Source organism: Mus musculus, chromosome 6, assembly GCF_000001635.26.
Source record: "Mus musculus strain C57BL/6J chromosome 6, GRCm38.p6 C57BL/6J".
Classification (NCBI taxonomy): Eukaryota; Metazoa; Chordata; class Mammalia; order Rodentia; family Muridae; genus Mus; species Mus musculus.
The window spans coordinates 113,237,392-113,365,871 of record NC_000072.6 but is presented as its reverse complement, the minus strand read 5'-3'; the positions used below and the strand labels follow the sequence as shown (position 1 = coordinate 113,365,871).

Genomic DNA, 128,480 nt, shown 5'->3' with positions numbered 1-128,480 from the left:
TATAAGGAACTATATTAAAGGGTCACATCACTAGGAAGGTTCAGAACCGCTGGTCTACTTGGACCTCATTTTAGAAGTTTTGTTTTGAAAATGGGCTCCTGGCTGGTTCTAAACTTGTGGCAATTCTCTTGCTTCGTTCAGCCTTATATCTGCTGGGATTACAGGCCTGAGCCATGGTGATACCTGACCTACTCAGAACCCCAACCATGCAGCCCCACAAAGTTCTACCCACAGTGATAGCAGAACCCACCAGGATCCGGGCAGATAACAAATGTAGCGTGGACTACCAACATTGTATCATAGCCAGGGGAGTCAGTCCAAGGAGTGCACACAGACTGTACTCTGCTCTCCCAGTTCTCTCCAGGCAAGGGCTAGAGCCGGAGGGGGTTGGCAGTCTGCTACGGCAAAGGATAGGCAATGAGCTTTGAACCTAGCCATAAGAGAGATGTAGTAGAAAAGCCTGTAATCAGAAGCTAAGGTAGGAAGGCTGCAGGTTCAAGGCCTGCTTGAGCTATATAGTAAGACCCTGTCTTTAAAAAAAATAAAATAAAAAAGTAAGAGGGTGGCATCTCTCCATTTCAGGAATGTCACTGTCAAGATAGGGTGGACATGTTACCCTAGCCCAGCCAGTCATAATGATTGGTCTAAAACTGGCCATGTGTCTCAATCTGGGGTCACTCAGGCCTTCCTTAAAATTGCTCTTTGGGGTCTGGAATGGTTATATGAATCGACATTCTTAGCCCTTAGGAAGTAGACACAAGGTCAGGAGTTCAAGGATAGCCTCAGCTACTTCGCATGTTCAAAGACAGTCTGAGTGAGTTGCTTGAGACCTTGTCTCAAAAACTGGACAACAATTGGAGTTGAGCAAGATGGTGCAGCCTGTAATGCCAGCACTGTGGGGGTGGACATAGCAAAATTGAGTCCAAGGTCATCCTGGGCTGGACATCAAGCTTGAGTGTTAGCATCGGCCACATCAGGCCCTGTCTCTGACACAACAGAACGAAAAGGAAGGGGAGGAGAAGCAGAAGGGAAGGACAAAGAGCAAATAGAGGAGGCGTTCCCAAGGTACCCAGTGGCCTGCTTTCCTGCCACTGCGAAGGACCCCAACTCAGACGCAGGAGCTGGAGAAGCAGGCACGCCCAAAGCCATGTGACCTCCCCGACACAGACTGCTTAGTTACATCAGCCTGGAGAGGCTTCAGTTAGCCTAAGCAAGGTTGTTTTGGAGTTTTGTCATTTGTAAATAAAAAAGGTCTGACTAATCTGTATATTTGGACAAATAGAAAGATGGAGGAAGGGCCTGAGGGAGTGACATCAGGCTCTCTGCCTGCTTCTAGATGCAGGGACAAGTAATGACTCATTGTCCCCAGACTGTTCATATCTTCTCAGGACAAAAAAAAAAAAGACCCACACATGAAGCAAAGGCAGCAATTCTAACAATAATGATGAAATTAAGTATTCAGAAGGTATTAGCTAGGTTCCAGCTGCTGTCCTAACCTTGTTTGTGCATACAGTAGGGTACCAACAGCATCCCATCTTTCCCAGATGAGAAAGCAGAGGCTTAGGAAGTTTATACATCTTGCTTGGATTAAGTGGTTGAGCCAGGATACAAACCCAGCCACGTGACTTGGAGGCAGTCCTTGTTCTATAATTCAGTATGGGACTCCCTGTCCCAGTAAGAGCCCATGTGAATAGCATCTCTTTCCCTCGGGCAGAGCCCAGTTTGTGCAGCCAAACATGGCAGCCTCGCTTACAACCCTCTTACTCTGACCACTCGCCTCCAGAGCCATTAGGTCTATCCATAAGTTTGGTAGGTGGCATGGGTGGAGAGTTCCAGGAACAGAGTCTTGTGAAGGAGGTGAGATCCAAGGCCCCCAAACTGGGTAGAAGCGTGAGAGGAGGAAGGCAGACACTGTGAAAGCAGCATGCTTCAGAACCAACAGGACCTGGGTCCTTCACTTTCAAGGAGCAGTTGTGAGAGTTTATTATGTCTCCTCAAAGAGGCCCAGGACGGGGCTGGGCCCTCTACCACAGACCCTGATCCTTATAAGTACTTCTGTACAGGATTACAGAGGACAGCAAGGCTCACAGAGATGTGACACCTTGCTGAGGGTCTGCAACCTTGGTACAGGCAGCTACTACAGTTCCCAATACCACCCCCCAGACAGCTCTTTTCTTGTTGCTTCTTTTTTTTTTATTATTTTGTACTTAGAATATTAAATTGCATGTAAATATGTGTCTGTGCACATGAGTTTAGTTCCCTCAGAGGCCAGAGGAGGGCATCAGATCCTCCAGAGATAAAGTTATAAGTGGTTAGGAGTGGTCTGACATGGATGCTGGGATCTGAACTCTGTGCTCTCTGGAAGAACAGCAAGTGCTCTTGACTGCTGAGACATTTCTCCAGCCCAGTTTGGTTTTCTTTTAAGGCAGAGTTTCATGGATCCCAGTCTGGTCTCCAGCTCACTCATGGGATGAACAGGAGAGCATCTGATCCTCTGGCCTCTTACAAATGTTGGGATGCCAGGCATGTACCACCAGTCCGGGTTTATGCTCTGTGGGGGTGGGGGGTCCAGGTTTTTGCGCATGGTAGACAAGCACTCTACTGAGCTACATCTCCGGCCTTACCTCTGAACAGTCCTGACAGCTATGTCCCGTGTCACTGGGGTCAAATCAGGCCTCCTTTGTGGGATCTGGAGGAAAATAGGTTCCCTAGGAAGAGGAGGAATAAGTTCTAGCCATTTGCCAGCTTTGACTTAAAGATATTCAACAGGGGCTGGAGAGATGTCTTAGTGGTTAAGAGCACTGGCTGCTCTTCCAGAGGTCCTCAGTTCAATTCCCAGCAACCACATGGTGACTCACAATTATCTGTAATGGGATCTGATGCCTTCTTCTGGTGTGACTCATATTCATATAGTAAATAAGTAAATAAATGTTTAATATATATATGCATATATATACATGTATATATATATGTATGTATATATATATATATATATATATATATATATATAAAGTTTAAAATATATAAACAACAACAAAAAGGCTATTCAACACTTAGACTAATTGGGCAAAAGTGTATTGCATCTTGCTTGGCCCTAGAAGGGGTACACCTGCCACCAAAGCGTGTTTTCCCATTGTCCCAGATGCCTCTGTGAGAGCAGAGGGACAAGGCTGTGCAACAGTGGGTTCCAGGCAGCCAGCTCCTGAAAGAATGCCTGCGGAGGCTGTGGTGGGACTTCTGCCAGCTCCATGGAGACAGAGGCAGGCACAAATGGCCTGTGGTATGATGCGCTATCCTTCCAGGTACCACTGAGGCCATCTCCTGGCTCTGCTTCCTCAGTCACACTTCTGCACCCTTACTCCACAGCTGCTTCCAGAAGTACAAGTGACTAAGGCTCCTGTGACAGGAAGATGATGGAAACAGTGGAAAGGCAGGTGGGAAAAGGAGATGCAGGGGAGTGTGAGCAAGCTGCCTGAGCCCTGGGGCAGAGTGTGACTCAACTGCAGCTCAGAGGGCCAACAGGGGCTTTGGGGACAAGGCAGGGAATTGCTGGGAAGAAGATGACATTCCAGACAAAGGAACAACAGGATGCAGAGGTGTGAGCAGCTGGCCTGTTTAGAGGGAAGTGAGAACTTCAGCTTAACTGGAGCCCTGGGTGTGTGGAGGGCAGGGGAAGGTAGATGAAAGCTACAAAGTAGGTTAGCAGCAGTCTGGGAGAGACCGGAACCAGTGCAGCCTGTAGTCTCCAGGCTGATGGTTTTCTTTTTTTTCTTGTTTGTTTGTTTTCGAGACAGGGTTTCTCTGTGTAGCCCTGGCTGACCTGGAACTCACTCTGTAGTCCAGGCTGGCCTCGAACTCAGAAATTCGCCTGCCTCTGCCTCCCAAGTGCTGGGATTAAAGGCGTGCGCCACCATCCCCAGCCAGGCTGATGATTTTCAAAGAAGTCCCTAGGGACTGGTAAAATGGCTCAGTGGTTAAGAGCACTGGAGGGGGCGTTGGAGAGATGGCTCAGCGGTTGAGAGTTGAAACGCCTCTTCTGGTGTGTCTGAAGATAACTACAGTGTACTCTCATATAACAATAAATAAATCTTTAAAAAAAGAGCACTGGAAGCTCTTCCAGAGGACCTGGGTTCAGTTTGTAGCAAGGACACTCACAATGGGCTGAAACTCCAGTTCCAGAGGGATTCCAAGCCCTCTTCTGGTCTGTGTGGGTACTTGCATGCATGTGGTGCATAGACATATACAAGTCAAACAGCCATATGGAACAGCCATACACGGAAAGTAAAAATAAAAGGGAAAGCCCAGGGGGAAGGCCCATGAGGTGGCCGTCATGGCCATGGTAGGAGACACAGACAGAGATGCTGGCCCAAATGGGGCTACTGCTTGTGTGGGATGGATGGCTCCAGCAGAGACAAGTTGCTTCCTGCAGGGTCCCTGTGTATTGTTCAAAACACAATCAGAAAAGTGTCTGCAGCTGGATGGTCCACATCTTCATGCCACAAAGTCATGCTGAACCATTCATAGGGCTCTGCCCACCTTCTGAGACATGGGATGCACAGTTGAATCCTTCCCACTGATGATCAAGGGCAACACAGCATACCCCATGGCTGCAACACCTGCCAGGCAAGGGGCCCTGCTACAAGGTGGGGGTTAAGCAGCTATGGAGTAAGGTTGCACTTCTTGGATGACTTCAAAGGTTGCCCCACAATGTACCAAACACATAGCCCTGCAGGTGAGCGTGGCTCTGGGGACAACATTCAGTGCTTTGTGTACCACCTACACAACCAAGTGGCTGCATATTCCCTACCATGAAAGCTATGATCCTGAGGGCCCACACAACCCCAGGAAAAACAGGTGAGGGGCACTATAGTACCCCAGATGGCAACAGAATGGAGGGAGCCAAGGGGCAGCCTAGCACAAGCCGAGCGTTCCCAACTCAACATCGGTCTATAAAACATGTTGACAAAAGGTCTCTCTCTGTGACACAAATTTTACAGATAGTCTAATCTGATGTTGCTTAATAGTGTTTGCTAGCTAAGGAGCTCCTGGGTTGAGGTCCCCTAAATAGGAGTTACAGAGATTTGCTTTCCTCTAACCTGAAGAATGCGTCTTCTGGGACTAAAGACCGGGCTGCACTCTTGTCTCAGAAGCTGCATGGATACCTCCCACACATGAACCTAAAAAGCAGTGATCAGGAATGCTGATCTGGGCTGGCTCAGTGTACAAACATCTTCAGGGAAAGAATGCTGCACCTAGACTGCATAGTCCATCATCTTTGCCATTTCTAAACCACACACATACACACACACACACACATACACACACACACACACACACACACACACACACACACACACACACACACACACACTTGTGTGTGGGCCCTGGATGTGTGTGCCTCAGCATCACCTGGGAACCTGAGAAAAAAACTCTCCAGCAAAGACCCACACACCCACAGACCTGGGAACTCTGAGGCTGGGGCACAATTATCTCAGTTTTTATTCTGCTTAGTTTTGAGATAGTGACTCTGTCTCTGTTTTAAAATGCCCTACAAGGCAGGTTATGTGGTGAAGGTCTGTAGTCCCAGCCACAAAGAAGGCTGAGACATGAGAATCACTTGAACTCAGAAGTTTGGAACAGCTTGTGCAACATAGGGTAGCCTTAATTATAAAATCAGACAGACGGACAGACAGAAAAACAAACAGATAGATAGGGATGGATAGATGAATGGATGGATGGACAGACACATAGAATGGGCATGGTAGTTCACATCTGTAAACCCATTTCTGGGGAAGCTGAGGCAGGAGAACAGCTACAAGTTCAAGGCCAGCCTTGGGTATATAGTGGGTTCCATGTCAGTTTGAGCTACAGAGTGAAATCCTCTCTCAAAAACTGGTAAAGGGGGCTTGGAGAGATGGCTCAGCCGTTAAGAGCACTGACTGTTCTTCCAGAGGTCCTGAGTTCAATTCCCAGCAACCACATGGTGGCTCACAGCCATCTGTAATGGGGATCCGATGCCTTCTTCTGGTGTGTCTGAAGACAGCGACAGTGTTCTCACATATATAAAATAAATAAATCTTAAAAACAAAACCAAAAACAAACAAACAAACCCTGGTAAAAGGCCTAACACACAAGCACAAGAACCTGAGTTCAGAGTTCCGTGAACCCATAGAGAAAGCCCGTGTTGTGCCACTGCAGCCTCGGTGGAGGGGTGGAAAGGCAGGCAGATCCCTGGTTCATTGGTCAGCCAGGCTAGCTGCGCCGAGGCTTCGGGCTCAGTGGACACAGGTCTCAGGAGTTATGAACTCGCTTAATGATGAGAATCAAAGTTCAGTTTTCAGCGCTTAAGTCAGGCGACTCTCAAAGGCCTGCAACTCCAGCCCCAAGACACTCCATGACCTCTTCCGGTTCCTGTGGGCACCTGCATACTCACAGAGACGCAGACAGACAGACACGAACACACGAATAAAACGTGATGGCAGAGGAATTCTAATTTTTAATAAAAAAAAAAAAGTAGTGGGATGTGGTGGCACACACCATTAATCCCAGCACTTAGGAGGCAGAGGCAGGCAGATTTCTGAGTTCGAGGCCAGCCTGGTCTACAAAGTGAGTTCCAGGACAGCCAGGGCTACACAGAAAAACTCTGTCTCGAAAAAAAAAAAAAAAAAGTCACTTATTTGTGTTTTCCAATACAAGATTTCTCTCTGTAGCCCCAGCTGTCCTGAAACTAGCTCTGTAGATCAGGCTACTGTCGAACTCAAATCTGCCTGCCTCTGCCTCTGGAATCAAAGGTATGGTATGGTGCACCACAACTGACTGCAGCAGAGGAATTCTAGCACAAGATAGCCTAAGTCATCTCCTGGACCGCCTGGCTGCCATTGTTGCCAAGGAGGTACTACTTGACTGGAAGATGGTGGTCACACACTGCGCCAGCATCAACATTTCTGGCAGTTTCTACAGAAGCAAGTTAAAAGAGTCACTCTCTCAGAAAGCAAATGAACACCAACCATGCCTGAGGCCCCTGGCATGTTCCATGCCAAGCTGTGCCTCTGGCATGCTGTGTGTGGCAAGCTTCCCTGCAAGACCAATTCGAACCACACCCTCGATGGAATCCCTCCATCCTAGGACAGGGAAAAGTGGATTATGCCCTGCCTGCCCCAAGGCTGTGCTGCGGACACTTACCAGAAAGTTTTCTTACCTGGAGCATGAAGCTCACAGTACGGTGGAGTGAGCACTAGGCAGTGACAGCCACCCTGCAGGAGCAGCAGAAGGAGGCCAGGATCCATTACTGGAAGACGCTCCTGTGGCTACAGGAACAGGCGAATGTGGAGAAGAATAGCAGTCACTCGCTCCACAGAGGTCCTGAGGACCAATGGACTTCTGGTGTGAGCCCAGCAGGCTGTGCTTTAAAAACAAAACAAAACAAGGCAAGACATCAAGGAAAGATGTTTACCTCAGTCTATCATATGATTGAGTGCATACATGAATAAATTCATATAAACAAATAAAACCAGGTGCGGTGGTGCATGTCTATAATCCCTGAGCTTGGGGATCGGAGACAAGAAGATAGTCAAGGTTATCTTTGGATACTTAGCAAATTTGAAGCCAACCGGGCTACATGAAACCGTCAAGCTCCGCACTCAGGAGACAGAGGCAGGCAGATCTTCGAGTTCTAGGCCAGCCTGGTCTACAGAGTGAGTTCCAGGTCAGCCAGGGCTGCACAGAGAAACCCTGTCTAGAAAAACAAAACAAAACGAAACGAAATGAAAGAAAAAAGCCAGGCAGTGGTGGCGCACAACTTTAATCCCAGCACTTGGGAGGTAGAGGCAGGAGGATTTCTGAGTTTAAGGCCAGCCTGGTCTACAGAGTGAGTTCCAGAACAGCCAGGGCTGCACAGAGAAAAACAAACAAAACAAAACAAAACAAAACAAAACAAACAAAAAAAGCTAAGAGTTTCATAAAATGCAAATATAAAGGTGACCCCATTAGGTTTAATGGGGCTGCTCGGATCATCTTAGAGGCCAACACAAGCATGAAAATGAAATTGACTCAGAATATTTGGCAGAAGAGGAAAAGACAGCTTCCAGTTGGTTATAAAACTCAAAACCTAGGATCATTTATTGTATAGAAACTGGAAACAAACTTTGAAATGTTCTCTGCACCTCTGACAGATCATGGGAGATTTATTCATTCTCTCTCTCTCCCTCCCTCCTCCCTCTACACACACACACACACACACACACACACACACACACACACACACACACACACACAGAGAGAGAGAGAGAGAGAGAGAGAGAGAGAGAGAGAGAGAGAGACTCATTATGTAGCTGTGTCTGGCCTGAGATTCTCTATGTAGGCCAGGCTAGCCTCAAACTCACAGAGATATGCCCACCTCTGCTTCTCAGGGCTGGGATTAAAGAATCTTTTAAAAAGGCAGGGGAGGTGGGGAGGCTTGGCTCCATTTGTACAGTGCTTGCCTATCATCAGCCTTGGGTTCAGTTCCCATCACCAATAAATGGGATGTAGTGCAGTCCCAGCATTGGATTTGGAATGTAGAGTCAGCAGGGAAAACCCTTGGCTACATATTGAACTTGAGGGAAACCTTTGGTTCTCAGCAGGAGCAGTAAGTTCTCTTAATCACTGGGCCATCTCTCCAGCTCCTCTCATTGTATTCTTTGCTAAAGTTCAGGGCATATCCTTAAAATATAACTCTGGGAAGATTTTTCAATGAATAGCCCATTGGGAGCGACACACTTTGCACAAACAAGTTCATTTGCCTGCTGTCACAAACCTAGGTAGGGGGGCAGTAAAATGGCTCAGTGAGTAAAGAAGCCACCAAATCTGACAGCCTGAGTTTAATCCCTGGACCCATATGGTGGCAGAGAAGAACGGAATCTTTCAGTTGATCTCCGTACAAGTGTGTTGTGGAATGTGCACACAAGAAAAAAAATTACATTAAAATTTATTTTGCTGCTTCATCTTCGCCATATTCCAACTTCCTCTGCTACAAGTGTTGTGTTTATAAAAAGATAAAGAGAGGAGGGAATATGTTCCGTGAAGGTGTGGTAAGGTGTGTGAAAGGGGGTGCCTCTGGAGGCCCTTGCTGAGGCAACCCTTCCCCCCAAGGGACCAGCCACACGACAGTATAGTATATAATAGAGTTTATTAAGGGCATGGGAGGGGAGTTAAGAAGGTAATAGAGGCAGAGAAAGAGAGAGAGAGAGAGAGAGAGAGAGAGAGAGAGAGAGAGAGAAAGAAGGAGAAGAAGAAGAAGAAGAAGAAGAAGAAGAAGAAGAAGAAGAAGAAGAAGAAGGAGGAGGAGGAGGAGGAGGAGGAGGAGGAGGAGGAGGAGGAGGAGGAGGAAGAGGAGGAAGAGGAGGAAGAGGAGGAAGAGGAGGAGGAGAAAAGGAGAAGGAGGAGGAGGAGGAATAGAGAGGCTTGCCATGAGCACTGTGGAGAGAGAGGGGGGAAGGGGATGGGGAGAGAAGGGGGAAGGGAAAAGCAAGGGAGTAAGAGAGAAACAAGAAAGCAAGAGAGCGAGGAGGGGGCCAGCAGTCCCTTTTATAGTGAGTGGTTCAGGCATACTGTAACTGTAGGGCAGAGCTTAGACTGAATGCTAACAAGTGTCTGGCATTATTAAAGGATCCAACTTGAAATCTGTAAAATATCATAATAAGGAAGAAATAATCTAGTGGCCACAGTTGGTCCTGGAAAAGACAACTGTGGTGGTTTATATAGGAATGGCTCCCATAGACTCATGTGTTTGAGTGTTTGGCCTATGGGGAGTGGCACTATTAGAAGGTGTGGCCTTAGCTGGGTGTTGGTGGTGCACGCCTTTAATCCCAGCAGAAGCAGGCAGATTTCTGAGTTCGAGGCCAGCCTGGTCTACAGAGTGAGTTCCAGGACAGCCAGGACTACACAGAGAAGCCCTGTCTTGAAAAAACAAAAGGTGTGGCCTTGCTGGAGGAAATGTGTCACTGTGGTGGGGGACTTTGAGGTCTCCCAAGTTCAAGGTCTGCCCAATGTGGAACAGTCTCCTCTTGCTGCCAGTGGATTAAGCTGTAGAACTCTTGCTCCTCCAGCACCATGTCTACCTGTAAGCTGCTGTACTTCCCACCATGATGATAATGGACTATAACTACAAGCCAGCCTTAAGTCAATGTGTTCCTTTGTAAGAATTGCCTCAGTCACGGTGTCTCTTCACAGCAATAAGACTTTAACTGAGATAACAAGGGACACATAATTCTCTTTAGAAACAAAGCTTATTGAGAGAAAGAACCTTGAGGCGGTGTGAATAAGAATGGTCCCCATAGGCTCATATATCTGAATGATAAATCACAGAAAGCAACATGGCACTATTTGAGGGTTAGAGAATTTGGAGGTGTGGCCTTATTGGAGGAAGTCTGTTACTGGGACTGGGCTTTTAGGTTTCAAAAGCCATGCCAAGCCCAGTCTCTTTCTTTGCCTGTGCATCAGGATATATCAAGTCTGCCTGCAGACTACCATGCTCCTACCATGATGATAATGGACTAAACCTCTGAAACTCTAAGAAAGCCCCCGATGAAATGTTTTCCTCTATCATAATTGCCTTGGTCTTGGTGTCTCCTCTTAGCAACAGAATAGTGACATAGGGAGGTTATGAGTAAACCCCAGGGTGGTAAAGAGAGAACATTAGGAAGAAAACAATACAATACATTCAAAACCAGACATTTGGGGTTCTAAATCTATGATGAAGATGCTTTTGGACCCAGGGGATCTCACTGTGATGACCAATGATAGCAATGCCATTCTTTGAGAGACTCAATCTAGCAGCCAAGTCCATGATTGAGATTAGCAGGACATGATGGTTGGTGGTGACACATGCATTTAACCCCAGCATTTGGAGGCAGAGGAAGGTGAATCTTTGATTCCAGGCCAGCCTGGTCTACAAAGCAAGTTCCAGGGCAATCAGGGAAACTCTGTCTTAGAGAGAGAGAGAGAGAGAGAGAGAGAGAGAGAGAGAGAAAGAGAGAAGAAGAAGAAGGAAGGAAGGAAGGAAGGAAGGAAGGAAGGAAGGAAGAAAGAAAGAAAGAAAGAAAGAAAGAAAGAAAGAAAGAAAGAAAGAAAGAAAGAAAGAAAGAAGAAAGAAAAGAAATGAGCAGGACTTAGGATGAAGAGGTTGCAGATGAGAGCATATCAGCAATCCTCTTGCAGGAGAAATGATGGTATGGGTATGACCCTGAGCATCATCAATAGCTCTATTACTAGAAAAGGCATCCACTGCTGTCCTCTTTGGTGAGCAACATTGCCCTGGATGTGTCAAGACTGTGCACGTTGCAGAGAATGGCCAAAAGGAAACTGACATCAAGAAGTGTATACAAGGGCCAGAGAGATGGCTCAATGGTTAAGAGCAGTGACTGCTCTTCTAGAGGTCCTGAGTTCAATTCCCAGCAACCACATGGTGGCTCACAACCATCTGTAATGGGATTCAGTGCCCTCTTCTGGTGTGTCTAAAGAGAGAGACCAGCCGGGCAGTGGTGGTGCACGCCTTTAATCCCAGCACTTGGGAGGCAGAGGCAGGTGGATTTCTGAGTTTGAGGCCAGCCTGGTCTACAAAGTGAGTTCCAGGACAGCCAGGGCTACACAGAAAAACCCTGTCTCAAAAAACCAAAAAGAGAGAGAGAGAGAGAGAGAGAGAGAGAGAGAGAGAGAGAGAGAGAGAGAGAGAGAGAGAGAGAGAGAGAGAGACCATGTATTCACACAAAATAAATAAATACATCTTTAAAAAAAACCTAAGTGTCTGCAAGGGTGGAAAAGCTATTATCATGGAAGCATTATTGAAGGACTCTTACTGGAGTCATGATTAACAGGGATGTGACCCATTCATGATAGCACCACTCTAAGAGCCCTCGAATTGAGCTACTGGATTCTTCCTCTGAGTACAAGGAAGGAGGAAGCCAGCCGGACACTGATTACACAGGAAGAGGACTCCACCCAAATCCTGCAATGAAGACAAGTGCATCCAGCAGTTGTTTGAGGATCCAATCCAGCTGAAGCCTGATGTGGTCCTCACAGAAAAGGGCATCTCAGATTTAGCTCAGCACTACCTCATGCAGGCCATGAGGAGAGAGAGTCAGTAATGACGTTGCTAGAGCCTGTGGGGCATGAATAGTTAGGTGACCAGAGGAATGGAGGGATGGTGTTGGTACAGGGGCAGGCCTACCCAATCGAGATTAGAGATGAGTGCACCACATTCATCCCTGAGCACAGAGACCCAGAGGCCTGCACCACTCTTCTTAGAGGAGCCATCGAGGAAAGACTTTTGGAGGAAGAATGCAACCTTGCAGGATGCCATGCAAGTGTGTCACGGATTCTCCTGGATCCTCAGCTGGTCCTGGTGGTGGAGCCTCAGAGATGGCTGTGCCCATGCCTTGACAGAAAAATCCAAGGCCATGACTGGTACGGAACAATGGCCATATAGAGCTGTGACCCAGGCTTCAGTTGTCATCTCTTGAACCTCGATCCAGGACCGTGGGGCCAGTGCCATTCGTCTACTTACCTCCCTGCAGGCCAAGCACACAGGAGAGTTGTGAGACCTGGATGTGAATGGTGAGACTGGGTCTTTGGTGGACATGAAAGAGCTGGGTATGTGTTGTAGACATTTTTTTAAACCAAATCTGGGGTTTCTATCCAGCCCTCACAACTTTTATTACTTAAAATAAGCATTAAATAGCACAAGAGCTGGGCAGATATCCACCCTCCATGCTATTAGAATCTACCTTTCTACCGAGCTATTACTCACTATGCTTCATCTGGGCTGCTCGTAACTCCAGCTGGCCAGCCCTCAGGGCCATCATTTCATGGCCACTCCTCCCCCATTCACCTCCCTCTCTCTGCTGCCAGCTTGAGAATCCTAAACCATACCTATATCTCTTCTGCCCAGCTATTGACTCTCGGCATCTTTATTCACCAATCAGAAATAACTTGGTGGCAAAGTCACATAGGGTCACATGTGGACTCTCTTCTCTGGGGTAACCAAGTCTTAAGGAGCCAGTATTGCCATTAGAATACGAGCAGCATCAGGCCAACCCACCCCCATCTATGGGAGCCGTTGGCTGTGAAGCTACAAACGTACAAAACAGCAGTGCAGCCTGCTCCTCAGCTTCTGCAGAATGATGGCACGGTCTCTGGTCTCAGGAAGAAGGAAGATGAACAGAAGCATCGAAGCCATGCTCCAGATGCTGGCCAGGAGTGAGTGGTGAGCACGGTGATTTCCACATACAGAACCAGCAGGCTCCTGCTTCCTGAGCCAGAGCTCCAAGAACTTACATCTTTGTTTGGAACGGAGTGGGTTGAGGGGCAGCCTCAAGTGTGTTCCACGTCAGTTTGCACAGAAACATTGACATGCAGTTCTTCTCTCTTGTAAGCTTTCCATTTAGTTTGCTTCCAAAGATTAAATCTAAGTCATTTGAAAACAGAAAGAAAGAAAGAAAGAAAGAAAGAAAGAAAGAAAGAAAGAAAGAAAGAAAGAAAGAAAGAAAGGAAGGAAGGAAGGAAGGAAGGAAGGAAGAAAGGAAGAAAGGAAGAAAGGAAGAAAGGAAGAAAGGAAGGAAGAAAAGGAAGGAAGGAAGGAAGGAAGGAAGGAAGGAAGGAAGGAAGGAAGGAAGGAAGGAAGGAGAGAAAGCAGAGGCTTCCCTCTCAAACGCGTGCAGGGGCTGCAGAGGTGGCTCCACAGTTAAGATCGCTTGCTGTTCTTGCAGAGGACCCAGGCTTGGTTCCCAGCTTTTAGATCAGGATGCTCACAACTCCTGTAACTCCAGTTCTAGGAGACCCAACCCCCTCTTCTGACATCTGTGGGTCCCTGCTAACACATGGTGGGAATACATACACTCCTTCCTGAACATACGCATACAATTCATCAATAAATGTAAACAAATAAGCCTGGAAAGAGCGTCATGAAGAGTGGGAGTGAAGTGGGAGGAGCCACCGTGAGACAGCAGTGACCACGTTCCAGCAACTAAAGGCTCTCTTTTGTCTGAAACGAGGAACTCGGGGTTCAGAAAAAGGAAGGGCCAGATCAGATAGACGGCAGTGTGTCAGTTTTGTAACCTGGGTCCAAACTGAAGGGCCCATTGCGTACACCCATCTCGAGGTTCTCTTGCATGAGTCCGTGATATAATCAGCTATGAGGCTGGAGGGTCAGAAGGAAGGCACAAGGAGAGGGTTATGCTGGCCTGGACCACTGAGGTCTGACAAGTCTGGAAGTCTGATGGGACTTTGGTTCCCTTGGACAGGCTGTTCCTGATACACTGAGAAAAGAGGAGTGGACACCAAAAAGGCAGTGAGGAACCCCTAAATATGGAGCATAACTAAAACACAGGATTCCAGAAAAGGAGAAATACTTTGAAAGTTGGCTGTCTTAGAAAAGCTGCTGTCTAGGAAAGAAAATCTCTCCCTTCTGCCTCCTTCTCTTCTGGGGGTTGGGCATTTTGAGGCAGGCTCTCACTGTGTAGTCCGCACCACTAGGAATGCCCTATGCAGCTGAGGCTGACCTTGAACTTGAGGTGAACTTCCTGTCTCTGCCTCCAAGTATTGAGATTATAGGCATAAGCTACTATGTCCAGCTGTTTATAAAAAATTATACAAAAATCTAAATAATTTCAAGTATGGTATCTTATACAATAATAATCTCAAGTGAAGAGGGCTACCCTGTGCTAAACAGTGAGTTCTAGACTTTCCAAAATAGACTGAGCTACAGAGTAAAAGCCTGTTTCAAAAATCAAAAAGAAGGGGCTGGTGAGATGGCTCAGGGGTAAGAGCACTGACTGTTCTTCCAAAGGTCCTGAGTTCAAATCCCAGCAACCACATGGTGGCTCACAACCATCCGTAACAAGATCTGACTCCCTCTTCTGGTGTGTCTGAAGACAGCTACAGTGTACTTACATATAATAATAAATAAATCTTAAAAAAAAATCAAAAAGAAGAAAGTGTGTGTGTGTGTGTCTGTGTGTGTGTCTGTGTGTGTGTGATCAATGGGTAAAAGTGCTTGTTATACAAGCCTGATGACCTGAGTTTGACCCCCAGATTCCATGAAAGCCTCCACACTCAGGCTACACACCTTCAACCACACCCACATACCACAATTGATGATGATGATAATGGAAAGGAAAACTAGACTGGTACACTATACAACTATCATCTTGTGACATAGTTGTTTTAAGATAAGGTCTATGTAGGATGGCCTCAAATTCCTGAGCTCAGGTATAGAGAGATGGTCATTAGTTAAGAGAAGGTGCTGCTCTCACACTGGATTAAACTTGGTTCCCAGTACCCATGTGCAGGTTCACTACTGTCAGTTACTATAGCTCCAGCCCCAGGGGCACCTGAGACTTCTGGCCTCCACAGTCGCCTACACTCACGTACACAGATGCATACATATATACACAATTTAAAAGTAATAAAGTAAATCTTTCTTAAAAACAACCCCTCTGACCCTCCTGCCTTAGTCTCCTGGGCAATGAGACCATAGCATGGTAGTACCACACCCAGTTTGGGATAATTTTGGGGGGAGGGGCAATCAGCACTGAGTTTTAAATCTAGGGCCTCACAGAGGCCAGGCAAGCACTCTACTGAGCTACAGTTCCAGACGTCTTTGTATTTTGAGTCAGGATCTTACCAAGTTGCTTCAGTGGCCTGGAGTTTACTTGGTAACTCAATCTGTGATTTTTTTTTTCCATCCTCAGTTTCCCCAAATAGCTGTGATTATAAACCTGTGCCACCAGACATGGCTTAGCATAGAGAGATTTTTTTAAAGTTGTTATAAAGTTAGTGTGACTCAACAAAAAAGACTGGGGAATACATACATGTGAATGAAACTAAGCCAGAGAATTTTTAAAAACTATCATTAACGTTTGTGGTATTCTTTTCTATTCCACTGTGAATAAATTTGTGGTTTACACATTACTTTGAAGTTACCATACAACATACCTGCTTAACTCCTAAGGACGTAGTCCTTCTATAAATATCTCATATTCCCATCCATTACAAGCTGTGGAATATTCCACCCAGCAATTATATCTAATAATTTTTGCCATAAAAATATTTCTTGGGGGTGAAGGACGAATGGCTTAGTTAGCAAAGTGATTGCTGCATAAGCGTGAGGGTACCTAGTACTTACGCAAAGAGCTAAGCTCGGGAGTATGTGAGGCTGCTGAAGCTTGCTGGCCAGCCAGTCTAGCCACTTGGGGAGCTCTGGCTTCAGTGAGTTAGCATGTCTCAAAAACTAGAGATTGATAGAGAAGATACCCGAGGTCAATCTGTGGCCTCTCCGCATACACACACACACACATGATAAATGCTATGAAAGTTCATATGTAAGAGGCAATAAATGACCTTCTCTTTTGGTGTATTCTTTTTTTTTAGTTTTATTTATTTATTGTCTTAGGGTTTCCATTGCTGCGATGAAACACCATGATCAAAAAGCAAGTTGGGAGGAAAGAGTTTATTCAGCTTATGCTTCCACATCATAGTTCATCGATGAAGGAAGTCAGGACAGGAACTCAAACAGAGCAGGAACCTGAGGCAGGAGCTGATGCAAGGCCATGGAGGGGGGCTGCTTACTGGCTTACTTCCCCATGGCTTTCTTATAGAACCCAGGACCACCAGCCCAGGGATGGCACCACCCACAGTGAGCTGTGTCCTCCCCCACTGATCACTAACTGAGAAAATGCCCACAGCTGGATCTCATGGAAGCATTTCCTCAACTGAGGCTCCATCCTCTGATGACTCTAGCTTGTGTCATATTGACACACAAAACCAGTCAGTATGTTTATTTTGTATGTGTGTTATATGTGCCTGTGCCTGTGCAGGTGTGTATGTGTGCAATGTGTGTATGCAGGGGTGTGTGTGATGTGTACCTGTGCAGGTGTGTGTGTATGTTCATGTATGTGTGTGTGTGTGTGATGTGTACCTGTGCAGGTGTGTGTGTATGTTCATGTATGTGTGTGTGTGTGTGCAGGTATGTGTGTGATGTGTGCCTGTGCAAGTGTGTGTATGTTCATGTATGTGTGTGCAGGAGGCTGTGCAGATGGGTGTTGTACTGTCTGGTTTTGTGTGTCAACTTGACACAGGCTGGAGTTATCACAGAGAAAGGAGCTTCAGTTGGGGAAATGCCTCCATGAGATCCAGGTGTGGGACATTTTCTTGGTTGGTAATCAAGAGGGGGGGCCATTATAGATGACACACATGAATATACACACACACACATGAATACACACACACACACACACACGCATACACACACACACACACACACACACACACGATAAAAGCTATGAAAGTTCATATGTAAGAGGCAATAAATGACCTTCCCTTTTGGTGTATTCTTTTCTTACTAATGAGACAGAAAATGACCTAGGCTTACTCTATGCCCTTCAATGATCTATTAGGTTCTTGGTATGAATTTTATGTGTTGTTTATATAATAAAAAGATTAAACCATTGTCATCATTGTCCTTGTCTTCCTCTTCCTTCTCCTCCTCCTCCTTCTCCTCCTTTCTTTTTGGGATTAGGTCTTATTTTATAGCCCAGGCTACAACTTGTGGCAACTCTCCCATGTTAGCCTCCCAAATGCTAGGATTACAGGCGTGAGTCACTATGTCTAAGTACCTCTCCAGTCTGAAGTATGTTATTGACTGTTTACCATGGTTTAGAGAAGGGTAAATTATACTTTTTTTCCTTCAACAACAAACGTGAAAGTTTTTTTTTTTTTTGGTTTTTTGAGACAGGGTTTCTCTGTGTAGCCCTGGCTGTCCTGGAACTCACTCTGTAGACCAGGCTGGTATCAAACTCAGAAATCTGCCTGCCTCTGCCTCCCAAGTGCTGGGATTAAAGGTGTGCGCCACCACTGCCTGGCTGAAAGAAATTTTTTATTTTTACAAATCACCTTGTTCATCTTTGTGTGTGTGTGTGTGTGTGTGGTTTCTCATATTTCCTCTAATCTTAGAGAACCAACTGTTCATCCCTCTAATAATTTATTCTCCAATGGGTTACAGAATGAAGGAAAGACTGAGGTTGTATCTCAGTGGTATGGCATTGGTCTAGTATGTGCAAGGCCCTGGACTCCAACTCCAGAAAAGGAGGAGAGGGAAGAAGAAAGGAAAGAAAACAAATGAAAAAGAAAGAATGTGGAAGAACTGATCTATCTTCCCAGGTTGTGGAAAAAGGAAGAAAATATTACCGTATCCTCTTCTTCTGCATGTATTTGGTTTTCCTCAGCTGTTCACAGAATGTAGTTGATGCAGGAATTAAGCTTGTTCATGTGCATCCAAAACACTGCAAGAATAGGTACCCAAAACTCACCCTGGTTACCTGTGGCTAACAGGTAAAAGACTGAAGTGGAGTCCTTGTTTCTGTCAGCTCAGTACTCCCATCCCCTTTGGGCCAGGTACTTCTCTCTCTCTCTCTCTCTCTCTCTCTCTCTCGTGTGTGTGTGTGTGTGTGTGTGTGTGTGTGTGTGTGTGTGTGTGTGTGTGTGTCTAGCTACTTATGCTGCTTTGTTCCTCTGACAACATGCTGGAGGTCAAAGGTAGCTACATCATTCAGTTACTCAGGGAGATTCTGCCAGGTAGAGAATCTTATTCTGTATTGGAAAAGAGATCAACGTGGGAAGAGAAATCAAGACAGGAGAGGAGAGCAGGCATGAGCTCAGCATCTCCGGTCCTTAGAGCTTCCTTGCTTTGTGAAAGGCTTAAGGCTGTGAAGGTAACACTAAGGAGGAAGAAGCAGACAGTCAGGAGTTCAAGGTCATCCTCAGACTACATAGCAAGGTTGAGGTCAACCTGGGCTACACGAAACCCTGTGTCAACAAAATAAATAGTGGGGCTGGAGGGATGGCTCAGTGGTTAAGAGCACTGACTGCTCTTCCAGAGGTCCTGAGTTCAATTCCCAGCAACCACATGGTGGCTCACAACCATTTGTAATAGGGTCCGATGCTCTCTTCTGCTGTGTCTGAAGTCAGCTACAGTGTACTCACATTATATTTTAAAAATAAATAAATAAATAAATAAATCTAAGCTGGGCGTGATGGCATACGCCTTTAATCGCAGCACTTGAGAGGCAGAAGCAGGTGGATTTCTGAGTTTGAGGCCAGCCTGGTCTACAAAGTGAGTTCCAGGACAGCCAGGGCTACACAGAGAAACCCTGTCTCGAAAAAACAAAAACAAACAAACAAACAAACAAACAAAAATCTATAAACTTGCAAACTTTATATGCCCCAGTACTGGGGAATGTCAGGGCCAAAAAGTGGGAGTGGGTGAGTAGGGGAGTGGGGGGAGGGTATGGGGGACTTTTGGGATAGCATTGGAAATGTAAATGAGGAAAATACCTAATAAAAAAACAACAAAAAAAGAAAAACAAAAAACAAAAAAAAAAAATCTATAAACTAAGTAAAAAAACAAAGGTTAGAAAAAGTGAGGGCTGGCAAGATGGATTAAGAGTTAAAGGCACCTGGTATCAAACTTGGCGAACTTAATTTGACCTTTAATCTCTGGAAAAAACGGAAATGGTAAAAGGAGAGAATCAACTCCTGAAGTTGTCCTCTGGTCTCGGCATGTATAGGCATAGACACACACACACACAAACACACACACACTCACACACACTCTCTCTCTCTCACACACTCACACACACACTCTCTCTCTCACACACACACACTCACACACTCTCACACACATTCACACAGTCTCATACACTCTCTCTCTCTCTCTCTCACACACACACACACATTCACACAGTCTCATACACTCTCTCTCTCTCACACACACACACATTCACACAGTCTCATACTCTCTCTCTCTCTCTCTCTCTCTCTCTCTCTCTCTCACACACACACACACACACACACACACACACACACACACACACACACAGACTTTCTAAAAGTGAGAATACCTGAATGCCCCCAGAAAAGCTTTAAAAGCATGCAAAGAGTAAGACCAGAAAAGGTGTGTAAGCAGAGACTGGCCAGGTGGCTCAGTAGTTAAGAGCAGTTGCTGCTCTTGCAGAGGATCCAGGTTTGGTTTTCAGTAACCCACGCGGTGGCTCACAATCACTTGTAATTCCTGTTTCAGATGATCAGATACACTCTCCCAGCTTTCAAGGGCTCCTGCGTGAGCACGGTTCACATATAAAATGGCAGGGTCACATACATAAATAAAAAAGTAAAGAAATCTTTTTAAAAAGTTGTACTAGTCTTCAGAGGGACACTATCACCCAGTAGTGTTGTCATAGAGATAAACACAAAACTGTACTGACACAACTCCCTGGCTCAATAGTATGTTGAATGGGTGGTGAGGAGACTAGAGGTGTGGTCCTAGGTCAGAAGTGGGTTAGGAATCTGAGATTCTGAGATGTGAGGGAAGAAAACACCTCTTAGTCTCTGACCCTCGTCAAATCTTGCTTTTCCTGTGAGCCCTGGTTTATATGAAATCTTTTTCTCATGTTTTACTTTGTTTTGTTTATGTACTTGTGTATGTGAGTGTGCAAGTCTATGGCAGCCAGAGGAGGATGTCAAATGTCTTGATCTATCACTCCCCACCTTACTCCCTTGTACAGCACCCCTCTCTGAACCTGGGGCTAGGCTGGTGGCATGCTCCCCCTCAGTTCTGGGGTTACAGAGGCACACAGCCCCCTCCAGCTTCTTACACAGGCTCTGAGTATTTGAACTCAGGTCTTGTCCTTGAGCCGCTCGCCCACTGAACCATCCCCGAATCCTCCTGTTTTGTCTTTTCTTCCTCCTCCCCTTGAAGGAGAACCTCACCACCGGCTTGCTTAGAACATTTCACAATGCACCTATCTCTGCTTCTGAAGTGCTAAGATTGTGTCAGACACCACACCAGCTTGTTTTGAACTAGTGTTCTAAGTACTTGCACACCCACTACACAGAACTCTCAAGAAAACTTAGAGTCAGTCGTTAATAAGTCCATGTCTCAGGGAAGAAACTGAGGCTCAGAAAGGGAGAGCAGAAAGGGAGGTGGTTGACTTCAAAACCTTTCTAGCATCTTAGCTTAGTCTTCTGAGGCCTGACCACTCCAGGACAGAGGAGGGCCAAACTGGGAGAAACAGAGGTTGAACTCAGGAGGGAGAGCTGCCCTAGACAGGCCAGGTTGCGTCCTTTGCCTGGCTCCAGGGCAGACCTACCTCTAATTCCTGCCAGTTGATTCCCCTTCTAGTCTGAGCTCAATTTAGTCCCAAAGAGCCTTGCATAAACCAAGTCGGGTCAGGTCCCTTGGCCCCAAGCCTAGAGCCCCAGGAAGGGATATGCTCCACCCTCCCCACCCTGGCTCCCAGCCACGGTCACATGGCACTTTGGTCCTCTTTGGCTTGCTTCCTTAAGGATCCAGATTTAACTGCATCTCCCCCTTCCACTTCTCTTCCCTAGTCTCTTTGAGCAGTACCTGAAAGTGTGTGGGATAGAAGCCTTAGCTCTGTTTTGCTGGTGTAGGTCCTCAGTTTATCTGCCTATTAAATGGGACCTTACAGCTTTTCATCAGCCCCTTACTAGTCTTCTGAGTCTTGCATAGGTCCAGCTCCTTTTAAATGGAAGGTGAGGAGAGGAGGAGAAGGAGACTAAGAACTCTAAGGCAGGTCCCAGAACTGTTTTGAAAACAATGCCAGGTTCAAGCTGGCCAGCCTCTGGCATCTCATAAATATTGGTTCAAAAATCATCTGCTTCTAACTAAGTGCTGATTTCAAGACCATCTGTGGCTCTCACTTGTCTCCTGCTGACGACCAAAGGGCACATAAGCATGCTATAGGGCCTGTAACAGAACAACTGGGCCCACTTCTCCAGTCCGAGAGTGCTCGTCCCTAGTCCCCAGGTCCTCTGCCGCAGGCTCCTCCTCCATTGACATCAGAGCCGCAGGCGGGCCGAGGGAGCCGAGCCCCAGCCGAGCGCCAGCGACTGAGCAGGCAAACTGACCAGGCACAGACGCGGCGGGAGCTCCGCACCAGCCACCTCGGCCCTCGCAGCCAGCCCCGAGGCGGGGCAGCCGCAGGTACAACTGAGGGTTGCCCCGGCTCTGTGCAGCGGGGCGCTCCAGCCACAAGATACTGAAGCCCAAGGGTGGGAGGGGCGCCTGGCCCCTGGACAGACAGACGGAACAGGGCTGGGCCTTTCTCTCCCACCTCCCGTCCCAGGCCCTTTAGGTGCTAGGTGACCTCCATGGATATTGCCTGGATATCAGAAAAGGGTGGGGAAGGGTCTGTGTGTGTGTGGTGTATGTCCAAGCGCTAGGCCTGACCATGGAAGGGCGTGGGCATTTGGAAGAGTAGATCGGGGAGGGCATGTGAGGGGTTCCCTGAAGCAGGAATGTGCTTCAGTTGTGTAAAGGTATCTGGGAATTCATTTTTGTTGTTGCATATGGTGTTCAAGGATACACACACACTGCTGTCTGGCTTGCGGGGTAGAGTTCAGGGGAGGTTTGGTCTTCCTCTGAGGGGGTTTAGTTAGGCAGATTGTTAAGGCTTGGTTTGCTGTGTAGGGCTCTGGGCTGAGGAGTTGGAGGGCATAGACAGGACTAAGTTGCTATGTCTGGTATGTGGGAACGGATGCCACCTTGTTCGTGTGTGCATGGAATCAGTACTGCAGTGTAGGGTCTGGGTGTTTTGGATGGACAGGTAGGTGTGAGTGGTGTATATGAACGTGTGTTGATGCTGGGCATATGTGCACAACCAGGTGACGTGGTGTGCAGTGTGATGGATCTAGCAGGAAGGTGTCTGGACTCAAGATTCATGTACTGCTGATGTGGAGTGGTGTCTGCTGCAGGGTGTGGAACTGTGAGGGTCATTAGTGCTGGCATCCATGTGGGTTTGACTTTACATGGATTTACCATTGCCTCTTTCATCAGAAAACCTGGGATGCTGGCCAATGCTCTGGGAACAAGGTCCCACTCAAGGAGTGGACTCTCAGTTCTGGTCAGGGTGCCTTCTCTTCATTCTTCCCAAAGGAACCAGGAGGTTGCTTTCCCAGAGCTCTAGGGCATGAGGGGCTCTGTTCTGGCTTCAAACTCAGTTGATTCTGAGATGTTGACTTTTCTGAATGATTCCCCCAGTCTAGTAGTCTCCTACTGGACCAACACATGACACCCTTTGTCCTTAGCAAGCTTAGCTGGGACTCTCTTGGGCAACTCTGGACTCATTCTATCCATCTCCAACCTCAGTTTCCGAGATTTCTCACATGATACATGGGGAGAGAACCCACCCTTTCTTGTAAGATGACACAGAGCTGTCTAGGGAAAGGTCCAAGATAGGTCCCCTCCAGGAGGGGACAGACAGGTGAGATCAGTTTTCCGGCTGCTGGGACACAGACAGGGAGTCAGGAGGGCTAGGTCTGGGGAGTTCCAGCTGTGGCTGATGTTGCCTTGGTAACAGTGAGAAGGAGCTATTTAAAAACGTGGCTGAGATATTGCTGGAAGCCCAGGCTGCCGGAAACCTGATTTCCGAGAGGCTAGGGTGGCAAGGAGGAGGAGGAGGAGGCGGAGGAGGAGGAGGAGGAGGAGGAGGAGGAGGAGGAGGAAGGGGCCCTCTAGGGCGCCATCTATGCTGCTCTGGGGTCTCATGTGCTATCTTCCTTGAGGGGGAGGTTTCCTTGGGTGTTAGGATTGAGAAAAAGACTGGGGCAAAATGGAGAATGAAGAATTGAAGGAATGCACAGATACCGAGAATTTCACTACTAGAAATGATCTTTTGCAAACATGCTGAGTGAACATATGATGGGGGAGGCTGAATGCCTGTTGCTAATGAACAGATCCAGGAATGAATGAACTCATGCTGCCTGCTCATGGGGCATGCAGTAGATTCTCAGAGAGGATAGGCCCTCTGAATCTCTTTCTCTCCATTTCCTTCCTAGGAGCCCTGGCTGTGGCTGGGGGGCAGTGGGCCATGCCAGGGGCAGTGGAAGGCCCCAGGTGGAAGCAGGCGGAAGACATTAGGGATATTTATGACTTCAGAGATGTTCTGGGCACGTGAGTCTCAGGATGGGGTGGTGGTGGGGTGACAGGATTGGGAAGGGCTTCGCTCCTGAGCCTGACGGCTGGAGGGGCTAAGTCTGGGGTGGTGCTTCCTCTGGTCAGCTCACGAGCACTTACTTCCCTTTCCTACAGACCAGGGCTTGTGGCAGCTTTGCCATGGTGCAGACTAGTCCGGCCTTCTGGTTTTGGCTAACTGTGGGGAGGATGGGGCCTTTCTTGTCCAGTCATGGGGTCCTTATGAAGAGAAGGAAGTCCAAGAGAATGGGAGAACTATTTATCTAGATTGCTGCCAAGAGCTGGCTATTCTGGCCTGGGTTTGGAAACTGAGGCTGGACATGGTTGCTCTTGATGATGGAAATCCAAATATAACTCAAACCTGGTCTTTTCCTGTTATAAGTTGGTCCTAGAGACACGGACAGACAAACACAAAATGATAGGTGAATGAGTATTATTCTCTTATTGAGGTTGTAGAGGCCAGAGTAGTCTCTTCTGCCTGGGTAACACTCCTTGAAGGACATGAGACCTTGGCTAAAAGTAAGATGGGTAAGCTTATGCTTGTCAGAAAGAAGGAAGGTAATTCAAGGCAGGTGGAACAGTGCATGTAAAGGCTCAGAAGCCACTGCAGAAAGAGGCCGTCTGCTGGAATTCACAATTAGGGCTGGGGAGATGTTCAAGCAGTAAGAAATGGAAAGGGGCAGCGAATGCAAGGCCTTGAGAAGAGCAAGAGGTCATTTCACGGCACAAAGGAAGACATTTAAGACTGACCAACGGTGCTGGAGATGGCTCATCAGTTAAGAACATTGGCTGGTCTTGTAGAGGACTAGGCTCAGTTCTCAGCACTGATGGTGGCTCACAACCACCTGTAACTCCAGATCCAACGGTATGTATGTGGTTTGAACACACATGTAGGCAAAACACTTGTACACATAAAGTAACTAAAGCTGAAAAAAAAAGAAAAAGTAAAAAGGACTAGCCATCATGTGTGGGCAAACTGGAGAGCCAAGAATTGTAACCGTGGTAATGGTGTGATTCTGTGAGGTTCTAAAGGGCATTACATTACCTACAACTCAAACTGAATCCATCAACCACTCACATAATCAAGTATTTCAGGGGCAGAGTTCAGGCCCAGCTGGCTCGTATGTTACCAGCCTGGCTTCCTTTGGTTGGCTTCAGTTTGGAGCAGGCTCTCCCTAGGTACTGACAAAGATGACTGCCATCCACTCCAGGTTTACATCCTACCAGCTTATTCACTCATTCACAGTGCCAGGACACCGTCATGTAAGTGACCAGCTACTGAGGTACTGAGGCAGGGGACAGACAACTCTGGCTGGCCATGTCTGGCTTATGTGAAAGACAAAGGTGGTCATGACTACGGGGAATGGAGGAGGGCGAGGAGCTGGGGTTCTAGCTCCTTATCTTGCAAACCTCTGACTCACAGGGGTGCCTTCTCAGAAGTGATCCTGGCAGAGGACAAGAGGACTCAGAAACTGGTGGCCATCAAATGCATTGCCAAGAAAGCCCTGGAGGGCAAAGAAGGCAGCATGGAGAACGAGATTGCCGTCTTACACAAGTATGTGGCACCGACCCCTCCTCATTCCTCTAGATTACTGTAGAAATGGTTTGAAGTCTCGGCCGCACAGGACAAGAACTTGGCAGGGAGTGGCTGGCCCAGAGCTAACCTCCCAGATGAGACTGAGGTGCAGGGAGGGCTTGTTTACAGAGGATGAAGCTGTTCATGGAGCCTCAAGGCCAGCCCACCCATCAGGTGCTCACCTAAGGTCCTCCCATACAGTGAAGCAGGCGTATTTGCTGAGCCCCTGGCTAAATTAGCAGCCAGCCGACAGGAAACCTGCTCTGCTGTAAAACGTACAGCAAGCATTTGCTTCCAGTGCCTCCCACTTCCTAACGATTTGCACAGGGAGGAGATGGTCATTTCCTTTCCCTAATTTGGGTGCATGGGATAACGAGGCCAGTGAGGGCAAGAGATTTGCCCAAAGTTACACAGCAAGCCTATGGGGGAGCCATGCCTTCCTTAGCCCCACGATCAATCACCACAGGTTCATCTGTTGAGTACCGACCTGATGCAAGCTCTCAAGTAGCATGTAGCAGAGGCGTACCCGGGCCAGGTCTGTTTGACCACAGAGGCCAGTGCTTGCTTGCTAGTCTTTTCTTACCTTCTAGCATCAGCTTCCCCCCAGTGGACTCCAGAACCTTGGTTCCTGCCCTGGATGCAGGTGCCAGGGAATAGGTGCGCCACCCTAAGCTTATCTCTCCTTTTAGGATCAAGCACCCCAACATTGTAGCCCTGGATGACATCTATGAGAGTGGGGGCCACCTCTACCTCATCATGCAGCTGTGAGTGGCCTGTCTGCCCACCCTCATCCCTCTCGCTGCTGCCCCACGCACGCTCTTGGCCACTTTCCGGTCCTTTGCTGCAGGGTTTCAGGTGGAGAGCTGTTTGACCGAATTGTGGAGAAAGGATTCTACACGGAACGGGATGCCAGCCGCCTCATCTTCCAGGTGCTGGATGCTGTCAAGTACCTGCACGACCTGGGCATTGTGCACCGGGATCTCAAGGTAGGATCTGAGGGGCCTAGTGAACTATATGCACCAGGGGACGGCAATGGCAATCTCTGTCTGTCCTGCTTTGTCTGTCTTTGAGTACCTCTCAGCCCCTCACTAAAGCCCTAGCTTTCCATTTGCAAAATGAACTACTTGTGACTCCCCCTCCCCCCAGCCCCAGCTCCTCTTATTCCAGCTTAGACAGGGACACAAGGTAGGCTGGGCTGGTATCTTACCTTAACAACTTAACAACTTAGGTGTCTTTTTCTTATAATGAAACATCTCTTTGTAGAGAACAAACGGGGCAGCAAAGCTTCAGAGAAATGCATAGGGGCTTACGCTGAAAACACTTCAGTCCAAGTCAGCTGTGGTGGTACACAGAGGCAGAGGCAGGCAGATCCCTGAGTTCAAGGCCAACCTGGTTTACAGAGTGAATTACAAGACAGTCAGAGCCACACACATACCTTATCTCAAAAAATCAAAACCAAAACCAAAATAAATAGAACCTGGCTTGAAGACTAGTCTTGCCATGCCCTAACTGACTCTTGGGCCAATCACTGCCTCTAAAGGCATTGGTTTCCTCCTTGGTAAAGTGGGCTTATTCAAACTAGACAGGCTGCATATGTGGTAGGGTTGAAATCAGCCAAGTACTTATCCAAGATCCAGCACAGAAGGTATTAAATTTTTTTTATAATACTGGGATTCCTGTAAGGTTTCTAAGTTCTATGAAAATCCTTCCTACAACCCCTTGGCTTTGTGTTTTCTAGAACTTGCAGCCTTCTAGCTTCTAACGGATTTAATGAGCTAGCTACCATGGATTTTGGAGAAGCATATAGCACTGCTGGCCTCTGGCTACCTCTGACTACCCCTTCTCCTCTTTCCCACCCTCCAAGCCAGAGAACCTGCTGTACTACAGTCTGGATGAAGACTCCAAAATCATGATCTCTGACTTTGGCCTCTCCAAGATGGAGGACCCAGGCAGTGTGCTCTCCACAGCCTGTGGGACTCCAGGATATGTGGGTGAGGAGGGCCCTGGGTTGGGGATGGGGATGAGGAAAGAGCCAGGAGCTGCAGGGTAGACACAGGTCATCACCATGTGCTTTCTTTCCACAGCCCCTGAGGTCCTGGCCCAGAAGCCCTACAGCAAGGCTGTGGATTGCTGGTCCATAGGAGTCATTGCCTATATACTGTAAGTGGGGACATGGTCAAGGTGGCCTGTGACTACAGTCATCTTCCCTGCTTTGCCCACTCCTCTACATCTACCAAATAAATACTAACAGGCAGGGGTCTGGAGAGATGGCGCAGGCGTGAAGAGCAATGCTGCTTTTCCAGAGGACCCAGGTTCAATTCCCAGTATGCACATGGTAGCTCACAACCATCTGCAACTCTAGTTCCAGAGGATCTAATGCCTTCTTTTGGTCTCTATGGGTACTCATGTGCACACACATGGTACACAGACTTACATGCAGGCAAAATATCTGTATACATAAAAACAAACAAACAAACAAAGTCTAACAGGCTTCAATCAGGAGATACCATGTGTCCAGCACTGTGGGAGCACTGAGGAGTTAGCAGAAAATGAAACACTCCAAGTGCCTGCCCTTAAGAGCTGACATGTAGAAAGAATCAGTGAGTAAATAAATCTATATTAGTGTCACCTGGTCAAAGTCACTGTGAAGATAAAATCAAACAGGAGTAGGGAGATGTGGATAGATGTCACTTCAGATAGTCAAAGGCCCTTTGTGATGGTAAAATCTGAGTGGCTTTTGAGCCAGTTTAGGTGTGATCCGGTTTAGGTGTGGGGAGGATGTCAAACATGAAGACCCTATGACAGCATGTTCAAGGACAGAAGGAAGGCCAGTACTGCCAGACAGAAGTGAGCAAGACAGAGGACTTCCTGTGAGTCCCGTCTGACTCTTGGCACTGCCCCAAAATGCTCTCCAAGCCAACGAGTATTTTTAAAGCTGACATGAATTCTCTTTCTCTCTGCCTAGGCTCTGTGGCTACCCACCCTTTTATGATGAAAATGATGCCAAACTCTTTGAACAGATTTTGAAGGCAGAGTATGAGTTTGACTCTCCTTATTGGGACGACATCTCTGACTCTGGTAATTGGGTCTTTGCCTTCTTCATCTAGCCCCTGCCTCACGTCTTCATCTGATCCAGGAGTCTCCCCACTGTCTTGCCTCCGTCGTATTTTATTCCCAGACTAGAAGCAGATGTCGTATGTCTTATCTTGGGTTCCCTCTGCTTGGCCCCTATCTCAGAGCTCTGTAGGCATTCAGTCTTCCAATATAGTATTTACAAAATTACCTCCCCTGGAGCTTACTGACTCTCTGAGGCTTAAACAGCATTAATATTTCTTTTTTTTTTTTTTTTTTTTTTTTTAGATTTTTTTTTTTTTTAAGATTTATTTATTTATTATATGTAAGTACACTGTAGCTGTCTTCAGACGCACCAGAAGAGGGCATCAGATCTCTGTTACAGGTGGTTGTGAGCCACCATGTGGTTGCTGGGATTTGAACTTCGGACCTTTGGAAGAGCAGTCGGGTGCTCTTACCCCCTGAGCCATCTCACCAGCCCCAAGCATTAATATTTCTATCTTCCATTTTGTGTCCCAGTCAGGGACCAGCTTGTGATGGCTGTACAGTAGTTTACACACTAGTGTGAGCATACTGAGTGGATTCTTCTGTAATTATGTTCTCAAAAAAGGAGGGAGCTAGAAGGCTGGAGTGTGTGGAGTGGGGCACAGGCAGACAGGCTTCTTGTCACACCTTGTCAGCGGAGATGTGAGGGGATGAGCACTGTCTTGGTGCCCACAGGAATGGTCACGCTGTATCTTTGCTTTTCTCTTGGGGCTCCAGCCAAAGATTTCATACGACATTTGATGGAGAAAGACCCGGAGAAGAGGTTTACCTGTGAGCAGGCCTTGCAGCACCCATGGTGAGAGCTCCCACTCTAAGTTGTGTTAGGGTGGGACCTGGGGGTCCCAGGCCTGCCCCAATCCTCACAGGCAACTCTGCATATACCCCATCCTAGGATTGCAGGAGATACAGCTCTGGATAAGAATATCCACCAGTCAGTGAGCGAGCAGATCAAGAAGAACTTTGCCAAGAGCAAGTGGAAGGTACAGTGCTCAGTACCAGCTGCATACAGGACCTGCCCAGGAGGTTTTCCAAAGAACTTCTCTGTTCACTCAGCAAAGGCTTCCTGATCCCCAAAGTCCAGAGGTGGCTCCTGGGTTCCATCTCCAGAGAGACATGATGTAGCCCATGGGACCCAAGGGTCAGAAAGGTGGCCACAGACCTATAGTTGACTAGTAATTAACCAGGTGTACAGAATATGCCTGAGGTGGAGGGAACAGAGTGCAGAGAGACCAGGGTAAGAGAATGTGGCTCGCTGGACTAGAGGGGCTGAAGGAACCGAGGGAACTGAGTATTGAGAGGCCAGGCTGGGGAAACTGGTAGAGGCTGCTGGGCCATTGAGGTCCTTAACTGCTATAGTGGGACACCCACCTAATGCAGAGGATGACTCCAGAAAGACTGAATGCAGGAAAGGGCTTTCAGGATGCAGTGAAGGCAAGGAAGGACTCCTGAGAGGCCCAGCAGGATGTGTCATAGATGCAGCGTATGCTGGGGCTTGACTCAGAAGCAGCAAGAGGAACACAGGAGTGGGTGAAAGCAGGAGGGAGACTCAGAAGAAACAAAGATGGGAGGCATACTGAGGGAGTGAGATGTCAAAGGCTGCCCCAACCTTCCGGTTAGGGACAAAGTAGACAGGGGTACCATAACTGTGATAATGATCCTGGCACAGAAACCTGTCTTGAGGGGACATGGACATAAGCAGCACATAGGACATCTGGGTGAACATAAAATGATAGAAACAGGTAAGTTACATAACCTTTCTGCACCTCAGTTTCCTTCACTGAAATTAATGCTATTCCAGCACTCAGGGAGGCTGAGGCAGGAGGATCAGGGACTACATGAAATCTTGTGTCAAAAAAAGAGTGGGTGAGATGCTGAGAACACAGCTTAGTTGGCAGAGTGCTTGCCTAGTGTGCATGAAACCCTAGTTTGGCTCACTAGCATCATACAAGACTGGGCACAGTGGTGGTAGAGCCTACAATCCCAGGCCTCAGGAGATACGAGGTAGAATGGAGGATAGCCAGGCTACACGAGAACCCATGTTAAAAGAAACTAATGATATTAATAGTGCTTGCCAAAGCCAGGTGTAGTGACACACACCTTTAATCCCAGCACTTGGGAGTCAGGACAGCCAGTGCTACATAGTGAGACCCCGTCGCAAACAAAAACAGTGCTTGTCGTTCCTGGTAGGTAGCACACATATGCCTGTAATCTCAGCACGCTGGAGGCAGAGGCACAATACGTAGTAAAACTGTCTAAAAAGGGAAACAACATGAAAGTGCTGCCTCAGAAGATGGTGTGAGGATTTAATGAATGAATAACCAGGCAACATGCTCAGAGCTGTGTAGACACATGAATGTTGGTTACATGAATTATAGTTTTGTGTCCCTTTGTATGCATTTTATATATGTGCTGTATGTATAGCTGAATATCGTTCAGTAACACCTTACAGAGTCGGGGAGCCTCCTGTTGCCGACCCTAAGCCCTTTAGGCGTCCTTTCAGTGTCCCTCCCCTCTTTCCACAGCAAGCTTTCAATGCCACTGCTGTGGTTCGGCACATGAGGAAGCTGCAGCTGGGAACCAGTCAGGAGGGGCAGGGGCAGACTGGCAGCCACGGGGAGCTGCTGACACCAACAGCTGGTGGTAAGAACCAGGGTCTCGTGGAAGGGCATAGGTGGTCCATGAGGAAGAACAAGGCTGGAGCTGGAGCCGGCTCTACAGCCACCCTTACCCTTTCCCTCTACACAGGGCCAGCAGCTGGCTGCTGCTGCCGAGACTGCTGTGTGGAACCAGGCTCGGAACTGCCCCCTGCACCACCCCCAAGCTCTAGGGCCATGGATTGAACATCAAGGAAGTCAGGGTTTCTTTCATGAGAGGGGTTGGAGGCAGCCTGCTTCCTCCTCACTCCAGATCTGGGGAGTTTCTGACCCCACACCTCTTCACCCCTCCCCTCTCACTCTTCACTGCGTTTTCCATACAAATGTTTCTATTTTATTGTTCCTTCTTGTAATAAAGGGAAGATAAAACAAGACAGTTCCGTTTGCTCAAATAGCTTCCTTTTTCCCTATTGTAAAAACTGACTTTGATTTGGGGTTCTGGCCTCTGAGGTGGGAGTGTTAAGTCTTTCTGACTTGAGACTTAGGGGTCGGGGGTTGGGGGGGGGGGAGAGACAAGGGAAAGAAATGGAGAACAAAGGAAAAAAGACCTTTTGCCCCTGAGCCCTACCTAGCCCTCTGGCCTCTTAGATCCCTTTTTGCGCTTTGCTGGTGGCTCCCGAGACAGGCTTGGTTGGCGAAGGTCAGCACTGAACAGCACCTATGGGAGGGGGCATAAGGAGTCTATGGGAAACAGGGCATGCTGAGGTCAGGACTGGGGTCAATGGGGGTGGTGGGAGTTATGAGAACAGGTAGCTGAAGAGTCCAGGGGTCAGGCAGGGTGAGGGAAAGTCCTTTAGGGTCTGGACTAGGTATACTTACTGCTTGGGCCCAGCCAGCATAAGGTCCCCACAGATTCCGGAAAAAGTTTCCTAAATTAGAAGTGAGGAAACTACATTAATTGAGCCACACACGTGCCCTCCATGCACAGAGATGGGAACTGTGGGGAGATGGTTAAGAATGACAGGCTCTCCAACCTCAGCCCAACGCCCCAGCATCACACTCCTCACCCAGTTCTTTGTTGGCCAAAGGGCTCGGGCCCTTAGCCTGGGATGTCTTAGGATGCCAGCCGTAGTCACGATGGGCAATCTGCCATACATGGACATCCACGGGCACAGCCTGGGGTTTGTCAAGGGCCATTAAGCAGATGCAGTCAGCCACCTTTGACAAAGAGAGAACTGTTGTGGAGGAATGGCGGATTTGGCCAGCATCCAAAGCTATCCGCTTCCTCCTTCCGCTAAGGCAGCACTATTCTGCACTCTCAGTCAGTATGCAGTAATTACCCATTACTTCTAAAAATAGCTCCAAGAAGACTTGTTCCTGAGTGGACATCTGTGTGGGCCGTACACTCATACAACCTGGGGAGAAGGTATGACCACACTCTCCTCAGATAAGGAAACTGGGGCTCTCAAGTGTCTTGGACAAAATCACGCAGTGAAACTAGGCAATGTCAAATGTAATGCCAATCCCTTAAAAATTCTTTAAGTCAATGGGGCTGGTGAGATGGCTCAGGGGGTAAGAGCACCCGCCTGCTCTTCCAAAGGTCCGAAGTTCAAATCCCAGCAACCACGTGGTGGCTCACAACCACCTGTAACAGAGATCTGATGCCCTCTTCTGGTGCGTCTGAAGACAGCTACAGTGTACTTACATATAATAAATAAATAAATCTTTAGCAATTAAAACAAGACTACTGCCTGCTCTTCCAGAAGACCTGGGTTCAATTCTCAACATCTGCCTGATGACTTACAACCGTCTGTAACAACAGAGTATGCACATGCCATGTGCTTACAGGTTCCCATGGAGACTAGAAAAGGGCATAAGATCCCGTGGAACTGGAGTTACAGGTAGTTGTTGTAAGCCACCTGACAAGGGGGTGCTAGGAATTAAACTCAGGTCCTCTGAAAGAGCAGTGAGTGATCTTAACCTCTGCATCATCTAGCCAGCTCCTGAAAATTCATTTTAAGACACAGAGGAGAGGCCATCCTGGTCTACAGAGTGAGTTCCAGGACAGCCCAGCCAGGGCTACACAGAGAAACCCTGTCTCGAAAAACCAAAAACAACAACAACAACAAAAAATAAAAGAAAAAAAGACACAGAGGAGTATAAAAAATAAAGATAAATTATAAATTCTAATAGTCTGATAGATCTATTGACATCAACAAAACATTCTGTAAGCACATGTAATGAAAAGAGAAGAGAAGAGAAGAGAAGAGAAGAGAAGAGAAGAGAAGAGAAGAGAAGAGAAGGTAAAATAGAAACATCTTTCCATCTGTCTCCCCAAAGGTAACCAGTATTAACTTTCCGCCTCTTCCCTCTGAAAACTTCTACATACAAACAGCAGTGCACATAATGTACCCGCACAAAGGCCCTTTCTAAAGATTTATCCAAAGGGCAGCCTCTTCTATACTCTCTGCACTCTGCTATTCCCTTGTCCTTCCTGTGCTTTCTCCAGAAGCCGGGTCTCCCTGGATTCTCAGCTGGGCCTTGTTTCTACCTCTCGTACGCTCAGTGTGGGTAAAAAGGGCGTGTCCTACCTCTCTGGACCCTCACCTTGGCGCCCACCCCGGGCAGGGTGCAGAGGGCCTTGTGGGCCTCTTCATAAGGGGCCACTCGAAGCTGCTGCAGCCAAGCTGGCCCACCTTGCTCTTCGAGGATGGCTTTGGCACTGGCACGTACATAGCGGGCACGGTACCCCAGGCCCAACTTCCTCAGGTGAGTCTCTGCTTCTGGACCTGTGGGAGTGTGGAGGGAAGAGCAGATATCCCCAGTCAGTTGTTGTCCTCAGGCTTGTGTAAGATGCTCCACCCCAGTGCTTTCCTAGGCACCTCTTCCTTATTTACTGTCCTCTAGGAGTCAGTGGACAGTTGGATGTGAAAGAAACAGGTAAGGCCTGAGTTCTGCCCCCATAAATGTCCTCTTAGCACCTCCTATTAGCTGGGCTCTGAAGCAGGTGCTAGGGACCCTTGCTCTGGGGGAATGCCCATTTGAGCACTTTAGCTTTATTCAAGAAGTGCTCTCACCCATGGCCTACAAAGCTGCAAGAGCTTGGGTGATGGCCTAGCAGGTAGTCAGCATAAACCTGATTACCTGAGCTCAATTCTCAGAACTCATGTAAAATGCCAGATGTAGAGGTTCACATCTGTAAGGCCAGCATTCGTAAGGTGAGATGGAGGCACACACTGACTGGCAAAGTACATTATGCTTGCTTTTCTTAAGGTTCTCAATAATGGCAGTATACACATTTTACAGATGGACACAGTAAGGGCACTGAAGGGGCTACGTGGGCTGGGCACAGGATTCAGGAGTTAAGAAAACTTGCTGCCCTTACAGAAGACCAGGTTCCAGCTTGGCATCCATATGCTGCCTCACAACCATCTGTAACTCCAGTTGTAGGGGATCTGACATCCTCTATTGACTTCTGTGGCTACCAGGCATGTGCGTGTTATGTACATAAATACATTCAGACGAAGCACTCATACAGAGAGAATTAAAAAAAAAAACCAAACAACACTAAATCCAAATGCAACTGAGGAAAACACCTGACACTGATCTCGGACTTCCATAAACACATGCATGTGTGCACTTGAACACATTTATGAACATACACCCATACACTACCTACCTACTCACCTACCATGGTGGTTTAAAAGTGCTTGGCCCAGGGGATGGCACTTTTAGAGGGTATGGCCTTGCTGGAGTAGGCGTGGCCTTGCTAGAGGAAGTGTGTCACTTCCTCTGTGTTCCTCGGTTAGAGGGGATAGGCTTTGAGATCCTCCCTCTAGCTGCCTGAGGATGCTGAGTCTTCTCCTGACTGCCTTTGAATCAAGATGTAGAGCTCTTAGCTCCTTCCTCCAGCACTGTGCCTGACTGGAAGCTGCCATGCTTCATGCCATGATAATAATGGACTGAATATCTGAACCTGTAAGCCAGCCCCAATCAAATATTGTTTCTTATAAGAGTTGCCTTGGTCTTGGTGTCTCTTCTCAGCAATGGGAACCCTAACTAAGATACCCATCAACTCTACCCCTCCAACACAAAGAATGGGCATGGTGGAGATAGGACCTTTCACCCAGGTAGAGGATAGCACCTGAGTTCTTAAACTCATTTCTTTCCTTTTTTTCTTTTAAAAGATTTATTTATTATATGTAAGTACACTGTAGCTGTCTTCAGACACTCCAGAAGAGGGTATCAGATCTTGTTACAGATTGTGATGAGCCATCATGTGGTTCCTGGGATTTGAACTCAGGACCTTCAGAAGAGCAGTCAGTGCTCTTAACCACTGAGCCATCTTCAGCCCAACTCATTCCTTTTCAATGCCTCACAATCAACTTATCCCCCCTGCCCCAAACCCTTCTAAATATATTCTAATATTCCCATTCTATTAACAAGTCAAGCCAAGCTTAGAGAGGTAAATGAACTCCTTGACAACTTATGATTATTAAGCCAAAAGCAGATACTCGAGCCTTTTCTTAGCACCAAAAAAATACCCCAATTGAGAATGAACCAAAGTTCTTCTTACTATTTAGTCCCTAAGCATGTCACCTAGCTTGGTCCTCATATCTGCTAACCAATATACTTTCTTCACAGAGCAAGTGGACTCACTAAAGTGACAGCAGCTTAAAATTGCTATGTATTTCCTGTTCCAAACACTGCTGGGTGCAAGATGTGTCTCCCTTTATTCTGTCCTCAGAATAAAGGATTCTGACAGGATATGTAACATCATTTTCCATTTCACAGACTCAAAACAGAAGTGAACATGTTAGTGTCAGAACTAGGATTCAGTCAGATCTAGGCAGTCTGTCTCAGATTATCTGCCTGTAAGTCTAAACTACTGAACACTGTGTATAGACATTCCTCTAGTGAGGTACTGCATATACTGGCAAACAGCCAACTAATGAGGTGCTGCTGTTTCAGAGATCAAATCTGAGGACAAGTTATATCTGGGACTGCCCAGACTACTTCACCCAGGACTTCTGGGTGGAGACAGTGTTTGGCACAGTGGGAAGCTCTGAGATGGGAGCTCATAGCTTGGGTAGAACTGAACAGATAGATCTTTCTGTCCAAATGCTGAAGGGGACGGATGCACCTACTCACCAGCCAGGGCATGGAGGTTTGGGAAGCCATGATAAGTGACATCATCAAGCTGAATGAGTCGAGGTCCAAAGGCCTGGCAGAGCCGTTCCACCATGCCAGTAATGCGAGCAATGTTGTTGTTGGAGGAACAGATGAAAGAGAAAAGGCACTCAGTGGGGTCTTGTCTCAGCAGTCTCACACCTGGAGAGCAGAAAGGTCGGAGCCTGGGGACACACCTCGAATCCCTCCACATCAGACACTACACCTTGAGGCTCCAGGGGGACCTGGAAGAATAAGGGACTGCTCGGGTCGAGAAATCACTAGGCTTCTGCCTTGTGGCATCCTGTGGGGTCTGGGTGACCATCCCATTCCACTGAGAAAAAAAGCCACAATGCAAGCACCACATGAACAGGGCTTCATTTTGTGTCCTTTTCTTTCTTCACCAAAGAGTAAAAGTGATTGGGTATATAATGACAGAATGACGTCACCTGCTCCAGGACACACAGTCAGGATTAGGCCCCATATCTTTATCACTTTCCTGTGGATGATGATCATCATCATTATAATAATAACAATGTGCTAAGTAGAAGCACTTTAGTAAGTACATCTTAATTATTTGCTATTATCATGTGTGTGTGGCATAGCGTGAACTTTTGGGAGTTGGTCCTCTCCTTCCAGTATGTATTGGGGCATTAAACTGCATGACAAGTGCTTTTATTTGATGAACCATCCTGGTGGCCCTGTATCTGCATGTTACGGAAGGCAGAGTCACAGAGATGTAACTTGTAAGCCACCATTCCTGCCCCCTTGTACTCACCTTGGAATTTCTGGGCCACTCTTTGGAAGTGGGAGTCTACAGAAGCCCAGTGGCTATACAGCTGTGCCAGGCTGACATCTAGCTGAAAGTACTTGTGTAGGGTTTCCAGCTCCTCTAGGGTGGGCCTGCTGACCTGGCTGTCGTCTCCTCGGTACACAGTGCAATAGAGCTGGTCCTCCGTCTGAGTCAGTGTCCATACTTGATCTGCCAGCACGCCACTCCAGTGAGCAGGGCTCTGCTCCTTCCACCTGGGCACCCCAACAGACAACCCTAGCATCGTTACCCATCTTGAACTCGTTAAGGTCCTTTCTGTTTTACAAATGTCCCACCTGTAAACTGACTAATTAGTTATAAATAAAAGTGGTATGTCTTCTTTCTTTTTCTTTCTTTCTTTTCTTTCTTTTTCCCCGAGACAGGGTTTCTCTGTGTAGCCCTGGCTGACCTGGAACTCACTCTGTAGACCAGGCTGGCCTCAAACTCAGAAATCTGCCTGCCTCTGCCTGCCAAGTGCTGGGATTAAAGGCATGTGCCACCACTGCCCGGCTAGTTTTCTTTCTTTCTTTCTTTTTTAAGATTTATTTATTTATTTATTTATTTATATGTAAGGACACTGTCCCTGTCTTCAGACACACCAGAACAGGGCATCAGATCTCATTATGGATGGTTGTGAGCCACCATATGGTTGCTTGGAATTAAACTCAGGACCTCCAAAAGAGCAGTCAGTGCTCTTAACCACTGAGCCATCTCTCCAGCCGCCCCCCCCCCCCCCCCCGCTAGTTTTCATCTTTTTGTTTGTTTGTTTTTTCGAGACAGGGTTTCTCTGTATAGCCCTGGCTGTCCTGGAACTCACTTTGTAGACCAGGCTGGCCTCAAACTCAGAAATCCACCTGCCTCTGCCTCCCGAGTGCTGGGATTAAAGGCGTGTGCCACCACCCCCGGTGTAGTTTTCATCTTAAAAATAAAAAAGAAGCGGTACTGGGGATTGAACCAAGAGCCAAGTGCGTGAAAAGCAAGCACTCTTATTACTGAGTGCATCCCTCAGCTTCCCCCACTGATTTTTATTGCATGGTCCTCATAATCCTGCACAGTCATCACCTCTACTTCCTAAAGAAGGTTAAAAGGCAAACCACCGGTGCTTAGACTCCAAAATGTACTCTCATCTATTGCTCCCAACATTCTCTGTATCCCGAGTGGGCAGCACTGAGAAGTCAACATCCTAGGGAACAGTCCTCCCAAGTGCAGTCACTCACCGGAAGGACTGTCCAGAAGCTAAAACCAAGTCCAGACGCAGCTCAGAGCGTGGACACGGGATAGAGGCCCAGAGGGCCGGGCTGGAGCTTAGGGTGCGATGTCTCATGCTGCTAGGCAGCCAGGAACGGAATAACATTCGGCTAGCAGCCCCAGCCCATTACGGCACTGTCCAATCAGAACTCGACTTTCCCAAGTCCTAAAGCCTCGCACACAAGTGACCACACACACCGGGAGTGTAGCACCGTGGGTCCTAGCTTATGGGTCCGGTGTAATTTTAATTTGAGTCCCTGTTGAATGAATTTCCCTCTCCTCGTAGGAAAGCCTCTCGCACACCACCAAACCCCTAAACGCCCCACTCCGCTCTCCCGTGCAGCACGCCCCGCCTCTTCCTCCGGACGTGGCCCCGCCCCCAGGACCTCCCGGCGCGCGCCTCCTCCTCCTGCGCAGCCCTCGAGGTTTGGAAAGGCGCGCCAGTATGGTTCTTCCGGGTCCCAGTTTACTCCCACCGGAAGTAGATCCTTGCTCCCGCTTATTTGACCCTAGAGGTAGCCAATCCGAGAAGAAAGTACGAAGCACCAATGAGAACTCGGGAGTGCCGGAGTGGGCGGGCCTGTGAGGTGGGAGCGGTTGGCCTGCTGGCCTCGCTGCTTGGCGATTGGCTGCCAGAGACCCGGCTCTGCCATTTCAGGGCTTTCGGTGCAATCTCAGGGCCTGCCTGCAACTTCTCGTGCTGGCCCGCACTGGAGCCACATCATTGCGGGGCGTAGTGGTACACACCGGTCGTCCCAGAACTCGGTAGGCAGAGGCGGGAGGCACGTTTGAAGCTTAACTAGGCTGGGCTTCATGGCGAGACTCTGTCTCAAGAAATAAACCGAAAGAATCTCATCCTCCCCTGCTCAAGCCTTTCTCCACCGAGCCTCTTCTGAGGCAGTGATTTTTCAGCGCTGTCCCCTCCACGTCTTGTCAGGAGGCCCCGAATGCGCCATCTCGGGCTTCCCAGGCTTCAGAGGCCAGTCTCAGGTTTGCTCGCCCTGGCTACAGCCTGCGGCACAGCTACCCGCTCCAGTCCGAGCGTGGAGAGATGGGCTTTCTTTGGAGTTCACTCCGTCCAAATGCCAGTGTGTGGCTCTAGGCAGCCTAAGGGACCAACACAACCAGCACCAGCCACCTTGTTCCAAAAAGGACTATATCATTTATAATTTTTTAAGACAAAAAAAGAATGCTTAGGCTAAGAAATATGAACTTCAGCCGGGCAGTTATGGCGCATGACTTTAATCCCAGCACTTTGGGAGGCAGAGGCAGGCAGATTTCTGAGTTTGAGGCCAGCCTGGTCTACAGAGTGAGTTCTAGGACAGCCAGGGCAACACAGAGAAACCCTGTCTCCAAAAACAAACAAAAAAAGAAAAGAAAAAAAGAAAGAAAGAAACATGAACTTCGGACACTAGTTTGACACACTAGGGCATTTTCCATCAAGCAGAGAAATTTTCGGGTTGTGCCTAAATTATTGGACTACAGACTCAAGGGCAGGGCTGGATGCTGATTAGTGTGTGTGTGTGTGTGTCTACAGAAAGGCACAGCACACCTGCTAGAACACTATTAACCAACATCAAACAAACTGGGTCTTTTGTCTCAGTTTCATTAAGCAGTAGCTGTAAGGCTCTCAGCATCCATGTTTTACTGTGATTACCTCATCTAAAGGCATGTCACCTTACAGGTGCCTGGCACTGAGAAGGCATTCTCTCCAACAAGACTTTAAGTTAGGAAAAACGCCAAGGTTGCATGTGCATTAACAGGCTGGTACACACCTACTTTGTTTTCAACTGAAGTGTCTGAAGCCCTTCAGCTACAGTCCTAACAAAGGACTTGAAGCAACTGAATCCCATAAGATGGCAGTAATGGACTCATCTGGTCTTAGGTGCTAGCTGAAAAGACACCTTTCCAGACAAAGAGACCTGGGTTTAAGTCCTAGCTCTCCAACTTCTTAGTTGTAGGAACTTTGGCGAGTTAATTTTTCTAAACCTTAGCATCTGAGGTAAACAACCTGTAATTAACACACCCCATAATTACTGTAAAGATTGCACAACAGTATATCTAAAGGTACTTAGTATGGTCCTGTCACTGTGGAGATAGCTGCGTATTATTAGCCATCCATAGTTATTGCAGGGATTAGACACAATTTATGTATTTCTAGGTACTTAGGGCAGTGCCTGAGAGTACATAGGACATGTGAGCTCTTACTTAGCTTTGCTATTCAAACTTTTCAAAGACGGGTTCTTGTTATGTTATTCTGCCTCCCCTTTGAACTCATGGCAATTCTCCTGCCTCAGCACCTCACGTCCTGGGATTACAGGACCGTGCTACTACTCTATCTAGCTTGCTTATATGTCTTATGACTGCCGTGCACAGTCATCAGCAACCCTTTGGGCACAAAGTACATCCCAAGTATGAGGCACAAAGCTCTCCCTCGGAATCCCTCTGTCCTAGTAGAAGGCAAGAAGAAAGAATTCTAAATAGACTTTATTTTCTAAGAATCAATATATTTTCTTCCTTTGAAATAAATACAAACCAGTTTGAAAGGTAGGGGGAGTTCTATGGGAAAAGGAAAGGAAGTAGAGACAAGCTCCATTCTTTTCTTTTTTTTTTTTCTTTTTCTTTTTTTAGTACCAAATGACTCTGGCGCGACCCGGAAACGCAGTTACAAATGAGAATAATTTAAATTCTCCAATAATTACAGTATTTACAACAGCAGGGGAGGGGTCACCTAGTGCCCCTCTTCCAGGCTAGACAGACATCAATCCCACGGCTAGGCTGGGATGATGCTGATTTACCTTACCACCTGCAAGGGCCTCAGGCCTCTAGGCAGGTATGAATTCCCCTGGCATGAGTAGGTAAGGGTGGTAGGGCCTGTTTTTTACAGTATTCTTACTGTGGCCCACCACCCTGCCCTACAATGCCATGAGTTTTTGAACTCGTTAGACCTCTGAGACCTCTCCTCTCCTTGCACTGAGTGGCCATGGGCCCTTGGAGTGTTTTGTACAGTCCAGCTGCACTCAGGGCAGGAGGGACCTCCCCTACCCAACTTCCCCTGAGACTGGCCCCAAGACCAGGAATTAATCAGTGCAGAGGGCGGCATCACTCCAGGACAATGAGCAAAGGGAAGGAGAGCCATCACAGCACCACCGGGCTCTGAGAGTATCAGTCACTATCGCTGGTCTCGCTGCTCTGCTCACCCTGCACCTTGCTTCGGTGCTGCAGAGCCCTGTGGTAAGCAATCTGCACTGACTTGCGGATGTTGGACTTGCGGCCCTCCAGCATCTTCTCTTTGTCTAGATCCTGGTTCACACCCAGAGGAACAAGCTTAGTCCGGGGCAGCCACTGCCTGTCAGAGAAGGTAAGAAGATGAGATGAGGCATGATTTCAGGTAGAAGAGTGCTCGCCCTTTTGAACCCCGTGCTGTTAGGAATGCCTACTCCTAGCATCCCTGCTATCAAGGGACTGTGTATTGTATTGAGAAGAACAGCCCAGGCAGCAGATCAGGGGGAGTAAATGAATCAGGAGATGCTTGAGGCAATAACATTGATTCTACAAGGATTTACTAAAAGACTTGCTTAGGAAATACTGAGTTACATGAAGTAGAAGTTAGCTAAAGGAATTCTGCCTCCAATATGACTAAACAGGTGTGTTAGAAACCGTAGGAAAGACAATTTTGTACAAAAATGGCAGTCTAGGGTTGCTGAGAAAATGTTTCTGCTAATGTTTGCTCACCAAGATTGATATCCAGTTAATCTAGATTCCCAAAACAAAAGGAGGCAACACTGACTTAAAACCAGCCACTAGGTCCATCTCCGTATCAAAGAACATGCCTCTAAGGTTGCAGAGCAAGGGACAACTATTATTAATGGCATCCTGGTCTGCCATCAAGTAAATTACTTATAAGGAAAAGCATAATTCTATCAAGTGGCCAAGACGATCCTAGGTAACAACTATTCAGAAAACAACAACACTGGTGTCCTTAATTAACTCTGGCAATTTCTTTGCTGTATAATCTCCCTTTCACCCGCCCAAGTGGTCAGACTTGCAGTCTCCTGTCTCTTTAAATTGTTTAAAGTGCAGCCTGGATCTGGAAGAGATTTAAGGATGATGGTGTACATGAGATGTATAAGCCTAAGGCATACACACATATGCACGCACACGCTGGTCTATAAATTGGTGAAATTTTGTGTTTGAGGCTGGTTCCCTTTTGTGCCAGCACCAGTTGCATGCTTAGAGACTTTCCTTTATTAAATTCTTAAGTGTGATGAGTTCTCACTGGGAAGGCATATTAATTCTACAGCATAACCACAGCATCTTTTGGGTGTAAAAATCCTGTCCCAGCTGCTTTAGGGAGACTACAAATTGTCATCTGCAGGCATTTAACACGGTTTTGACAGGAAGGATTTAAAGTTTAAATGTTTATGTTTGGTTTTCCTCACTTTGTTACTATAGAGGAAAAAATGGAAAAAATAAGTCTAGAAGCCATCAATGTGGGCAGAGAGCCACCCTAAATCTGTCAGTCACTGATGGTCCTTTGGTTTCTAGTTATAGCTGTTTGCCAGCTACTGCCTACTCAGTGCATCAGACTAAGGGCCACACCCTTTTCTTAAAGCTATTCTAAGTGTGTCGTCACCCCACACCATGTACACTTTGTAATAAACTAATCATTTGTAGTGTCTCTTGGCAGTCTGCTGCCACATTACAGATGGCTGTATACATCTGTGGCTTTAAGTCACACCAAATGCATCCATCTTTCCTTACCAGGTTCGTTTGTTGTCAAAGAAGAGAACGAGGTAGAGATGCTCTCGGGCTTCCTGTGTCATTTGTTCCCCAAGTTTTAGAACCTCCAGTGGTGGTACAGGGATAGGAACCCCATGGTGGAACATACCTTCTCGGGGCATCTTTGGATCAATGATCTAAGGATGTAATACAAGCTCAGTTATGTATAGGTCACTTCTTCCCTGAAGCTAGCTAGCCCTATCTAAGAACTCAAAGAATATGTTACTGGGCTTACAGTATTGACCCATATTATTTCAGAACCTAGGGTGCAAAAGGAGATAGAGAGAGGTGGGAAAACTGACTGGGATCTCTCTGAGGTACTGAAATACATGTGCCTACCAGTCTACCTGCTAAGGAGCCCTGGACTCCATAGCTTAGCAGGGAGAGGGCAAGGCTACACTTATCAATCCCAGTCCTAGGGCTGCAAAGCCAGGGCTAAGAACAAGAGAAACCATAGGCCTACCAGAGCTGGGTATGATGGATAGCCTCGGCATTTGGCCCACACGAGGTCCAGAGCATCCAACGGGGAGTCCTCATCCTCTGACAGCCAGCCAGCTCCTCGACCCAGACTCTTTCTTACCACTTCACAGGAACGGGAGAGAGGGGGCGGATCAGCAGCTGGGGGGCTGGCAAGGCCTTGAAACTGGGTCCCCAGCACCCCTGACTTTGGGTGAGGGTACTTACTGCTGTGGCCCACGCCGCGGCCAGTGCCCACGGAGTAGGCCTCATTCTCAGTGCCTGAGGTATCTTCACTACTGTCTTCTGGGAATGTGCCCCGAGAGAAAGAGGGCTTGCCCCTGCCTTGTTTTGAGGGAGTTGTGCTGTGGAAAGATAATTGGAATGTAATTCACAGGGAGAAATGGGGAATGGCATGGCAGGGCTCCTCTCCTTGTTAAGTCCCCAAACCTAGACTTTTGAAAAGCTGAGACTATATGAAGGTTGCAACGTAACATTAGGCTCGGATTCAGATTAATGCAGAATTCTGTCACTAAGCGGAAACCATGCCTGCCTACAAACAATACCAACCAGAACTGTCAGATGCTCCTTCATTTTTTACTGTTTTGAAGCACTTGAAATTGATCCTAGGGCCTCACAAGCTAGGCAAGTGCTCCATCAAGAAGCTATAGCTCCAGTCCTTGAGATGGCTGGCCTGGAGCTTATTCCATAGCCCAGGCTGACCTCTGGCTTGCAGCAATTCTACTTCAATCTTCCAAGTGCTGGGATTATATGATTTACCATACCCAGCTGATACTCTTGATTTTAAAGAGAACATAGAGTCTGAGAATTTTATGTGGATTCAGTTTTTGCCTTTTTTTTTTTTTTTTTTTTTTTTTATTTTTTGGTTTTTGGAGACAGGGTTTCTCTGTGTAGCCCTGGCTGTCCTGGAACTCACTTTGTAGACCATGCTGGCCTCGAACTCAGAAATCCACCTGCCTCTGCCTCCTGAGTGCTGGGATTTAAAGGCATGTGCCACCATGCCCGGCCAGTTTTTGCTTTTTAAGTAAATGTAATTCTGTCCTTTTGGGTTTTTTAAAAAGATTTTATCTGTATAAGCATTTTGCTTGCATGTATGTCTGTGTACATGTCTGTGTATCAGGGCCTGTGGAAGCCAGCAAAGGGCATCCAATCTCCCTGGAACTAGAGCTATACTGTGTGGGTGCTGGGAATTGGACCAGGGTCCTCTGGAAGAGCAGCCTGTATTCAGTTTTTAAAAACATCTTAGTGGCCAAAATAAAGTATGTCTGATGGCTAAATCCTAGCTACAGGGCACCAGTTTGCATTGCTCCAAAACATCTACTTAACCTATGACAGCATCTTCTGTTCTGTTAGGATGACTAATCTATTTATTTTACAGGGATACTTGGGTTTGAACTCCTTCCTTTGGACTGAAATGGCTGCAACCCAACTTCCAGTGGGAAAACCTGTAAAGGCATCCTGCAGCCTGCCTCCCATCTGTAGGAATGGTACCTGGTCCGGTCTGAGGCTGCACTGCTGCTGCTGCTGCTGCTGGACTCAGAGTCTGAGCTGCTTCGGGGAAGGTTGCAGTCATTACGGTACACCAAGAAACTCTTCTTCACTGGCTGGTTCCCACTGCTGAAGCCATTGGCTGGTAAGTCTTAGAGGGAAGAGGAGGAGGGAAGGAACCAACTGGTCAGGAAGATGTAGATCAGAGCCAGCATGGGGGGCGGGGGGGGGGGGGTAAGATGAAATCAAGAGTTTGGGTTCTCTTTCTGGGCTGAAAATTTCCTTCAGCTTTGGCCAGCGGAGATAGCTCTGGGCAGTTCTACCACAGCTGGCCAAAGGTCTTTCCTGACCCTCACCTCACCTTCCTTTGGCCTAAAGACATAAAGGCTTAAAGGGCAGGAAGTTCCCAAGACAGAAGAGAAGAGAAAACGTCAAGAGATGGTGGGGAGGGGTGTGGCTGTGAATCTGGCGGGGTAGTATCTCTGGGCCTCAGTTTTTACAAATGAAAGACGAGGAGGTGAAATTAAGACTCCTCAGCTGTCTATTATAAGGAAATAAGCTGGGGAGAATGGCAGCTCTGCTCACTCTCAGGGGAGAGGGGGAACTGGGGGCTGGGTGATGATGAGGCTCACCCATTGGGGGATCTTCTGTGGACTTATCACTGTCGCTGTCTGAGCTTGAACTGGGCCGGGGGCTCCTACCCCGCTTGCGCTGACGTAGGGAGCCCATGATGGGGAGCTGAGGGGGCCCCACAGGACTGCCTCCGTGGCTGGGGGTCATCTGGCTCTCCCGGTTTTTTGGGGGCCGGCCCGGCCTCTTGGGCGGTCCAGCTGTCTTCGGGTTCTTTTTGGAGAACAGAACTGAGGTTCTCCTGCCCACCTCATGTGCGGGGGTTGAGGACATGTTGGGACCCAGGCCTGGAGCAGAGAGAGAGAGAAGGAGAGTTGGTGAGGGGCCTGACATGAGAAGGGAGGGTAGATGTCCAGGGTCACACCCTGGGAATATAGAATCATTATCTAAAATTGAGATGATTTTGGGGCCTGGGATTTAGAACAACTCATACCAACAGCCAGAGAGGTAGCTAAGAAGCCCCTGACTGGGTAACGAAGAAGAAAGTACAGCTAGCCATGCAGGGCCTCTGCTTGGGAACAGCAGGGCTGAGTACATGCTACAGAGGTAAAATCTGGCTTGCTACGGGGTCCACCTTGCTATAGGGTTCAGACCTTTGCTTGTTTCCTGGCTGCTGCTCTCTTCTGCAGCACTGTCGGTCTGTCCATCTTTGTCACAGGCTGCTGGGTGGGGTGTCAGATTGCCCCGACCTGAGGGGCCATGACGCTCAGGCCCATCCCGGCCAGTCTCCCGCTGGTGAGCAAGCTTCCGCCGCAATGCTGTCATCTCCTTCTTGATCATTTTTGCACGCCGAGAGCGGCCCACACTCTGCTTGCTGGCATTGACTTCATCCAGCCTCTCCAGCAACAACTTCAGCTGTTCTTCTACTGGCAGGTGTTTCTGGTTCTCCAGCAGGACCAGCCGTTCTTCCTCTACTGCTAGGGAGAGTTGGGGGGAGAAAAGTCAGGCTCAAAGCAGCCCGTTGGGCCCCATGAACCTGGGCAGGCAAGAGGAAACCCACTCTTCCCATTGGCTTCTCCTAGAACAGCTGTTAAAACAGCAGCACTAGTATGTAGAGTGGTGGCCCAGCCATCCATTCACTCAGTCTGGCTTTTAGGAGAGCATTCCTGGGGAGAGCTTGCTGTTCCTCAGCCCAGCTGCTTTCTGCCTATATTGCCTGCTCCCAGGGACTTTAGGAAAGCTGTCCATCTCTACAGCATTGCCCTCAATACATGCGGATGACTTATCACCCACCATCTTCAGTGTGGTGTGAGACCTCATCTCCGGCCAGGTTGTGAGGGATATGCATGCCCGTCTCAAAGTCAATGCCCATTTTTTCTGCCTGTCGCCGGGCTTGACGGAGCACAGCACCACCCTGCTCACGGAGTCGCACTGCTGCCCTGTAGAAGATGGTGTCCTTGGCATTATACTTTAGGCAGTTGCTGACAATGAGGTTGAAGTCCTCCTCAAAATCATCAAAGTTCAAGTAGCGGTAAGCCTCCAAGTTCTGCTTCATGGTGAAAAAGTCCATGGGCTTTTTGATGTGGTCTAGGTAGTCGGGTACCTGGGAGAGCAGGGTAAGTGTCTAAGTGGAGATCTATTCTCATTCTCCCAAACCCTACTCTTAACAGCCCCCCTAAAATGCATCTAGCAACCACCTCCCACCATAGTTAAGAGGCAGGCATGTAGTACAAGGGGAAGTTCTAGTTCTGGCTTTACTAGTCACAAGCTGTGTGACCTTGGTAAGTCTCTTAACTTTCCTCGGCCTTATTTTCCTCTCCTGGAAATAGTAATAAAAATGCAGGCAAATATATTTATTGGCCACTGGCAGCTTTAATGAGAAAAAAAATCATGAGAATTCTCTAAAAATTATACCATCTTGTATATTGTTGTTCTTGTTTGTCATAAGGTTTGTGGTAAGGCCTCAAATGTCTCATTTCAGAAAGAAGGGTCAACCTAGGGCTTCAGAGTTGGCTCTTTAAATTCTTAGTCTTCTAAAGTTTCTATTCTAGGGTTGCACACCCTGAAAGCATCTTCCTGCCCTGTGATCTGGCAGACTCTGGGGAAGGAGTGCAGATGGGCTTCCATTCTGAGTTCTTGGGGTGGGGTAAGGATAGACAAGAGTCGAGGTGACACATGTAGCTCAGTTCATTCTGCCCCAGAGCCACCAAACCCTTTACACTTAGGTCCCAACCTAGTCCTGGGGTCAGACCTGCATCAGGGAGGGGTCCAACTGGGAGAGGAAGAAAAAGAAGTTGGAGTGAGGGGAAGGGATTCTTACTTCGTCCAATTCGGTTACCTCAGACAGAGGGACCGGCTCGCTGAAGATGTTGCCTGTGTCCTTCTCTTGGAGCTGCTCCAAGGTTTTTCGGAGGAGGATGAGGAAAGGGGTCAGCTGCATCTCCATGGCAATCTGCTGGATCTTGATCTGACACACAAAAAGGCTGGATCAGCCAGGTCCTGGCCAGTCCCTCAGCAGAGGTCAAAGGAGATGATCCTTGCTGGCTTAGGAACATGCTTTTCTCATTCAGACCCCATGAAAGAAAGCTGTCCTTATCTACTTTGGTCCCCGATCCTTTAACTCCTGGCCTGAGCTGCCTGGGTCACAGAGGTTTGGACTTTGTGCAATCTCCTTTAACATTTGGCCTCCCACAGACAGGCCTAAAAGCACATAATGCTGGAACTCAGAATGCCAGTATGGGCCTTGATGCTCTTGGCCATACACTTTCCCTTCTCCAGGACGTGTTCTACTTTGAGAACCAGGACTGGCCCTGGAGCACTCACCGTCTCCCTTTTTAGTTTCTCTCGCTTGCGGATCAGCTCCACCAGCAGCCGAGCTCGCTCCAGGTCATGCCGCAGTCTCTGCCAGGACTTGAGCTGTTCTTTGAGGGCCCAGTTTTTATCATCAGAATCTCTCTGTAGAGGTAAAAGGGGCATCAGAAAATGGTAAGAAAGCCAGAGGAGAGTCCAGAAGAGGAGTACCCAGGAAACCTAGGCCAAGGAGGAAACCCAGTAATTTACCAAAGCACCACTATTCACGTGTTGCCAGGGGCTAGAACCTAGAAAATGCTTGGTATGTTTGTTGAATTAATGAACCTACAGGAACAATGCCTTTCTACCAAGCTGATAATATACACATTTCATGTTGAGCCTGCAATGGGGTGGGGATGTTAATTTAACTTAGAAAAACTGTAAGCTCTTTGATGCTGGAGGATATTGCTACACATTTTAGTCCTTGCCCTTTTAGTACTAGTTTCCACAGCCCACAGGATTTGGACACGGTACCCCAACTTGTTCACAGTTCCTCTGAGACTGAAGGTGTGTTTGTAGGCGCCTGAGTAGTGGGACCCCATTCCGTGATTGTCGTTTCAGAGTCCAGTAGCTGTGCAGCCTCTGCATGAACTGGCTCTTCCTCTGGATGGTCAGGCGGTTGGTGATCTTACTGAGCCTGGGAACAAAATAAAACCCTGTTAGGTCCTGACTGCCAGGAAGAGCTCCTCAATTAGGATGAGTGGGGGCATTGATGCTCATCAAAAAGGTCTGGAAAATCAGGCATGGTAGCTCACACCGTGATCCCAGAAACCTAGAGGTGAGGGTAAAAGGATCCAGAAGCTCAAGGTCACATCTGACTATGGAGTTCAAGCCCAGCCTACAGGAGATTCTGTCGCAAAAAGGAATAGTTTGGAACTCTGGGTTTAAGGCATAATTAAAAGTGCCTTGAGTGGCACAACATAGCAGAGAGGAAACTGAGCTCAGCACTAAGGAGAACAGTTTCAGTCTGTCTTTAAGTCTGCTTAGTCACTGCAGCGTGGGCACGGCTAGCTAGACTCTCATCTCTCAGACTGTGCAGAAGACAAAGTTGTTGGCCTTTTTCCTAAGATCAAGTGAAGATAAAGTGCAAGTACAGCAGAAATCCATGGTGAAGTCAACTAGACAACACAAGGCAGCTAAAAACAACTGACACCACAGGCTGACTTGAGCAACACTCTACAGGGCACACATAGTCCACAGCTTGGGAAGATGGTCCTTAGGAACACAGCGGACACGGTAGCACTTCTGGTGCATAACCAAGCTGCATTGTTTTATTTTCTGTGCTGGGGACTGAACCTAGGTCCCTATGCATGCTAAAGCATACCGGACCATTGATTCTCCCTTGAAGGTCACTTTTCCTATGGCTGTTTCATCTTAACTGCACCATCAAAAAGGGTAGTTTTAAACACATACTCTGTCTGCCAGATAACCGTTCAGTATTTCTGGCCCCTAGTGCAAAAGTCAGATGTCTTACTTAAGATCACCTCCTTTAAATTTACTTACTTTTTAACTTCCATGCAGCTCCTGATAGGAGGGCAAGCAGGCCATTCTACTCAGGCCCCAGTTCTTCTGAGTGTTTCTCCCTCCCCTCCCTGCCCACTGTTGCCTGTGTACCTGTGTGGCGGGATGCAGGGCACGGACACCACAGGTGCTGCTGCCCTCTTCTCTGCCAAGATCTTCCGAGCTTTCTTCATCTTAATCCGAGACTTGGCCTTGGCCTTCTTGACCTTCTCTGAGCTCCAGCTTTTACCCTCATCTTCTTCTTCATCCTCTTCTTCCTCACCCTCACTGTGGGATAGGGCAGGCAGGCGACGAGCAGAACCTGGGGGTGTGTGGATGTCACAGTAGGCTGTCTTGCGGACGCTAAAGGAGGTACCATTGGCACCTGTCTCCCGCACAGGTTCCATCTTCATGTAAAGGCCAGCTTGTTGGGCACATGTCACATGGAAGGCTGTGTAGCAATTGGCCTTATGGCACTGGATGCAGGCTCCAGAGCCCCGCTGTTTACAAATGTAGCAGGTGAGCTTCCACCGAGCTGGTGGGATGTGCTCAATGCTGTCAATAGGTTCTAGGAAGACTGTGTTGGCAAAGCAAACCTCAGGGATCCACAAGGCACACACCACGTGGGCCCAGCGGCCATCATCTGTCTGCTTGAAGGCACCACCCTTATTGGGGCACAGAGCACAATCCACTGCACGAGAAGGTGACTGCAGGCAACGGCGGCACAGCCACTGGCCTTCAGGGATATAGGGGACACCGTAGCACTCCTGGTGCACAGCCAAGTTACACATGTCACAGAAGAGGATAACATTGCTGTTCTGGCACTCGCCATCATTGCAGATACAGCACACGGCATCTTCATCCACTAGTGCATTGGGGTCACCTTTATTGTGACTCTCAAAGTACGACTCCTTCTCCAAACGGTCCATTAAGTACTCAAAGATCTCTTGTGGGATGGGACTTACACCCTCAGTCTTCCGCCGCTCATTCATGATATCCAGCCAGATATAGTCCTCTTCATCCATGTCATACTCCACCTCCTCATCCAGCTCCTCTGCAGATTTCTCGATGTACCTGCAGTGCACACAGGCAGCTTGGCATCACATGGCTGATATTTTTCCTTCAGACAAAGCATTGTTCTTGCCTCCAAGCACTCGGCCTCTGCCCATGTATACATTTATCTCTCCAGCCTTACCTTAACCCCACATTTATAGTATTAGAATCATTCCTGTCTTGCAGAAAAGGAGACCTAAATGTGGGAGAAGTTAACTTCCTCAGAAAGTGCCCAAGAACCTGGTCATGAAAACAAACAGGCCCACATCTCTAGTACTCATGCTGTGGCTATCATATGATACGGTCTTCCCTGAAGTATAGAGGCTCAGCCAGACCCCTAAATGGGGCAATGCTGGAGCAGGGAGGTCTCCCTGTGAACGTATGGGGGGATTGTACTGTCAGAGGAAGGCAATTCCTTGGACATCACTGGCAAATGAATACAGGCCTTTAGCAAAGATGATAAGTACCAAAGACACATGGATGTTCTCTCAGAAGATGCTAGCAGTCTCTCAAATTCTATATATCCTGTTTGTTCTCTGAATAGCCTTGAAAGATAATAGCTACAACTGACTGAGCATTCATTATGGGCAAGGCACTAGGCCAAGGTACAGCTATTCTGGTAATAGCTAACAGATTAGTGTCCTTATCATCTTTATTATCATTTATTTATCCACAGTGACAGAAGACTGAGGGTGTGATTTTAGATGAATTGAAGCTTTGAGGAAAATGTTAACAACCTATCACAGATAGGTCATATCACCAGGGAGCGATAGAGTGTCACCCATTCGCTGCCCCTAGCCTTTTCCACATCCACTTTGGAATTCTTTGAGCCTGCAAGCTAGAGCAGAGGGCAGCTCTAGGTGGCTATGACACAGCAGGCATGCATACTGTCCTGTCTTAAGCCGACTAGACTCTGGCATTGTCTATTACATAGTACAAGACAAGAATAGGAGTTTGGCTTTGAAGAAATCTGGTTTTAAATTTTGTCTCTGCCACTCTGCCACCTTCAGAACAGCACTGCTCTGTCCTGTACCTTGTATTAACTGATAACACAAGGGCTATATTCAGTAAATGATAACTTTAAATAGCATTACAAGAGAAATGGCTCCAGCCAAGGAGCTGGAGTTATACTCACTTGGTAGAGTGCTTGCCTAGCATGCACAAAGTCCTGGCTCAATCCCCACAAAGCCCTGGTTCAATCCCTGGCACTCTATAATACCAGGTGTGATATCATACCTGTAAATCCTAGCACTCGAGAAGTAGAGACAGAAGAATCAAGAGTTCAAGGCTACTACCCTGTGAGTTGGAGGCCAGTCTAAGATACATGAGACCTTGTATTTAGGAGGATATGGGAGGCTAAGTCAAGTGACATACACCATGTTCTAGGAAAACATTAATTCTCTCTCTCTACATGGAAAATGGATCTCTGAGCAGGCCAGGTGCATAGAAACTCCGAGGCCATATTGCCTGGTCTCTGTATAACAGTAAATGACTTTAAGCTTTTAAGCTCCCTGGGCCCTGGTTCCTTATCTATAGAGAAATAATGCTAATATGCCTGCCATAGTTGTTGTGAGCATGAAATGAGTTAATAAAGGGAGACACTTAGAACAGTGCTTCACATGGAGCAAATATTCAATAAATGTCAATTTTATTAGCTTTGTAATAACCCTAACCCACCTTGTCTTGAATTATAGCTGTTGTTCCTAACTTGTTCTCTAACAGGCAGGGATCGTATCTGATTCACTGTACAGAAATAGGTCCTCAGCGTTGTTCAACTGAAAGGCATTTTGAGGGTGACAGGGAGAGTAAAATGTGCGTAGAGGGCAGCTTCTTCCTTAGTTCTTTCCTTGTCTTCTAGTGCAACTGTGCTCCCAGAATAAGGGTATGATCAGAGCTGGAGTGAACTAGCTGGACAGTTCTAGGGCTTATACTAGTTCTCTTAAACGTCAGGTCTTGCCTATTCCTCTGCCATGACACACCAACTGTCATTGATAGTACATAACACACTCCCACAAGCTCCCAGATTATAGACTCTGGCACAGATAGGTGGGCTGTATGTCATGTACAATTCTTGACACACCAGCTGACACACCACCCTCTCACTCCCCCTCAAGAAGTGGACTGGATTTGAGCATGAGAAAATTATTAGAGTGATGATGACCTCAGACCATCTCAGGTTTTTACAAAAGTAAATCATTTCAAAACATGGGGAATTTGCTAACTATAATAACATAGCTCCTAACTGACTGCAACAGGCTAAAAACTGCTCATCTGGAGAAAAGATCTGATCCCAGGAAGAAAGTGACTATGTGTAGAGAGAAAGAAAAGGAGCTATGCAAGTTGGGGTGGACTGCCTGTGAGAGCAGGTTATGCCAAGAGCCATTGGAGGAGAGGAAGTCCCAAAGAGGGGCCTGTGCTTGGGATAAAGAGAACATGGTAAATTCTAAGAGAAAAGAGAATAGTGAAAAACCAGAAAGGGGGACTGGATGTAAGGAGAAAAAATAAGGAATACTTGCTAAAACTTGGACAAAGGAGAGGAGATCTATATGTTATTAGAATGATGACCTCAGATCTCAGGTTTTTACAAAAGTAAATCATTCATTCACATATATATGTATATGAATATTGTATTTAGGGAGACATGGGACACTACATCAAATGACATATACCATGATCTAGCAAAACGTTAATTCCTCTCTCTCTACATGGAAAATGGATCTCTGAGCAGGCCAGGTGCATAGAAACTCCGAGGCCATATTGCCTGGTCTCTGTATAACAGTAAATGAGTTTAAGCTTTTAAGCTCCCTGGGCCCTGGTTCCTTATCTATAGAGAAGTAATATGCGCTCTCGCTCTCTCTCTCTCTCTCTCTCTCTCTCTCAGAGAGAGCGAGTCTTACTGTACCATCAAATGTAACATCTATAGAGAAGTAATATTCTCTCTCTCTCTGAGGGAGTCACAATAGTGACTGTATTGCTGACAGTCACTGTAACATCAAATGGACTGTGTATTTGGCAAAAGCCACTTTTCACATAAGAGCCTTTACAAATAAACACAGATGAACAAACTGTTCTTTTGGCTTTAGCTGCCGGGGGGGGGGGGGTGGGGGGGTGGGGGGGTGGGGGTTACAATTGGTATTGATAACATCCTGTGGCTGAGATTTCTACACACAGCCTTACCACCCTACATCTTTTTTTCTCATGTTAAAGGAATTTGCTTTATTATGTCTGTGGCTAGCAAAACAAGTTCAGTAAAGTAAAGATCCCTGCTAGTAAACCTAATGGCCTATCCTGGGACCTGGGATATGCATTGTAAAAGTGAGAACTTTTTTTTTTGTCCCACAGGTAGTTCTCTAGCCTCCACAGGTGCTGTAGTGCCATGTGCAGACAAACAAATAAATGTAAAAAAGATTTTTTTAACATTAGGAATGTTTGGAACTTCAAAAGGAGCCACTATGGTTAGCTCTTAGAATGAATGGAATATAAAGAGAAAATTACACACACACACACACACACAAATAAGTAAATCAATAAGCAAGCGAGCACTGGAGAGGTAAGAGGTAGTATGGCAACAATGAACTCCTGCTCACAAAGCTGTTAAAGGACAGGTGACAGTAACAAAACAGTGGGAGATTACATCAGATTTATCATTCATCTTTGAGGCCTTATGAAGCCAATGTCTTCTGCCCTAGGGAGGAGCACTGCACCTGCTCTGTGGATGAGGGCTTTAGAAGCAGGATGTTGGGTGCAGGAAACAGTGCAGTTTTGAAGCTTGCTGGACATGGGTCTCAACCTCAGTTCAGAGATTCCTACATGTGACTTTTGACAGGCCTGGCAAATGGGAACAAGGACTGCTTTGAGCGAGTTCTAAAAATAAAGATGTGGCTATAGCTAGATGTTCAACATTCAGGAGAAGACGTAGGTAGCTCTCTTGCCCACTCAAGGCCAACCTGGGAAAACTCAGACTGTCTCAAAAACAGAAATAAATCAAAACACATACACACAAAAAAACCCCAATTCTTAAAAAATGTTACAAAGGGAGCAGGAAGTGAGAGAACCCAGGACCTGGCATGTGCCAGTAGGGCTAAAGGACAGTTCACACTGCCTTGGCAGACTAGTGCTCCTTTACTGGCTGTCTCCTATCAGACTGTCATCTCGATTGGTTTTGATTGGTTTTCTAGAGGTAGGAGATGGTGGTGGTCTTACCGGTAGTAGGAAGTGGGCCGGGGTGGTGCGTCAGGGGTATCTTGCTCTAGCTCACGATACACCACCTCAGGCAATTTGGGAGCAGCACTGGCAGGAGCGCTGTGATGGTGGTGGTTAGAGTCTTTTCGTTTCTCCTTGTTCTTATGCTTGCCTGACTTAGGTGTAGCCGCAGGTGTCTCAGTGTTTTCCTTGTTGCTGCCATTCTCAGGGGCCTCCTCAGGGGCCTCCTCATCCTCTGACACCACATCCAAGTTGTCAAAGATGCTGATTCGGTGGACACGGCCATGAAGGTCCACTTCTACCATGCGCTGGGCCTGAGCATAGCTCATCACCTCTCGGCCTGGTGACTGTGAGACTTCAGAGGGGCTGGGTGACTGCTTGTTGGCTGGTCGTGACTGGCGCCCTTTCTTTTTGTGCTTGCGCAGTGGGGTCTGCTGTGGGGGTGGTGGGCTGTCGTGGTCATAGTGGTACAGGTGGTACTCGATACCACTGTAACTCTTGTAAACCTTGCGGCAAGTCTCCACAGGGCACTCATATGGTGGCTTAGTTGCCCGCAAATTGTGGCAGAAGGTCTTCACGTCAAAGTCCACCCCCATGCTGTCACATCTAGAATACACAGACCAATTAGCACAGGCCTGACAGTTTCCAGCTCCCACACCATACAGTAGATTCTCTTCAGCCTTCCTTTCCCAAGGATATCCTGGCCAGTCTCTCTTTAGAGCATCTCTAGGTGCCAGCTTCTTTACAAAGGTCCTAGTCTGGGCCCTTAAAACCTATTGCTGCCTATGTCTCAATTCCTTTGGCTTAGTCTCACATAAAGTGACAAGAGTGATCCTTCTACTAAGTAGCAATGATCATACCAATTACATTACTAAAAGCCTCCAGCTGCTCTCCAGCTTCTATTCAGACCATCTAATATAACATTCAAGAAATTCCTTTTGCTCTCTGTCCCTAGTCTTCCTTTCTAGATTCTTTTCAGTAGTTATGGTTTGGCAGGAGTGGCAGGGGTCAGCGCGGGAAGCCGGGGGAGCAGGGCCAGAGAGTGCAGGGCAGGAGCCGGGGCGGCCAGCTTCGCTTCCGAGAGTTCGGGTTTCCCCTTCTCGGCCCCGTCTCTCGTCGCCGGCCTCCCACACGGGGTTGGAGCCCTGGCGGGCGCCCCCGACAATAAGCCCAGACTGGAGGTGGGCTCACACTGCAGCATAAAATTCCCTACATGTTATAATCTCTCAAGGTTCAAAGGGCTCTCAATTAGGAATGTTGAATGGTGGGCTCCTACAAATTCTTCAAGACCTAGTTCAAATGACACTTTTTGGGGGGGGGGGGTTCGAGACAGGGTTTCTCTGTGTAGCCCTGGCTGTCCTGGAACTCACTCTGTAGACCAGGCTGGCCTCGAACTCAGAAATCCGCCTGCCTCTGCCTCCCAAGTGCTGGGATTAAAGGCGTGAGCCACCACGCCCGGCCAAATGACACTTTTATTATGACTTTTTTTCACTCTCTCAAGGAAAAGCTGTTCCCGTGGCATTTTATTCTCACCTCCAGTGTGACATTTTCTGGTTTTCTCCCATTCTACTAGGAGATCTTCAGTAAATACCAGACCTATTTACTTCTAAATCCCCAGTTCCTAGCATGCATTGGACTCCCAAGCCTGGGCAAATACCATGAAACCTGTGAATAGCTGAATGAGAAGACCACCAGATTAGGAGTTGAGGAAGATCAGATTACGCATTAAACGTTGCTTATTGTATGCCTGAGTGAGTGGCCAATGACTGAGTCCTAGATTCCAACAGAAACCATTGAACTACACAATCAGTGCATCGCTGAAGTCTTAATGGGGAACCTCACCCTGGAACTGGGTGGGGAGATATAGGGAGAAACCTTGTGAAATGGTCATTTCCGCAGGACAAACGGCACAGGCTACACTTGGTTTCCTCATTTACTGATTCATGCAACATTAACTCAGGGCCTACTGAATGCCAGGACACAAACATGATCACAAAAATCTAGGCATTATGTTCCAAGGTTCTCAAAGGCTAACCCTCCCCCACCTCAGTTTCTGGGTGAGTAGAGACAGCAGATGGCACCAAACCCCAGGGAGCCCAGCTTAGTCTGGTACCGCTCCAATTTCTCTCAGGACTAGTTTGAACTAGTGCCTAGGACCACCAATGCAGGGCCTGCCTAACCTCCCTGACAAACACTAACTCTCAGCCTTTCCTTCCTTCTCCTGAGGCTTAACTACAAGAATGGGCAGCTCTCGTCCATCTATCGACAGCAAGTCAGCCAAGCTACACATTCAATTCCAACTCACTTCTATTTCCTACCTGCTGCTGTGCCTTTAAACACAAAACCAATTATAGGTACAAACAAGCTCAACACTTTCCAAGCCGGGTCCCTGGTGAACGCTGCCGTTCTGGCTTTGCTGCCCTGGTTCCCGAACTAGCACAGTGCCCCAAGGGACCTGGCGTCAGAGGCACGAAGGTGTCCAGAACTTAGCTCTGAAAGCCCTGGGGCCCTTGGATATGGCGGAAGCACCTACTCCCGGGAACTCCAGGAGCAGAAGGAAGTAAGGGGTAAGGGGTGGGACAAGGCCCGCGGGGCTAGAGCCCAATCTCCCGGATGCTGCGCCGCTTCCCTTTTGTCAAAGTGTAACAAGTCAAACAAGGTTTCCCTTCTGCCTCTGGCCCAGGCAGCCTCAAAGGGAACACTGCTGCCGCGGACGCTCCCCACGAACGAATGGCATGTCAATTCTCCCTGCTCCAGGGGCTCAGGAGGAGCCTAAGGCGCCTCGCCAGGGCTGCCCCTTCTCCACTGGCACTACCTCCCGGCCCCGGCCCGTACTCACCGGCCACCTCCAGTCTGGGCTCATCGCCGGGGGCGCCCGCCGGGGCTCCAACCCCGTGTGGGAGGCCGGCGATGAGAGACGGGCCGAGAAGGGGAAACCCGAACTCTCGGAAGCGAAGCTGGCCGCCCCGGCTCCTGCCCCGCACTCTCTGGCCCGGCTCCCCCGGCTTCCCGCGCTGACCCCTGCCACTCCTGGTCCCGCCGGTGCCCCAGCGTCGCAATTCCGCAAGCACCTTCGCGTTTCCCGAGCTTTTGGATCTTCTGGCCTGGGAACCCGGTGCCGCCGGGACAATGGGGGGGCTCCTGGAGGCGGCACAGGAACAGCAGCGGCGAGACCGTGGCGGCAAAGGCTGTGGCAGCGGCGGCAGCAGCAGCGACGGCGACGGCGTCCGCCAGGGTAAACGTGGTCCCGTGGCGCTGTATAGACGCACTTTCGCCACGGTTCCTCGCCGGTCTACTGAGGAGCTTGAGACCAACCTGTCGGTCTGAAAAAGATCTCTGGACACCTTAAAGGGCTCAGCAAGCGCCTCCATGTTCTAAGTGGAGTTTCTGGCGAGCGAAAGCTCAGTTTTGGGGAGTCTGAGTCCTCGGGCCGTTTGTGGCGAATCTGCGACTACGGACAGGCAGCGCGAGGCTGGGCGTGAGGAGCCCGCCCTTCTCCCCTCCCCCTCTGCCGCCGCCTGCTCCCTCCCTCCTGCTGGCGCGACTGCTGCGGTAGGGACCTGGCCTTGGTCTCCGAGGAAGGCGACTGGGAGGAACGGGGCGGGAGCGCCGGGTGGGGCGGAGTTGAGGGCAGGGCCTAGAGCCGGACGAACGCAAGGGAGCCGCAGAGGCCCGCAGATATGGTCAGGGGCGGGGCGACGTGGGAAGACTAGGCCGGCGCGGGAGGGGCTTGTGTTTAGGGGGTGGAGCTGCGGGAAAGCGGTGCCCTGATGCGACGACCGCAGCCGGAAGAGTGGGCCCGAGGGGCCCAAGTAACGAAGGGCGGAGCTTTGGGTAAGCCTGGAAGGTGGAGCTAAACTAGGGATGAAGCTACAGCTGGGAAAGCGCACCACAGTGCTGCAGGGTAAGGGCGGGACTTAGGAACGTAAGGGGCGGGGCTTCCGCTGAAATGTGAGACTGAAGGGTGACGAGGCGTGGCCCTAATGAGGGAACTGAGTTTGGGGAGGTTCCAGTGCATTCCAGTAAAACTGTAGGACTCAGATTGGCAGCGCTGGACTACAAGGTTACCGGTAGCTGATTGGAAGACGGTATCAAAACACACAGCCCATTGAATATGACTGACACCTCAAGTGTGATCGTGGGAAATTCTTCTTTGGGTTCTTCAATTGTAAACCTGGAACTCGAAAATTCTGTCAGTTCCTGGGGGTTTCAGAGAATTTGGATGTCAGGGATCATCATTGTCAAGCAGTGCTTGTAGTTTTGTCACTGAAGAGTATGATAGTCTTCCAAGATGCTAGAGTCACTGAGAACGCGGTTTATTTTCATGCGGACTTGGTATTCAGCTCCCTAAAGTGCACGTTTTCTTATGACACGTTTCCCCCGAGAAATGCCAATAAAACCAGCACTCCAAGTTGTTTCCTGGTCAAAAGGGGGGGTCTGGCGTAAAATCGGTGGTTTCTATAAAGAAATGGCTTATTGCAGCGGAGTTTCTCATTATTAAATGGGGATAATATATAGTCCCTCTGTCCCGGGGTTATGATAAGGATTAAGAGAGTTGAAGACTGTAAATTGCCTAATACAGTGTCTGTTGTATAAGATTCGCATGCACAAAGAAAATACAAGCTATTATACTCATCCAGAAAATTCAGAATAAACCAGTAATCGCAGCACTCAAGAGGATTGAATTAGGATTGCTCCAACTGCTTATGAGTTCCAGGTCAGGCTGAGCCATACAGCAAGACCCTATCTAAACAAAACAACCAAAATAAATGAATCAAAGAAGTTATACAGCTTTTTTTCATTATTGAAGGCTTTGCACACACAAGGACAGGGATATATCACAACAGCCGTTTCTTTTTTATTAAAAAACAAAACAAAACTTTTTTTTTTAATGACAAAGTCCAGATAAGTTGCCTACACTGGCCTTGAACTTGTGATTACAGGCTTGTACCACTAGGACCTCACAGTTGTCTTAAAGCTAGCTCTTTTGGGGTGAAGAACCTTTTAGAAAATCTCATGAAAGCTATGGGTCTGTCCTGAGGAAAAAAGTGTTCAAGTATGTATAACAAGTTTTCTTAAAGATTTATTTATTTATTTTATGTATGTGAGTACACTGTAGCTGTACAGATGAGTACACAGTAGCTGTACACCTGAACCTTCATGTGGTTGTTGGAAATTGAATTTTAGGACCTCTGCTCGCTCTGATCAACCCTGCTTGCTCAGATCTTGCTTGCTCCGGCCCAAAAATTTATTTATTATTATATATAAGTACACTGTAGCTGTCTTCAGACACACAAGAAGAGGGTATCAAATCTCATTAATGGTGGTTGTGAACCACAGTGTGGTTGCTGGGATTTGAACTCAGGACCTTTGGAAGGGCAGTCAGTTCTCTTAGCCACTGAGCCATCTCACCAGCCCACACGTTTTCTTACAATATTTGAAATTTTATATAGAAGTGACTGGATGAGTGCATTAGGATGGATGTTAACCTCACTGAAGTTATCATTACTCCCTCACTCTTGATGTGACCCCAGGCTCTGGGTCCCTCAGTCTCCCTCTCCAACACCCATGAGACAGAGACTGCGTAAGATGAGCTTTATTGTTGTCATGAGGCGGTAGGTGGTGATCATGCCAAGCCTTTCTGAAGTCAGGGGGCAAAAAGCTTGTCAGCCAGCACTGATCAACCTAGATGGCCCTCCTGGTCAGGTTCAGAGCTCCAGGTGCCTTTAACTTCCAGCAGTGGGTAGACAGGTAAGCAGACTGCTAAGCATTGGCTATGTGAAGTCCTCAGGGCTGTTCTGGGGCTGGGGTTGGGTTGGGGCTCGCAGGGGGAGGAGGTCGAGGCTGGATGTCCCTGGTGCGCATATAGGAGAGCAACTGTTCAGGAATCTCAGCTAGTACATCCTTGGCCAGTCGGGCCATGCTCAGCACCTGGTTCCCCGATCGGTCAACATAATCTCGGAATGGGACAAACTGGGACAGACAGGAAAGAAAGGTGAGCTTCGGCCAAGGGAGTAGGTAGCACTCAAGTTTCATCTTTGACCCCTAACATTTCTTTCCAACTATCACTATTCTTCTGAGAGTCTCTTTAGCTTCACTGTACTTGAATGTCATCCTTCTGAATGCATCCAATTCTTTGTGTCGGGTGTTGGACATTGAACGCAGGATCTTGTATATGCAAGACAAGCTGCCTACCACTGAACCACATCACTACTCCTGACACCACACTCTTCCCCCCTCCTTTTCTAGAAGCTTCCCTTCGTGTCAACTCCACTCCTCTGGGTTTTCCTGAACTGCCCCCCTTTCACCCTGTCTCTCTATGAAACCCTGGCTATCATGGAACTCATCATGTAGACCAAGCTGGCCTTCAGGGAGATCCATCTGCCTTCTACTCGAGTGCTGGGAAGGAGAGCGTTGAACTTGGGAGCAAGAGAGGGAGGCGTTGGGATTGAGAGGGAAGAGCAGTTTGCCAGAGAAAGGAGGTTAATAAAGGGAGGGCAGGGAAAAGCACCCTCCAGAGCCCCGTGTTTGCCTCTGTCCTTGGGTCTCATTCTGTTGGGATCCCCCTGTTTCAGCCTCCTAACAGCTTGAGCTGTAGCCACTGTACCTAACCCTGGCCCAGAACTGCCCATTTAGTTGCTAAAACTACGTTTTCCTTCAGTTATCACAGATCCCCCAAACCCAGCTTTACCTATTGAATACCAAGTCTTCCGGACCTATCTCTGCCTCTAGCTTCGCCTTACCCAGTCAGTGGGACCTTTCACACTAGAAAATTGAGAGTAGTCCTTATCAGTGTATTAACAAGTCATCAAATCCTGCAAAGGGATCTAAAGTATCTTCTTTTGTGTTCCTCTTTTGAGATAATCTTATTACATAGCCTAGGCTGGCCTGGGACTCTCAGTCCTCCTGCCTTAGCCTCCAAGTGCAAGAATTACAGGCACACACACACATACATATATACACATACACACATATATACACATATACATGCACACTTGCACACACTTCTGTGCACAGCTCTTAAACAATTTTTCCTTTGTTTAGACAGGGTTTCATAAAGGCCTCACACTGGCCATGAATTCAAAGGTATTTCTTGTTGTTATTCTATGTTGTTTAGAGTGCATGTGTGAATGCAGGCATAAGTGTTCCCTGGTGCACATAAGGAGGGCAGAGTGGGCTCTCACCTACCATGGGACCCCAGGAATCTAACTCACATCATCAGGTTTGTTCAGCAAAGTACATTTCACACACACACACACACACACACACACACACACACCCATCTCACTGGCCTGACCTGGAACTTATTATCATTTTGCCTCCACCTCCTGAGTGCTGGGATTTCAGGCACATTGTTTTACGCAATGGTGAAGATCAAACCCAGGACCTCATGCATACTAGACAAGCACTCTATCAACTGAACTGCCTCCCTGCCTTTAAACAGCTTTTGAGTTGGCTGCTTCTGAACATGACCACTGCTTTGTGTTCACATACCCCAGTCACTTTTGCTGCTGGCTAAATGGATTTCTGGGCATTTCCCTGGCCCTGCCACCGCACCTACAGTGCAGCACCCAGAGAAGTCTATTTATAGTGTAGTTTGATCTGGGCATTTTGGCACTCAGGAGGCTGAAGCAGTAGAATTACCATGAATTCTAGACTAGCCAGGGCTACTAGTTCCCTAAATAGTGGGGTTCTGTCTGAAACAAAACAATAAATACATGGAGGGATACATAAGTAAGAACGCATTCTGATTGTCAAACCTAAGATATTTATGGCAGACAATCCTGCCAGCCTGGTCTGAGCCTCTGGCAGGTCTTACACGACATGCTCCTTCTCTGCTTGTGAAGTTGATACCTTCTTCAGGTTTCAACTCAGTGTTAAAAGCACAACCTCATAGAAGCCTCCCCTCACTACGATTGGCTGTTGACAGCTGCATTTGCTAGTTTTGTAATATTGGTCATCTCCAGTAGAGGGCAGAGACCTGCTCCTCCTACATCATACAACCTTGCAGGACAGCTGCACCCCACTTGACCCCTCAAAAGAACTGTTCAAAGCCAGTGTAGTGATGCAGTATTGTAACTCCAGCACCCCGGAGGCTGAGGAAGTCCCAGGCCATTCTGTGCTACCTACCACTATTTTATCTAACAAGGTTTTTGGTTTTGTTTTTTTAAAAGGGAACTTGTTCTATGAATGTTTGAGGGGAGAAAGGTAGTGACTAGGAAGGAGCAAGGAGAATGGCTCCTAGGAAGCCCTGTTTCTTTCTGCTTTCACCACTCCCAGGGCTACCTGAACGATGTCCCGCTCTGCATAGCGTCCCCTGGAGGATACACGTACATCATCACCATCCAGCTCTTCCATTGCTGCAGAGAAGACAGGCAGGCATCATTGGCTGTCTCTCCAACTCCAGCTCGTCCTGCCCCTTCCTCATTAGATCCCATCAGGGTCCTCACAAGGAGACCTGACACTCGCATTCCACAGTGGTGTGTAACTGCTCTCATTATCCTTACTAGCTTTCCTTCCTGCAAGTTCCATTCTCCTAAGAAAGCAGGGGAAAGTTGACTCCAGCAGCCAGGGTTATGGAGACGAAACATCTGTGACTTCACTAAGGTGCCAGTCTGTTTTATCTGTGAGGAGGGTCCATGGGACTGCTGGATCCTTCCTGTTCGCTCCAGTTCCCAGTCCCAGTCATGGACACACCCTACCCTACTCACCCTCAAACATGGCAGGTCCGACCCCGACAATAATGATAGACATGGGCAGTGAGGAGGCCTGTGGGAGAGGAATGGCTGGAGTAAGCGGCTGTGACAGGACAGTGCCTGTGGTGTCTGTGGGGATCACATGCTTGAGTGAGCCCAGATACACTGCCAGGATCAGTTGCAGACTATCTCTATGCACAGCAGGTGCCTTCTGGTGAAACATAAAGCCATTATCTTGTTTGTTTGAAACAAAAGTCTCCCTCTGTAACCCAAGCTGACCTTAAATATTTCTAGTATCATTTTAAAAAGGTTTTCCTGCCAGACGTGGCAACATACATCTGTAGTCCTAGCACTCATGAGGCTGAGGCAGGGGGATCACCACAAATCCCAGACCAACACTGGTTAAAGAATGAGTTCTAGGCCAGTCTGAGCTCCAGTGTAAGTCCATCTGGAAAAACAACAGAACCATGGAAACCTTAATGACAGCAAAATACCCATCCTAGGCATGGCATATCCTTCCCATACGTCCAGGACTCAGGAGGCAGAGGCAGGAGGATCAAAGTGAGCTCAAGGGCAGCCTGATCTATATAGCTAGTCTCAGGCCAACAAACTAACAAACAGAAATAGCCAGTCCTGGTGGCTTACATCCATAGATCCAGCACTTGGGAAGCTGAGGCAGAAAGATTGCCTCTATTCAGGCCAGTCTGGGCCATATAGGCATCCAGTACACAGTAAGGCCCTGTTACAAAACACAACAAAAATAAAATTAAAAGCAAATAAAAAAATAACTCCTCCCTCCCCTGATAAAGGACAGACATGTGTCCTGCTGAATATAAAAGACCAGTGTTTCCTAAGCTCAGGTTTCCATAGTGAGTTCATCATGCTGGAACCTAGAGAATCAAAAGCCAGTGTTGTTGGTGCCCCAGCCAATAGGCGTCTCTGAAACTGGCAGATGAAAATGTTAGGATACACATGGAATAACCATCAGAGCCCCTTCACTGCAAGGACAATGACCCCTCCCTGACAAGCCTTCCTCCTCAAACTCACACTGACGATGGCCTCTTTGGTCTGTGTCATGTCGGAGATGACGCCGTCAGTGATAATGAGCAGAACGTAGTACTGGGAACCATCCGAGATTTTGGCTGCAGCCCTACATGAAAGACCAAGGTCTGTATGTAGTGGCCAGCCAGAGAATACACAGTTTCAGCCCCTGCTCTACAGCCACCATATAAACGGGGGGCAAAACCTGGGGCTTCTGGACCCCACACTCCTTAGCGGACCTGACTGCTGCCCTTATGTGCGTCTGTCCATTCTGTGTATAATTTTAGATAAGGTCTCTCCTGTAACTGAAAAGTGGTCAGACACTGGCTACTCCTGCCTGCTCCCAGCTGCCCGGCGGGCGCGGGAGCACAGCAATGTTGCACCACGTCGGTCTGCAGAGGTCTCTCTCCTCTCTTCCTCAATCTCTGAATCCAGGAGAAAAGGACTTCAGACATCCCTCAGTCTCCCCAACCCCACCTGCCAACTTCAGTTACACATCCTGAGTGGACCGGAAATGATTGATCTGTGTTGTCCAATAGATTGTCCTTAGCCACATGTGAATGAATATAAAGATTTAAATCAAACCCTGTCTCAAAAACAAACAAACAAACAAACAAACAAACAAAAAACAAAAAAGAAAAGAAAAAGATTTAAGTCAACTAAGGTAAAACGAATGAGACATTGCATTCGCTGGTCACTCTAGTTACCTTTAACAGCTCTCTCCCCGTATGAGACTGGTGAATGCCATACTGGAGAGCATAGAGGCGGACCACTTCTCTCATTGCAGGACATTTTGTTAGACAGTGCTGGCAGCTACACTTGGCCTCAGAAGGCTGAGACAGCATGGTGACAGTATAGAGTCAGGTCTGCATGGTGTGCTGAGATCCAGAGTGGGTGTAGGTAAGGAAACCTGGGTCTGCTCTGGCCCACCCTCTCAGAGGCCCCACCCAGTGCTATCTTTTGTCACGTGCTCATTTCATGTATAGTCACTGTCACCTTCCATGTGTGGGCACGGAGCAGGAAGCAGGTAGAATTTTGCTTGCAGTACACTTTTTTTGTTTCAATTTTAGATATTGTTTGAGACAGGGTCTCACCATGTAGTCCCAGTTGGCCTTAAACTCAATTTGTAGACCAGACTATCCTTGAACTCACAAAGATCCTGCCTCTAAAGGCTCAGACCATCACATACATACATACATACATACATACATGCACACCCACCTTGCTATGTACTTAATACATTCTCTCATTCCAAGTTGAAAGCCTGGCTTCTTTAGATCATTCTCTGGACTCTGCAGAACAGTAACCTGGGCTGACCTGCAACCACTATATAACACAAGCTGGCATCTAAACTCTCGCCAATCCTACTGCCTTGGCCTCTTGGTTGCTGGGATGTACAGCACCTAACCCAGCTTATCCTATTTTTAAAGTGAGGCCACTGAAGTTCAGGAACACTAAGCAGCAGTCCCCAAGGGCAAAGAAACCGGGGCCTATCAGCATCCACCCTGGCCAGCTCCTGCATAATCCTCCTTGCTGTACCTGTTCCTACTATGTCTAGCCACCCAGCATCTCCCAGACCTGTCACTCAGAGCCTCTGTGCTTTCAGTGTGCACTCACCGCTGCCAGGCCTACTAGCCCTCTCTTGATGAAGACCAGCTCACCCTACAGACCAAGCTAAGCAGCACCTATCATTTAGGATGCAACCCCATCCACTGAGATTCTCATACCCCAAGGGTTCCAAGGATGAATTGTCTTACATGTGGATGAAACCAGGGCATGAAGTACACACAAGGCTCCTTCTTAACATAATTAGAGCAAACACAGACACAATGGGAGAAGACTAGAAAGTTTGCATGTGTTTATAAGATGAAACACTAGACTTCAAAGTCCCTCTCAGGCTGACTGCTTTCAGCTGTGCCCTCCATCTCCCCCTGCCCTGATCCCCAGGGAATGCAGTGTCTTACTTTTGCCACCAGGCAACTTGCTAGAAATTTCTGGGGAGCTTTGGCCTACAGAAGTGATGATTTATTTATATTTCTGTCTCCTGCACCAAGGCAGGAGCTCCGGAGGGCAAGGACTAAATTCGATTCATCTGTGAGCCCCCAGTGCCCCAGCAGAGAACTGAGCACACAGCAGCTGCCCTTTGAGTTGTGATAATGATAATAATAGGAACAGTACTAACTACAGTTACAGCACTTAGCAGGGGCAAGCACTCTTGTGAGTGCTTGACATACACTAAGGAGTCCTTGTAACAACCCTGCAGTGTAAATGTTGCTAGTATTCTCAGTCTCATTTTACAGTGCAGTTAAGAGAATTGGCCAAAGCCACAAAGCCAGTGCATGACAATGTCTGACCAATGTACTGGGGCTAATGGCTCAGTAGGTAGCTTGCCTAGCACACATAGGCTGGGGGGGTTGATCTCCAACACCACACAAATTACGTAGAGTGGTGTACAATGGGAAATTGGGAAGCAGAGGCAGGGGGATCAGAAGGTCTACTTTATCCTCAGCTACAATGTCAGCCTAGAGTACTTGAGACACTGGTGGGGGTGGTGGGTACGGTAGGGCGTGGCCCTGATGTACTACCAATTTACTCCACTCCAGAATCTACAGAATTGTCCTTAACTGAATGTTTACTACATAAATGAATCAGTGTAGTTGCTCAAGATGTCTCAGAAGTCTGCTACATAACAACAGCAAAAAATGGTCAAATTCCAGAATTAATGACAAAAAAATTGTGATGCAACATGGTCGATCTTTTCTTTTTCCTTTTTTGTTTTTTTGAGATAAGGTCTCCCTATGCTGTCCTAGCTAGTCTGGAATTCACTGTGTGGATCAGGCTGACTTCAAACTCAGAGATCTTTCTGCCTCTGCATCCCGATTGCTGGAATTAAAGATGTGGACCACTATGCCCTGCTTTTATTTAAAACTTTCATTTTTCTGTCTTTAACATTTTCTAAGCCAGGTAGTGGTGGCGCACACCTTTAATCCTAGCACTTGGGAGGCAGAGGCAGGCGGATTTCTGAGTTCTAGGCCAGCCTGATTTACAGAGTGAGTTTCAGGACAGCCAGGACTACACAGAGAAACCCTGTCTTGAAAAAAACAAAAACAAAACTATAGCAATGTTATGTTAGCTTTTATGATTAAAGTAGCTGTTATCCTCATTATGCATCAGAGAGTAAATCAATCTGCAATAGGGAATAGAAAGTCTATGGACCCAAAATCTCTCACGAAGCCTTTAACATGTGTTTAGTATTTGGGTTTTTTGTTGTTTTGTTTTGTTTTGTTTTGTTTTTGTTTTTGAGTGCTGGGATTAAAGGCATGTGCCACCACGCCCAGCTTTATCTAATTTTAATACCCTTTGTTTTCTTAATAGTTTGTATATAATCCAGCTTTTCTTTGCTTATATTTATTTATTCTAAAGTTTTGCATAATTTTAAGCCTGTCACCTCTGTGTACTTTCTATGGACCAGATAAGATGCTGTTCCTTCTTACACTATCTACTTTTTTCTACCCAACCTCACAATAACTGCATGTATAAACTAATATTACGGAGTATGGTGCTGTGTGCTTGTCATGGCAGCTTGGAAGGCTGAAGCAGGCTGATCATTTAGCTATACAGGGGGCTAAAGGTCAGCCTTGGATCCGTAGTGAGAGATTGTTTCAAAAACAGACAAAAAGAAGGGAAGCTGGGCATGGTGGATCCCAGCACTCAGGAGGCAGAGAAAGGTGGATCTCTCTGAGTTTGAGGCCAGACTGGCCTATAACCGGGACTGCCAGAGTTACACAGAGAAACCCTGTCTGGGGGGTGGAGAGATGACTCAGCAGTTAAGAGCACTGGCTGCTCTTCCCGAGGTCCTGAGTTCAATTCCCAGTCAACCACGTGATGACTCACAACCATCTGATACACTCTTCTGGTGTATGTCTGAAGATAGCTTTAGTGTACTCATATAAATAAATCTTTTAAAAAAGAAAAAGAAGAAGAAACAAAAGGAGGAAGAGAAGCTTCTACTGATGTCCATTGTTTGACCACTTCACGGGCTCTATTAAAGAGGCTAAGCTAACGTGGGCTGTGGTGGCACATGCCTTTATCCCAGCACTGGGGTGGATCTCTGTGAGTTTAAGGCCATGGCGCCTGGTCTGTCTATTAAATTCTAGGACAGCCAGGACCAAGAGAGACCCTGTCTAAAAATCAAAACCAAAACCATAAAACCAAAAATAACAACACCACCACCACAAGAGGGTCAGTGGTGGTTTGAGTAAGAATGACACCCCCCGCCCCCCCAGGGGCTCATATATTTGAATGCTAAATTATCAGGGAGTGGCACTGTTGGAGAAGGGTTTGAAGGACTAGGAGGTGTGACCTTACTGGAGGAAGTGTGCCACTGGAGATTGGCTTCAAGGTTTCAAACACCCCACCCCTCTCTGTCTATGGATCAGGATGTAGAATTCTCAGCTACTTCACACCAGGTCTACTTGTGTGCTGCCATGTTCCCCATCTTGCTGATAATGGGCTAACCTCTGAAACTGTAAGCCACACCCCTCTTCCTTTTGGTTTGTTTGAGACAGGGTTTAGAACTAGCTCCGTAGCAGGACTTGACTCTCAGAGATTCTCCTGCTGCTGCTCCTGAGTACTGGAATTAAAGGCACCCACCTTCCTGCCTGGCTAAATTCTTTCTTTCTTTCTTTCTTTCTTTCTTTCTTTCTTTCTTTCTTTCTTTCTTTCTTTCTTCCTTCCTTCCTTCCTTCCTTCCTTCCTTCCTTCCTCCCTCCCTCCCTCCCTCCCTCCCTCTCTTTCTTTCTTTCTCTCTCTCTCTTTCTTTTTTCTTTTTTTGGTTTTTCAAGACAGGGTTTCTCTGTGTAGCCCTGGCTGACTTGGAACTCATTCTGTAGACCAGGCTGGCCTCAAACTCAGAAATCTGCCTGCCTCTACCTCCCAAGTGCTGGGATTAAAGGCGTGCACCACCACTGCCTGGCTAAATACTTTCTCTTGTGTTTCCTTGGTCATGGTGTCTCTTCCCAGCAGAATAGTGACAAGACAGAAGCTAAATTAGTGTCACGTTCATGCAATACCAGTACTTAGGAGGTGGAGGCAGGAGAATCAGGAGTTCAAGGACAGGCCTTGCCAACATAGCAAGTTCCAGGCCAACCTGGCCTATATGAGATCCTTTTTCAGAAAAATAAATAAATAAATAAATAAGCAAACAAACAAACGATACAAAGCAAGTTGCTTAAGCCTCACACACATGCCTACTGTGAAACCTGGTACTTTTACCATTGCCCTCAGACTCTTCCTCTCTTAGGCAAAGTCAAGGCCATCAAGGCCACTTTGTGGCCTGGAGTGTGACTCCCAGGTTGTTTGCTGACACTTTGTCTAAGCACAGGCAGGCAGAGGACCTTCTTCGTATCACATCCTGGATAACCCTTCCCCTTCTCCCCAAAGCCCAGGTTCACTCAATGTAGGCCTGCCTGTGTCTCGGCCCTATCATATGCCCCTGACCCTCACCTGGGTCCCTTACCTGGCCACCTGGTTGATGACAGGTGCAAAGTAAGTGGGCCCATAGAGCTGCACTGTGCGCAGACTCTGGAAGTAACTCTCTAGCACACCCTCAATGCCTGCACAGTTGGGGTCTTCATCGTTATTGTTCTGGAAAAAGAAAAAAGGTTCAGCTAAGCCCAGCCCACGTGGAGAGCATCCAGGAGCGCTCTGATCCCAGTTCTCTACCCCCAACCCCTTCACGCTGCCCTCCAAGCCGCAGCACCTCCCTGTCCTGGCACTGTCGCACAGCTCTTCCGTGGCCCTTGCCCTTCACACAATAGTGACAGAAGTGATCCATCAACTGAGGGGCATGGAGTGCATGTCCTGGCCCATACTGTACCAGGGGGAACTGGTGGGAGATCCGCCCCTCTGGGGGCAGCTTGGCCCCAAAACCATAGGCTGGGAAGAGCTTGTCACTGTCGTAGTCCTGGATGATCTCTCCCACTGCCTTGAGGGCCATGGCATAGGCGCTGAGCTGGTAGGGACTCATGTAGTGCAGCGACGTAGGCTGCAGGGGATTCCCTGTAGAGAAACAGGAGCTGCGGCGTCACTCTCACCTGCTTATCTTCTATGCATCTACCCAGTTATCCATCTACTCATGTCTACATGAACTCCATCATTCTGTGCCTGCATCATCCTTCTATTCACACACCCCTCTTGAAACTCTCCCTTGCTCCCCCACCCATGTCTTTTATGTTGTATTACACGGTCTCTCATTTACCACACATCCTCCAACCCACCTGTCAGCCAGCAAGTTGAGTTTTCAATCTGTTTGTTCATGTCTATCCACTGACTTCTGTATTCTCTGGTTCATCTATGCATTCTGTTTACTTAGGTCTCTTCCTTCCTGTCTTTATACTAGTCTCCTCCTTCAGCCATCCCTGGCCATTCCTTCCTCTTGCAGAGGCACCTGTTACCCCTCAACTTGAAACAGCTGTCTGCCTGTCTGCCTGTGCCCTCATGCACACACTTCATGCCCATCAGTGCACTCATGCCCAGTCCTTCTCCCCATGATATATATTCATTGATTTGCCCATTGATTAATCATTCACCACCTATTAATTTATCTTTGTATAAACCTACCCGTCAATCCATTTGTCCTCTCCTGATAACCCCATTCTCTCCCACCCATCCACTTTCTCTCTGGCCAGTTGAACTATCTAACCCCTCACCCTTCTCTGACCTGGGTACCCATCATGTGCTGTACCTTCTGTCCACCTTTGCACCCAGTACTTCCCCTCCTCACTCCTTCACAAGTGCCATCCTGGCTTGGCTTTATACACGTGTGGGCTTCTTGGGGAGTTACTTCTTATCTCTAGGCTAATCACTAAAGAATCCTTAGACTCCGCCCATTCTCAACCCCTCCCCCATGTCTCACCATTGGAAGCAGTGAAGTCAATAGCTACGGTGAAGTTCAGCTGTGTCCTAGTGGAAGAGTAGGAGGTTTGATTAATGAGGGACCAAAGCCTATGAAATCAATATTTCCAAAACATGGACACATGTCAAACTGCAGATTGTGATCCAGACAATCTGGGTAGAACCAACCAAGTGCCAAGTCCTGCTGCTGCTACGGGTCCACTTTGGAAGCATAATTAAATGCGTAGTCTTATGACTAGGGTATTGTATGTTGCTTAACGTAACACTACAGTCCTAAAATAGTAACTAAAATATGTTTTACATAAGAGAAAACTGAAATTCTGAGTAGGTAAGTTCACTGCCTGCGTCTGTCTGTGGTCACCGCCACAAGCACAATGTCTCCTAGGGTCAGCCTGGCAGTGCTGCTCTCTTGTTTACCCATGAGCCATATCCTGTGTGTGAGTGCATGGACACAGTAGGCATTGAATGCACTGAACCACACCCCCAGCTCCTAGGCCACCGTTGGAGACTACTGATCTGGCTTCTATCTTCCAAAGGGACTGGCAGCCCCGTGAATAGCGCAAAGAACATTCTGCACTTCTAGAACACTGATACACCATTTGCTATTGCCTGGCAGTTTATCTCCATGACCTCACTGGGCGCTGACCATTCCCAAGCAGGAAAACTCACTGCTGGTTTGGCTGGTGACTCACCCTCCCTTGATGTAATCCACAAAAGTGAATTCTGAGTCCACAGAGAAGGAAAGGAGCGTCACCTGTGGTACACAAGAGGCAGCTCTGCCACTTCTGTAAGCAGAGCTGAGGTAGCAGAAGAGAGGGAGCCTAGGACACCTTTGGAGAGAACTGTATTATGGGATATGGGTATTCCCACTCATGCCCAGCTTCTCCCACCCTGCCCAGTTTCCGAAAGAACACAGGTGCATCCTGGAACTTCCGAAAGCACTTTACACTGGAGATGTAACTTAGGGCAGTTTTAACATTCCCGCAAAAGTGGAACAGTTGGAAATTTTCCTGGGTCAGAAAGAACAAAAACAAAGAAGTTCAGCGGTGTCGCCTGATCTCAGTGTTACCGTCCCAAGTCACTGTGCCCACTCACTGCCTTGTTCCACCTCTAGTAGTTGTCATGTGTGTCATGAGATAGAGACAGAAAGGTCTGGGAGGTCAGAGGCCAGATGTACTCACGGTCCCCGAGTTGGTATATTTCTTCTTCTTGCATTTCTTCCGAGGGTTAAGTACCTAAGAGGACGATGGTCACAATGACGGTTACCAGCTACCTAGGACAGAGAGCCTGGCAAAGTGGAAGGGCATGCCCTCACCTCGTACACTGTGAACTGATTCTGGGCCTTGCTCAGCTCCCGGTAGCTGGTTGTGAACTCGCCAATGAAGTCGTGGCTGCAATGAGGCCATGGGTGGGTGAGCCTCAGCTGCTGGTACAGAACCAGAGCCAAATCCTAGAGCTTTTTTTTTTCTAATTGCCTAAGCTTCTAACTTGATTGTGGCTAGATGGGGAAGGACAAGGTGAAGGACCGTGTACTAGGGAGCTATCTAAGCAGACTGCTGTGTGTTTGCCATCACCCTCTGGCTCGAAGAGCTGCTCTGAGGTTCCTAATGAATGTAGCACATGGTCTGGGAACTGCTCCAGCAAGCACAGGAGAAAGAAGTACGTCGGCTCACCTACCTTCCATCTCGGTCCCAGTCATATACGTCGATCTTCACTGTTCTGAAATGCACATATAAAGGCAAACATGGGCTGTGTGTACATACCAAGCCCATGGGATGCCCCAGCCGCTTACCATACTACAGCCAGCTCTCCTTCTGTCAGTTGCTCATTTTCAGCCTTCCACCCATTCATTCACCTCACACACATACTAGACCACTCACCTCTGCATGTGAGCGCATGTGCCCACGCACACACATACACACACACACACACTTGCCATTTGAATCTCACTTTATTCCAGACAGTGTTCTTAGCATTTTCAGAATACCTCATTTAATGCATTCTTTATAAGTATTATCCACTGTAAGTACTACTGTTCCTATTTTTGGATAAGAAAGTTGATATATACCCTTCCCTTTCTCCCCTCACCCCCTTGAAATCTAAGCAACTTGGCTAAGATTTCATAGCTGGTAAGTGACAGCTGATATTTAAACCCAGATATCCTATTTCCAAAGACCTTAACCTATGCTCCCTTCCTCTTTTCCTCCCTTCTTTTTTTTTTTTTTTTTGAAATTCCTTTATCCCTTCAACAATTTTGCTATATATCCCAGGCTAGCCCTAAACTCAAGGTTCTTTTGCTTCAGCCTCCTGAGTCCTGAGATTACAAACACGTGTCACCACGCCTGGATCCAGATACAGTACCCGCTATCTCATATATCTGTTGAGTTCAGTCTATCAAACTGTGTCTAGCCATCCATTTATTCATATATATGCCAAATCAATTACCTATTTATCTTTCTCTTTATTCGCCCGTCAAACTGTACAGCCCATCATTCACCAACTCTAACACATATGCATGACATAAGCACCCATCTGCCTGTTCAGCTGCTCAGTTAAATACCCAGCCATGTTAACTTCTGTCCATTCATTTGTACACCATCCATCCGGGTGCCCTCCAGCCCTTCCAGCCCAGCCACCTGCTAGCTCTATACCATCCACTCAGTAGGTCCTTTGGGTCAGCCATCTACTTTACACACATTAATTAAATGATTCATCTACTCATCCATCTAAGACTCATCTGTCTGGCCATCAGTCCACCTGTCACTCTACATGTCTCATTCTAACCTACTTGATTTTCATTCATGTGTCTGTATCTCTCAAGTTATTCATCAACTCTTACATGCTCATTTAACACCTCTCCATAGCATCCATCCTCTCTCCATCTGCTGACATACCTACCAGTCTAGCTTTCTATTCATTGTCTATGCTTTATTATCTCCCCCTCTCCCCACCTACCACCCCCTTTATCCATCCATCCATCCATCCATCCATCCATCCATCCACAGTTTATCGACCCATCTGACCATCTATCCTCCTATCTGCTCGCTTGTTGTTCACCTGCTCTTTGGTATACTATTCTCTCATTTTGGGGCTCAGGAACCTCATTGTGTTTTTCGAGGGAGCCTCACTCATGTCCTGATCCCTGATTGGCTATGAGGCAGACCTGTCACTCATGTCCTGATCCCTGATTGGCCGTGAGGCAGACCTGTCACTCATGTCCTGATCCCTGATTGGCCGTGAGGCAGACCTGTCATAGTCTCCGTTGCACAGTGCCCGCACAGGGATGCTGAAGGGCTGCCATACTGGGTTCAGTGTGTTTTTCACAACCTCTGTCTTGTGGCAGATGGTGAACCTGGAGGGAGGCAGGAAACTGGAGAATGCCTTGAAATGGCACTGGAGACCACTACTTGTGGAGATTGCCAAGATTCCCCACTCATTAAACTTGGGCTACATTTTTAGCCTCGGCACTAAATGGGAGTGACTCACGTGCCATCTTCATTGCTCCTGTAGAACACAAGGAAAGGGTCTGACTTCCCAAAGAAGTCCTTTTTGTCCAGCTTGTTTGCACACAGCTGCATGGTGGCAATGTCCTAGGGATGGATAGAATGGGTCTGTTGGGACCCAAATAGCCCAGAGCCTTCCAAAATGTGCAGGGAGGGAATCTGGGGAATGAAGGAGTTTGCATCCTAGCATATGGCCCGCACTGACCCTGCAGTTGCTCAGCTCCTCGGCGGTCAGCAGTATGGTCCCACACTTCTTTCCTGGCACACCCCTAGAAGCAGAAAAGGCCTCTTAGAGAGACGAGGGAGGGTGAACAGCAGAGCCAGCATGATCATTCTGGCCTTTATAGGCCAGGGCATCCACTTTGCCATTTGCTGATAATCCCCTAAGTGCACCCCACTTCTATTCGGAGAGGCTCTTGGTGAGAAAAGGCCTGCTTTGAGTTGGTGGTATCTAAAGTCTGTAGGAAGAGGCTAGGCTAGCCTAGGGGGCAGCACATGACAGCAGAGTGACAAAGGCAGGTAGACCCAGGGTAGAGTTGATTGTTCTCTGGCTGCTTGACCCCAGCACTCCTCCTTTAGCATCTTATCTCTCCCTGTGAAATGGAAATGGCTAGAGGTCGTGAGGGGATCTGAGCATGCGCCTGCCCGAAGACAAGTGCTTCATGAGCCTTGTCCATAGAAAAGGTGCATTCTTCACACAGTCCTGGCTGTCTACACTAGGAGGTGGCAGCTGGTACTCCGCGAACCCACGCATGCACGCACGCACGCACGCACGCACGCACGCACGCACGTAGGGCATACTCTGCCCTCAGGGAGCTTCTGGAGGAGTGGCCTGTTAGAAGCTACAGACAAGTGCAGTGTGATGGACAGTTCTGAATGAGAGCAATTTCTGTTTAGACCAAGAGGCAAAAAGTATGCTTTGCCTTTTGAAGATGAGAAGAAAGAAGAGAGACACCACACACACACACACACACACACACACACACACACACACACACGTTCTCGCCTACAATGTGCAAGTATAGAAATCTAGCATTCAGGAAGCTAAAGTAGGGGCTCAAAATGTTGAGGCCAGCCTGGACTGCCTTGTCAGACTCTACCTCAACAAACACAACATAGCTGGGTGTGTGGCCCATACCTGCAATTCCAGCACATGTGAAGTTGAGGCAGGAGAATAGCTGTAAGCTTGATGCCAGCCTGGGATACACAGTGAGTTTAGGCCAGCCTAGGCTACATAGCAAGACCATGCCCCAATTTCTGTGAGTTCGAGGCTAGCCTGGTCTACAGAGGAAGCTCCAGGACAGCCAAGACTACACAGAGAAACTTTACTAAAAAAAAATAAAACAAACAAAACAAAAACAAAAAAACAAACCAAACAAACAAATGAACAAACAAACAAACGAACGAACAAAGGAACAAACAGACCAAAATGCAAGCAATGATAACCCCATCTCCACTCTCCCCACTTCCCAAACAGCAAAAGACTTAAGATGAAAAACAAAAGGACATTTCCTTCTCTCCTGCCCCCAAAAGGGACATTTTCCTGTGCTCAAAGGGTATAGCTGGAGACCCCACCCCTGATTTGCCTTGAGTCCCTAAGCATTAAGGGATTTCGTTGATAGAGGCCTGTAACTCATGAATCTTAAAGGCACCCCAAGTGTCCAGGGGGACTGAGTCTAGGAGCTGGCAACATGGGTTAAAGGATGAAGGGGTAAAGACACTCGGTACCAGCCAGAAAACCGGAGTCTGATTCCCAGGACAGACCCGGAAGGGGGAGGGGATGAGCTCCCACTCATTAATCCTCTGACCTCTGGCTGTGTGCTATGACACCCGTGTGCACGCCCCCGTACAAATACAAAAGGACAGTCTCAGGGTCAAGTCCTAGTTAACTTGCTTTGTGACTTTCCCCATCTTTAAAGGGAGAGGGCTTACCTAGGCATGGCAGACACATAGTTCTCAGGCCAGCAGGAGGATCATCTCGGTCTACAAAGTAGGCTTCAAGCCAGCCAGGACGACATAAAATCTTATCTCATTAAAAATAGTAATAAAACAGTGGTGATGTGGTGATCCATGACTGCAGTCTTAGCGCTTGGGAGGCTGAGGCAGGAGGATAGCAGATCAAAGCCAGCCACCTCTACACAGAGAGTGCAAGGTTAGCCTGGGCTGTAGGAGAAGCAAACAAACAAATCAAAATAAAAAGAACTGTTTTAGTTGGGTGTGCTGGTGAGTCTGAGATTAAGGCCAACCAGCTATAGAGTGAGTGAGAGCCAGAACAGAATAAGCTCAGAGAAATTTTATCTCAAACAACAACAAAATTGGTTTTGTTTGTTTGTTTGTTGTTTAGTTCCTTCAAATCCTGACCCTGCAAGCTTTAACAAGAGGGTGTGGAGGTGGATGGGTCATTGTCCAACAGTGAACCATCCTGCCTTGTGCCTAGTGCCTTACATTCTCTCCACATGTTCTGTGCCCTCTTCTGTCAGGGAGAAATGCAGTCTCCTGTCTAAGCACCACTCTGACTTTAATATGCTAATTTGCAGAACTGCAGCCCTGTCTAAACCCAACTCTGTGTAACCCTTATACACTCTCCCAGTAGCACACAGCCACACAACCCAGCTAACCAGTCTCCATTTCAACACACATGGCCTCAAACCTCAGATCTTTACCACCGCCCACTAACCCCACTGAGCACCCAAGGCTTTCTCTCCCCAGTTCGGCTACACAGAAGATCCAGTCCTCTCCCCTCAAAGCATCAGCCTCCTCCCATCCTCGCTCACTTAGCCAGTGACCTGGTTTCCCACTTGCTGACAAAACTGAAGCAACCAGAAGAGAGAGTCCACCCACTGCCATGCCACCCTGCCTGCCACCAGCATCTTCACCCACATGGCTGAGTCTTCCTACAGCTACTATAAATGAACTATCACATGCCTCTTTACCCCTCTGCCAGCTACTACCCGCTCTGTCTTGTCTGCACAGGGACAGCACACCAGCTATGTTCACCCCTTCTTTTACTTTGAGATTCTTTGTAGCTAACGGTTGCCTAGAACTCACTATGTAGCCAGGGATGGCTTCAAACTCACAGCAATGCTCCTGTTCTTAAGAGCTAGAATTATAGGCAAGGCTACCACACCTGCATGGCTTCCCCTGCCAGTTATCCCCCAGTCTCTAAGGGCCTAGTCACACCAAGTTACAAATGAGTTATACTTTTTCTCCTGTAAGAAAACTACAAACTGACATATGGCTACAAAGATGCCACAATGAAACCCATTATTCTGTATGCTCATTTAAAAACATATTTTAATAACTATAAATCTATTCTTCTTTTCTCTTGAAAGGTTCTTATGATGTAGCCTTGGCAGACCTTGAACTCCAAAACCTGCCCCATCCTTCCTAGCACTGGACTTACAGGTCCAGCATAATTTTCCACTTATTTGTTTCTGTGTATATGTGGATAACTTGTAGAGTTTGTTTCTCTCTGTTTATCATGTAGGTCATCAGGTCAGCATGGTGGAAGGTGCTTTTATCCATTGAACTACATCACCAGCCCTGTAAACCAATTCCTGACCCCAGGTCTGTGACATGCATGTCTCTCTTTTCCCCTTTGCAGCAAAAACTTTGAAATTTCTCTGGCCCCTTCTTATGTCCCTTTTCTACCCACTCTTAAACTTCTCCAGCCTTCACTTCCTCTTGTCAGTAGAGATAATTTCTAATTTCTCATTTTATCTGACCTGTAGCAGCATTAGATATGTTTGGTTCCCAATCCTCTGCTTCCTCCTCTTCCTTCTTTTTATGGTGTTGGGATCAAACCCAGGGCCACGTGGATACTGTGGATACAGTCTACCACTGAACTATACTGCAGGGCCTTTCTTTAAAAAGAAAGAAAAGAAAAGAAAGAAAGAAAAAGGAAGACATTTGCTTGCCTTTCATTGTGAGGGTGGGGATATTAAATCCACATTCCATGTTTTATCCAGAAACTGCTATTATGAAGCTAGGCATCATGGTACATGCTTGTAATCGCAGCACTTGGCAGGTGGAGGAGGGAGGTTTGGGAGTTCAAGGCCAGTCCTGGCTGCATATGGAACTCAAGGATAGCTTGAGACCATGTCTCCAAAACAAAAAAGCCACCAAACAAGTAAAGCATGGCTGCTATGACTGATACAGAGTGTCTTTAGTGTTGCAAGATTCACGTGGTACCTGTGACACCCCTTCACCTATGCAGCAGGCTATCCTCAGTTGAAAACTAAAAGGTAGTAACAGCTAGAAACTCCTATGCATGTTTAACCTGAGCCTGATCAAAGTGACGTGGGTGCCCTGTCACAGAACAGAGACTGCACAGAGGCAAAGTCTCATGGCCTGTGTGTGTGTCTGCTAGCTCTTGTATATATTTGGTATCTAAATTCAGCATGCATTCATGCTGAATCTGCCCTTCAAATTGGAAGTCTGTCTGTCTGTTTGTCGCTCCCCACCCTCCTCACCCCCTGGTTGACCTGCAGCTATATTTCCTTGGTTGGTCTCCAACTTAAGGCAATCTGCCTGCCTTAGCCTCCTGAGTGCTGGGATTACAGGAGTGGGCCACCATGCATGGATTGCAGTATACTCATTTTAACCACCACCACCACCACCACCACCACCACCACCACCACCACCACCACCACCACTACCACCACCACCACTACCACTACCACCCAAATGACTTCAGTTGGTGGCACAATTTCATCTTTCCTGCTGCTTAGGACAAAGGCCCTGGCCTCCTTTCCAGTTGTCCCCTTTCTTTCCCATCTGTATTTAATGGTTTTGGGATCTCTTGGCTTCCCCTTTAGAATACAGCCAGAGTCTGACCAGTTCCCCATCCCTCGATGCTTCCTCCCTGGATTATAATGCCAGCTTTCTTATTGGCCAGCTTTCTTATTGGCCAGTTTTCTGATTGGCCAGCTTTTTGATAGGCTATGTGCTTCTGTCTTTGTCAACCCAGGATTTATTCTTTTTGTAGTTTATTTGAGCCAGAGTTTATTCTTGACTCCGTGGCCAGCACAGTCAGACTATAGAACTCAGAACCTTACATAGACTCCATCTCAGAGTGAAAGCTACAAGGCCCTGTCTGGGAACTTCCTCATCTCCTGCCTCCTGTCCTTCCCTCTCTAGGCTCCACCCCCTGGCTGGTTTATTAAGGTGTAGGTTCATTAAGGCAGTTTCCTCTATGTCCGCAAGAGTTACTCTTCACCTTCAGGCACTGCTCCAGAGTTACTCATCTTCCGGTTGACCACTGGATTGAGTATGGTACCTCTCTCCCACCTGCTTTTTTTACTTTGATTCCTCTCTCCATATGTCATTTACTGCTCCTGTTTTGCACTGATTTCCACCTCCTTTCTCCAGCTAGCTTGGCTCAGGTTTATAATTCTAGCTCATTAAACAGTGGGTGACAGAGGTAGAACTGGGGGGAGAGTCCTCAACCAGGACCAGGCGACGGAGTGTGGCTAATGCACGGCTAAGGCACCGTCTAGTGAGTGGGCATAGTGGCGAGACCTGAGGATCTGATCTGATTTCAAGAAGCTTCCCAGTAGAGTGGGGCTTGGGAGAAGGCTTTAAAGATGGGACCAGACTTGGGAAAAGATGAAGAGGAAACATGTCTAGCCTGAGATTGATTTGAGCAGAGATAGGACTTTCTAGAGGAGAAAAGTGAGGTAGGGAAGAAAGCTCCAGCTAAAGCAATCTCGGAGCTCCTACAGACATCCTGGCTAGGAGGGGGAACTCAGAGAGACCCCTCCCTCCCCTGGACCCTTTCCCATTCAGCTCACGTAAGAGGTCGCTCCACACGGCTGCCCTGGCCTCCAATCACCTCTCCCAGGGCCAGGAATGCTTGTCCCAGGAAATCCTGTGCCAAGACAGGGAGTCAGCGAGTCCAGGAGGGGCAAGGAGTCCCAAGCCTACCCTGGTGAAGCTGCTGCTTTTGACCAAGTTAACTCCGAAGTGTAAATGACAGCCCCACGTGTTTTGTTTCTTGAGCATCTCCCAACCAAACTCTTTCCGGTGCAGTCTACTGCAGCCTCACCTTCTGCAGGTCCCGGGAGGCAGGCAGGGAAGGAAGAAAGGAAGCGAATAAGGCCAGAGCAGGCAGGGGAAGGAATTGGGGTGGGGGCTGGTAGGCCAGAGGGGCCAGGATCTAAGAAGGGCTGGTGGGTGCGTGAGGGGTGGGGAGGGAGGAGGTGTTTAGGGAAGTCCTTTGACAGGTTAGCCTCTATGTGCCCAAGCAACCTGCCAGCGACGGCTGGCTTACCGGTTTGGAGATATTGGCTTTAGAGTCGACGTTGTACCTGGGAAGAGAGTGGAACCAGTGTGGGGTGGGACTGGGTGGGAGAAAGTCTGGAAGAGGTTAGGTTTAGTCTTGGTTAAGATTGTAGGTAGAGAGAGGGGTAGTGGACACCAACTCAACTTGGGTGTGGTTTGGGACGTGTGTGCCAGGGGAGAGGGTCATGCGTAAGGTGAAGCCCAGGAGGAGGCTTGATGGGAATGGAGTAGCATGGGAGGGCGCCTGAGGCCAAGGTGGAGCTAAATTAGAAGGCAGGGTTGTGGGCAGGGCCTGGTTTGGGGAGGGAACTGGATGGATTCTGCATAAGGAGGCGCCAACTTGGGTGTGGGGGGCGGGGTTAAGAACAGTGAAGCCTTAGAAGGACCTGGGCTAGGGGGAGGAGCCAGGTAGCAAGGTGAAGTGGGGGCGAGACCAGGCAGAATTCTGGCTGATCCAGGTTGGGGGGTGGTGGTGGAGGGGGGTGGAGGGTAAGACAGGATTCTAGGAGGAGCCTCACACATCGAAGCGGAGATTTTGCTTTTCCTCAAAGAAATAGTCGAGAACGAATTTGCGCACGAAGTCTGGATTCAGTGTGTTGTCAATCACCTCGGTTCGTCCGAACTGGGCAGCAGGGAGGGGTGGGAGGACGGAGCATGAACGCAAGGCGTGCAGTCGGGCTAGAGGTTCCCGGGAGCGGCCCTGAGCTGGGCTGGGGCTCGGGGACTCACCTCCCGCCACTCCTGGCTGGCCCGGCTCTGCGTGTGAAGCACCACCACTGCGGGTGAGGGCAGGGGAGGGGAGCTCGTCAGGTCGGCCCGCACCCCTCACCGCCCCACCCGCTCCTACACCCCGGGTTCCTCCTCCAGGCCCTGGAGCTGCTTACTGGGGTCCGACTTGGAGAATGTATCCAGGTCTAGCAGATTCCTAGAGAAAAGCATCAAACAGATGGACAGAGGGCTAGCTCATTCTGGCGCTCACCACCTTGACACAGTCCTGAACTGACTGGGCACCTGGAGGAGACGTGGGGTGCAAATTGTATTCCCTCCTTATTACTATTCCCAGTGACTGTTGGGGTCCACACTGCCAACATTCAGGACAACATCAGACATCTCTGACAAATGGCTCTATATGTGCCCGCACTGTCTCCAAGGGTCCAGGACTACGGCTCGCCCCAGAACTTTGGTCCCTTGTGGCCCAGCTCTTCAGCGATTCCCATAGCCCACCTTTTGAGCCGGTAGGCTTGGGTGGGGCTGCCCAGGGAGACCCCCTTTTTCATCCTGCCAGTGACTCCAGCCTTCAGCCTCAGTTCTCTGTTGCTCGCTCCTGGTCGTCCCCTCTGTGGTCTAGCCCCCTGCCCACACTGAACCCGCAGCTGCGGTAGGCTGGGGAATTGCCAGTACTTAAACCCTCCCCAGCGCGGCCCGCTCACCGGCACGACACAGTAATTTCAATCTTGGTGGCCGGGACGCTACGCTCCGAGGCTCCGCTGAGAGACATGACTGGTCCAATGGCCAAAGCCGCGTAGGGGCTGCGAGACCCCGGGTGCCGAAGCTAGGGGCGGTGGCGAGGCCGGCCCATGTGCGGAGGCAGCGGCTCTCTCCAGCCTTGTGTGCGCTCCGCTGCTCGCGCCCTGACAGTGGCCACCAGCAGCAGCGGCTCCAGATGGCAGCACAGCCCCGCCCGGCCCTGCAGGCGGCCCCCGCCCCATTGGAGCAGCCTGGAGCTAGTCGGGGAAACTCACTCAAACCCCAACTCTGGCCCACACATCCTCTGGAAACACCAGAGCAATGAAAACCTTAGAACTATCCATGGTCCTGAAATATTGGGCTGGCAGGTGGGAGTTGGTAGCCAATTCTGAGCAGCGCTCATCTTTCCCGACCCATCTTGATCTCTGGATATGAAGTTACATTTCCCCCTTAATATTTGTGTGGCCTTGAGCAAGTTACTCAATATTAGTGGTTATGGCCCTAGTGGCAGCTACTGGCATACTTTAAGATAGGCTTAGTGACCTCTGGGTATTCACATTGATGGCCTATTAGGTCAGGGCTCTGGGGAACAGTTCATTGGCACAGCACCTGGTCTACTATATGCAAAGGCCTAGGGCCCATCCTCAGTACAGGGTGCGAGAGGAGGATCAATGAATGGTGAAGAGCTCTGAATCAAGCAGCCCCCTCCCTGTGCCGTGTCCACTGCTGCCTCCACAGCCCAGAAGCCTGCCCCTCTATTGGCTCAGGTCTCCTATCCCAGAGCACTGTCGCTTCAGGGTTTAACTAAAGATGAAAGCCGCCGGGCGTGGTGTTGCACGCCTTTAATCCCAGCACTTGGGAGGCAGAGGCAGGCGGATTTCTGAGATTGAGGCCAGCCTGATCTACAGAGTGAGTTCCAGGACAGCCAGGGCTACACAGAGAAACCCTTCTCGAAGAAAAAAAAAGCAAGCCAGTGAGGATATGCAGAACTTGCACAGAACAGGTAGTTGTGGTCGAACCCACTCAGCTGCTGACCTCTCCTTCCAACCCAGTCTCACGGGTTTATATGCCACTCCTCGTGGCTTACGCTGACTGATGGGGACTGAGAATTTGACTTGGTGGTAGAGCATTTATTTGCTTATAAACACAAGCCCGGGTTTCTTTCCCCAGCAAAGAAGGAACAGAGATAAATCCTACTTCGTAACTCCCCCAAACTCCAACCCTTCATTCAGCACGAGGCCAGGCAGTGAAGATTCCGAGCAGCTCAACGACGGTCACAACCGGATGAAATGCTAATGAAAAGCCATTCAAAAAACTTGCTTTTATTTTGTGATTAGTGTGAAATTGCCTCATTTTCAGTGCAGGTGATTCTCCTTCCCAGGAAACAAAAATTGCAGAATGGGGTTTTGCTGACATTATAATCTCCATGAGGCCCTGGGAACGCCCCTGTACCCTCCAACACAATTCTGAGAGTTGACAGTAATCTGAACACCAGGGTCAGTGGAAGGCAGTGAGTGGCGAGAGTGGTCACCAGTCAGGAGGTTGGGAGGTAGAAAGTCCCATCCTCAGGCCTGCTCAGGTTTGGGGCTGCCATGTGTGCAACAGAGAAGGGGGATGGGAAATTTCCCCTGCTCTCCAGGGCCCCTTTTGCCAGGCCTGGCCTGATTCCACAGGGCTCAGCTGAGACAGGGGCGGGAAATGGCTGTGGGCTGTCAGCTTCACAAGGTGCTGGTGCTTGTGCCCCGGAGCCCAACACCACGGGCAAACTGTTCTAGCAGGCCCCCGATGGCACCAGAGGGACTGGGGGTTGCTGCTCGAAGTCCCACTGTGCTGCTGTATGCAGCCAAGAAGGCAGACCGCACCTCCTGCAGCCTTGTCTCCCGGTCACTCAGAGCTGTAAGTCTGTAGGGAAGGACGAGAGATGATGTATTACCATAGGACAAGATCCAGCATCATCCCAAGTGGCCTATCCTTGAATTTTCAACTGCTTGAAGTCAGCATCTAGCATGTGGTCCAGACTCCAAATATATGGATGGCCTCCCTCTCCCCTTCCACATGAACTTTCAGCTCTCAGTCTACTCTTCCACACAGAACTTTTATTGGAGGCACCGACTCTTCCTGCTTCCTGCTGGATGACCAGCCATTCTGGGGATGATGGGAAGGGTGGTATTTGCTCCAACACCTGTTGGTTCCCATACCCTCTAAGAACAAGCTGAGGCACAAGCCTGTGGTCTGCTAGTAAGGAGGCACTCTCCCACCCTGACCCTCAAGATATGGCAACAGGTCTCAGCTGCTAACAGGCAGTGACTAGGACTGAACACCCTACCCTCTAGGAGGGGAATAGGCCAGTCAAAACCTGGCTGCCCTGAAGAGGCCAAGATGTCCCAGTGGAAAGCCCTGGGCTCTAGCTGAACCTTCAGCCAGTCCTGCCTCCTCCCAGGTAAACAGCTGGAAAGGTACTGCTCCAATTCTTCTCCCTTCCCTATTAGAGCACTGGTCATGGCATTAAGAAAGCCTCAATTACATCTGGAGTTACAGGTCAAATAGGGAAATAAGCACACACGGCTCAGGCTTATCCATGTGTGAATTCCACACAGGGTTGTCTGATGCCCTAGAGGGTCTGTAACAGAAGAGGCTTGAGGTTATCATCTGGCACCCATCCTCTGGACTCAAGGTCAGGTATGCAGACATTCTGCTAGATGGTTGGCTGGAGAACACTTTTCAAGGGCCACAGACCCAGAAGAGTCTCCACAGCCATCCACAAAGACTAACGAGGATGCTAACTCATCCCAATTTCGTCCCCAAAAGCCAACCTTGGAGAATACAACCTTGTCTCCAGATTCTGTAGAAGCAACTGCAATGTGCCCCCTTCCTAATAAGCCCAGGTCCTGGGGAAACAGATTGAAGTCTGGGAATAGGGGACAGTCTTGAGGCCAAGAGGAAGAGAGAAAAGTTCCGAGGGAAATAGGCTGGTGAGTGTTGTTTGAGAGGCAGAGGAAGCAGCATGCTCTGGGCAAAGCAAAGTCAGACTGATCCTATAGCAGCACAAGGAAAATGAGGCAATGACTATCCCTGCAACCCTGAGCTCTCTGCTGGCACTGTGGGAGACATGTGCAATGTCTCTGTATCCATACAGCACAAGGGATAGCCAAGGGTCTAGCTGTGTATTCACATGGCCTTCCACCTTCAGGAAGCAGACAGGACAAAGACCAATCTGCTTAGTGACAAGAAATGGAACCAAGACAGGGTACTGATGTCCACAGTACAAAAAGTAGGCAGTGGAGCTGGGATAGCAATTCTCTCTCAAGAGCTAACAGGCTTGGGAAAGTCAAGGCTAAGAGTTCAAGACCTAGCCTGGGAACAAAGAAGCTAGGATTTATATTGCTTCCTCCTAAGTCCAAGGGGGTCTTCACAAGGCACAGAGAGATCACATAATCCTCTGTCCTTTTGAGAAGCTCCCAGATCTGGGGAGCTGGCTGGGAACTCAGAGACCACCTCAGACTTCATTTGCATGACGATTTGTTGGATGATCTGGGGCTGCTGCCTGCTTCTGAGGTGAGGGATGCTGACAAGCAGGGCAGGAGTGGCCCATGCTGTCTCCAGAGAGGAGTCTTTCACCACTCTGGCAGAACACTTCTTAAAAAGATCTAAGGACTTTCTAGCCTCCAAAAATGGGATGGAGATGTGGCTTACTTGGTTGAGTGCTCACTCAGCATGGATGGAGTTCCATCCTCAGGACCATATAAGTCAGGCTTGGGGGCCCTGCACATAATCTCCGCATATAGAAGGTAAAGGTAAGCTGATCAGAAGTTCAAGGTGACCTCTGGCTACTACTATACCAATCCAGCCAGGCTAGAGATTCTGTCTCAAAAACAAACTCCAAAACCAAAAACCTAAGATCTAGCTTTGTGTCTTGGGGCCTGGCTGCCAGGGAGGCTGGGCTAAGCAATGAATATGGAAGCCCTATATATAGTGACCTCCCGGTTGTAGGGCTAGGACCTGGGAGTATTCAAGTATCCCAGTGTCTGTCAGCCCCTGCATGACTTCAGGAAGGCCCTCATCTTCCCCGATTTCCAAAGTAACTTGCCTCCAATCCGAAGTGGAAGAGTCAGGGCAGAAGGAACTCTTAGTTCTGCTTGGATGGCAGATGCAGGCTAACCCAGTGCCACTCTGCCCTGGCCTCTAACATACACCTATTTTCCTACCCCACTGTTCTGGTTTCAAAGGATTCTTCTGTCAGGCAAAGCCTTGCACATAAATAGAATCCTCTATAGTTAACAGTCCAGCTAGCTCTCCCTCCGGGTACACCTGACACATCTGTGGCTGGGCTTTTGGATGCTGAGAAGAGTGAACATGAAGCCTGATGCACTTCCTGAGCAGCCACAGGAGTCCTTCGCTCCCTGGGGATCCATAGGCTGCAGACAAATGGGGGAGGGGCAGAGACCCCAAGCTCTTCCCTCAGGTCAGCCTCACCCTCACTGCTGACCAGCATTCCTCATTGCTCTCCAGCTTTTGCCATGGGCAGGGGAGTATCCTGCCTTCTCCAGCAAGACACTTACAGACAACTGTTAGGGAGCTCATCCTGGAAGCTGAAAGGGAGAGAGGAGTCTGTGTGCAGGACAGGCCGGTCCTGAATACTGCCACAGCCCGATACCAGCTGCCAGCTGCCAAAGTCTGTGGAGAGAGAGGATCCGGGCAGGGGATGGTCCACTGATCTGGGGCAGAGAGAAGAGAGGGGAGATGATGTAGTCAGTCATATGCCTGACAGGAGTACCTGAGGAAGGGCGGGCAACACAATGGCCTATGCTACGACTGTTCCGATAGGGCAGCTGAAAGCCAACTTTCTCCAAAAGAGCCGACAAAACTGGTAAGGAGTGACTGAGAAAGGAGACTATGAGGCGTGCTGGGCTGTGAGGAGTGCTTTGTGCAGATACAGAAGCCAAAGACCAAGAGCAAAGCAGGGCAACAAGAGGTCCCCAGACTCAAAGCCTGTGGCAGCCGAGCCTTTCCTGGAGGCTGCTGCAGGAAAGCAGCCCCTCAGCAGCAGCGGTCAGGAAGATCAGGCTGGAGCTGGGCCCAAGGGCAGCCATCCACTCTGTGACATGCATCTGTGCTGTGGAACCCAGGGCCACTGAGATCTTATCAGAGGGGAGGACAAGCCTTTTGGAGACTGGGGAGGGTGGTGACCTAGATGGAAGAGTGAGCAGACAGAGCCCGAGGTCCCCTTCTTCTGCAGCTCCTTCCAGGAGCCAGCGTTTGTATTCAAGAGTGCCACGGAGAAAATTCATGGCTGTGCCCGGAGGGGAGGATGAATCAAACCAGGCTACAGATTGACAGCTTCATCAGGCCTTTTCTGACAAGAGGGAGGTTTGGAGTTGGGGAGGGAGCTGTGCTGCTACCTCCTCCCAACTCAGGCTAAGCTTTCTCCTCTGTTCTGGACAGCAGCTGACCTGTGGGCGTCTGGGAGGCTGCAAGTCAGTCTCTGGCATCAAGCCCAGAACTCACTACATAGCCCAGGCTGGCCTCCCATTTGAACAGTCCTCCTGTCTTAGCCTCTCAAGTGCTAGGACTGACCTTTTAACTGTTTAACTCAAGAATAGCAAAACGGGACTGGTGAGATGGCTCAGCAGTTAAGAGCACTGACTGCTCTTCTGAAGGTCCTTAGTTCAAATCCCAACACATGGTGGCTCACAACCATCTCTATGAGATCTGACACCTTGTTCTGGAGTGCCTGAAGACAGCTACGGTACTTACATATAATAAAATAAATCTTTAAAAAAACAAAAAAGAAAAGCAAAACGGCTCCCACAAGGATCTAGAAATAGGGCTAGAGTATAAACAATGGCAGGTCAGGAAGCAGGGGCAAAATACTTTACCTTATTTATCTGCTGGCATCAGTGGATCCTGAGATGATAACACTTCCACCCTCCCTCACATTAGTCAAAAAAAAATTTTTTTTTTAAAAATTTTACACACATTGGTGTTTTGACTGTATGTATGTCTGTGTAAGGGTATCAGATCCCCTGAAACTAGTGTTACAGACAGCTGTGAGCTGTCACGTAGGTGCTGGGAACTGAACCCAGATCCTCTGGAAGATCAGACAGTGCTCTTAACCACTGAGCCATCTCTCCAGTCCCCGACTGGCCAATCTTAGTGTCAAATACCCGTGACCTACGTACAGCTCTGCTGATCTGTTTGAAAGAGGCCTGCAACAAACTATGTAGTCCAAGTTCACTTGGAATTTGTAGCAATCCTCCTGGCTGCAGCTTCCCACCATACCAAGATACAGAGAGTTTCATTTTCATGTCACATGTATGTATGTTTATGTAATCCATGCATACCATAGTGGATGTCAGAAGACAACTTGTAGGAGTTGCTTCTCTCCCTCTACATATGCATCCTTGGGACTAAACTTAAATCATTAGGCTGGGTGCGTCATCTCATAGGCCTTATGAGGTTTTCTGAACTCAGGTTTGACTACATACAGGTTTGTCCTGAACTAGAAGCACCTTGAGAGAAGGGAAAACGAATGGTTTTCCACACTAAAAGCTGCTGTGAACTGGAATGCCTGCTACACTGGGCCTTGCCACATTTATCACTGTGGTGACCCTCAGCCAAATGTGATGTCTTTAGAGATGAGAAACAGGACATGGTCTACCTGATAGATGCCACGAGGGTGCATGAAGCCAGGTTTGAGTTTCTAGATAACTATATACCTCAGAGCTGTTACTCAGAGCCAGCCTCCTAAGAGAAGCCTGCCCTGGGTGTTCTAGCTATGTTGGGCCTTTAGCCAGTACAAACCTTCAGGGGCACAGCCTGGCTCCTCAGTTTCCACAGCCTATCTGATGGGTAGACTCTTTTCCCATTTTTAGCAGCTTATGGGGAAACAGCTTCTAAGACTCAAAGATTAGAGAATGGAGCACCTGAGCAGAGGGCACTGGAAAGATGAGACATTCCTGGACAAGGAATGCAATGAAGGTTCTCAAACCCCAAACCTGGAAGCTTGCCTAGGGAATCACAGCCAGGGAGTGTGTCACTGTCTAGTTACCCTTAAGCACTCTGGTCCCCTGGGGTAATCAATTCCTTTTGCCTTCCAGGCAATACCAGGTAAGAGCACAGCAAGAGGGCATCCCTCTTACAGGACAGAGAACAGCTTTTAGTGAGCAGCCACTGGAGAGACACTGAGAATTTTCAAGAATGAACACATGTGAAATTCTTACCCGAGGTAAAGTCAAAGAATAGGTTATATAAAATAGCCATTCAGCTCTTGCATTTGACAGACACTTAATACTTGGATTACAGCAGACTAAATGGACAGCTAGAGGCAAAGGTACGTGTCTTTCTGGAGGGGCCTGTGCCTGTGTACAAGAATGGAGGAAGACCTGTACTGTAGTAAGCTCAGTATCTAGGTTCCCTCATCAGCTTTAGTAAGGCTCAGCCCAGTGTCCTGGGCTCCTTCACAAGTGTCAACAAAGCCTGCAAAGAACGACATCTGACTTTCTGCCTCCTGCTCAAGCACCAGAAAGAACATGGCCAAGCATCCCTTAAACTGGAGCTTCGTCCTAGACTGGGGGCCTGGACGACCTAAGCCTCTGCATAGGATGGTGGCTTCTTGGCAATACTTTAATCTTGTAGCTGGCCCCAGCCAAGGCCCAAGTCTCCCTACCTCCTGGCAGACACCTAGCTAAGGGCAGTTACAGCTAGGGGACTTTTAGCTTCTGGTTTCTGTACTGGAACACAAAAAATATGAATACAAAGAGTACTGGCTGAATCCAGGCAAGAATAAAGTCCTGGCCTTTTACCAGCTGTCCGATGACCTGACATGTCTGGCAGATAAATGATTGATAAGAACAGCTCCTAAAACAGAACAAAACAACTACAGTTTCTGACCATTTGTGGAAAGAACAAATATTGTGCCAGGTATGATAGATACCTTACTTCATTACTCCCATTTATTCTAATTTACAGGGCTCAAGGGTCCCTGTTCCTGTTTAAGAATGGGTGAAAGAAAACCGAGCTCACAGGGAACTGAATTTCCACCCCAAGTTGCACAGCTGGGAAGGCTAAAGCTGTGACTAAAATCAGGTCTGGCTCAAGCCCATTCTAGCCAATTTTCCTTAAAAACAAAACTAAAAGACGAAAGGGGCTTGGAGCTGGAGAGATGACTCAGTGGTTAAGAGCACTGACTGCCCTTCTAGGTCCTGAGTTCAATTCCCAGCAACGACATGGTAGCTTACAACCATCTGTAATGGGACCTGATGCCCTCTTCTGGTGTGTCTGAAGACAGCAACAGTGTACTCATTTACATAAAATAACTCTTAAAAAAAAAAGAGACAGGAGCTGGGTGGTGGTGGTGGTGAGCGCCTTTAATCCCAGCACTTGGGAGGCAGAGGCAGGCGGATTTCTGAGTTCGAGGCCAGCCTGGTCTACAGAGTGAGTTCCAGGACAGCCAGGGCTACACAGAGAAACTCTGTCTTGAAAAAAACAAACAAACAAAAAAAAAAAAAGAGAGAGAGACAGGAGCTCACCTTGAAGCTCTGGCTAGCCTACTCACTATGTAGACCAGGCTGATTTCAGACAGGTCTACTGCCTCAGCTTCCCTAGTGCTGGGATTAAAGTTGTGTGCCACTGCTGCTGGCTGATTTTCCTTCTTAATATGAGGAAGGCTAGCTCATGAAGAGGCCTTTTAAGTGTGACTGGAAGAAGAGGCCTTCTGCGTGAGAAAGGAAAGCAAGGGGAGTCTCAGGAGCTGCCAGCAGCCACTGTGGGAAGATGGAGAGAGCTGGCCAGAGAAGCATCGAAAGGAAACCACAGGTAAATAGGTTTAGGACCTGGATAAGACTATACCTTAAGTACCTCTTCCACTTGGCTCTTTTGTTTCCCTGCTTTCTGAAAGTATCTCAACTAATCATGCTGTCATACAATGTCTGAAAGTAGCTTCCTGTCTGAAGAATCTGTTTACAGATTAGAAAAAGGAAAGCCATTCACCAGGTGGCAAATGATGTGAAGGGAACATCTGAGACAGGTCCTAGAGACCTTGAGGGGTGGGGGTGGGGGTCCTATATGTTACCGGATCCAGACTCATCCTCTGGAGACCAATCATAAAGGCAACCTGGGATGCATCTCAAGGATGGCTCCATGGCCTCTGCCCAAGAACCTGGGAGGGGACTCTCACTAAAAACTGGCCTTTCACTTTTTGCATTTGAGCATGTCAGCCCAGCAAGGGATAATACATTCTTGCATTAGCTCCTGAAGAAGTCTTGAGGCTCAGTCTTCTCTCCAAGGTCTCAAGCTGGGGCTGTCTTAGGTATGTTAGCATCCATGTTAGGTCTGGAGCAGGACAGCAACGGTGTGGTGCAGAGAGCAGCCAGTCTTCTCTGCTACATAAAGCCAGCCTGGGACAGAGCTCACTGCTTTATAATGAGCAGGTGGCAGTGCCTGGGGAAGCAGCTAACTGGGCAGCAGAGGTTAGTTCCTGTGTTGCTACTTAGCTATTCAACCAAGGCTGTTGGGTGTCTCTCAGCCAAGTTCATCTGCTCTTCAGGCAGCTTGGCATCAAGCTGGGCTCAGAGGTGGTACAATCTTCCTTGGTCATGGACCACACTGTGCCAGAACCCCTACCCTCACTCCTAAAGAGACAAGAGCAAAGACTTAGGCCATGCCAAAGTGGAGCAGGGTGACTTCCTCGTTAATGCTGAAGTAGGCATGTATAATCAGAACCCTGTGGCTGATTATACAATGGCAGTGAAAAGCCAAAAATTCACTGTCTTCCCAACGAGAAATGTGGATTACAGCCTGGTAAGGATCAACACTCCACAGAACATCCCTCCCCACTTCATGAGCAGAGCCCAAGATTCCTCTCATGGGGTCCCACTTTAAGGAAGACACGTTAAGAGAATGTGGAGCACACAAGACCTAGCACACTCACATCAGCAGTGACTGTGGCAGTCAGATAGCTTTCCTAAAGGGGTGCTCCACACAGAACTGCCTGGAGCACTGAAGACTTGATTGGCTACTGTTACCTAAGAGGCAGAGTAGCTAATGACAGGATCCCTTAGGCACGTTAAGATAAAAGAGACTAAATTAATTTTAATGTTAATGGAAATACATAATTAGAATGCTCCAAATCAGAATAGTGTAGTCTTTAAACCTCTGGCAGCAGATACCCAATTCAGAACTGTGTTGCCTGGCTAGCTGGTGTAGCTCTGGGCAGATGCTCACAGAAGACGCAGCTCACAACACATGCCCCACACTGTCTGTCCAGCCTCCACTTAAGTCCATATTATCTTTGGTCTGGCCTTGGGGTTGGAAGTGGATCTTCCAATATTACTCACCCTCTCAGAGAAAGGGCATTTTGTGGCCATTCTGGATGTAGGAATACTGACAGGTCAACAAAGGAGTTGTCAACAGTTGGGGCAAGGCCTAGGTGGCAAGTAGAACCTTCCCAGATACTCAGTGGCGATACACAAGCAGAAAAGGAGGCAGGGACCATAAGCAAGAACCTCAGCTCAGACACCAAGAGTTTTAGAAGTGCTACCACAACTCAAGAGTAGCCCTAAGGACAGCCAAGTGCAGAGGAGGAGTCCCAGCAACAGGCATATATGCCAGCCCCATGTGTAGGATGGGAGCAGGCACAGGCAATGTGGGCTATCTGCCTGGCCCTGGCTCTATTTAGTCATAGATGCCAAGTCTCCAATGGGCTATCATCTTGGCTTAACAAATACCTCAGGGTTTGCAGATGGCACTGAGATGAAGCGCTCACCTGTAGGTAGGGCACTCAGGGCACATGGGCCACCTCTGGTCAGAGCAGCCAGCATCAAGCTTGCCCACCACTCATCTGCTCTGCCTCCCTGAGGAAGATGCTTTGGCGCCTCTTACTCCATCGCCTCCTATTGTCCAGTGAGTGGAGGGGACCAGAAGCTTTAACAGGCCTGCCACCAAGCAGGACACAGACAAAAAGCTACATGGACACATGGCAAAGATGGGCTCAAGTCTAAGTGGGATTCCAGAGTTCATGTCCATTTTGCTAAACCTTTAGTGGCCTCTCGGCCATACAGTGTTCTGTTCTCTTTAGAAGGACTATGAATTCTCTATAATTTAGGCAGGAAAGCAATCAACACACTCAGTCATTCTTTGGAATATGATATGGGAAAAAGTAGGACCATCAGCTGGGAAATGCTTTCCCCCAAGTGTCAGACCACTCCCTACCCCAATTCTCTGGCCCTGGTGCACACTCAATTTTAATTTTACCCAGGAGGCAGCATGCTGGCCTCACCGTGGCACACCTGTCCTGGCTCAGTTGATTTTCAATATATATTGAGTTGCTGTGTTTTCCACAGCCACACATGTTGTTGATCCCTTCTCTGTTGTTGTAGCCTCTCCATCAGTGTGGACATGGCATGTGAGAAATAAATGAACCCAGAGTATTCTGACCCATCTTGATATATCTACAATGGGTAGTCCAGAGGTCTGAGATCTTCCAAAGGGGCACACATGGTGGCAGTCCAGACCATCATTACATTTGTGTACCCATATACTCCATAGCATAGCATTCCAGGAAACAATTACAAATGTTTGTACAAACTGGTGAAGGATCTGTGCTCCAACAGCAATCAATCCTTCAAAGAGTGGGTGGGCCTCCTAAGCATCCACTTCCTTCAGCTCCTAAGTAGCTACTCATATCAAGGCACATTCCAAGGAAACCCAGCTAGCATAAATGTGATATACTCCACTTCCAACCTCGACAATGGAGGAAGGCCAGCCACATCCTCCAGCAGGCTCCTTACCCCTTGAGGTTCCTCACCTGGGTTTGGGGACCTCAAGAGGACTGCTGCCCATCCTGAAAAAGTTGTCAGAATGGTTTGAGGATGAAGAGCTAGAAGACTTGGCTTCAGTGAGCCCATGGTGTGAAGGTAGGCGCTCCTCAGAGGGCTGTGGCCGGCTCCAGAGCATACTCTGTGGGGAGGATGAGTGACTCTTCCTCCTGTGGCAGAAGAGCAAGGCTGTCACAGCTGGACCCGTAGAGTCACTTTGTCTATGGGGAAAATGTCATACACAGTAGGCACAAATACTTGGCCCTCTCCCAGGCTAAAGGCCATAGGCATAAAGGGCTGGGACTTTAAGAAGCTAAGACAGCCAAATGAACTGGCTCATTAGCCTCAGATCATTCGAGAAATTGTTCTTAGCAGCACACTAACTGCTCCATTCCCTCACCTACAAGTGCTACACAAACTCTGCCATGTCTCAGGAGGAAGACAAAGGCCCCAGATCCTGCCACATCTAAGTGGGAGGACCCTCAAAGCAGGTCCCTTACCATCATATACCCACCTTTTGTTTTAAGATGGCCCCACATGTCCTGGCACATTGGACAGGTGCTCTTCCCTCCCCCATTTCATTGCTGCTACTTGGTCCCATTGGGAGCACCAGCCCTTTATGCTCCTGGGCTACCATGCAGTGCCCCTCACCAACCAGATGGCTGGGCTCTGAGGCCCAGTACTGACAGCAGGGGATGAAGCTATGTTCTCAAAGCTTCTGTCAGAGCCCTCTTTGTTCCTGGGGCTACAGCCTGGCTCCCTAGGGCTGGTGGCCTTGGGCCACAGCTGTGAGTTTACTCTATCTCAGTCTGGCCCCTCACCAAGCTGCCTGAGTTGGTGCTCCTGCCGGGGCAAGTTCCACAGTCTCATAGCTGAAGCTCCCCACAGCTCCCGGTGAGTGCTCCAAGACCAGGGAGAAGTCGCTGCCTAGGCTGGTTGTGCTGCCTCGATCTTTGTGTCCTGAAAGCAGCAGAAAGTCAGCATGCTACCTTCCCCACAGCCAGTCCACTACCCATCGCCCACCTTTCAACACTACATGGCTAGACAAATAAGCTTCTAGCACAGTTCCCCATGTGGTCTATACTCAGATAGCTATGGTGAAGAAATAAAGCCTGTTAGGGACAGGACTCACTCAACATGCAGATATCTTCCACAGTGAAGCCTGCATCCCGAGTTGGCAAACTCTTCCTCCTAGAATGACAACCCCAAGCAGGACATTTCAGCTGTAGCTGGAGTTTTCTATGTTCTCTCCTCCTGACTTTGCCCAGCCTGAACAACAGTTCCAAATCCTGGCATCTCATGGAATGGGCCCTACCAACAGAGTCTGCCAACTAACAGGCCCACTTCCAGGATCTACCAGTTTGGCTCTGCCAGCCACATGTGCCAGACAGAAGTCAACACAGCCTGCTTTTCCTTACCATCTTGGCCATTTGGGACACAACTATGACCCAACAAGTGTAAATTTGGGTAAAGACAAGTCAACTCGCAGGATCCAAGTTCTCACTGGAGTTCCAGAGCAACTGCCAGACATACAAGACTGTTCTCCAGGCTGGAAGCAGATTTCTGCTCCACTGTGCAGATGATCAGGCTGGTTGATCTGCCTGCCAAATTCTGGGACTAACAGTGTGCACCATGATGCCCAACTGAGTATGATTCAGTTGTTATAGGGTCATATTGTGAATTTTTTCTTTTTTTATGGTACCAAAGCTTGAACTCAGGGCCTGCAGCATGGTAGGCAGGCACCCTACTTCTGAGCTGCATCCCACTCACAGATGGCCTACTACAGGGCTCAACAACAAGGAACGGCAAGTCCTCCCGTCCACAGGCTTGTTTCTTCCTATAGCATCACCAGCTCTTCCCCCATGAGAGACTACTCCTTCCCTGTTCATTTAGGTCCTCAGCACAGACACTCGGCTCTAGTAACAGGGCTGGGATAACGGCAGTGCTCCACACTGTGGAGGAGTGCCCCTGTGGTCCTTTGCCTCCCTCCACTTACCTCTGGGTCTTCAGGCAGAACTCTTCGGAGGTGATATGCTTCAAAAAATTGAAGCAAAAGAAGAAAATCTGAAGGAGAAAAAGCAGAGCACAGTGAGAAGTTAGCCTTGGCCAGTGGAGAAGAACATGCAGAAGAGCGCCACTGGCTCTCAGGTTAATGCCTCTTTTGGGGAATGACCTTCTTTGTGAACCCTGCTAGATCTGATTTATGACTGATGTGGGTGATACAGAGGGCTCAGCAGGGTTTTAGGCAGGTGCCCATAAGCTGGGGGTAGGGAAGATATAATGTGCATCTTTTCTGAGAACACAGAGGTCCAAGGTAAAGAATTCAAATCTTCAACACGCACATTCTCAGCTTTTACAGTGAAAATAACAGCAGTTCCCACTTCCATCTTAAAGCCCAGGGAGAGCTACTGACAGGGGGGACAGCTGGGAGGGAGAGTATCTTGGGCAAGGGGATTAGTGGATAAGGCAGGACAGAAGAGGAAAGGCATTCCATAGGGAGGGGTGCACCAGATACAGGATCAGAGCTGGGGTAGGGCAGCCATGCTCTGGCTGAAACTGTGAGGCCCAGGTCTTCACTGTGAAGTGGATACAGGCAAGAGACTGACTGGCAGCAAACCCATTCCCAGGAGCAAATCCCAGCCAGTGACCTAGTCCAGTGGCCTCTAGAAACATACCAGAGGCTTTGGTTTATTTAACCTGCACAACACAACAGGCTATATATCAACCAGTGATCCCAAAAGGTGTAACCCATGAGACTCAGGGAAACACCCATACATTCCCACAGGGCCCTGTAAGATTCCATTTTAAAAAAAAAAAAAAAGAGGAAAAAAAAAAAAAAAGGCAGAGGGTTGCTCAGATCTGGTCAGTAGGAAATGCTGCATTATATAAAATGACACAGGTGTTTTCATCAGACACCAGAGCTTTTTAATGTGCTAATGTACCCTGGGAACCTCAAAGATAGAAGACAGGGTAAAGAGGCACTTAGCAGCTGTTTTTAGCTTGCTATATTACAGAGGTGTCTGCAGTCTGGAGAGGTAGCAAGACCTATGCATACACTGAGGGACTTGCAGGGTGGGACTCAGAGCCCAGTCTTCGCAGTCTCATTTTTGCCCTTATTCTCTGAAGGGAGCATCTGGCTTGCTCTGGTGGGCGGGGGAGGGAGATGGAGTAGAGGACAGAATGTCCTAAAGCACCAGCAAAATCTCCAAAGAGGCTACAAAGAGTCCTTCTGCCCAGATTTCAATGCCAAAGGCTCTGCCTCTGGCAGAGTTCATGGGGCCTCTGAGGAGCAGGCTTATGAGCTCTGCAGACGCGTAAGTGCTCAGAGAGATTTGGAAGGGAGATGAGCAGCTGGGCAGAAGCAACAAAAGAAAAGCTGGAGATAAGACGCCTAAGAAGAAAGCAAGCTCAGAAGCAGGAGGGAGAGAAGGATGCTTCTGGACACTAGGGGTGGGTGGAGACAGAACCAATACTGTCATGATATGCATCTGTATAGCTCAGGGAGAAACCAGGAGACTCAAGGTGAAGCTCAAGGTCACCTAGGCAACGAGCAGGACCAGTCGAGACACACTCAAGCCAAACTTAAGATCTGATGCTGGGGGAACTACAAGCAGGTAAAGAAGATAGAGGAGGCAAGACAGAAATGGCAAGAGGAATCTGACTACACTGAAAAGAAAGGACAAGGAGGACCTGGAGGCAGCCTACAAGTGGGCAGAACCCTGGGTGTGCAGACCACCGTGGAGAAGGGAAGGGACTCTGAGTGGCAGGATGGAGGACAGAAGCACTCCATGTTTCAGCTTTGAGCATGGAGCCATGGAAAGCAACTTGAACACTGGCTCCAGAGCCAAGTGCAGAGGGAAGATGAGGAGCCTGAAATGGTCACAGCCACTGTGGCCAGAACTCCCTCTGTGGTACAAAGGGAGCCCGAGGCCCACACACGGTCTGTGCTCTTGCCTTTCCCACCACACTGCCTGAGGGAAGAGGATGGTAAGCTCATCCAAGCATCCTGGGTGGAGAAACTGCCTTCCCAGCATGGCAACCAGAATGAATGCCTTGTGTGTTAAGGTGTAGTCCATGTCTGTGCGGAGGTCCTTACCTCCTCCCCTTTGCTGAGCCGATCTACCAACATGTGTCTGAAAAAGAAGAGTGAGAAGGTCAAAGCACAACCCAGCGCTGAGGAGCCGTGTGACCCACAGACAGACCAAGTCTTTGGCACCAATGCATCACATGAAGCCTGCCAACATCTTTGATCCTTTCCAAAGAGAGCCAACTTTTTTCCTCCAGCTGTTTTCTTATCTCTGTTCCTCATAAGAAAAGCTAATACACCATGCACACACACCTCCTTGAAGACTTACCCAAAGAGGAACCAGTCATAGGCCACAGTCAGGTAGAGGATCTCAGCAGGCTTCAGGGATGTGTGAATTAGCCCATCCTGGGGGAGACAAAGGGTGGCAAGCTCAGAAAGCTGCCTTCCTAGTGCGGGCCTCCTTGCTCCAGGAGCAAACCAAAACATAGACTGGGTGACAGGACCACCCTTATCCTACCCCAGCCCCCAACCAAGAACAGTGTTAAACGTGACAATTGGAGACCTAATAGGGTCTCTGCATATTCCCCGCTCCAGCTCATTCATACTCACAGCCCACAAGGAAAGGCGCAGAAGAGAGATGAAGAGGGGGGTCCGGTCCCAGCCTGAGATACAGTGTACCAGCAGCCCGCTGTCATCTATTGTGGAACAGGAGCACCAAGTGAGAGAACCAGATAGGGTTCTGCTGAAAACCCCAGGCCTCCAGCCTGGTGCAGGCCAGCTTAGTGTCCCTCTTCCCCAGGTTCCTGTCCAAAGTTATTTTATTCCCCAATCTCATCTTAGAAATGAGTGGGTGGGAACATCTGTCTTGACTTCTAGCATCTTAGCTGAAGTTCTCTTTTTAATTGTATTATAACCATGTATGTGCACATAAGAGTGCACAGGTCAGAGAACTGCATATGGGACTTTGCTCTCCTCTCCCTCCATGGTCCTGAGCATAGTACCCAATTCACTGAGCTTGTGCAGCAAATGTGTTTTTAAGCTCTTGGCATACTCCAGGTAGAAGCCAGCCCAAAAAGTCTCTTTGGGGGGTTCACAGAGAGGATCCCCCTTCCCAGCCAGCACTTCGCAGGCTTGGGACACCAGGAGAGACTTACCATCTCTGTTCATGATGAAAAGCAGCAGTTTCAGGTAGTTCTGTGTTTGTTGCACCAGGTCCCAACTCTGTTGGGCAAAACAGAAAAGGGATCGAGAAATAAATATGACCAGGAATGGACATTTAAATACTATCAAAAACAAACCACTGTCTGTGCATGGTGACATTGGCCCGTAACCTCAGCACTCACTCAGGACGCAAGAGGAACACGAGTTTGAGGCCAGTTTTGGCTACATACCGAGTATCAAAAGTATCAAAACAAACACGACTGCCAGCTAGGGTGTGGGTCAGTGGTAGAGCACATGCTTTGCATTGAAGAGATGTGGGGTTCTGTTCTAGTAGCAAAAATCTAACAGGAGTGCTGCCAGGTATGATGGTATGCCTTGTAATTCCAGCACTTAGAAGGCCAGGAAGGAGGCTCAGTAAAATTCAAGACCAACCCCAGCTCCGCCAGCCTGAGTATGAGACCCTATCTCAAACCGACAGACGGTGCCAAGCATGATTTTCTGGGCAGCAGTTCTACATAGCGCTTGATCTTTAGCTCTAGGCCTAAACCCTAAATACTCCCGAGCCGCCTTCCTCAGTTCCAGGAGATCTCCTTGCATCTATCTCCCCATCCCCTCCCTCACACGGTGCTCTGGGAGTGAGGAAGAAAGTCTTGGTGCACGCCTTTAATCCCAGCACTCGGGAGGCAGAGGCAGGCGGATTTCTGAGTTCGAGGCTAGCCTGGTCTACAAAGTGAGTTCCAGGACAGCCTACACAGAGAAACCCTGTCTCGAAAAAACCAAAAAAAAAAAAAAAAAAAAGTCTTCAGCAGGTGCTCTCAAGCAACCACATGCCAGTGGCTCCTCAGTTCCGGGGCGGGGCCTCAGGGTGGATATTGTTTCTAAACAGTCATGTAAGAGACATTCCTTGATCTGCACCACACATGGAGACCAACACAAATACCGATCTTCTCATCACCCTCTCACTCGCCCTTACTGCTGTTTACTGCATGCTCTCTCTCTTGTCATCAGTGTTTAACTGTGTGTGTGTGTGAGAGAGACACACACACACACACACACAGACAAACACATACACCCCTGGGGTTGAAGAGCACTGGTTAAGAGCACTAGCTGCTCTTACAGAGGATCAGGGTTCAATTTTCTGCACCCAGATCTCTAACTGCAGTTCTCAGGTGGCTCAGGGGAAGCGGATTATCTTCTGGCCTCCTTGCATACTTGTGGCATTGCACAGAAATGGTGCACAGCCATGCATGCAGGCAAAACACCCAATACACATTAACAATTTAATTGCTATAATACTACATTACATGTGACACTCCTCTATGGCTTGCGTGTGAAGGTCAGAGGAAAAGTTTTGGGGATCAGTTCTCCCCTATCTCTGCATGGGTTCAGGGGATCAAACTCAGGTCGTCAGGCTTGGCAACAACCATCTTTATCCACTGAGCCATTTGCTGCCTCCTTTGTCTTTTTTAGTCTTCCTATATTAGCCTAGGTTAGTCTGAAACCCGTGTTCTTTCTGCTTCTGCCTCCTTAGTGGTGGGCATGTACATACGTACCACCATGCCCAGCACTACACTGTCTTCTGATGAATAATGTACACAGTGTATTTTTTTTTTTTAAATAAGAGGCTCACTGGGTGGGAGTCAGGAAATACATACACGCTGCCAAGAATCTACATGAGAGGGCTAGACCAGGCACTGTGGAGCAGCCCACTCTCAATCTCAATTCCATGGAGGGGTCTGACCTAGTTCTGCAGAGCCGTTTTCCCTTGCTAGGGACAGCCTCTGCTCTCTTAGGACACAACTGCCTATCAGCGTTCGGGGCTGTGCAGAGAGGGTGGTGCATGCCAACTAGAGAGCACTTCCCTGGGGGGAAGGGAACACGGCACCTGTAATTGCAATGGTTTTCCCAGGAATTTAAAGCAGACTCATTTACCTGACCCTCCCACGCCCCCAGAGAGTTCTGACCCACTTTCAGCAGCTCCCGAGACCTGCTGCAGCATTGTGCTAATAAAACCATTACCAGCAGGTGCATGAGGGTCTCTTTACACATCTGGCTCAACATGTAAGACACACTATTGCCAAGAGATTTCCTCTGAGCTGGGATTCTGTAGAGTGAGGACAGAAGCCATATAGCAGGAAGTCTCGGGTTAGGCTTGCTGTGAAGACAGCAGCAGCAAGGGGAGGGCAGGGACCAAGGCAGAGGGGTCTGCAGAGTGACAAGCAATGCAGACCTAAAGGAGACTTGGATCAGGAAGAGAAAGCACCCAGAGCTGGGTTCAGCTATCTGTGGGGAGGTCCACACTGGGGAGACCCAAAGCCACACAAGATGGGCTGAGGGATGGATCTGGTACCACCAGACTTTAAGGTTTATAAGGGAGATGAACAACAGTTAAGATCACCCAGTGACATATAGCACTAGAGAACTTGGGACCCCAAAGCTAACATGCAGAGAGGACAGAGTGCACTTCTGGCTGAAGATGACATGAGGAGACTCAGAGACCAACTGCCTTGACTGCTTGACTTGGCATGTCAAGGACACATCCCTTTGACATGCCATCCTGCCACCATCACATGCCTGGAATCCCATCTGTGTCCATCTTCTGAAACCAGGTAGCCAGCAGCCTGCTCTCACTGACAGGAAGGCACTCCAGCATGCCTGCTCAGAGAACACTTAAACTCTGGGATCCTGACACCGCAAGAGGGCTAAGCCTCACTTCTAGGGAAAGTCTGCTCAAGGCCAGAGAGCCCAACTGCAGCACTCCCACTACGCAGCAGAGCCCTTCCTCCCTCCCTTCCCGAGAGGAGGAGGTCTTAGCAGCACACACAAGCCCCTCCTATGACCCGAGGGGAGTAGTTCATCAAATCTAACTGGCACCTGCATAAGGAAAACAAATGACTCCAGAGAGAACAGAGAAAGGGCAGCTCAGGGTAGAGGCCATCTGAGAGCTCTGCACACAACAAACTGAGGAGCTTGCAGGCTCCCTTTGGTCACTCAATCTGTGAAGCCAGAGCCCAGGGTGCAGGACGCCATAAGCCTACTCTTCAGATGCCAATCAATAGGACCAGATGTCTTTTCTTTCTAATAGTCCTCTTACAGAAACACTCGTACAGGGGACACCGACATCTCCCTCCTGCAGGCACTTACTCAGTCACCTGAGCATCTGAGCCATGATAAGATAAATCCATGCTGGAGAGATGGCGTGGTGGGTAAAGGCACTTGTCACCAAGCCTGAAGGCCTGAGTTCAATGACCTGCAACCGGGATGGGTGGGTTTTGAGCCAGGGTCTTCTAAGTTGCTCAGCTGGCCTCAAACCTGCAATGATCCTCCCGAGTTAAGGGATGACAGGCATGTCCCCAACGCCTAACTGTCTGTGTGGGGTGTGAGGAGATACACAAGCCATGGGCCCTCTGTCCTCATGGAGCTTATTACAGAGCCAACTCTAAACCTGGGACTCCCGCTCAGTGGAAAATTCCACCATAGATCCACCCAGGAGGTTAATGGGAAGGTAGATCCAGGCATCCAATCATCAGGATTCGGAGAGGAGGCAATCAGGAAAGTCTTCCTGAAGCAGACACAGAGCCAAATTCTGAAGGGCAAGGTGTCAGCCAGACAGGAGGAAGCTGACAAGAGGGCAGCCAGGCAACTGATCAGGACTTGGGGAAGGTGGCAGAAGAGCAACTTGTCCTGCCCGAGGCAAGTGGCAAGCAGCAAGGGAGACTCCCAGCAGCTGTCAGCTTGTGACAGTTAAACAGTGTGAGTGCCAGCTCCATCTTTACGGTTTCTGCAGTCAAATGAGGTCAGGCAGCCCTGCACTTCTAACAGAACACATTAAAAAGGGAAATGAAAAGCTGCTAAACCCAGATGTGGAAAAACAGACTTCGTGAGGCCCCCTGGAAATAGATTCCCCCTGGTGGACGAAAATCACTGAGCTACGTTCAGAAGACTAACTCTCTAGGTCAAAAGCAAGTAAGGAGTTCTGTATGTGATGGTGTACACCTTTACGATCTCTGAATTCAAGGCTGGCCTGATGGTCTACACAGAGAGTTCCAGGACAACTAGAGCTATTCAGTGAGATCTTGTCTAGGGGAAAAAAAACCACATGCAATAGACAAGCAGTTCCTCTTTGGGCTGAGGAATGTCAGACCACCAATGAATTTGCACAAGGATCTCAAAGGATAGGAAATAGAGTCCCTTTAATACTGCCTGCATGATCAGGCCCTCACCTGATACTGGCTCCAGTCAATGTTCAGAGATTGAGTCAGGAAGTTGGGGATGTTCAATGGGGCATCGACGTAGTCCTAAGGACAGAATGACACTGAGATGTAACTGAGTGGCAGATGTACTTGTGGCAACAACAGGTCCTAGCTCTGGAGCTGGACCGGCCCTCCACAGCGCTTGCCTTCTGGGTCAGATGCTTGGGGTACTCTGGAATAGCTTAAAAAGCAAAGTGAGGGGGAGGGGAACTTCCGGGATAGCATTTGAAATGTAAAAGAAGAAAATATCTAATTAAAAAAAAAAAAAAAAAGTAAAGCAAAGTGACTAGGTCATTATGGCTGAAGGAAGTTTATCTGTCAGAAGCTCAAGTATTTGAGGCTGCAAGAAGCAAGAGCAAGCCACTGGAGGCTCCCTGTTCATGACCTGAAGAAACAGCGCTGCTTCCAGGCAGCCATGAAAACTGGGGAGAGGAAAGGGTGTGCTGCGAGACACTTGCACCATGCCAGCAGCAGAGGAAGACATAGACTAGTGCAGGCAATAACAAAGAAAGAGCAGCATCCTCCCAGGGAGACACTAGCTCTCTGTGGTCTCCTGTTACAAAGAAACATAGTTGGTTACTGTTACTCATACCTGCTTCCAGTTAAATATGAGCCCTTCAGCCATGTAATCCCGATCTTTATATTCCTTGAAGAATTCACAACCTGGAAAAGAAGGCAAAGTTACAGCATTTCCTGTCCTGGTAAAAAAAAGTTCCTGAGACAGCCAGAGGTGCAAAGAACTCACCCAGTCTTCTAAACTGGTGGCCTCGATTGACCGAAAGGGTGCGACCAGCAGCTAGAGCAAGCTCCTGGCGTCACTTTATTTCTAGCTATACAAGATCCCTACTGTCCCCAACACTGTCCCCCCCCCCCCCCCCAGTCACTAGTGATGCCTCTCTCATTGAAGGTCCCTTTTTATCCTTCGAGCCCAGTCACAGCAGGAGTCCACTGTCTTGCAGAAGTTGAGGCATCATCTTTGAAAATGTGTGCAGCAATCCTGAATTATACAGCTTTCAGAGAGCTGCACATGCTTCCTCCAGAGACATGTGCTCAGTTGACATCACTGTCACCTGTGCAGCAGGGAAAGGTACTTTCTCCATTGTTCAACCTCCCAAGAAACTCTACCAGGCGAGGCCTTGGCAACACAGGGACGAACTGGGCAGAAGCGCGGCTTTGGAAGTAAGTCCCACTTCAAAGTGCAGTTTTTCCCTACACCTGTGACTAGGATTAAGTTGGTGAACATCACAGAGCTCCAGTTTTCCCACTCGTGGGATGGCTGCTTTAGACTGAACTGCAAATACAGTACATATAAGACAGTAGTCAGTTGCAGTAGTACCTGCTCAGGTACCTGCAACATCCAACCGGCCATGCCTAACTGACATCACGGAATCTTGCGCCAACCTCTTGGCTTAGACAACTAGCTGTTTTTGTTTTTGTTTTTCGAGACAGAGTTTGTCTGTGTAGCCCTGGCTGTCCTGGAACTCACTTTGTAGACCAGGCTGGCCTCGAACTCAGAAATCCGCCTGCCTCTGCCTCCCAAGTGCTGGGATTAAAGGCGTGCGCCACCACGCCAGGCTTGCTTTTTTTAAGATTTATTTTATGTGAGTACGTTGTAGTTCTCCTTGGACACACCTGAGGAGGGCATTTGGATCCCATTACAGATGGTTGTGAGCCACCATGTGATTGCTGGGAATTAAATTCAGGACCTCTGGAAGAAGAGCCAGTGCTCTTAACCGCTCTTAACCATCTCTCCAGCCCTAGCTTTCTGTTTTCTGAGACAGGGTCTATGTAGCCCAGGCTAACTTGGAACTGGCTATGCAGACCATGCTGGCCTTGAACTCACCGAGATCCATACCTGCCTCTGCCTCCATGGCACCACCATGCCAGACTTAGTCAATTCTTGCTCTGCAAGCAGCACCCAGCTGCTTTGGTTACAGATGAGGCTTGCCCCTGGGCACAGCCTCCCTTTGTCAGAAGAACACACCCACTTTGCATCAAGTCACAGGGCTAGGGCAGACTCTCGGGGAAACAACTTCCTAGAGTGACTTCTGAGCTCCTCAGCTAATGCATGTGCTGACTCCAGCAGGCACATGGCTTTGGCTACACCAGGTCCAGTGAGATCCTAGAAGGTAGTAGAAAGTAGCAAATTCTTAATTCTGTGAGAGGTCAGAGGCCAAGTGCCCAGGGATTTCTGGGCTTGCCTCAGGGCAAAAGAAGGCCTCTGAGGGGAGGAAGGTGGGGTCCTAGCCCATGTGCTCAACTTGGCTCTCATTTAACATACTAATACCCCAGGCTCAAAATGGACTAAGAAGTTAGGAAATAATCTTTAGCCATAACACTTCAGCTTATTTTAGGGAGCCTTACTAGGAGAAAGAGCAGCTGTAACTATCAGATGCTTTGTGGCTTATGAGCCTGGGCTATGAGGAGACCTCAATTATCTCTAAGCCACTATGAAATTCTCTGCTTTTCTAAACCCTGACTGCTAGGTCAACTCCACAGGCCCTAGGCTGAATCCTTTGTTTACGACAAAGCCTATGATGTAAACACTGTTTAAGAAATGGACAAGGGCTGGTGAGATGGCTCAGTGGGTAAGAGCACCCGACTGCTCTTCCAAAGGTCAGGAGTTCAAATCCCAGCAACCACATGGTGGCTCACAACCATCCGTAACGAGATCTGACTCCCTCTTCTGGAGTGTCTGAGGACAGCTACAGTGTACTTGCATATAATAAATAAATAAATAAATAAATAAATAAATCTTAAAAAAAAAAAGAAATGGACAAAATTAAAACGGACATTGTGGGAGGCAGCTGCTGATCCATTATTACAGATATAAACAAGCTATGGATGTGTGCTCCCCAGGGAGCACAGCTTACTTATCACACGGAGTAGCCTCTACCATAGACACTGATGGCTCTAGCACAGAATGCAAGGGCATCAGGTGAAGACAGGGTGCTTCTGAAGTAAGAAACCTTTGCTCAGTGCACATCTGACATTGTCAAGCCCTGTGATATCCTTATAATCTACATCAGCCCAAAGTTGCTCTTAGGCAAGAGAAAGTTTCAAGAGCCTTCCCACAAACTCCTCATAAGAACCATAATTTACAGAGCCGAATAGGGCTGGGTCTCTCACTTTATTCTAAAACAGGTGCCATTATTCCCATGGTATAAAGGAGGGAAATGATTCTCAGAAGGTTGAGGGGCTTATTCCAGAAAGGGGTGGGAGTTATACCCAGTCCCACAGGGCACCAAACACACAGCTGGCAGAAAAGAGTGTTACGAGACCGCATGGTAGACACTGTGAGGACCATCAAGACCACCCAGTGTTTGTTGCAAACACTAACAAGAACTAGCTGAACCTACAGAGTTCTGTGAGAGGCTACAGCATCCTGCTATGGGCTATGTGTCTCTAATACTAGGATGGACAGCCCCAGCCCAGACTGAAGGAAGAGGTCAGTGCTAAGAAGTAAAGGCTCTGAGGAGGAAGGCATTCCTTGCTGGGATCCACAATGGCTGGCACTCATGTTTAGTAAGCAGGTAGGGGCAGCGGGGAACCAGAGTGCCACACAGTTCCAGTTTCCAGAGTGAGAAAACAGCCTGGCCACAGAGAGAGGCAAAGTGGCTCTGTAGTATCAAAGTGTCCTGCAATGTAGGGAGGTTACTGTATAATTACTGATGACAGAGCACTGGTTTTTTGCCCCACAACCAGCACTGTCTGGGGCAATATCCCCAAAAAGCTCTGGATGTACATAAGAAGGCACATACCACATGGGCCAGAGCAGCATGAATGATGGCTGACAGAGCACAGACATGTCATTTCCTCACATGTGCAAAGGTCATATGGCCATGCAAGATTCAGTCTTTATGAGAAAGCCAAGTTAAACTTTTCCAAGTACCAGCTGCTACCTGAAGGGACCTGAAGTTCAGAGGAGAAGTAATGATTTTTAAGGTTGTGGCTCCTGAGTGCCAAGATCAGGTCCCTTCCCTGACCACCTCCACTCCTTAGATAAAAAGAAAAAATGACTCTGCAGGATCCTGTCTGACCCTCAATCATGACTTCTGTGTTCTGGGGCCCAGGCGTTCATGCTGCCTGATACAGCTCCTCCCAGAACGCTCCCAGGATATACACGTACAGAAAGTTTGACCCTGGTCTCCTACCTGGATATGGAATAGAGAGGAGAGTGAAGTTTGCATAGCGCTGGGCTTTGTCCACCTTCTCAGAGGAGGTTACACTACAAGACAGGAACACGTGTTATGGTATCCCAACCCCCCCCCCACACACATACTTTCCCAAATAAGTGTTACAATTTCTTAAAATGAATTTTTGACCAAAAAGCTGTCTTTTAGACTTAGCAATGACACCCTCAGCAGCAAACAATTAGGGGCTCTTCCCTGTCCCCATCTGAACAGCTCAAATAAGAGAGGTCTTTTTTCACTCTAACAAAACAGCAGGCCTCAACCAGTACCCAAGGGTTGGAGGATAACCTGCCATATCATCAGCTCCATGGAAGCATGAGGCACATCCACTCTTGGTCCTGAGGGTGGGACAGAGCCGGACAGTAGGAAGGACTTCTCTCCCTCCAAAGGCCACTCCTAAACATGGGAACATGGAGCTGAGAGTATTGCAACCTGTCAGCCCAGGATTTGGGAGGCTGAGCTAGGAGGATCCTCACAAATTCAGGGCCAGTGTGGGCTACATAATGAGTTCAAGGCTATATTTAAAGACCATATCTCAAAAAACAAAAACAAACAAACAAAAAAACCCCAAACTCCTAAAACAACAAAAAGAGCAAAACAAAAAAAAGTAAAAGTTAACAAAAAGAATAAAAATCAAAAACTCCCACCAAAAAAAAAAAAAAAAAAAAAAAATGGGGCTCAGGGCCTGGCTTAGTTGGTCAAGTACTTGCTACACCAGCATGGGGATTGGAGTTCAGATCCCCAGTGCCTATGTGAAAAGCTGGAAGTGGCTGTAAACACCTGAAATCACAGCGGTGTGAAAGCAGAGACAGGAGGAGCTCCTGGCTTTCTAGCCAATCAGGCGGCTGAATTGGTGAGCTCCAGGTTTACTGAAAGACTCAGGTGCAGAATGACTGGGGAGGACATCTGATATCAGTCTTTGACCTCCACGAACATATCACTAGCACATATGTGTGTATGAAGGGACATCAGAACCTACTGCACAAGGCTGTTTCGAAATGCAGTAAGAGGCTGCACAGACGGCCCTCACACAAGCCCACCAGTGCCAGGATGGCCATGCACTGTGGCCAGCCCTGCACAAAGCCTGAGACTGCTTCTTGCCAGATGCCCTCTACTCACTTCATGCCAAACTTCACCTTCTTGTTCTCCACCATCAGGTCACAGATGTACTTGACTGACAGGTATTGAAGCAGCTTGATATCATAGCCTCTCACCTTATCAAAAAGGTGCGTGTCACCACTCCTGAAATAAATAGCCAGAGAAAGAGGTTGAGACCAGGTAGACTCAGAGAAGCACGGGGCAGGGAGCTATTTTAGGAAGTATGGATGAGAACCTGTGTTCGATTCTTCAGAAGTCAGGGGGAAGGGGGAGGGAAGGTGACTTTCCAAGAGATTATCCCTATCTTGGGACACGTTTCAAAGAAGAGCAATTTGCAGCCAGAGTGGGAAAGAGCTTTCTGCACTGCTTGACATTAAGCCAGAAGAGTCAAGATAATCTCCAGTTCTAAAAGGCATCGAGCTGGTGGCTGAGACTCTTTAAACTTCCATTAGAGTTCATCTCCACCTCCCTCTTTTTCTTCCATTTAGGACCATTTTTAGTCATATGCCTTATGGATTTAACATTGAAAATCTTCAACTGATAAAGACCTTTTAGGGTGATTTGACCAACTGATTGTGAAATACTAGGTAAGTGAATTCCTTCTACTTACCAGGCTGGAGGAGGAAGAGGAGGGGGGAGGAGGAGGAGGAGGAGGAAGAGGAGGAGGAGGGGGAGGAGGGGGAGGAGGAAGAGGAGAAGTAGAGGAAAACATTCAAATTCTCAGGCTGCTTTCTGTCCAGCCATCCACACATGACAGCAGTACAAGGGTTAACAGTCACTGCAATGTGTTTTAATGCCTGCTGCTTGGTCACTGCTGGCAGTCAGTTGCCTAAGATCTATGTGCTGTGGATGACCTGCCCAAGGCAGAAGTCACCTGACCTTGGGGGAAGCCACACATTCTTGAGCATAAGCCAGAGCTATGACTTTCAAAGCCAATGGCAGAACCCAGGCATAGCAAAGTACCTGAGCCACAGTTTGAGCAGCAGGTCAATACTAGGGTGCCATGTGTATTTCAAGAGATGCTGGACACCACCTAAAGACTTTCCATGTAGTACCAAGCACACAAATGAGGCTTGTAGTTTTGTTCATTAAAAACTATTTGAAAGGGGCAGAGTGTGAACCGGCCCACTTTTTCCCTTTAAATGAGTTCAGTGCTGCATGTCTATAGTTCTAGACTTGGGAAACAGTGACAGGACCAGGACCTTGGCTACATAGGAAGTGCAGAGTCAGACTTGTCTACATGAGACCTTGTCTCAAAAAGCCAAAAAATAGAGTTGGGCATTGTGGTTTTTGAGACCATCTCAAATGCTGTTTCCCCTGTAAAAACACATACACAAACACACACACTACACACCACACACACCCAAGAAGGAACAAAAGAAGGGTGCATATGACTCAAAATTCAATTGTGGGATATAGTTGTTACATGAGGACTTTACCCCAACTCTGTAATTTAGAGCCAGGAGTCCTGAGTGACACCCGGCAGGTTCATACTTGGCAGACTAACTGCATCTTGCCATTGTTTAAGGCTCTAAACAAAGACAGATATCTAGGGCCAACCTTAGACCAGCAGCACAGAAACCCTAAGGTCATCATGTGCTGTGATCCTGGTTAATGAAGACTGCTCATGTTAAGGAAGCTGCTGGGTGGACTTCAAAGGTGCTATTTTGGAGATATGGAGTTGAAAGATGGGGGCAAAGAGCTAATGCACTTATCCAGACATGAATACCCATTGCCAGAGAGCATGGCTGCCACCAACCAGCCAACCATCCCTGACCCATGCTCCTACCCACAGTGACCCACACTGACCGAAGAACAAAGTCCTCTTCTGTGACATCTTCTGTACTTGCCCAGGTATCATCTGCTCCCCCTGTCAGAGAAACCAGTGTCAGCACTGCAGCTGGGGGCATCGTTGCTAGGCCAACCTGTACTTCCCCAGGTTCAGCCCTCAAGTCTCCATTAGGGCCACACGCCCACCTGTGTGTGGCAGTCCGCTTTGTCTCGGAAGCGAATCCCTAGTTCCTGCTCTGGGGTGTGCTGGCCTCTACCCTGCTTCATTACACCTTCCCTCACACCACTGTGGCTGAGGCAGGACTAATCCCTCTGACCAGGTTTTCCATTCTTAGACCCATAAAAGGCTGTTCAATATTCACCTGAGAATAAATAGTTGTATCCCGAGCGTCCATATAGCTCTCCCCATCCAGCCAGTGTGGCCGACCTGCAAATATGCTGGGAGACAAACAGCAACGTCAGGATCAGGTGACTTCTCAAGCATGCAGAGCTTAAGGAATGCCTGGTGCTTCTTACCAGCATAGAGACCACCCCAGTCAGTCTCAAGTCTGCTTAGAACTTATCTGTCTACAGACTCTACCAAAGGGGTCACCCTAAATTCAAGGCAGCAGTGTTACATCAGTGACGAGATAAGGTTTGGAGGATGCCCATGTATGCAGGTACCAGGCTCAGCACTGTCAGGTGACTCCTCCTTCAACTCACATGGCCGTGAGGCAAGCACGGCAGGCAGTAGAGAAGACAGCTACTTCACAAATGAAGAAACGAAAAACTGGCTCAGGGAGGTTAAGGGATGTAAAGAGTCACAGAATGTGGGGCTGGTTGGGAATTGGCCCAAGCTCACATACCTCCAAGGCCTTGTTACCTATTATTTGAAACTTTTTAGCATAGAGGGCAACTTTTATACTGAAAGAAACAAGAGAGAAATACTTGGGATTTTGTTTTTGGGTTTTTGTTTTGGTTTGTTTTTTTTCGAGACAGGGTTTCTCTGTATATCCCTGGCTGTCCTGGAGCTCACAAATCTGCCTGCCTTTGCTCTCAAGTGCTGAGATTAAAGGCAAGCACCACCACTGCTCAGTTGGGATCTTAATATTTAAAAAGAAATTATTGAAGCAGTCATGATATGTGGCTGTAATTTCAACAGGGGCATCGGAAGTTCAAGACCAGCCACAGCTACATAGTGGGTCTGTATGAGGCCAGCTGTGGCTCCATGAGACTCTCTCTCACACTCACACACACACACTTCTCTACGAGGTCAAAGTTTATGGACTACATAACAAGTTCTAAGACAAAAAACAAACAAACAAAAAAACACAAACCCAAAAACCAAAAGATAAATAAAACCCATAATTTTCAAGGAAAAATAGTAGCTATTACTTGGCTGCCTTTTTTCTTTCTTTAAACAGGGTCTGTAGGAGACGGAAGCCTGCCAGGACAGTGCTCTACAACTAAACTAAACCCCCACCTTCCTTATTATTTTCATTTTTCCTCATGGCAGGAATCACTTTGAGAGCTGGAATTCTTCAAGCTAGGCAACAGTATGTTTAAGAAGACTGCCTGTGTATGCCTGCATGATATGTATGTTTGTGGGTCAGTGTGTAGCAAGACAAGTTTGCTTCATTCCCTCCGCCCACCTTTATGTGAATTCTGAGTTCAAACTCAGGTAGCCAGTCTTGTACAGTGGACACCTTCCTGTACCCAGTGAGCCATTTGCTGGCCTATAAACTTTCATAACTCAATTTAAATAGTTTGTTGAAATCCAGTAGTCTGTCAGGGGAATGGGAAAGGAAACAAGTCAATCTAGTTTGACCACAGGCTGGGAGATCTATACCACTGCACTAAGACAAACGGAAGATGTAAGGTGACAGACCAGTTGAAGTTCATTTCTGAGTTGGTCCTGCAATCTGCAGTGTTAAGTGGGTTTCTGGGCTGGAGAGATGGCTCAGCAGTTAAGAGCACTGTCTGCTCTTCTAGAGGTCCTGAGTTCAATCCCCAGCAACCACACAGTGACTCACAACCACCTTTAATGGGATCTGGTGCCCTCTTCTGGCACAAAAGTATACATGCAAACAGAGCACTCAATACATTAAATAAACCTTTAAAAAATAAATAGGTTTCTGAAAAACAAAAGACCATCTACTGTAGGGTCCTCATCATCCCACAAGGTAACAGAGGTAAAGATGGCTCTAAATGAAATGGGTGGAGGGAACCACTAGGCCAACTGTCTAGCTCCTGTTGGATGTTAGAGCAGGCAAAATATAAGCAGCTGGGTATCACCTGGAACTGGCTAGGGGTTCTTGGAAATGTGGCCTGTTTGCACATCTGTTCTCCTGAGTTTGAGCTCCAGACAGCACCTTAGTCCCCAGGACCCTGTCAGGGACCACTACTGCTCCAGGGTGGCTGCTTCCCAAAGAGCATACTCACAATCTGTCCAGAAGCCCATGGAGAAGGGCTAGCTGAACTTCCTGTGGTCTAAGCACAACGCACTATGGTGGGGGCTATCTAACCTTTTCTGGGTCTAAAAGCATCCATAAATCAGCAGAAACTGTCAACTGTTGGTGTGGCAGCACAGGCTTTAAATCTTTGGGAATCTCCACATTTGGAACTGGACACTGGACGATGGTATTAAGATCAATCAGAGCTACAAAGTAAGATTCTGTCTCAAAGCTGGGCGTGGTGATGCACGCCTTTAATCCCAGCACTTGGGAGGCAGAGGCAGGCGGATTTCTGAGGTCTACAAAGTGAGTTCCAGGACAGCCAGGGTTACACAGACAAACCCTGTCTCCAAAAACCAAAAAAAAAGGATCCTGTCTCAAAGTAAAATAAAATTAGTTGGTAAAGTATGTGTTGTGCAAGTATGAGAACTTTTTGGGTCCCCAGCACCCTCAGAAGAAGCCAGGTGTGGCTGTGCAGGTCTACATACACTCCTAGCGCTACGAGGCAGAAACTGCACATGTCTAGAGCTGACAGGCCAAGAGCAGCACAGAATGTTCTAATCTACAAACTGTCTCAGAAAAGAAGGGAAAGGGGACTGAGAAATGCCACCCAACACATGCACACACATTAAATAAATGCCAAGCTTGGGGCTCAGGCCTGCAGTCCTCCCAGCACTTAGGCTGAGGTAAGAGGGCTGCTTTTACTTTCCTTCCTCCTTGCTCCAGAGACCTGGTGAGCAGAGGAAATCTGCTAGGATTTCACAATCCATTGCTAGAGTCGGTCTGGAAAGTCTTATCTGTTAAGGAGTTCCAACCTGCCACACTCCTAAGGCACGAGGCTTAAAACGACCCTGAAGTGGGAGTGAACTCTGATGGAAGCTTTAGGAATATCCCAGACTTGGAGGTCGGGTAGGCAGAGAAGGCGGCTATGAGTTTAAGGACAGCCTGGGCTACTGAGCAAAACCCTGTTTTTCAAAAATAAATAATCAGGAGTCACTTTGTATTCCCAAATGACAAAGCTCCACTCAGGTCTTTGCTTCAGCTCAGAGCTGAAATTATGTCAGTGACCCCCACACGGACGCATTTACAAGTCTCTATCAGAGGTCAGGACAAAAGTATTTCTCATTTCTCCGTATAAGACACAAGGGTGACTCTGAACTCCTTGATCCTTCTGCCTCTACTCGTGCACTGCCGTGCCGGACTCAAATCAGAATCTTCTTGCTGTGTAAACCTGGTCAGGTTATTTAACCACTCTGAATCAAAATATTTTAAGACACGTAAAGCGAGATCACATTATAGAGCTACCCTAACAGACCTACTCAACATAGAACTGCAAGGGTTGGGACTTATGTCCGCTTTACAGGAATGACATACTCAAAGTCCTGAGACAAAGTACACATTCAATAAGTACATGGCTAATCACATGACAGAGAAGGGACAAACAGCAGAATATTACCTGATTTAATATACTCTGCAAAATAAGCTGAGGCCATGTACAGGCAGTAAGAGCCAGGATGTGACCTAGGCAATCTAGCTCTATAGCACGGGGCAGGAGGCCCTGGTATTACATCCCTTCCTATCTGAAACCTTCCTTCAGTCAGAAATGGTCCATTTCTCTGGCCTGTTTCCCACACTGTGAGATTCCAACAACCAACTACCCTGCCTCATGCTATTAGAGAACAAAAAGGCTCTACCATTTTGCATGAAGTCGGTGACCAGAACAGGAGACAGCAAATGATACTGTGAGTGGACCTTACCTTGCCTTTGAACAGGATCACTGGGCAGACAAACCGACCTCTGCACCTGGCCATCTTGCTTCGGTGAATGAGGTCTTGCAACTTGTTCACCTGCACAGTGCTCTGAAATCTAACAAGCAGAAGGACGAGGTCAGCCAGGCAGCAACACAAGCGTGTCTGTTCACAAAGATGCAAAGGAGGCCCACACATGTAAAGATGCAAAGGAGGCCCGCACATGTAAAGATGCAAAGGAGGCCCGCACATGTAAAGATGCAAAGGAGGCCCACACATGTAAAGATGCAAAGGAGGCCCACACATGTGAAGATGCAAAGGAGGCCCACACATGTAAAGGACTCTCTAGAATTCTGTTTTTTGAATCAGAGCTGAAGCAGGCCTTGAATTCAGATGTAACTCAGGCTGGCCTTAAACTCTGTAGCCTAAGCTAATCTTGAATTTGTAGCAAACCTCTTAGCTCAGCTTCCCAAGTGCTAAGATCACATATATGCTCCATCATTCCAAGTTTTAGTCACTGAAAATTTAGCAAAGGCCATTATTTCTAAATTTCACATCACTGATATATCAAGTTTTTCAGGAAAAGAAAAAACCTGTTAATTCTAAGTATCAAAATATAAGTTACCCTGATTTCAGAGCCTTCCCAATGAAAAAAATGAAAGCCAAATTAAATGAACTGGGTGTGGTGGTGCATGTTTGTAATCTTAGCCCATGCAAAAGGCTGAGACAGGAGGATTACTATAAACTCAAAGCAAGTCTGGGTGACATAGTGAGTTCAGGCCAGCCCGAGTCACATGAGAGTTTGTCTCAAAACAAGGACCACATAGAAAATCCCCAATCAAACCCAAATAAATGAAAAAAATCCAAAAGGAAATAAGAGTCAGCAAGCGATACCAGCACCAAACAACATTTCCCCCAAAACAAACCGCACTGGAGTGTGTGTAGTGCATGTACAAGAGGATCCCACCAGCCAGCTAGGCTACCTGGTGAGTGAGGAAGGGCTTAGTGAGACACCCTGCCTCAAAAGGTGGTACATGAACTGCAAAGGCCTCTGCCTCCACAGACACATGCACAGGAAGCAGTCACATCCATACACCACACACAAAGACAAACAAGAGGCAGGGAAGTCAGAGCGGTACAGTGAGTCCTCAGAAGGAAAAGCAAGGGTTCTCCTTAGGGGACTGAGCTTTGAGCCAGCCTTACAGAAAGCTCAGTCCCCTTCCACAGCCTGACCCTTCAAGTGATCCTGTGCGGTGACACAGCTCCTCAGGGCACATGCACCTTAACACTGTTTCAGGAGAGGTTAGTAACACTCATGGATCTGTGGCTCCTTTGTAAGGGAAGCTGGATGATAATGCAGATGATACAACTACAGCCTTAGGCTGGTGGTATACACCTATTCTCTCTGCATTCAGAGCAAGAACAGGAGGATGGCCACAAGTTCAAAGCCAGGCTGATCTATATAGTGAGTTTCAGGTCACTGAAGACCCCACTTTAAAAAAACAAAAGCAGCCAGGTGTGGTGGCACATCCATTTAGTCCCAGCACTCAGGAAGCAGAGACAGGCAGGTCTCTTGAGTTAAGGTCAAGTCTGGTCTACAGAGCGAGTCCCAAGACAGCCAGAGTCACACAGAGAAACTCCATCATAGGTGCTGTGAGCTCATGAATGCAACAGCTCCAGACTTTTGAAAACTCCTCTACTTCCATTTCAGACGCTTCCACTTGACAGTCACTACACCCTCAAGCCATGATTTAGAGACAGAAGCCTTTATATTTTCCTTCAAATTGACAGTGGAAGAGCTGGGCACAGTGTTACAACCCAGTAACTCCAGCACCTGGGAGGTGCAGGGAGCGGCTCAAGAGCCCAGACTGTGTGAGATCCTACTTCAGACAGACAGCTGTGGGTTGTTTTGGTTGTTGCTGGGATGTGTCTGTGTGTGTACTGTGTTTTGCCTTAGATTTCTGTTTTCAACCAGCCTCCCTACCTAGGTCATTGGCCTCTAACTTGCGGTGTGGTCCAGCCTGGCCTCAAGCTTGCGATCTCCCTGCTTCCTTCTGAGAGCTGGGACTATAGGCATGTACCACCATGGCCAGTTTGTTTTTAAGACTGCCATGCTAGGTTTTTGTTTTCAGGGGATTGGGGGTTTTAGACAGGAAGTCTTGGCTGAAGATTACTATTGGCAGTGAAAGGCGGAAGAATAGTCAAGTGTTTTAAGGGTGGTGGCTCCCGGTAGGCTGACCACACCCCCACGGATGGTCCTATACCCATGTGAATAGCCTGGACTCAGTGGGTAATTAAAAAGAAAAACAATTTTAAAAAGACAAAGAGGTTGAGAGGTGCGATAGGGTCACAGACTAGTGGTCTGGAAGATGGGGGATGGGAGGGGCAGGACAATTAACACGCACTATACACACACACACACACACACACAGGAAAATTTCTAACATTAAAATATACTTTACAAAAGCATATGCCAGACCTAGGAGCACCTACATGAGATCTCAGTTACTTTGGTGGGAGGGGCAAAGCTGGGAAATCACAAATTCAAGTTCTGTCTGAGATATGGGGTGAGGTCATGGTCAGCCTCCAAAATTTAGCAAAACTCAGTTTCAAAATGACAAGAGCTCGTGAGATGGTTCAACAGGTACAAGTATGTCTTCAAGTAAACGTTAATTTAATAATCATGAGAAATAAGAAGTCAGGATTAGGAGGGAATTCCTCCTATGGAGCCCTTCTTGGAAGCTTTTCTCATACCCATTTTTGCTCTACAAAAACCCAAAAGAACAAAAGAGGTTTAAGAGGACAACTTGCCCTCCACCCCCATGGTATATTTTTCCAGGAGGTCAGATTTAAGATATAATTTTTGTTAATGGAATGTTATTTCTGAGGAGGAAGAAAACGACAAGCTTTATGGGGCCAGGGTCCCTATATCAATTACCCACAGTCAGGATGGCACTGGCTCACTGGCAAATCCTGCAGCCAAGAAGCCGGATGCCACTGCTCTCCCTGTCTTAGTTTCTCTATGAGGTACAGAGGCACCTAGTCCAAAACCAGTGCAACGCTCACCTCTAGGACCATGAAGCAGAGTGGCCAGCACGGCTCCTAGTACCCAGCTCCCCAAGTACCTGATCACCATTCCCATTTCTCAGCCATGTCAGGACTGTCTGTCCACTGGCCTCTCAGCAAGTTCACAGTAGTTCCCTCTGGACCCAATCCCAGAACATGGGAAGGCAGAAAAACCAAGAGTTCAAGCCTTAACTGCACCATGTTTACAGCTACCTTGGGCTATGAGACGCTATCTCAAAAACAAAGGGGGGGGGCTGCTTAGTGATTACAAGCACTCACTGCCCAACCTTGATAGCCCAGGTTTGGATTCTAGAACTGTAACAAGCTGGCCAGGATCTCATGGGCCCCTGTACCCCAGAACTGTTGGAGGGCAGAGCAGGAGAGCTGATGAGGTTTGCTGCCTGGCAGCCTACCCAGAAAGAGCTCTCATTCAGGGAGAGACCATTCTTCAAAGGAATAATAAGGTGGAGAGCTAGGTGAATATGCAGTGTTCTCTGGCCTTCATGCCTGGGCACAGGCCTGTGTACCACCATCAACCTTCACCTATACCACACACACATACTACATTCGGTAGTTTTTAGGTCATAAAAACAGAACTGGGCATAGTAATGCACTTTTGTAACCCAAGGACTTAAGAGGTGGACACAAGGAGGTCAGGAATTCAAAGTCATCTTGATGCTATATGAGGCCAGGTTGGGCTATGTGTTTTCCTGTCTCAAAAACCAAAAGCAAAACAAAACCTTTGCATCAGATTATCCTAAGCTGCATTCAGCAAGTTCTCCTAAAAGCTAGCACAGAGGGCTGAAGCAAGAGTCCCAGGTCAGCTGGTGCTACATAGTATGAGACCCTGTCTCATAGAAATACCTCCACCACATATCAACAGAGAAAGGACCAGCACAGGTACTAACCTCTGAACTTAGGGCTTCGACCTGATTGTGTTGTCGCTATTGAGACAATCTCACTATGTCCTCCAGACTGTCCTCAGGCTCAAAATCCTGCCTCAGCCTCCCACAGACTGGGATTATGCCTGGATTCTGAGTTCTTTTAGTGTAAGACCATTTATTTTCTATTACACTAGGTCATGGCTTATCTGCCTGGCCACTAAGTAAAGAACCAGCTCCGTTTCTGCTTTCTCACTAGTTCCTGTTTTTAATCTTTCACTAGACAGTGAATTGTGTGGCCTATGACCATACATGAATGAACACTGTATGCTTACATATTTGTATCTACAACCCAGTAGTGAGATTTCCTTTGCTACTTATTTGCCACTGGGGACTGAACCCAGAGCCTGTCCCAGAGGTAAATCTCTAGCCCCTCCTTTGGTATTATTTAATTGGATTATTTAAGGTTTTTGGTCTTCATGAACATCATCTCTCACAAAACTATTCCTTTTTTTTTTTTTTTTTTTTTGATTTTTCGAGACAGGGTTTCGCTGTGTAGCCCTGGCTGTCCTGGAACTCACTTTGTAGACCAAGCTGGCCTCGAACTCAGAAATCCGCTTGCCTCTGCCTCCCAAGTGCTGGGATTAAAGGTATGCACCACCACCCGGTTCACAAAACTTTTTTTTTTAAAGATTTATTTATTATATGTAAGTACACCGTAGCTGTCCTCAGACACACCAAGACAAGGGCATCAGATCTCATTTCCGGTGGTCGTGAGCCACCATGTGGTTGCTGGGATTTGAACTCTGGACCTTCGGAAGAGCAGTCGGGTGCTCTTACCCACTGAGCCATCTCACCAGCCCCACAAAACTATTTTTAAAGCATGGTTTGATAATAAATGACCACCATCTTATTACTCTTGAGGCTGAGGCAGGAAGACTGGGTGTACGCAGGGAGCAGCCAACCTACATTAGGAATGCTATACAGGTTTAAGAAAGCTTGCCAGAATTGATGTGGCAACAGTATTTTCTGTTTTTGTTGGTGATGGTGTTTTCTTTTGTTTTTAATTATTGGGTGTTTGTTCCTTTAGTCTTAGCTGTCCTGGAACTCACTTTGTAGACCAGGTTGGCCTTGAACTCAAGAGATCTGCCTCTGCCTCTCTGATGCTGGGATTAAAGGTGTATACTACCACTGCCACCACCACCATCACCAACCATCTACCAGGGTTATTTATTTTTTTAAAGCCCTTTAAAAGGATTTTATTTGTAGAGGGAGGGAGGGAGGGAGGGAGGGAGGGAGGAGTGAATGTGAACATGGAGGCATACATCATGGTGCGAGGTAGTCAAAGGACAACTTTGAGGACATGGTTCTCTCCTAATACCTTGTTTTTAAGAAAGGGTCTCTCGTGATTTTGGTCACAATGCTTAATAACCGAGTTTCTGGTGAGTTCTCCTGTCTTTGTTCTGATCTTGCTATAGGAGCTCTGGGATCACACATGTTGAGTGCTCACTCACATCTGACTTTTAAACATGGTTTCAGGGGGTCAGGACTGTAAGAGAAGTGCTACTCACCTGCTCAGACATCTCACTGGCCCTGGATTTTTGAGAGGGTGGGGTGGGGGAGACCATTTCACACTATGACCCAGGCTGGCCTGGAACTCACAGCAATCCTGGCTCAGCCTCCAGAGTGAATCCGCAACCTCAGCTGTGCTGTCCCCTAGCTCGGGCTCTTGCTGAGCCAATGCTGAGTCACGCCCACCAAGCCTGGGCCTGGGGATGAGGACTTCACCTGTTGGATTCTTGGGGTCCACCACAGAGGCAGCTCAGCAAAAACTCAGAGCAAACCCTCTGGCCCTCCTGGACAGAACTGGGGAGGTTTCTTTGCTAGACCAAGCCCTTTCTGAATCAAGTTACAGCCTGCTAACTCACTCTATTCATGTCACAGTAATTTATGCATGCAGTCATATTTCTTCCTATCCAATTATACCCAAATTCTTTTCCTTTCAACAAATACTCGTTGCCAATTAATGTCACTTCAATATAATGACCATGCAAGAAATGAAAACTAACTACAAACTCTAAAGCAGGGCATGCTGACATGTGTCTGTGGTTCTAGCTATGTAAGGCAAGAGGAGTCTAAGGTCAGACTGAAAACCTTAGCCAAGCTCCCATATCAAAAAGAAAAAAAGGGGGAGCCTAGTGCCAGCACTCAGGCGGCAGAGGGGGTTGGATCTATTAGTTTAAGGCCAACCTGGTCTACAGAGCGAATTCTAGGATAGTCAGGGTTATAATGGAAAAACCCTAAGTTCTGTTCCTAGCATCCATACTAGGAAGTGCACAACCAGCTGGAACTCCAGCTCCAGCAGGATGGGATGTCTCTGGCCTTCATTGGTACCTGGTCTTATGTACCTATACACAAACACACACACTTTAAGAAACTGTTCAAGGCCCTGAGATACAAATGCACACGTTAACAAAACTCTTCAAGGGTAGCATACTATTCTTTTCCTAGAAAGTGAGACCCTTATGGACAAGGTAGCAGTAAAGAAAAGGTAGACCAGTGGACAGAGGGGAATCATTCTGCTAACTGCCTCTTGGGTAAAGGGAAACTGCTCTCTGGGCTTCAACTTTTTTCTCTGTAGAATAGGGGCGATACTATATTTTTCATAGGACATAAGTGTGTGAAATCTTTACTTAAGACAATCAGAGAGGAATCAATCACTCTTCCCTCTCAACACAGGATCTCATAGTCCAGGCTTGTTATCAGACCTTGTAGCTAACAATGATGCAGTCAGTTCTCCCCTGGGATTACAAGCATGTACTACAATGGCCTGCTTATAGAGTGCTAAGACTCTAACCCAGGGGCTTCATGTATGCTAAAAACAAGTACTCAATTATCAGCCACTAGAAATTCTTCTCTTTACTGCTAGAATGAATAAGCACTGAACATGTTCCTTTCAGGACAAGCAACCAACCATAACTGAGAGCTAATTAGAGAATGCTGAATCTTGGCCCCACCTCTGAGGTAGCAAATCAGATTCTGCAGTAACAAGATATCTTTGTGGTTCACTCACATGAATGCTATCAGAGGGCAGAGGTTAAGTGCCACACAGCACTCACAAGAGTAAAAAGGGGGAAAGAGGTTGGGCAAGACATGGTGGACACTTCTAACTCTGCCTCTTGGGTGATGTAAGCAGAAGGTTCATGAGTTTAAGGTCAGCCTTGGTTACATAGATGACAATGTTGGTAGCAGGTGACTGAGAGAAAGTGAGAGACGGCTACAGACTAACTTTAGCTTACAGGACTATAAGGCTAAGTTGGAAGGGAAGTTAGAGAAGAACTAAGAAAGGTGCTGTAACTGGGATCTTCACAGAAGAAGAATATACTGAATTTTCAAGAGATGGCCCTCTTCTAGATATCCCTTCACACATAAGAAAATAAAGGCTAGCCGGGTGTGGTGGCGCACTCCTTTAATCCCAGCACTCGGGAGGCAGAGGCGGGCGGATTTCTGAGTTCGAGGCCAGCCTGGTCTACAGAGTGAGTTCCAGGACAGCCAGGGCTATACAGAGAAACCCTGTCTCGGAAGAAAAAAAAAAACAAACCAAACAAACAAAAAAAAACAAAAAGCCAAAACATAACAAACAAAAAAAAAAAAAAAAAAAAGAAAGAAAGAAAAGAAAAGAAAGGCTTCAGTCTTTAACTCCTCTGACCATGCTGTTCATCTGCTTGTAAACCATCTCTCCCCACATCTGGCTATAGAATATAAGGCATCTAAGGGGGTCTGGGAATGCAGACTGGAAACTGCTTTAGAAGGTCCGGGGGGGGGGGTGCTAAAGTCCACAGTCTTCATTTGTGCACAGATGTGACTGGAGAAAAGCACTACACCCACCCATCCCAGAAGGTCACACTCCTTGGCAAAGATCAGTGCTCCACTGAGTTGAGCACAGTGGCTCACACCTGTAATGGGAGGCTGAGGCCGAGTTGATAAAGGCCAGTCAGAACTACAACGTGAAACCTTCTCTCAAAGCAAAAAAACAAAAAAACCCAAAACAAACTAAACGTGAGAAAGAAAGGAAAGGGAAAGAAAGGTGTGTGAAAGGAAGGAAGGAGAAAGAAGTAAAAGCCAGGGCAAGGAAAGAAAAAGCCTGTTCAAAAGTTGTCCGAGAACTTTGGGGAAAAACTTTTTTTTTAAAGATTTATTAATAAATTATTATATGTAAGTACATTGTATCTGTCTTCAGACACTCCAGAAGAGGGAGTCAGATCTCGTTATGGATGGTTGTGAGCCACCATGTGGTTGCTGGGATTTGAACTCCGGACCTTCGGAAGAGCAATCAGGTGCTCTTACCCACTGAGCCATCTCACCAGCCCGGGGAAACACTTTTACACAGGCTCTCTATCATGAAGTCATCTCAAACACACCACCAGGGAGGATCCTCTAGGTTTGCCTACAGCAGCACTTCTCAGCTCTCTCCACACACATGAATTGCTTAGGCATCTTGGTATGCCGTGATTTTGACCCATGACTCTAAAGCCCAAGAGTCCACACTTTCCCCAAGGTCTTGGGAGACGATGGCTTTGCTTTGAGCAGCAGGAGCTTTCCCAATGCCCTCATTTACAGGGCAAAGATTATATAGCAGCTCCTGGAACACCCTTTAGACAGCAAGCAAGGAACTTAAGGGAAGAACTAGGAGCAGACATGGAGCCTCAGTGTTAAGAATAATTATCCACACCAAAGAACCATAACCCTTTACTACCTGATGAGCTAGTTCCTATCAGGTGTTTCAAGTCTGCTCTGCTGAGTACTGTTTCCCTACCTAGAGCCTGGGACAGACAACCTCGGTGTACATGGTAGCTCTTATTCTTAATTCTTACACATCAGGCTTGCATTAGCACAATTTATCATCAGGAACTGCACAAGCCACCCTTCTAGAATTTTAATTAGTCCTTGCAAGCCTTAATTATGAGGAGGCCGGGAATTATCAAAGAAAAACTAAGGACAAAGAATGAAAAACTTGCCTAGTGTTAGTTACAGAGTCAGAAAATGGACAAGTAGTAGGATGCTAACTCAAGCAGTGTGACTGTAGGCCCAGGCTCTTAAGAGACAAGCATGGGAAACACCCCTAAGCATGTCCTGAAAGCTGGGCATGGTGGCACAAGCCTGTAACCCCAGCACTTAGGCAGTGGAGGCAGGAGGATCAGAAGTTAAAGATCATTCCTATGGCTACAAAGTGAGCGCATGGCCAACTCAGGCTACATGAGGGTACTACCTCAATAAAATACAGTCTGTCTTGATATGTCATCATTCCTTCCAACTACACCTACTAAAGACAAAAGATGGCCCTGAAGTTGTTCAGAGAGGTGAAAGTATGTCTGCTGTCTTAGGTCAGTGAGGTCAAACAGAGGGGTGAAAGCTGCAGGGCTGGGACTCTCCACTTCTCATCTGAAGCTGTACTACTTGGCCAATCAAACTCAAACCTTAAGTCCGTAAAGATGCCAGGAACTAACCCCACCTGAGCAAAGTGAGCATGCCCTGCCCAGTCTCCTGACCGTGGGGATGAGCCTCTGAGGTCCACCCGACATGCACACTACAGTCACAGGATGCTCACGTGTCTTTCTCTTTCTCAGAACTCTCATACTCCAGGAATACGATGTGGCGGGGGTAGTGGCCGCAGATATCACCATTCACATTTGGAATCACGCTGAAACAGTAGTCACGGCCAAATAGCTCCAGACATCTCTTCTCAATGCGTTCAACCTGCATAGAGAAGGAGACTTGAGCCTGAAGAGAATTCTCAGGTTCTGAGGGCATGAGCTTAAGTGGCCCATGATCCAAAGAGGCCCCTGGGAGTGAGTGACAAGCAATTCTGTGATCATCATTCAAGGCTGGGAAGAAACATGATGCTGGACCGTGGGCTCTATATTAACTCACGTGTGGCATGCTTCAGGTGGTACCTAAGCCCGTTAGCCTCACTGCACAGAAGACTGTGGAGTCACAGGGAGGCTGGGCACATAGTGAGACCTTGTCCCAAAAAACAAAGCAACAGTAACTGTTGCTTTAGGTTACTATTATAGCATTAACACATTATGTTCTTTTAACACCAAAAAATCTTTTTTTCTGTTCTACAGCCCCAGAAACTCCAGTTGAAGCTCCAGTCAGCTGGGCACGATGGTGCACATCTACAATCTTATTACATGGGATGTTGAGGCAGGAGGATGCCGAGTTCAGTGTGTGCGTGCATGTGTGTGTGTATATTTATATATGAATTACTATATATCTCAAGACCATGTCTCAACAACACCTACAAAAATAAAGAAGCTCTAGTCAGCAAAATCAGTAAAAGCTGCAGACAGTTGTCTCTTTACATACCATCTGCTTATAAAACTAAAGGCAAGGCTCCCTTCTAAAATTAATCCTTTTGTTCACAGTTCAGTGAAAAGCCCACTGGAAGAAAAGCTTACCGCCTGTAACACATCAAGAACTTTGCAAGAGATCATGAAGCCTGGAGCAGTATTAAGACCAGTTGTGGTGAGAGTAAGGTTTAACTTGTAAAACTCTAATCTTCACAGACATTCAGAGGGCAGTGAGATCCATCAAAATCACACACCTCCTATAACCACTCAAAAGATTGCCCTCGAAGTCAGCTGTGGTGGCTCACACGTGTATGTAGTCCTTGGGAGGCTAAGGCAGGAGGATTATTAGTTACAAGCCATCCTGGGATAATGACTGTGAAACCAAGCCAGGGCCACAGACAAAAAACCACGCCTCAACACACACCAAGGCTGGTGATGTAGCTCAGCTGGTAGAATGCCGGTCTGGCATGCATAAAAACCTGTGTTCAATCTCCAGCACCACAGAAACCAAGCATGAGGGTAAACACCTGTAACCCCATCACCTAGGAAGTGGAGACAGAAGGACAGGAGTGCATGACTGGCCTTGGTTGGGATAACGCATTTAAGGCTTTTCTGAACATACAGTACAAATTCTAGGGTCTGCCTCCCCAGACATTGTGCTTTAAGAGAATCTAAGACCAGAAATCTTTGTGTTTAACAAGAGCTCCAAATGATGCCAATTATAATCTGAAAGGTACTTAATTGTCTGGTCCGATAATACCACATTAGTGATCTTTCTTAGGTTGTTACTTCAGAGATTAATAGAAGATGTCTCAGCCCCTAGGTAACCTCTGGGGCCAAACCAGTTTTATGGCCCAGCACAGAGACCAACGCCAATGTGTAATGCCACACTGGGAAAGAGAAAGGGCCGGGTCTATCAGTGCTGAGGTCAGTATGCCTCGACCAGATCAGCAGCTCTCTTTTCAGGCCTGGTGACTAGGGCAGAGGGAAATTCCCGGGGTGGGGGGACAACGGACAGAGACTTCTGATAAAAGGAACAGAAAGGGAATGTGGGTTCTCTTCTTGCTCTACAGGAAAGGAAAGGGAAGGGCCTAAGTCATGCTGGTACCTTATAAGGAGGTGACACACTCCGCTGTTCTCTGGGCTCCATAATGTCACACTACTCCAGACTTCTACTCTGATCTCTGGTCCAGAGGAGTCTCTTCCCCATTTTTACTTAGATTTTAGGGGTTTTGTTTTTTGTTTTGAATCTGTTGGTAACCCCTCCTAGGCTCACGAAGGGTAGCGTTCCTATTGTCTAACCTTTGCACCTGGCCCACAACTCCGACCCTTGACCTCCAAACCCCTGTTAAAGCAACCCCCCACCCCAAAACCCACAAGGAGCTTCGGTCCTCCTCTTTGGTGTAAAGCCGGATCCTTACTCTCTGAGTCCATATCCTGGATAAGTTCCTCTCCCGTGCCTCCCCAAGGAGGTCTCATTCCAGCTCTCCTCCCATCCCGAACCACAGTCTTCCCTCGGTAACTCAGGCCAGGGACCAGTTCAGGTCGTTGCACCTTTGGGGCTCACCTTAGAGCCGCTCTTCCCGCCGCTGTCCTTGGCACGGTACTGAGTCCGGGAGAACTCCTCCAGCAGCTCCCAGAGCCCGGGCTCCTGAGGCGGCGGGCTGCCCGACGAGGCGGTGGAACCCGCCGAGGCGGCGGCGGCGGCCCGAGCACCCGCCATGCACAGCCTCGAGTCCCCTCAGGGCGCCTTCCCCCAGCCCATGGCACCTGAAGCTCGGACTCCGGCTCTAAAACCTCCTGAACCGACTCAGCCGCCGCCTTCTTCTTCCACTTCCGGCCCCGCCCCACCTCTCCGGATGTTTACTCCCGCCGCAGCCAATCAGAGCCCGGGGTTCGTGCCCGGCCCACAGGTCCCCGGCCCACCCCTGACGCGGAGGGATCCAAGTGGCCTCACGGCGGGGGCCGCGCTCCGCCCAAGGGGTTTCCCCGGGGGAAGCCGGGCTAAACCACCGCGGCTGCGGGGAGGGGAAAGGCGGGAACCATTGGCAACAAGAGAGGAAGGAACCGCCGGAGGCCTGAGTTAGTGCTGGCAGCAAGAAGACGAGAGCTGCAAGAATCAAAACAGCATTTCAAACAGCACTTCTCCACTGCTCTTATGGACGTCCCTGCCAATATAGCGTGGACCATCATCCTATTTATTTAAAAAGATTTTCTAGCTGGTGTCAGTAGGCAAACGCCAGAGGATGAAGCGTGAGAATCAGGCATTTGAGACTAGCCCAGACCACACCTTAATT

The 128,480-nt window shown here is 48.1% G+C and overlaps 5 protein-coding genes and 1 pseudogene across 42 annotated transcripts; 2 read left to right on the top strand and 4 right to left on the bottom strand.

The window, feature by feature from the left end:
• Gm20589 (predicted gene, 20589) lies at nucleotides 11,830-13,234 on the top strand (annotated as a pseudogene).
• Nucleotides 21,950-31,748, top strand: Camk1 (calcium/calmodulin-dependent protein kinase I). Its single transcript, NM_133926.2, has 12 exons — nucleotides 21,950-22,036; nucleotides 23,890-24,004; nucleotides 25,449-25,580; nucleotides 26,291-26,365; nucleotides 26,449-26,587; nucleotides 27,466-27,592; nucleotides 27,686-27,761; nucleotides 28,567-28,679; nucleotides 29,436-29,514; nucleotides 29,611-29,698; nucleotides 31,241-31,358; nucleotides 31,464-31,748. The coding sequence occupies exons 2-12, from the start codon at nucleotides 23,922-23,924 to the stop codon at nucleotides 31,556-31,558; spliced, it is 1,125 nt and encodes a 374-aa protein (NP_598687.1). The 5' UTR covers nucleotides 21,950-22,036; nucleotides 23,890-23,921; the 3' UTR covers nucleotides 31,559-31,748.
• On the bottom strand, nucleotides 30,995-38,900 carry Ogg1 (8-oxoguanine DNA-glycosylase 1). 4 transcript variants are annotated; one of them, XM_006505720.2, is made up of 7 exons: nucleotides 38,510-38,900; nucleotides 37,393-37,507; nucleotides 36,464-36,643; nucleotides 33,920-34,101; nucleotides 32,380-32,530; nucleotides 32,192-32,241; nucleotides 30,995-32,030 (listed from the first exon to the last, which is right to left on the bottom strand). In XM_006505720.2, exons 2-7 carry the CDS (start codon nucleotides 37,454-37,456, stop codon nucleotides 31,941-31,943), a joined length of 717 nt encoding a protein of 238 aa, XP_006505783.1. In that variant the 5' UTR covers nucleotides 37,457-37,507; nucleotides 38,510-38,900; the 3' UTR covers nucleotides 30,995-31,940. The 4 variants fall into 4 exon arrangements, 3 of the variants coding, with proteins under 3 accessions (XP_006505783.1, XP_006505785.1, NP_035087.3); XM_006505722.2 differs by having other exon boundaries at nucleotides 36,464-36,726; nucleotides 38,510-38,896; NR_149720.1 differs by having other exon boundaries at nucleotides 31,684-32,030; nucleotides 36,464-36,726; nucleotides 37,260-37,507; nucleotides 38,510-38,896.
• A 2,109-nt stretch (nucleotides 38,901-41,009) lies between these two features.
• Brpf1 (bromodomain and PHD finger containing, 1) lies at nucleotides 41,010-59,009 on the bottom strand. 15 transcript variants are annotated; one of them, NM_001282128.1, is made up of 14 exons: nucleotides 58,303-58,735; nucleotides 55,464-56,069; nucleotides 50,322-51,281; nucleotides 49,182-49,344; nucleotides 48,681-48,812; nucleotides 48,178-48,324; nucleotides 47,151-47,460; nucleotides 46,511-46,831; nucleotides 45,920-46,204; nucleotides 45,291-45,438; nucleotides 44,007-44,143; nucleotides 43,786-43,904; nucleotides 43,305-43,459; nucleotides 41,010-41,889 (listed from the first exon to the last, which is right to left on the bottom strand). In NM_001282128.1, exons 2-14 carry the CDS (start codon nucleotides 56,057-56,059, stop codon nucleotides 41,706-41,708), a joined length of 3,657 nt encoding a protein of 1,218 aa, NP_001269057.1. In that variant the 5' UTR covers nucleotides 56,060-56,069; nucleotides 58,303-58,735; the 3' UTR covers nucleotides 41,010-41,705. The 15 variants fall into 15 exon arrangements, with proteins under 15 accessions (NP_001269057.1, XP_006506851.1, NP_001269056.1 ...); XM_006506788.4 differs by having other exon boundaries at nucleotides 48,196-48,324; NM_001282127.1 differs by having other exon boundaries at nucleotides 48,196-48,324; nucleotides 58,535-58,735.
• A 1,291-nt stretch (nucleotides 59,010-60,300) lies between these two features.
• Nucleotides 60,301-83,589, bottom strand: Cpne9 (copine family member IX). 6 transcript variants are annotated; one of them, NM_170673.3, is made up of 21 exons: nucleotides 83,331-83,565; nucleotides 82,785-82,825; nucleotides 82,630-82,676; nucleotides 82,419-82,522; nucleotides 81,890-81,926; nucleotides 81,665-81,667; nucleotides 81,411-81,487; nucleotides 75,824-75,887; nucleotides 75,602-75,705; nucleotides 75,363-75,467; nucleotides 73,793-73,834; nucleotides 73,431-73,506; nucleotides 73,297-73,350; nucleotides 72,808-72,869; nucleotides 72,117-72,163; nucleotides 71,079-71,260; nucleotides 70,719-70,846; nucleotides 65,207-65,309; nucleotides 64,175-64,232; nucleotides 63,750-63,823; nucleotides 60,301-61,436 (listed from the first exon to the last, which is right to left on the bottom strand). In NM_170673.3, exons 1-21 carry the CDS (start codon nucleotides 83,396-83,398, stop codon nucleotides 61,251-61,253), a joined length of 1,662 nt encoding a protein of 553 aa, NP_733773.2. In that variant the 5' UTR covers nucleotides 83,399-83,565; the 3' UTR covers nucleotides 60,301-61,250. The 6 variants fall into 6 exon arrangements, with proteins under 6 accessions (NP_733773.2, XP_006505914.1, XP_006505915.1 ...); XM_006505851.4 differs by having other exon boundaries at nucleotides 61,044-61,436; nucleotides 82,785-82,911; nucleotides 83,331-83,589; XM_006505852.4 differs by lacking the exon at nucleotides 81,890-81,926 and having other exon boundaries at nucleotides 61,044-61,436; nucleotides 83,331-83,578.
• Nucleotides 83,590-84,479: 890 nt separating this feature from the next.
• Nucleotides 84,480-128,237, bottom strand: Mtmr14 (myotubularin related protein 14). Of its 16 annotated transcripts, NM_026849.2 has the most exons (19): nucleotides 127,751-128,029; nucleotides 125,439-125,587; nucleotides 115,893-116,001; nucleotides 112,066-112,141; nucleotides 111,722-111,782; nucleotides 109,934-110,056; nucleotides 108,776-108,849; nucleotides 105,214-105,284; nucleotides 104,592-104,666; nucleotides 100,362-100,428; nucleotides 99,817-99,902; nucleotides 99,536-99,612; nucleotides 99,277-99,313; nucleotides 97,177-97,244; nucleotides 96,313-96,371; nucleotides 96,002-96,140; nucleotides 95,171-95,350; nucleotides 87,927-88,082; nucleotides 84,480-85,269 (listed from the first exon to the last, which is right to left on the bottom strand). In NM_026849.2, the coding sequence occupies exons 1-19, from the start codon at nucleotides 127,904-127,906 to the stop codon at nucleotides 85,086-85,088; spliced, it is 1,947 nt and encodes a 648-aa protein (NP_081125.2). In that variant the 5' UTR covers nucleotides 127,907-128,029; the 3' UTR covers nucleotides 84,480-85,085. The 16 variants fall into 16 exon arrangements, 10 of the variants coding, with proteins under 10 accessions (NP_081125.2, NP_001349111.1, NP_001349112.1 ...); NR_155434.1 differs by lacking the exon at nucleotides 99,817-99,902; NM_001362182.1 differs by lacking the exon at nucleotides 87,927-88,082.
• Nucleotides 128,238-128,480: the final 243 nt, after the last annotated feature.

Excerpts from the sequence above, each read along its gene's own strand:
- Ogg1 (NM_010957.4), bottom strand. The coding sequence starts at position 38,646 with ATGTTATTCCGTTCCTGGCTGCCTAGCAGCATGAGACATCGCACCCTA. Across the intron at positions 37,508-38,509 it reads GCTTCTGGACAGTCCTTCCG|GTGGAAGGAGCAGAGCCCTG; the intron begins GTGAGTGACTGC and ends TGGGGTGCCCAG. Across the intron at positions 32,031-32,191 it reads ATGCTGGCTGGGCCCAAGCA|GTGCTGTTCAGTGCTGACCT; the intron begins GTAAGTATACCT and ends CCCCTCCCATAG.
- Mtmr14 (NM_026849.2), bottom strand. The coding sequence starts at position 127,906 with ATGGCGGGTGCTCGGGCCGCCGCCGCCGCCTCGGCGGGTTCCACCGCC. Across the intron at positions 108,850-109,933 it reads AAGGTGAAGTTTGGCATGAA|TGTAACCTCCTCTGAGAAGG; the intron begins GTGAGTAGAGGG and ends CCTGTCTTGTAG. Across the intron at positions 96,372-97,176 it reads TTCTGCCTGAAGACCCAGAG|GAGGAAGAGTTTGCCAACTC; the intron begins GTAAGTGGAGGG and ends TTGTCATTCTAG.
- Brpf1 (XM_006506783.4), bottom strand. The coding sequence starts at position 56,059 with ATGGGGGTGGACTTTGACGTGAAGACCTTCTGCCACAATTTGCGGGCA. Across the intron at positions 51,282-55,463 it reads CGGCCCACTTCCTACTACCG|GTACATCGAGAAATCTGCAG; the intron begins GTAAGACCACCA and ends TGTGCACTGCAG. Across the intron at positions 49,345-50,321 it reads CCCTGCATCCCGCCACACAG|GCTCAGTAAGATCACCAACC; the intron begins GTACACAGGCAA and ends TTTTGTTCCCAG.
- Cpne9 (NM_170673.3), bottom strand. The coding sequence starts at position 83,398 with ATGTCTCTCAGCGGAGCCTCGGAGCGTAGCGTCCCGGCCACCAAGATT. Across the intron at positions 82,677-82,784 it reads ATTCTCCAAGTCGGACCCCA|TGGTGGTGCTTCACACGCAG; the intron begins GTAAGCAGCTCC and ends CCTCACCCGCAG. Across the intron at positions 73,507-73,792 it reads GACTGGGACCGAGATGGAAG|CCACGACTTCATTGGCGAGT; the intron begins GTAGGTGAGCCG and ends GCCTCATTGCAG.
- Camk1 (NM_133926.2), top strand. The coding sequence starts at position 23,922 with ATGCCAGGGGCAGTGGAAGGCCCCAGGTGGAAGCAGGCGGAAGACATT. Across the intron at positions 26,588-27,465 it reads TTGTGCACCGGGATCTCAAG|CCAGAGAACCTGCTGTACTA; the intron begins GTAGGATCTGAG and ends CCACCCTCCAAG. Across the intron at positions 28,680-29,435 it reads GGACGACATCTCTGACTCTG|CCAAAGATTTCATACGACAT; the intron begins GTAATTGGGTCT and ends TTGGGGCTCCAG.